Consider the following 144,179-nt stretch of genomic DNA (forward strand, 5'->3'; position numbering starts at 1 on the left):
GGCCCCAGAGATCCTGTACTTGGTGCATTCTATTGTCAGAGAGCACTATCTGGAAAATCAGGACCAGTTTAAGGCAAATTAAAAACCTAACCAAACCACAAACTTAAAGAAGACAATGCAATTTCAGAATAACTAACAGCATACGGCAAGTAAATAAGCGTTCCTGTGAGTGGTGCATTGAACCTAGAGATGATACCTAGCTTAACCGTATACAAGGCCTGTTCCCAGACCCAAGAAATTAATTACAACATACAATACTTTTTTTTTTTTTAATTGACAAAGCACCACTTCATAGCAACCAGAAGAGTTTGTGTAAGAATGCTCCAATTTCAATACTTATCTGGAATGAAATATCTGGTCTGGAGCAGGCAAAGAAAGATCTGAAATCACACTTCTAGGTAAGTGACCAAGGGATGTAAACACAAGACTGCTCTGGATGCACTTTGGAGTCCAAGTTTTTCCTCCAAATGTTTTCTCAGTTGCTGGCAGATGTCTTGGCACAGAGTGGAAAGACATCTGAGACCTCAGAATTGCAGGGAAGAATAAACATACTGTCACCCAGGAAAGGCACACAATAAATTTAGCATTTTGACCTTTGGGTGATTGTGTTATGCACAACACGATGCCCATCACATCCTCATTCATCACTCACCTGCAGCAAGACAAACATCCTTCAGCAGATAGGGCAGGAGCCAGGACGTAGCAGCAGGCTGCATTCATCCTGTCCCAGTTAACCAGTAACTGAGTAAATGGTGGGTATTTGTAATGGCTCTCTCAGATGAAGAAACTATTGAGATCCAGGCATGCTGTCCCCCAGCCCGCACCCTGTACGCAGAAAGACCTTGATCACCTGGAAGCAAAGCCTGGGAAGTTGTGAGAAACCTGCAGAAGATTCAGCTAACAAAAAAGCTCAACTCTCCTTGCCAAATCACACAGTGTGCTCTGCATGGGTGCTTGCGGCGTGAAAGAGGTTCTTCAATTTTTCTCATATCCTAGATTAAACTAAGTAGGAATGTATTCTTAATCGCGAAGACGACCATTTGTACATGGAAAATTCAAACTAGCTATCATGATTTATATCTGTGTCTTCATCAGTCAAATTAGCTTTCATGGATAGACACGCCTGTGATGGAGCCAGGTATAGTATCACATCAAATAGTTTTACAAAGTCATTAATTACTAAAGGTCAGAACAATATTACATAAATCTTAAAGTGTCTTTTAATGGAATACCCTCTGTTTTGCCTATTACAGACAGACTGTGAGCAGCTTTCTATGGATTTCTTGCCTTTCCGTACTCCACTCTTGCTATGTATTCAGGGATCTTCCAAGACAATAGTTAATACACATTTAAAAAAGAATTTTTTTAAAAAAAGCAACAGTAACTTGGTGGCTATTTTGTTATCTAAATGACTAGTCCCAGATGACCATCTTGTTAATGCACGCTATTAAATATATGGTCCCTGTGTGGTGAATGTAAAACAAACACAGAGATTTGTGGGTTCTGGCAGTTGGTGCTTGCTCAGTAATGCTCGTGCATCTTGTCACACATATAAAATGTAGGTTTTTAAAATATATAAATATTTCCAGATTAGCAAAGTGATTAAAGACAGAGGATATCCATCTTCAACTATCCAAAGGTATAAAAATGAAAAAAGGAAAATATTAGCAATAACTCACAAAGGGATGGGTCAGAAGACCCAGATGTGATTATGGCTTTTAGCCTTTGAAAAAAAAAAATAATGTGGTTAGCCTGACAAGAACCACCTGTGACTTCAGGAACACATATTACGGACCCTGTCCTTTTCTGGCAGTGAGCCCCCCTGCTCTAAGTGCACTCCCAGCTGAAGGACACGAAGATGGCCGTGACCCACAGAGCCAGCTGCCACTGCCTGTCCTGTCCCCACCACACAGCCTGGTCCCACCGAGCGAGGAGCTCCGTACTGCCGTCCAGCAAGCCAGTACTCGCGAGACCGCTACTTGCTGCGTAGACATAGGGATCCAGAGAGCTAGTAAGAGGACCAAAGTGCCGCAGAAGTGCTAGGGCCCGAGACGGCTCCCCAGTGCCCTCCAGGACGCTGCGTTGCAGGACTTGCCAAGCCACGGGTGCCTGATGGAGGAGGGCGAGCAACCCACGCACACTGGGGGCAAACAAAACACACACCCAGGAGCTGGCTGCTGCTTCAGGCCGGGTGAAAGCGCTGCTGTGAGGTGCGTACCGCTGTATACCCCCTTAAATTAGTCCTAGAGAGAGAACAAAGATAATTACACAAAGCATTAATAAGATTTGAAGTCCTTTTGGGTAACAATCAGCGAAATCAATACAACCACAGCTGACACGAGCATCAGCGCAGAGTTGCTGAGCAAAAACTTCAGGGCATGAGGCGTGGCTCCTCAGACACAAAATGAGTCACTGAAAACTGACTCGCTGACAATACCTAGCCTGCTGCGTGCATTTATTGCAACGCGTGCGCTTGCAGCAGGTGACTCCAGCGTTAGCGAGGGGGGGAAATAGTATCCATGAACAACTCCTTGTCGAGTAGCTCTTAAATGCCTGCAATCCCTGCTTGTTCTATTGCTTCCCTTTCAGTGAATGAGTGTACCTGCACTGTCATTCTGTGCTTCCCGGGGATATTTATTAGACAACGGCCAGCAAATCACCTTCATTATAGCAACCAAATGCAAAGCCTCGAATGATGCAAAGATCTTTCAAGTTTACCGGCAGTGCTTTCAGAGAAAGAGAAAACGAGTGTGAATTTAGTTTTGTTCTTTGCATCCTGTCATCCCTCAACATCCAAGGGCTTCAGCTTGCTGCAGCCGGACTGCTGAGGACCCCCACGGATTAACACGAAGCCAGAAGATGGTAAGAGATGATCAGACGGCAGTCACAGAAGCAGACACTTAAAGGATCTTTTCATTTCACAAGGTGATGGACCTGATATGCTAATTGAAACAATATCTGTGTCTGCTCATGCGATTTCAAACAACTAAAGCTCTGTTTTTGACACAGGCACTATAAAAATAAAGTCCTCTTCAAAAGAGTAGTAGTGACCTCATTCAGACACGTTCGTTTTCATGAAAGGTAAATACGGCAGACAAAGTAGTGATGTTAGCAGTTTGTTCCTGGGAAGTAAGGCAGGGGAGGAAGAAAAATCATCACATAGTTTGTCTTTCCACCAGGCTGATTTCCTTTAGCAGCCTGAATAAGCAATTGGCTACTAGCCAGCTGCGGTGAATTTGTCCCATGTTTGCAAGATCAGTCAGTGAGCAAAGCTGTTTTCAGTTAATAAATATTTGATTTACAAGGTACAGTAAGTAATAAAAAAGGGGAAGGGAGTTTAGCTGCTGGGAGATTTGTTTAGCACTTTAGTGGGGATAACTAACAACCAGCTTTGGTTGTTTTTCCTCCTTCACATGGCCAGTGGGCAACCGACTTTATCAGTCTTGCTGCATTACACCTCGTAGTGAGCAGAACTAACACACTGAGCAAAACAGAGGTGGACTGGAACATACACCATGCCTTGACAGAAACACAGCTGAAGGGAACACTCTTAGATTCTCCTTTCTTCTTCTCTGTGAGTAACCTGTGATAAATATTGCATTTCTCAGTATCATTGGGAAAAATCAGAACCGTTTGATCGTTTCCATATGATAGAGGTAGCTATATATGAGAGGGGGAAGGATACAAAGTAGCAGGTACAGAACAGCCAGCAGCATTTTATCAAAGGAGAAAAGACCCCGGAAGACACTAATCATATGACTACATAGTCCTGGGTATTTTGGGTAGAGCTGGAAAACAAAGTGGGCACACACATACAAAAAAAGGAAAAAAAAAAAAAAAAAGAGGGCCTGTGTTTAAAAAAACCCCCAAACAGCTATGATATAGATGGTAGCATTTGTGTTTTTACACATTAATTTCTTCCTAGAGTACTGAGCCTCTAGGTAGGGATGTGGTAATGCGGGCAAGGCAGGAAACGGAGCATCAGGAGACCTGAAGTGCAATGCTCAGCACAGGTGAGCGCGCTCTGCATGCTGAAGGAGCCAACGCTTCTGTTCTCAGTCTGCGGTGCGCAGCAGACCTCCCGTGTGACCATGGGCACATCGCCTAGTCTTTCAGATCTCCAGTTCCCCCACTCGTAAAAAGACTGACTATCCTACCCACTGCTCAGGCACATCAGGTTGTTTCATGCAGGCTCTGTAAAGGAGTTTTGTGTTGTGTAGCAGGTACTAAAAAAGTGCAGAATATTATTGTTAAAGTTGTGGCTATTCATTGTAGATCAAGGACTCCACCAGAAGAGTAACAGCCTCTTTCTAGAGGCTCAGAACAGCAGTAAGGATGTCTGCGCAGCCTCACCAGAAGTACTGTGCGTACACAGAGTTATTGATTTCTAGGATGCTGTCAGTAGTTGCTTCCCAGTAACTACCAATAGGACAGAACAAAGTGTTTTCTCTGCCAAGTACAAACTAATTCTTCTGAGTTCTAGCTCTTCAGTCTATACATCTTTACACCGTTTTATACTGCTTTGCATTTGTCCCCAAAGTTATTCCAGTGTCTGCCTAGTGAGAGCACAAAGCAAGCCCTGGAGAGCCTGCAGGTGAGGGACAGACCACAGGTCTTACAAAGCAGAGTCTGGAAAATTGGCCCCTGCCGCACAGAGAGGTCTCAGACTGCAGCACCTGGAGAGAACAGCAAAAGGCAAGCCCAGATAACACCGCACCTGCGTGGCAGCACCGCAGCCTCGGCGAGGCTGGCCCACAGCTCTGCTCCGAAGGGCCGTACGGGGGCTCGGTGGCTGGTTTCCCTGCTGGAGCGAGCAGCAAGCCCTCGTAAGGGCTTGGTGCCTTACCAAGGACTTGGTGCCCACCAAAAGGACTGCCTTGCGAGTCCTTTTATGGTTGGACTCAATGATCTTAAATGTCTTTTCCAACCTATACGATTCTGTGATTCTGTTTTACTTCACTGAAAGGGTTGTCAAGCATTGGAACAGGCTGCCCAGGGAAGTGGTTGAGTCGCCATCCCTGGAAGTATTTAAAAGACGTTTGGATGAGGTGCTCAGGGACATGGTATAGTGGTGGTCTTGGTAGTGTTAGGTTTACGGGTGGACTCGATGATCTTAAAGGTCTTTTTCAACCTATGTGATTCTGCGATTCTGTAAGAGCGGCTTTTGCATTGCTGGTGTCTAGCGGGTGCTCTGCAGTGAGGAGCCAGCCTTGTTCAGAGCTGCTGTGGAGGGCAGAGCAGCTCCAGCAGGAGATGAACAGCCCAGCTGGGTGACCCAGGCCCCCACACAGCGATGGAGGAAGGTCCATGTTCACTTTCCTACCAGCACAGAAAGTCTGTCTTTAAATTCTGTTCCAGACTTCAGGAAAACTTCATGCCAGGAATTTCATCAAAGCATATGCTTCTGCAAAAGAGCTTTAATGAATCAATGTTTCCTGACAAAAAATAGTTTTTGCCAGGAATCCTGTCCAGCTCCCCTATTCAGTTATCTATCCCCAAAGACCGCAGCCTTCCATCTGCAAAACAAGGATAAGAATTTTACCTTCTTTTTATGAAGCACATTAGGACCTATGGGTGAACAGCTCACAAAATAAAGAGCTATTAAAACCTGGTGCTTTCACAAACAGATCTGACAGCTGCCATACTATAGTATGGACAATAGTATTCAAATGGGCCAGACAAATTAGTAATTTTGGCATGAATGATCCCACATTATATTATTTTAAGATATCCACTCATTCCCCCGGATTTGGAGTCCAAGGGTGATGCCAAGCGCTTTGGGGAAAGGAGAGAGCATTTCTTTCATATACACTTTACTTTTTAATAGCTATTGGGATATCTGTTAAACTGAACTGCCATAGTTGGACCACAAATGTTTATTGTAATAACAGCAACATTATAAAACTGATCAGCCCCATCCTTCAGAAACAGGCTGTGCCTCTGTTTGTTTTTCTGTTGAGGAGGGACGTGTCCCAGAGGATCTCCCTTTGGGAACCCCTGTCTCGGCATGAAATGAGTAACACGATTTATGTAGACACTGCCAGCTTCTTTCCCTTCTCAGACAGAAAATGGCTTTATCTAGTCAGGTAATGTCACAATAAAGTAGTACAGTAGAAATTTCATCACTGAATGGTCTAAAAGAGACAGATGACCCAATCTATATTTTCACAGGTTTTTTAAACAACATGCTGTGCTCAAATGGCAGCGAGCAGTAAAGAGAGAGGGGAAAAAGCCAAACAACCACAAAACCAAACAACTGATGCTACACCACAAATTTTAAGCCAAATATTTTCACGAGGGACTGATGATAGCATTATCAAAGTTGGACAAACAGGGAGGGGACAATGCAATACACTGATCAGATTTAGTGAACCTATTAAACTTGCTTTTGGTGAGCTTTTCAAAACAACTCTTGATTTATCATCTGTTTAACTAGGCAGGATTTAAGGGCAGAGGACGGGCTCCGGCAGGGCTGACAACCCCCTGCTAGCAACATTCAATACGATGCTCACACCTCCCCGGCACATCTGCACCCGTCCTACCTTTCCTCTCCCGCCCTCACCCCGGCTCCCGGGTCAGACCGGGCTGTGCCTGACTGTGTTTGCACATGCATAGATGGGGATTATTAATAGCTAATTTTTAAGTAAAGGAGGAAATGCAGTAAACGTTTCTTTTGCTACACTATTTCAGCTTCTTGCTCTAATCACATTTGTCCCCAGTCAGGGCCTGGCAGTGGGTACAAAGCTCTCTGCCCAGTTAATCTGGTACATTACAGCAAGGCTAGCGAGAGTAATGCTTAACTGTGTGCTTTGCACAGTCAGTCTGAACACAGGCAAAAACTGTATTTCTTATACTCCCTTCATATATCTGTTTTCATTTAAAAAAAAAAAAGAAAAGGAAAAAAAAAGGGGGCCTTAGGAAATGCCACAGGAAGTTTCATAGGAAAATTTGGGATACAAATGAGGGGGATTTGGAACCTAAAATGTTCAGCAGTGTCACTAATACTCACCACTTGCATCTAACTTGGCACACTTCTCTCAGCTATGTGACTAAATTAAATACTACTGTGTCATTTTGGTGTTTTCTTGTTTTTTAATACCTGAATATAAAGCCTTAAAAAAAACAACCAACAGCCAAATTACATACATAACTCTACTGTCACATTAGTGTCCAGAAGCTCCACTCATAACAAGGTTTTTCAGTCTATGAAAAGCCTTGGTGGATGTTTTGTTTGAAGGAAAAGAACACCACGTGTGATGCAGTTGGTTTGAGCCACTTTTGCTCTGTCAAGCAAAGACCAATTAGTGTCTCAGAAAATAAGTTCCTTCCAAAAAATCCAGACTTTTCTTGCAGCTCATATTGGTAACTCTGTACCACACCGTCAGTTGCCAAAGAGGGATGGGAATGCAGGAATCGGTGATGGGATTCAGTAAACGAAGAGAAAGGAGGTGTGTCACCACCCACAGAGATTTTTTTACTTATTTTCAAAGGTGCGAGTGTTTACAAGCTCGCTTCCCTCAAAAGTAAAAGCAGATCTAAACCAAAACTATGTAAGTCACTACTGTCTCAACTGATTCAGGCAGCTGTTGTTGCTGATGGTATCTTTGCTTCTTGACATTCATGAATAAATTCCTTCATCTTAAACCTTATAAACATATAAGTTCATGAAAGAACCCACATGACTCCTTTTATTTTTAGGAGATTGAATAAAATATTTATATGCCTCTGTGTCCCAAATATCAATTACTTCCTTCACCAAAAAAAGTACTATGCAACGTGATTAAAAATTGACCCCACTACAAAAAATATACAATTAACTCCTACATTTCCAACTTTCCTTGTCAAACATATACTCTATGCATCCACATCCATCCCTTTTAAACCATGAACACCATCAATACATCCTTTCAAATTTGACAGGTAAGTAAAAAATACAGCTGTTATCAGACAATGCATCCACATGATCTCCTGACAGCTACAAGCACACACAGCAGTTACCACTGGAAGAAGTCAGCATTTACTAATGTGTGTCGGATACTGGTCTGATTTTCTTAGATTATAAGATTCCTAAAGTACGTTGGCTTCAGAATTAGTTTTTAGAGAAATTTACACAAACACAGATTCTGATCATTTTCAGCATAACCTATAAAGTTCTATTTTAACATTTTTTTCTTTAAATTCTATACAATTATATTTGCATCTATTTTCTTCTTTCTCATGACAACTTCCCCCTCCTAAAAAAGAATATCCAGCAAAAACCCTCAAAACTTTATCCCAGTAAAGCTTTCAATTTTTTCTCTTCTGGAATAGAGAACATGAAATTCAATAGCAACCTTTGCTTTCATCACTGCATTTTACACGGGAGATATGAGGAGTTTAAAATTTTACTTAGAAATAAGTAATGGTTTTTAATTGCCTAGACAAATACAACCTCTGCAATAGTCTTACAATAATATAGCCATGAAGATCAGTGGTATTAAAAAAACTGCACAATAAATTACCTAGTTAAAAATTTTTTTTTAAAAAATCAAATCAACAAATCCAACCAGGAAACCAATGCTCACAAAGCAGAAGCCGCACTGCAAAGCTGTGTTGTTTTTTTTTTAACCCTACATCATGCTCACAATGTTTCTTTTTAGAAAATCTCCTGAATCTCTCTAAAAATTAACTTTAGTGATATATTAATATTCAGACCACAGGAGCAGAGAAAGACTGAGAAAACAATATGTGAAATATGTAGTGAAATGCTGTTTATGAATATCAGATCCTATAGCAAAATACAACAGTTAACCAAAATTTGTTTTCTAGTACAGAAAGTTAAAGGGTGTTTTTCAATTATTTTTTTAAAGTGAAATAGCTATGATACAATCAAACATCAACTGGTCACAGTCTAATTGGCATAAACTAATGTAGATTTTCTTCCAATGTGCAAAACCCTCTATACCAGCAGAAGTTATCTTTATGCCCACGAGGAAAGGGATCCTACTGCTTTAGTATGAGACACGTTGAAAGAGCTACACATTTTGTGTTCAAAAAACCCTCCAAGTTCATAAAAGTAAAGTTTTTTTTCCAAATACTTGGTGGCATCACCTCACTAAGCAGTGATTTTAGGAAAGCCCCCATACTGTTTCTGTTGCTTCTGCTGCCCTTTCAGTTTTAATTTTTGCAGTTAGTAAGGGCTCAGACCAACCTATGAGGAACCACACGGTTCTCAAGCAGAGGAAAGCAGAAAGAACAAGGGGAAAGGAGGAAAGCACTTTTGAGAAAGAAACTCCCCCAAATCTGTCTGTCTATCTGCATGCCTACAACCACACACACAAACTGTGTCATTTCTCAGTTGTGGATCTGAAGTGGCCATCCTTTCCCCCATCATTTCCAAGATGAGAGGAAGGCAACTGCCTGACCTGTCGTATACTCCCCCCTACGATGGAGAAAATAAGCATGAAAAAGTTTTGTGGGTCAGGGACGAGGCTCGCAGTAGTACGACTATACAGATACCTGAGCTCCTACTGAAGTCAGGCAGAAGTAAAACTTCTCAAGTGCTCGTGTGAGGTTGATCACGTGCATCTTGTATTCAGTTTTGGAAGATCGCAGGGTTGTCTCCACTTCCCTATTTCTGGCTTCCTACAGCCTCTGCTAATATAAAATAGAAGGACTTCCCATCTGGATGGGTCTTCTGACAAGCAATAACAACATATGACTCTATGATTTCCAGCAGGAGTACAGAAGAATGCACAGTGGAAAAATGTATCTTTGAATTCATAATTTTTGAACTTATTTTCATTCTCATTCTATGAAAAATTCATTTGTGCTGTTAAAAACTGTTGTGGCGGAAACCCAAAAATCCAAGCCAATTTCATAATGGAAGGCAATTAAGTTGATTGCTGAATTATAAACACCACATCTTTCTTCAATGGGGATACTGTTCTTGAGTAAGCAAACTGTTTTTCTGTTCATGAATTAAAAAGAATGCATAAGTCTCTCTCTCAGAAGTTCAATGGAAAGTAAACATTCATCACTGAGTTGTGCTTTAAAGTCTCAGCCATTTAAAGAGCTTATATACTAATACTGGGGGCAGAAAAAAGCAAATTGACTCTTATGCAAAAATATTAGGATTAGAAAAAATACCTCTACAAATCCTGACCTATATTTTTTGCTTTTCAGCTGTCTACTCATTTTCAGGAATGAATGTCTTCCTCTGGAATCTGTAGGTTGATTTAAGAATGGAATGAGAGAGTCACTATGAAAGAGACAGTTATTGCGCTGCATGTAGTTAAAAATGGCAAAGTTTATTTCTTAAGTAGGACAAGAAAAAATGTGCAACGGAAGCTTATTTATTTATTCCCTTGGTCAAAGCTATGTCAACTATATAGGTTAAGACAACTATATAGGTTAAGATCCTTTGTTCTGAAAACCAAACCAAACCAAAACAATCCCACCAAGAACTGACTATACCAGTCCAGGAATTCATATTGAACACAGATAAAGAAATTTAGTGCTAGGCAAACCTTGAAAAGGCTTTAAGTAGGAGAAAAATACATGGTTAAATCTGCAGTAGAGATCAGTTTTGAAAGTAAAGTCAAGTAAGAGTCTGGGGCAATAATTAGAATTTGCAGATTCCTGGGTTTAGTATTTTTCTGCAGCAGTAAAGTCATTCATGACAAAATGCCACACCTTACTATGGTATGATCATCAAAATCTAAATGTAGTTCTTAGTTTCTGTAAACCATATACATTAGAGATAAAATGTTGGAAATGTAAAAAAACCAATAACAATAAACAAAACCCTTATGGCAATTTTAGGACTTTATGGTTGAAAAATCCCATAGGTCATGCCACACATTCATGCAAACCATACTGGGCACACTCAGACCTTCACAAAAGACTAAGTCAAAGCAGGCAGCAAAACAAAACCAGGTATTAAACCCTGAACAAGAGTTCACTGCAGTCATGATTCTCATAATCTAGAAGTGATACTATTCACCAACAGCCGAGATGAAACTCAAACAACATGAAATGCTGTTATCAAGAGACATTAGCTAAATAAAAATTTTAATTGCTTGGAATACATGATATTTCTGTCTTGTTTCTCAGTATTCTTTTCTTCATTGTTTCAAAAGGCACCAACAAGTTCCTGGGGTGAGAGACACTCCATCTGTTGTATTTGAACAATACACAGAGAAGTGATCCCGAACATAATCTAAATCTTTGGACGCACTAAGGAAATTAACAGCGACACTAAAAAAGTGAATATTCTCAGCAAGCTAAAGATAGACTAAAGATAATACAGTATTAAAAAAAAAAAAAAAAAAAGGATTTTATAGTTTCAGTGGGAAAACCCAGTATTTTTGATGCTTCATAGTGTCAAGAGGCAGGAGAAGCTCTTTGAATTATACCTTTAGAAAGAGATTAAATAAGAAATATTTTTGTAAAGCCATAAATGTGGAATGGAATGGTTAGATGGAAAGTAATGAACAGTGCAAGCTACAGTAGCCACTATCAGAAAGGCTATAGCGTCCCGAAATACTGGATGATTAGGCACAGCAGATTACTAGGAAGGTACTCCAGCTCAGGAGCCCCAAAGCCAACATAATGATACGATCATTTTTCATGCCAAACAATCTCAAAATGTTTTGTGGGAAATGCTGGCTTGTAGTTTGCTGACAAATGGAATCTGGGTGCTCAAGATGATATTTCACCCAAACTCGATCTTCACAGGGTGCTCATGACTTTGGTAGATCACACCTCTTAAAGGGCAGCCAAAATGGGCATGTTATCTGGAAGGTACTGCCGGAGTCACAGACGTGACCCTAGACCTGTCCCCTTCTTTGCTTCCTTAGTCAACTGGCTGCAGTGCATTTGAGGAAGATCAGCACCTTCAGCAGTTCTGCACACAGCTCAGTCTTTGAGATCTCCCGTTCAAGAGACATGCTTCAATTGTATTTATTATAACCAAATACAATCCCCTGCAAGCTGCACCTCCCTCACCAGGTTTCTATTTGAGCAGAGACTAGGTTAAGCGATTTGGGAAGCTCTTAAAAGACATGCACACTGCCAGATAACAATAATAAAAAATAATAAAAAATAATGTGGCTGCTTGGCATGACTCAGCAGTCAAATATTTTCATTCAGAGATATTTAGCATTAAAATTCAGACAGACTCAGGTGTCATTAGCTATTTATGAGGAAAAGAATCTCAATTAAGTATTCTTGATTTGTTAACAATTTAAGTTACAATGGAGCTTTTATTTCCTTTTAATTGTAAGCAAACAATATTATTAGTACTCAAGGCAGACAAAACAGCGGTATTATCATTATTCATTTACCATTATTATTAAAAAGTACAAGAAAAAGCAACAAAACCCCCCAACCTCAATCTCTTCCTCCACCCCTCAAGATATCCTTTCTAATCCTATAAAAGCATCTGTCTTTGATTTCAAGTGGAGTACCTGCTGTGCAGGATGCAATGCCAATCCAATTTGTGTGCAACAAAACCAAATGGGTTGAAATGAACCCTGCATTTTAAAGATGTTTTTGTTTAATCATTACCGTCACTCCTCTTTAATGAATGCATTAATCAAGCAAACCTTCAAGCAAAAACGGAAAGGCTCATCTCAAGAAATGAAAAAACAAACAAAAAACCCCCCCTATCTTCACAATATCCGCTACTGTCAAACACTGTTACACTTTCCTTTGGCAGAACTTCAAATGCATATTTCTGTAGGTTGTTTGGAGACATTAAGTAGAAGCAGCAGCTCCCTCCAGAAAGAACTGGAGGAGGAAACAGGTGAGCTGCTGTGTAGTCTCAGCTCTGCTACTGAGCTGATTAATGACCTGCTACGCAGGATATACAGCCCTGAGTTTTCCTGAGCACCCCCTCAAATGTCCTAGAATTCCATTTTATTTTAAGGAAATAATAAGAACGGTCAATACTGCGTTGTCAGCAACGTGTAAAAATCATATACGTAACATTTATTCAGCCCTTCGAAATTAGTTTGTTTCAAAGCTCGGTATCAGTAAGAACAATTCAATTTTGGAATATTTCCACCACACAGTACAAGGCACAGGGCTGGCCTAAAGAGAAGCTTGTTTTTAGAAATTACGGTATGTAAATGTTCACTTCTGACAAATTCAGTCACACCCATTATTTACATTATGATGTTTATCCAAATTTGTGAAGCAGGGATTGAATATGAATTTGCATGGGAAAATACCAGCAAAAAAGAACAGAAAATGGGAGAACACCACAGCTTTTCCAGTCTGGCATTCCCACCTTCTCCATCACCCAGGCAAAATTAAGGACTGTTGAAATTTAACCATCATGATACACTGGAACAAGCCAGTTATCATTTCACAAATAAAGTGGAGATAATTCAATATAACTTGCTCAGATGACAAATGCATCTTATATAAAATGGCTTTCCTTTATAAGATTTTTTTCTTGTTGAAATTGTCATACTCTTTCAAGGTAATGTTTAAAATCCATTACTTCTCTCTTGCTTCATTTGTGCATCATATTTTTTCCAAATGTTTAAGGTATTTCTACTGGTCACTGCCACCAAGGTACCATGTGCAAACCTGGGGAAAGAGTTGCTAAGAGCTGTACCAAAGTTACAATGTTCCCTCAAAAGGCTTTATTACAGAGCTAGATCCTTTCCAGGAGGAATTATCCAATAGCACTCCATTAAAGGATCATAAAAAATTTAAAGACATTTTATGATTAGGCCAGTGACCTTTACTAGAATTTCTCCCATGGCTTCCACAAATTTTATCTCAATGTGGAAACAAAAACCAGCAGAGGAAAAATCATATTGTTTAAATTAATTCATAGTTTGACAACAAAAAAAGGCAGTGTTTCCAGTATCAGATGGACTAAGAGAAAGATAGTAATGTTACATAAAATTATCATAAATTGATTTTTTCTAAAAGAAAAAAAAAGAAATTAAGTTAGATTTTTATGTGCTCTCTTGATCCCTGGAGGGTTCATATTCTTTTCTTCATATTTCTGAACAAAACTAGGGAGCAAAGTTAGCTATACTGATGCACAGCAGATAGACATTTTGCTATTCTGATGCTACTAACTAGAAGATCAGCTAGTGACATTTCTGGAGTTACCAAGTGGGCAAAGGACAGCTGAGTCCTCTGCACAATCATACAACAAGCAGTCATTAGACAGGGCAGGGCAAGAAACATCTTCCATCCTCTGATGTAAAGGTCTAGAATTCACTGATGTTGTTATTCTATATTATGACAACCACAGAACAGGTCTTTGTTTAATTAATTTATTTTAAAATCTATCCCACTCAGAATTATTCCAGAAAAGCCAACTCAGTTAGGAAAATGGGAGACTCTGCTCCTCTGATGAGCAGTGACTGAATCTGATCACCACCAGATTCAGAAGAGGGAGGGAGATGGCTCCCCTCAGTCTCATTACAGACCCCAGATAAACCGAGGTACACATGAATTATGCATGAGGTAATTTGAAAAAGTTCTTTAAAAAGTTTTAGTTCTGATTATTTGTCATCAATTTTTTAAAAAATCTCTGTAACCTCTGGCAATAACATTTATTTACCAGTTATTCCAGTGTTATGCATTCAAAAGAATAGCTAATATTTTCCTTACTCTTTCTTCCAAATTCTCCATTTGAAAAGCAATTAAAAAATATCCCCAGATATTCTTCTGAGAGAGATTCAATTTCCTGATTTCAGTTGTTGATAGACATGAAGCAACATCACATAGGGGGGGAAGAAAAAGAAAGAGACGAGGGAAAGAAGTCATCCCAGCCTTCTGTCAGGCACTTTACAGCATAATGAGCTATGATGAAAAACAAGTCAAACGCTGAGAAAACAAGAAAGCTTGGAAATTTGATCTTACTGACGGGATCAGGAGTAATTAATTATAACCCATGTGACCACTGGATGTCCCCACTGTTCCTCAAATGCGGCACAGACTCCATCTACCTGGCAGTTACCAAACCAGCAGATCTGATAAAGAGCAGGGAGCGTGCAAGGACCCAGGTAGCGATGATTCCCACAGTAATCAAATCCCCAACGCACGCAGACATGCACACACACGCGTGCCCGCATGTGCGGGAGCAAAGCGGAGAGCAGAGGAACGGCAGATCACAGGCGCTGAGAGAGAAACACTCTTTGAATACGGCTTCCACCAAGTTCGCTTGGTGTCTACTCGATGCTTAATAATGCAACACTGAGCGAGGCTGGGTGACAGATCCTCAGAGGGAGACGGGAAAGCAGAATTACTTCTGAGGAGATGTGCAGGAAGCCTGGATTAGAACGTAGCATGCAATGGGGCAAATGGAAAAGACCCTCGTGCCATAACAGGTGAGAGGAAAGGTGAGCAGGAGCAGGGATGTCAGCATAAGACCACCGCGCAGCTGCCAGTCAAAAGCATCCAAAAGAGCTGAAATAGCAAGAGAACATCTGTAATGCCACAGGGTGCTCTTCATATCAAAGCTTTGAGGGCACTGGTGGGATGAAAGCTGGAGAAGGCAAAGGAAAACAAAAACAAACCCCAAAATACACCAGGAAGACTACTTCTACACATCCTTCTTTTGAGGTCAGGTCATATGAGAGGTTTAAGTTCACATGAAGGTGTAGGAAGCCGAGGTGTTAGCATCGACTCATTTTTATTTATTTTGTCATGTGACAAAAAGCCAGACCCAATTCTGCCATCAAGGAAGGACCAAGTGCCTTGCTTACTATGATAAAAAGGAAAGAGATCACCCTGTTTTTTAACAGAAGGAATTTCCTGCTTATAGATTCAAAAGCAAATTGCAAATCACCCATGTGTCTATTTTGCAGACTTAGAAAGCTCAAGCTCTGACAGCTCATGACTTCCTTCACGTTTGTAGTGAGAGGTTACGCCACAAAAAGCGGCAGATCCCTCCTCTGTCCGCACCTCCTTTTATTAGCACAGTTCACTGATGTTAGATGTTGAACTACAAAGCTATGGGAAGGGCAGCAGTTGCTCATACAAAATAATATTTGAAGAGTTTGCACTCTGTGAAGGTGATTTGTGAGTTTATTTTCCCTCCTCCATCCTTTCTCTCCTTCCTACCGCTTGCAGAAGCCTGATCAGTGAAGGGTCTGGGCCATGGCTGACTTCACCTTGGACTTCAAAAAGCAAGTCATAAAAAACCTGCAAGAGCACAAACACTAGCAGAGAGATACTAAAAACAAGTACCTAAATTGCACATTTCACTAGAACATGCTAAACTGGCAATTAGTATTACATTTAGTTATTATTAGTATTCTGATTAGTTACATAAGCTATTGGGATGAACAGAAACACAGAACTAAGGATAACTCCTTCAGCCTGGATGCCTGGAAGGGTTTACCAGAAGGGTTTTGTGTTTTGTTCTGTATTTTTTCCCCTCACACACTGTTAGAAGGATGACTGGTCTGACACACCGTGGATATTCTTTTGTTCGGATTTCAGATGTTCACAAAACAGAGCTGCACTGAAAAGGCAGGGTTTTTTAGGGGGAGAGCTCTGGGGGAGGGAAGTGCCTGAATATATTTGAATAATAAATTAATTTGAGAATTTCATGGTTTGCAATTAAATTAATTAGGTACTCTGAATTACTGGCCAGTGACTCTTCAAGCTTGTTCTACTTGGTTTGAAGTGATGTATATACACAAATGTGCCAGAAAACCTAGATAGCTTTTGTTCCCTCCCTGGATCTCATCTATACTTTCAGATCAGTAACTGACCATAATACATATGATTTGTATGAAGAATAAAATGGATAAAGTGATTTGCTGAGATTTCACAGTAATAATAAAAAATTGTTACCTGTTAGGCTGACTTCTCGTAGTCAACACTCTCTTTAGCAGCATGTTGTCTGACAGAGAGAATTCATTGTGTATGTTTCAGCCTTCCAAAAAATAAGAGTTACTATCAGGACTCTTCATCCAAAGATCTGAGATTGCTTAAAAATGTCAGGGATGCTTTATGACAGCTGTTCAAATTCTGAGCAGTTTCTTTATAGCTTTTGGCATTAAAGGAGGATAAGTAACATATCTAATCCCGAGACCTGATTACTTTCCCAGGTCTAAAATGGAGACTGTGCACTCTCATTTTCAGACCCGTTGTTGGAAAGCTAGTTCTCTGGCACCTCCTCCACTCTCAAGACGTTACATCTCCACTTGACTCCAAGCTGAAGTCAAGTAGGAGTGCTCCGCCACTCTCCAGCACTCAGCTTTTTGCATCTTAATCAGGTGCTAGAATTAGAAGTTAGCCATAATTAAGGCCTATGTAAGTTTAGGAAAAAATAATAAGAAAAAAAATATCAAGAAACAGTTAAAATCCATTAACCCAAACATTTTGGGGCCCAAAAGTTCAAGGTGCCACCTTGAACTAGATGCCCTAGTTTGAACTAGTTTGCCCTAGAGCCCAGAGAAGGAAGAGTTTAGCCTATAGTCTTATGGCCGTGATAGTAACATAGACCCTTCAGAATCAGTCTGATTCCTCCAATTTTAATATTATCGTGGTTTGAAAATTGTAAGGCCCACTATGGAGTAATTTAAACTAACTCTTTCGCCATTAGAGAGACAACTAAGCCCCATTAGCGTTTACAAAGAATTACCAGACTCATAGGAATTATACTTAGCTAAACAAAACAAAAATGATCAAGCCATTGCTAGGGTCCTCCCTGGTGCCTCCACAGAAAAGGTTTTGCCCATGCAAGCTGGAAGGCAGTTGAATGCAGAAGTATTAAAAGGTGTCCACAGAAGAAAAAAAAATGGCTTAGGCCAAGTTTGCTCATACCTTTATTCTATGGCATTTGTTCCTTATCAGCCATTCATGTAGCAGAGAAGAATTTGGCCCAGAGTTGCTACAGTTAAGTTGCTACAGTTGCTACTCTGATTAAGTTTTAGCTAATCTTGTGTGATAGAAAATGCATGCATGAAATTGCTGTGTAGTCCAGCCTGAAACACTCATAATGCCTTGATAGAGCCCTTTGAGCATGATAAACTAGAACAAGACTACACCGTAAATCCCGTCTTGCACTAAGGAGTCTCACAAATTCAGTTTTAATTTTTATAAACAGATTGCTTCTTGGGTTGTTATTATTAGTGTGAGCTGGACAGCTTGAATTAGAGAATAATTTATTCCCTGTGCATTTCTAATTACAGAAAAGAGGTTCACTCACTGACACACTTGTCCGTCTTGTTCTTTCCTGTCTTTCAGGCATGGCTGATTGCAGTTAAATAGACAGACCAGCACAAACTGCATAAGAAACACAACTCTGTCAAAAAAGGACTGAAGTGTTACCATTAATTATTCTGGACCATGTGCTCATTTACAACAGATCTAACATGAGAAATATTCTCAGAGGTGTCAAACAGCCTCAGCTTCATAGGTGCATGGGGGTAGCACTGACTAAATGTTTGAGTGACTGGTAGGATGTGACCTGCCAGAGACCCTTGAAGCTTGGGGATTTCATGTGCAATTTGTGTTTCAGCATTCAATAGATAATTTAAATTGGGCCACTCTCTCTGTGCGTTTCTGAAGGATCTACATGCCTGAGCCTGTATCGGAACTGCACAAGTATCTCAAAAAAAAGCATTTATGAGCATCTGCGCAAGTGATTATTTGGAACTCACTGCATCTTAAAAAGGCTCGAAGAAAGTGAAAATACCGTTTTCTAAAGAATGTCGAAAGGTAGGCGTAACAATCGCTGAGTGCATAGGAGGATAGTTTGAAAATGCTAACTGGGGGAAAGAACAAAAACAAAATCACCATGATTTAGTTAACCCTCGCTACAACAGGGGCTGTTATTTTAAATAACTGAGCAGAGAATAGTCCACTTTAGCCATTAATCAGATGAACAAACTTTGCAAAGGCAAGAATCAATTGACTGGTAATTCACATTGGAACTGCAAAGAAGCACTGGATTTACTAAGTAAGTTAATACTGAATACTGTCCAACTATTTCAGCCAGAACTACAAGAGAACCCTCTTTCTGGTCAATTTTTTTAAAATACAAGAAATATGTACTTTAGGTGTGCCCTTACTGGCACTGTATTTAGTCTTTTTAACATCCATGCAGTCTAACAGACGAGACCTTCATCCACTCTCACGTATTCTCATAAAGATGAATTTCCTACCCCAAGCAAGGAGCAGCAATCAAAAGCTCTTCCATAATGAAGCAGTACCATTAGGTAATAATCGCCTTCCTCCTCTCTTGGTACAGTTTGCTGCTCTCTGTTGTTGAAACGATTTGCTTGTTTTTCACAAGACCTGCATAATTTCTGTACTTGGATGTCTGCAATGAAGTTTCTCCCTTAAAGTCACAGACATTCCCTAGCTCTTTTTTTACAGAATACATAAGGGAGAACTTTTTGCTGCTTAAGGTTTTACACAGTATTGTCACCATTAAAGTTCAGTTTACAAACAGCTTAAGCCTAAAGAGCGTTTCCACTAAATGACAGCTCTTTACAAACAGTGACAAAGCTTGTTGAGGGGGTTATCATCTGTCAGCATGATATTAAAATCTCTCAGGTTTTTCACCTGAATATTTTAAAAAGGAACAATTTCAAGACAATAGGAAAACTTTATGAGCCAAGGTAAAGAAATTCAGAACTGCATGTAATGCTGGATTTGCTTTCAAGCAGCATCCTCTTGCAACCTTTGGTTTACTATTCAACATTTGTTTTGAATTTATGATTTTGCTTGGTGTCAAAGATTGCCTCTTTCTGCCAGCTAAATAGACAGTATCTTCATATCGTATTCATTGACCATCCAAAAAAACAAAGCTGAGATAACTTGCTGTGCCTTTTTACTAAGTGCTACTATAACTACTATCCCCAACCTCATCAGCGATCTTGCTTCTGAAGTTCACATGACATGACAATGAAAGCAGTCAGGATCTGGTTTCAAAAAGATGCTTTTTACCAGGCTACAAAGCAGGTAGGACAAACGTCAACTGCTTTAAGGTTTTTTCTGTTGTTTCTGCCCCCGCACATCCCCCCCCCCCGCACCCCAGGTTGGGTTTTTTTGTTTGTTTGTTAAGTGTTTCAGACTTCAAAACATTTCTTCTGATCTGAAAGGAAAAAGAATATATATGTGAATATTAAAAGGAGTATCCAGAACATATGCACACCTACATTCAGTCTCCATCCAGTCAGCACACTCTGCTGGGTATACAATACTCAGTTTCAAAACCTCTGTTCTAAGGTAAGCTGTTCCAGATGTGATAGAGCAAGCACTTGAATAGGAGTTTCCCACATTAACAGGAAAGAAGCCTAACCGTCAAAATGTGAAGTTAATATCTGCAATATTTTCCAGACATGTGCTTTTTCTCAAAGTGTATTAGATAATTGGAATGAGCATATTTTGGCTCTACACAAAATCCTGATGTTTGGAAAGGTGGTGGACTACTCCCCAGCCAAACTGTAAGTATACCTACTCCACATTTTTTATTTAATTTGGGGGGAAAAAAACCCAAACAAACCAACAAAAAACCAACCCCAAAACAAAACAAACAAACCCCCACCACCAAAAAAACCAAAACACCAAACCAACCAAAAAAACCCAAAACACCAAAGTGGAAAAGATGCTCGTCATACAATACTTTAAAAAAAGTTTCTGCTAATTTTCTTTTTGAGCGCATGTATCCCCCAACAAAATGTGTAGACTGTGTCTACAATTTGGTAGTCTTAGGGTGCATTATCCAGTACTCTGTAGAGATGAAGCATCTTCAAAACACTGAAAAAAATAATTGTCAGAGCAGTTCTTTTCAGTCTTACTACCATTGAGTACTAGAACTGATTAACTAATTTTAAAGAGTCAGCACCAGTACTATTAGACTGCATAAGGTTCAGATGTCAACCTTCTCTGAATCAAGGAAGTCTATATTTACGGTCACAGTCAGAGATTGAAACTAGAATAATTTAAAGTACTACACCAACAGAATATTACTTCTATGGTGAGATTTTCTAGAGACCAGGTAGATAGAAAGGAAAAGGTCATTTTTATTCTATTCAGAAGAGAGACATGATGAGGACACTTGTGAATTTGATTTTTTTTTTTTAAAGATTAAATAAAAGCAGACTTTCAAAACATTCTCTGGAAGGTAGCTGTATTTGCCCTTGCCAAGGCAAATCTATTACATGTTATAGCAAACAGACACCAAGCTGAAGTCCAAAAGCTTTATTTCTGCTCTGCAGCTCTGCTCTAGGGACACAAGGAAGGCGTTCTCCTACCTCATCTTTCCAACTCAGAGTTCCCACAGAAGCTGAACAAGACTGATTTTCATATCAAGTGGGTCACACACCTCTTTCTTCCATCACTGACAGAAAGCAAGCAATTCTAGAAAATTTACAAGAACTTTCAAGATGCACTAGTAGCTCCAACTAAAAGAAGGGAAAAGAAATCCAGCACAGACACAGACAGCTCAGTTTAATGCTGTAAAATTACCTCCAAGGTATTTTAATCAGACACACTCAGGGTTCTTTCCAATAAAAAAAGAATTCTGAATGTTATTCTTCCTTTCATACCTAGGGAACCTGACTGAAACAGATTAAAGAAGTTGCACAAGGACACTCAAAGCCTATGTAACATCTGATCTGGGTTCTACCTTCTGACTACTACTGCTGAGTCTTAACAACTCCCTCTTTTTTCTGCAAAGCTGCAGGCTTCAGCAAACAAAGCATTCCTTATAGCTAATTGGTATTACATGGAAACTCAACTGCTCTTATTTACAAAACTACAGATTTATGTCAAGCAAAGCCAATTATGCTTAATGTTTAAACTATTGCAGGTGCTCAATGACATTGTTGCTAGGCAGTAGAAGTGAAATTGCTCTTTTAATGCATCTTGTTCCAACTGGGAGCATGTGTTTTATCATCAGTGCAAACTTAACAGATGGAGAACTTAATCCTCTCCAGCGAGCTTTCTTCACCCTCCCTCACTCAAAATGGTATCCCATGCATTTAGACTTAACTGAGGTGCTCAATGAACTGTCTGGGACAGAACTTGTATTTTTTGTATGTGCATACATGAACACAGTATAAAACACACCTTTAACCCTTAAGAAACCCCAAAACTGTACCAGCAGTAACCAACGATACATATGGCTATTCAAGGTTAGTAATGACCTCTGCTGAGCACAGCACCTACTCAAATAGTTATAACCAGAGCTGGTAGCACAAAAGCAGCTTCTTTCAAAGTCAAGACTGAACCTAGAGAGTCCTTTATACTAATTTCACTGTATGCTGGGACAAGATTTAGAAAATTAAGGTAGTACTCAAACTAAAAACTGAACTGGGATGTTTCTGGTCACTCCTAACCTCACTTAGGAGGCAACGTTTTCCACAATAAATTTCAAAACTATAATCCTTTATGGTGAGGATTAAAACATGCATATCTTAGATTTACTTCGTGCAAAGCAACATCAACAGGTGACCTCAAACACAGGCGATCAGATCTGAATGTTTTGTTATCTCCCATAAAAACTGCCATAGATCAACAAAATGTTGAACAAAAGAAGGCTATTCTAACATTTTCCAGCTGCTTATTGCATTGTTTCACATGCACACACACCTCATTTTTTCTGTCCCCTCATTTTTTCTAATGTATTAAACCAGATGTGAAAGCAGCTTCTTTTAAAGTCAAGACCAAACCTATAGAGTCCTTTATACTAATTTCGCTGTGTGCTAGTACAAGATTTATAAAATTTAGGCAGTGCTCTGAAAGTACAAAGGATTCCATCAGCTTTGCATGGAGTCCCAGATGCTGCAGTTCAAGAAGCATCCCCATCTGTTGGGTATAACTGCTAAATTGCTCTGTCATAACAACGAGCATGATTGATAGACTTTTACATATAGCTTCCTTTGCACCACCAGCTGAAATAAGTCAAAATCCAGCAATCAGTACCCCTTTTCTTTTGCCATCCATCCAAAAGGCCAAATTCTTAACTAAATCTGATAGAAAAAGCCTTCCTTTAGTCCATGTGAAGAAGGCAGAGAGTTTTCAGTAGTCAACTATTCATCCCAAAGCCCATTCTAACCCATATCTTCCAGAGGACCTCTTTATGAAGGCTGCCCAACTGCTGAAAGCCTTTCTTGCATGTTTGCATGACAGAGAGGTCCTGTCCAGGGAGTTAACTAATCCTCTTTTTCTTGCAGAATGATCTTCATCAGACAATTAAACTGCAATAGCTATATTCCACTCTCTGTTGTCATCTATTCTCACATTTTGATTTCTGAGGGTGGGGGGGCGGGGGAGTCTTAGGAAGTTTGAGGTCATTCGGCCTGAGCATGCACCAGAGGAAACACTTTACCTTAACAGAAAGTTGGGTTTCTTGTTCTCCTGTTTTTGATGTAAATGATTCCAAACTGCTGTTATTTTTGCAGTTTTAAAGACAAAAATTATATAAATATCATTAGGTGTTAAAAGCGCCTCCAGCCCAGTTATACTCACTGGCTCAAATCTTAGATTTTACCCTTTTATTACATAGTTGTTCTCCTTTTGTGCATAACTCCCAAATGCATCGACAGCGACCACATACCTCTTGTCAGCAGACTCCAACCAGCATCTTTGCAGCTTTTCTGTGCCAAGACAAAGGTGAAGTCAAGTATTCAGGAATTTCTCACTTTTTCTTTAGGGAAAGAAACTAGGAGTTTCCGTGTCTTAAAGCTGGGTTTATTGCAATACAAATACCATTTAGAAAATGATATCTTACAAGCAAATAACTGTCAGGTGGGATGGACAGATTTACTCAAATACATGGAAATTAGTCTGCCTCCCACTCTCTGTTGGAGACTAGGTCCTTCAGCCTTTCGCTGCCTCTCCCTCTCACAGCCCCAGCACCAGCCCAGCTTATGCAGTCACTTTTGGAGAAAGAGGCTGTCTCTTGCTGGCAGGGCAAGAGCCAGGGCAAGGCAAGCAGGCAGCCTTCCCCCCCCCACCCCCCGCTTCTTACAGAGCAAACAGGGAGCTGTACGCTCAGCTCCGCCATCAAGGCATGATGTCCCACACCAGTCGGAAAGCACATCTTTGACATAGATGACCATTTCAGATGGACCTGTATGAAGATATACTTACTTCTTCCATCTCCACCAGTGCATCCTAGGATCACATTCTCTTTTACCACAAAGGAAGACATTAAAGAAGTTCCACTAAAAACTCTCTTCCACACGGGTACCTCCCCTTTCTGCAGTATCTGTTGCCATCTAGGCTTTATCGGGTCCCTCAGACACCTTGTAGCTCTTCTGCTGACCCTGATCTCCATCTTCACAAGTTATTTCCCACAGGACATGTCAAGTGCTTTACTGAAATCAAGGAAGATCATCTCTACTATGTTTTGTTTAGAAAATGAATTCTTATTACACACAGACATTAAGGTAGGCTGGCAAATCTAGCTTTGATATATCTGTGTTGCATTTTATTCAATTTTCCTTTTATCTCATGACTTTAAATATTCTCTTTTAATTTTTTAAAAGAAACCCTTAAATACTAGTGAGATCAAACTAACAGCTCCTGACTGCCTTCCTTCCTACTTCTTAGATGTATTTACTATGTTTTGCTCCCCCTCCTGCAATGCCCAACCCAAAGTTACAGCATTAAATATGGGTAACGATGGAGAGATGATTTCCTTTACCAGCTCTTTCATAGTTTCAGCTCACAAACTACCCTCTGTGTCACTTCAGTGCATTATATTCCCTTAATGTAGTTTCTCCTGCGGTAGAGCATTCCTCATATCTAGCATTCTGGCTTGACTACCACTTCCAATACGAACATCTTGATATCAAAGTGCTCCTTTAGTTTTTGGGTTCAATATGTTTCCTTATCACAAAGACCCCACTTCTATCCTCGCTCTTTTTAGTAATAAAACCTTAAAAAAAAAGTAAAGTGGTAAATGCTGGATTAGCATCGCTCACAATACTCAAGTCAGCCAATCTGAGCAGTGTTTTACACTGTTTAGATCTTTAAAGTGGAATGCATTTTACTAATAATTTTTTCCCCCATTTCCAACTGCATCTACCCTTTCCCAATCTTCTTTTCCTAACTCACTTCACCCCCTTCAACTGGGCTACAATTTGTAATTTTGATGTAAATAAATTCTAGTCTCCAGTTCTCCTACTAGCAATTTTCTGTATATCATCCTTTAGGAATGACAAATCTCACCATGCTTCTGCCAAATAAAAGACTAGATGCCTCAGCATCAATGTTTCACAACATACTTTATGGACTTATTACTGGTATATAGTTTCTAGTATATTTTTGGTAGATCTCAAAGCAATTTGCAAAGAAGGTTAGTACAGCTGTGTCCATTTTACTGATGGGGAAACTAAGGTAAAGAAGCAACTTGCTGAAGGCTGGGTAGCAGAGCCATAGGAGAGCCAAGAATAGCACACAAGTCTCCCACCTTTGCAAGTATCAACCAGCCAATATCAGACTCCAAAATTATTTGTAAATGATACTGTCACAAAGCAATTTGCTAAACAAATGTATACTCAAGTTTATTAATTTTGAACCATTACTAAGTACAAATACATGTGGATACCTATCTATTTCCCTATAGATATTAAAAGCCTCTCTCCATCAGCCATGCCAAGCAGTGAGCTCTCATTGTCCTCAATGTGCATTATGACAGTGCAGCATCCTACAAGGCCAAATCCTATGATGACTGCTATTTTGTAAGCTTATAAATAACATTATTATTCCTAAGATAATTCATAAATACATTGGCAGTTCCACTTAAATACACTAGGTAACATCGTTAGAAAGCCAGTTGGTAACATAATCAAAATTTAGTCAAACAAGGGTGAAATTTTATCAGGTTTTCTCCATAGGAGACAAAATGGGAGAACTTTCCAGGACACTATCATAATGCTTGATGGCTTTTTCATGCTTCAAAAGTTTTTCTTCATGAAGACTTCCTCTGAATTCATTGGTGTATTCCTGATGCAGATTGTTGTATCTGGGAGGGAGGATAGGGAAGGAAAATGCTAAAATAATCATCCTTTCTGGGATTAGCTTCACCCATTGTTTATTAGGTAATATTTTGCAAGTTACAGTGCCTTCTGAGTCCTGGACTTCTAAGCAGCCAAAAAAATAGGATAGTGATATGTGCTTTCCTAGAACCTTTCAGAACTTCAGGATGAGAAGTGCCAAACAGGATGCAGGTGTTAATAATAGCTGTACTGTGTCATTTTAACGAATTTAAAAAGAAACATGCTTTTTTCCTCAGAGAAATTTTAGTATATTTCTTCTAATTCAGAGTTTTAAAGCCTGATTTCCTGCCATTCCTAAATCAGTGTTTATATGAATAGTCCTCATCCTTTTTTCTCCCCTCTGGGAGAATTCTTATTCAGCACAAAATAAAACAATTACACGTGACCTCAGAAAATGTATTTCATGTAGGTTTTGGTTGTCTTATTAAAAAATGAGGTACCTTGATTTTGCTTCAAAATCCCAATTTGAAATAAAATTATAAAAAATTTTCTTTTTTTTTTTAAAAAGACTGGAGGTCAAAAAATTTCCTCATAAAAATAAGTTAAATTGTGGCAAAATTATTCGTTGAATTCAACCCAATTTTATGGTCACTTTTCGACAACCAAAAACCTTTTAGTTTTCAGCAGTAAATGTCACAAAAGAAAATTTCATTTTACAGAAGAATAAAATCCCATTTTATAAAAGGAAGACAAAGTACATGCAGGAGAAACATTTCTAATCATGACTCAAGTCACATTTAAAAGAGAATCAAGAACTAGCCACCAGAATAAATGGACACTTGTGTTTCAGGTTACATTGAAATACTTGACAAGATGCTATGGTAATCTTTGGTGCTGCAAAGTTAGTGCTATGTGTAATTAAAAAAGCAGTATTTTTCTCAAGAGTTCTAGAAGTACACTGCCCATGGAAATTTTCTATTATCGTCATTAGCAAATCACTACTTCTTCAAGGTTTCTGAAGGATTTCCATAGAACTGCAGCCCAATGTCTAAGAGAATGCCACTTGCACGTGACCCTTCCCACTCATGGTGGCACCCTCCCTGTTCTTGACTACGAGTATTACTTATAACACTGACAACAGAAAGTTAACTGTGATTAAATGTTCCGGAATACAGGATACAGGCCAACTTTCAAACCACCCTGGATGTAAAATGGGATTGCAGTTGTGAGTTCCTTGCATTTTGCAGGCAATATACAGGTATTAAACCTAGGCTCTACAGGTGGCATAAAATTGCTTCCTGTGTGGGGGCTAATTGATCAATTCCGTTGTTTCCAGCAGAAGATTGCTTTTATCTCATTGCCCAGTAGAGTATCAGAAAATACTTCAGGGTTATTCTGTTGAAGCCACTGCATACAGCATTAACCAGTAGTGGTCTGCTGTTTTCTTGCAACCCCTTCACCTGCTGTCCTATAGTAAAGATGTAAGTTCATTGAGAGAACAGCAATGTTTTCTATGTATTGGTACAAAGCCAAGTGCAGTGGAGGTCAGTTCCATGACCAAGATATTGTGGTGCTATGATCTAAACTCCATGCCAACATATTTATGTCCTTCTGTAAGGAACAGAATGCTCTTCTTTCTTCAAGGCATTTTTATATTAATAAGACCCCCTAAATATTTAAGGCTAATTACAACAGGTTTTTTTTTAACCTTACCACATAATTTTTACTGTGAAATCTCTCTCCTCAAGGCAGATGAAAAATACTAAGGTCTGAACCCTGAAAGATAACATATGATCTATCACTACTAATTCTTTATTACACACTAGTTTACAGGTTTTGCAGGAATTTCTACCCATATCTCCACATGAAATATCAAGCTTTCATTTTCTCACACGTACCTGTGTGCAATGGTCCAGAACCCCAGGGTGTTCACCATCATTAAGGAAGCCAAGAAGAAGAAGAATCTCTCCAATTTGCCTTCATGCAGCAAGTGTGGAAACCAGCTGCCTGGCAAAGCAGACATTTGAAGGAGAATTAGTTTACCTTGCAGGATGAGACGTGGCTCATGTGAAAGACACGGAGATAACTGTGTAAAACACAATCACAGCAGGTGCTTTGAACCCCCCTGTAGCTATTTATACAGACTTCATTCTCACAGCATCTATGTTTTTTTGAGTCTACATTCTACTTTGCTCCTGCTTTGCAGACAGGCAATAGGGATCTAGGGAAACTAAAGGACTTTACTAACAAATCTGAAGGGTACTGTAAAACCTAACTCTGCACAGCTACTGCTGTAATGATTGGGCCATCTTCCCTTTGTATTATCCTGTTCACATAGCTAAATGAACGTCAAATGTGAAAATTTTAGGAAGAGCTAGAATTAAGGTGGTCTGTAGACACCCTTATTCACATCTCTTACGCTTTTAATAGGCCCTTCTTGAAAAAAAAAAAAAAGAACCAAACCCCATGCATAAAAAGCATTTGTTCAGTGCCTTGGATGGTGCTCCATTACCAAGACGCTACCCGACATTTTACTTTACCTTTCTGTATAGCTGCCTTTAGCCATGAGTCTGCAACATGTCCTTGTCTTGCACACGGTATTTGTGTGCATGAATCAGACCTTTTTCTACCAAAGCTTTTGGCAATAGTGTCTGGGACATTTTGGCAGCTTAAACTCCATTCAGCAGAGGACAGTACCACCTATATACACCTAGAGTCTTCCCTGCCTGTATTCCCTCCCTATTCTTGTGTGGTTTAGTTTGCACTTGTGTTGCTTTCAATGTTGTCCATTGCAACCAGTCTGCAGACAAGCTCAGGTGGTAAATAACTATGGAAATCAAGATGCTTAAAAAGAAAGCCAGCCCCGGTCAGTCTGCATTTGAAGACAATCAGTACCTGAAGTACCATAATCAACTACAGCAAAAACATAAAACCAAGGTGAAAAAGAGGTTACAGTAGATACAGAATATCAGAGAGAGCTCTACATTACTTTACATTATTTGGGAATACAGTATATTTATTGCCTTTGAAGAAGACAGACAGTCTTCATTAGCAAGTAGTGAAGTGCAATAGGAGCAAATACAGAGCATGAAACAGCTGCTGCTGAGAACATGGTGTCCACACTATACACAGCTCAGGGGGTTCACATCAGACCAGTTCCCACTAACAGCTGGAACATCAGGCACGAGCATTTTTTTGGTTTAGCTCCAACCAAGAGGAATGCAGGGTTTTTGTGCTCCAAGATCACTCTGTGATGCAAATCAGAGATAATCAGGAGATTCAGATCAAAAGCACACTCCTGATCTGAACTAAAACACCAGCATCAATGTGCCCAAAGACACCTTCCTTTGCTCCCTCAAAGTCTGGTATCAAATCCTACCCATCGAAACGGAGTGGCTATTCACCACCTGAGCAACCTAAAAGGGAGAGGAGCCTCCTGTGCCATAGCTCTGCTGTACAAACCTGATAGCCTTAACCAATCTTTTGGCCACTAAGCCATCTTTAGCCATCCAATGCCATTCTTAGCTTGTCAAAATTTTCTAATTAGAGAGAAAGAGCAGTTCCACAGCCCAGGAGAGCCAGCAGTCAAAGGATTACACCCTACCCCCCTCCCCCCCCGCACATATATTTACATTTTTCTCTTTCCTCCACATCTTAGAATTGTAAACACATTTCTTTTCAAAGCAGTTACCTTTAGCTCTCCTGGGATTAACAGAGAACAACTGCCATCAGTGCAGCAGTTTTCCCTAACTCCTCCGCAGTTTGCTCCATGCCACGTTACCTTTCTGCCTGTCACAGAGCAGCAGCACCTCACCTCTGCGTGCGCGGTTCCTTTTGTAGCATTATCTCAGAGCGAGTTTTAAAACGTATCATTTAACATTGTCAGTTGACTGAGCTCCTAGGTGCTATAACTTCATTTTAGTAGCTTATAAACTTTTACTGTCATAATTCACAATCAGGTAGTTTTTCATTTCACATCCCCCAGTGGCCAATAGAAGTCACGGAGAGAGCGCGTGTATCTGATGAAAGAGAAAGCACGCATGGGGTTCGGTGCTACAGCTTGTCAAAGCAGAGTTCATACGGTCTGCTAGGTTATTTACATCGGCTAGGCTAACTATATGAGCAGCAGGAGCTTCCTAATGGAACGGCGTTTACAATGAAACCTGAACAGAAAATACGTACTTAAAAATAGCACTGAGTGATTAAAAAAAAAAAGGTGGAATTTAGCAGCTTCTAAGAGAATGGAGTAAAATGGACCTTTGAAACTGTCTTAACGCTAGCGAAGGCACCATATTGAAACTCTGAAAGTGGGAATGCTTGATTTTATCAGGATGGAAGGGCAGCAGGAGATCTGGGTTCTGCCCCCACTTCACCACCAGTCCTCTCCATGGCCTGGGTCAAAAATCATTGCTCTGTCTCCTCTCTGCTTCTTTCAGTAATTGCCAGTGTTTAAACAGTGAGACCAGGATAACGACACAAAGCCTTTGGAAAATCCTGTATTATAAAGGAGCAACAGCATAGGCAGGGCCAAAATTAGATTGGTATAGTAAGACTCCAGCTCCCATAGTGCTCTCTCTCTCTAGTTTACTGCTCTATCCAAAGCAAGAGGTAGGAGCAAGGCTTTCTTTTCCTTTCAGCGAGGGGCAACAAGGCTTGTCAGGTATGCCTTTCTCTACAGAGAAACAGGAGTGGCAGCAGTCCTAGAGATATACAGACCGTTATCCTACTGCCAGTATGCATTTTCATCAGTGGATACAGCAAAGATTAATGTAACCATTTCCTATTTTCAGCCAAAAATATTTACTTCTCACTTCTTTTTTTCTTCTTTTTCCTTTTTAAATGGAAGTTGGTTTTCCATGAAGGAGGGGATAAACCTGGGCTACATTCACTTCTACTTACTGCATAGAGAATCCTCTGCTGGCAGGAAGCCTTGGGAGAGCAGCCGTCGGTGTTAAAACATCAAACATGTTTCAGGCAGCGAAACTCCCTTTAGGCGCTTTCACCCCTTATCCCAGTAACACCTTCCACAAGCAGTCTGCAGACTCCAACACCCTCCACTGACTAGGCTTGGGGTTCATACTTGCAGGATTTTACTCTCAGCCATGAACGTCAGGAACTTATTGGGCCAGTTTGGTTTTGCTGGAGTAAGACGCCCTGGGCACTACTGTGTTTGAAGAGTCCAGCACTTTCTCATCCTTGAATCAGCATGCAATATGCTAACAATTCACTTTCCCCCAAAAGACACTGCCTTTGGGTTCTGTCAATCCTTTATTTTTCTATGGAGATTGCCAACAGAAGTGCCAATTACAAGGTTGGTTTGTCACATAGATAATTGCTCACTGGGAATTAACTTTCTACAACAAGCTCCTGATTTCCATTTTTATTCCAACAATGGAAATACTTTGTAGCATGAATCACCACAGAGAATCAGAAGTTTCCTTTAGCTGTGTATATTTTAAAGAGCCTTTTCTTATTGGTTAGAGGTGAATCAGTTATGCATTTAATGGCAAATTTAGAAAAAATTAGAAGATTAAGTCCAGGCAGAGTCAGTTCCTCAAGCCTGCTATACCATACATCATTGAAATAAAGTGCCTGGTAAACTTTCACTGACATTTTGCAGTCCTATTGATTTTGCATCAAAAATGCTCAGGTAGTACAAGGAGGAATATTATACAACACCAAGAGAAAACACCTGATCCTACCAACACAGGCAGAAAAGTAGGTGAAGCAAGGATTAGGACACAGACAAAAAACACTCCTGGGCTGCTTCTGGTGGAAGACTGACAGCGACAAACTGCTAGCAACACTAGCCATCAAAGAAGATGTGGAAAGGGCTGTAAGCCAGTCTTTGACATATATTAGTGCACACAAGGTATCTTACTATGCTGGCATCCTTGGGGCTCCCAAGGGATCTACAACAAAGCCCAAAGTTGCATAGGAAGGCATTCAGTTTGTTTACTGAATAACACCATCATATTTTAGTATTGGGAAAACACAGAAGACAAAGCAAAACAGTCACATGCCAGAAGTTAGTCTATTCTGTATGATTCCTGCATTTTTACACCTATCCTACAATGTAGATTATTACTATAGAAAAATTTAACTCATATCTTAGAAGATGATTGTATTGCCTTCCATCATTTCATCAAGTTAGTGGGCATATATATAGCGTTTAATCATATCCAAATTAAAGTCTCAGTCTGCCTCTAATCCTTATTAGCTAAGTAGGCACCAGTGGACACCACCATCTGGACTGCAAGAAATATCCTTTAGCTTTATCGTCTTTGGTATTTAGAATCACACAAGGCTCCAAACTAAAAAAAAAAACAAAAAAAACCACACCAACAAAAAAGCCCCAACCCACAAAAAAAGCCTGGTTCTCTAAATACAAGCAGAAAAACTGTGTCTGGGGCAGTTTCCTTCCTCTGACCTTTTTTTTTTTCCTTTTCTTTCTTACATATTTACATTAATATTTTTAGAGAAATGTATTCTGAAATGATTGGCATAGGAGGACAGGTTTTGTCTTGCATCTTCTTCCTTTAAAATGTTAGGAGAGGTAAGAGATCCAAAAGAAAGCAGTTTCCCAGCTTGTACTGAAAATATCACTGTCACCCGTCATCTGTTTGCACTCGTCAGATTTTAAAAAAAGTCTTATTTTATCATATTCACACCATCCTCCATAGATGCGTTAAAAATGATTAATGCAGCTTTGACTGTGACTGATATCTGATCAACTTTGCCAATAAAAACCCAAATAAAATTCTAAACTAGTGACATGAAATAGGATATAAAAGTGTTTAAATTTTGTCAACACCCTCTGTGCTTCAACACTTCAAAATACACACTGGAGGATCTACTTCACTGTATCCTGAATTGCTTTGTAGCAAACATGGTCTCATTGCTTAGAGATGGGAGAACCAGAAATAGTCTTGGCTCAGGTTTTAGTGAAACAAGAATCATGGGACAAGACAAAAGCACCCATAGCCCAAGAGTCACACACTAAGCCTTGTTAAATCTTACAAAACCATTGCATAAACACTATAATCTTCTTTCAGCAAAAGAGAAAGAACTTTGGTCTTCCAATATAAATAAGTTAGTTCAGCTTTTTAGGAAAAAAAAGTTCCGGTTGGTTTGCTTTACCCCCAGTTCCATAAATTGTCCAGATACCGAATGTTTTACAAGCTCTTTAAACAGAGCTGAAAAAAATACCAAATGTGAGTAATGAGAGCTTAATTTGTGTCATTTGACCTTAATTTGACCTAAGAGAGGTCACAATTTTCTTCTCTGAAGTGCTGTCATCTTTAGAAGGTTCAATAGGTAACCATTAGGTTTTATAAATTAAAAATTATTATTTTGCTGATGTTCAGCTTTTCATCACAAGCACCAAAGAACACCATAAGCAGCACAATGGAAGAGTTTGGAAAAAATATAGATGGAATGAGAATTTTGTATAAAACACTTCCTATCAAACTAGGAGAAAAACAAAACCAAGCCTAAATGCCTCTTTGGTTTTGTTACAGTCTATACCAAGCTCCAGAAGTCTGATCTCAAGCCTATTTTGATTTATGAGTCAGCAGGACAAAAGTCCTGTCACAATTTTTGTGTCCATTTTGTCACAATTTTATTCAAAAGTCTAGCTTTTGTCCTGCTCTGCTCTCCACACTGGATGCCTTGGTACTTAATAGTTCTTTGCCTGAGTCATTTAGGTAAGCATTCCTGTTTGTTACCCATCTCTAGGTGATGCTTTTATAGCTCGTAATAAATGAGTAGAGGAATACTCTAAGTCTTCAGGCTGAAGTGTTATAACACAAATGAAGATACAGGAATATCCCCATTATTCACAAGCTGTGAGTTGCATGAATTGTGGTAACTTGGAATAATTAATCTCATTCAAGCGGGGAACACTGGGAAAGAGATACCCAGTGAGATTCTGCTTATTTTTAGAAAGAAAATGTGAGAGCCCAATAATATGTTGTTTACATACTAATAGGGAAAGTAATCTCTAACGCTTCTAACTAGAGCAACAGAGCAAACATTAGACATTTTTCACTATATTTTCTCTAAAGCTTTTCAAGTTTTGCAGAGGACTTCCCTTTTTAGGGGCTTATTCAGACCTATTACAGCACCTTAATCTGAATACAGACTGTCACTGAATCCCTTGGAAATTTGAGTGACTTTTGCTCAGGATAATGGTGGGGTCAGTTCCATCTACAGGAATGGTAGGTCTGACAAAGTTAAAGACATAAGTTACACCTGTTTTTTTTCAAAGCTAAGTAGAGAAGTTTGCCACCCAACTTCATAAGAGTGAGGAGTATTTTAGCCAGAAAACTTTTTCAGTTTGGTCAAAAGTCTTGAGCAAAAAGAGTTAGAACATGGCAAGTGCAGTCTGTGGAGAATTTGGAGAGTTCAGGCTTTCTGGTCCCAGCCAGGATAAGAATTTGAAGGCTCTGATAAAACAGTACATCTGGCAAGAAATGAACATTTTTCTTTTTTGAATCAATTAAATTTTTTCACACAGACTTACAGAAAAAGAATAAATCATCTTGATACAAAATTAGACAAAAATCTACTGAATTGCAAACCAAATGCAAAAATTGATTTCCTCTATTGCTTTGTATAAAAATATTGTATAAAGGAATAAATTACATATATAGTGGCACAACATAGTCAAAATGTTTTGATGCTGACATTATGCTTAATTATTTTATAAATATTTAATTATACCCAAAGTCAAATTGCAGTAAAATATGTCAATGTTACTAAAACAAAATATTTCAACCTTATCAAAATTAATAATTTCCATACTTTTGGGGGGAGGGGAAGAAAAAAAGTCAGCAACAGTCTTTTTTGAAGTGCTAGCTTCACTGAACCTATATTACCTCATGGAAAAAAGAAAAAAAAAATCTATTCCACTGGGGGACATTCAGGGAGCTCTGCTCCCCGTACCGGATGCCTTGGTACTTAATAGTTCTTTGCCTGATTCATTTAGGTAAGCATTCCTGTTTTTTACCCATCTCTAGGTGATGCTTTTATACCTTGTAATAAAATTTTAATTGAATTGTTAACTTAAAAATAGCACTGCATGTCAAAGGACCATTTGTTTGTTCAGATCTTGCAAGTAGCAATTAAAATTTCTTGTCATACTTTCAAAAAAATTCACTTCCCCTTGTTTTTAAGTTATATGGTTCTCTACGTAGGGAAGAGAAGAACTCAAAACTGAACCATGAGCAGTTAAAAATTCTGCAGCTGTGGTCATTGCAATGGTGGTGTGCATTAGGCCCAGCAGTTGTGCTCTATAAGAGAGCAGTTATCTGTAACACAGTAACAACGAAGCTTATCAATGGAAAGCATCTTTAGAAGTACTACTTCAGCAAGTAGAACTATTTCAGATATGTGAACAAAGGGATCCCTGTCCTTTGGTTCATGAACTCAGGTGCTCTACTTTTCAAATTTACTTATGAAACAAGTCCTTTCTGTATTGAACAAAGATTCATCAGCAAAGCAAAAAAGACTTAAAGAAACTCTTGGCCTATCTTGAAGGTCAGCAATCCAGAAAAATCTCCGGTTCAGGGCTTATACTAAATACTCCTCCACAGGCTGAATCTGAAACAGCTCCTTTTGAAACAGTAAGTTCCCTGGGAACTGCAGTATTCATCTGCAAAAGGGTCAAACCACAGTGAGGCCGTATTGTCACAGAATCTGGTTCTTCCAGTAGCTGGGCAAAGGGAGAGGCATAAAGAAGGCAAGAGAGAAGTAGCGGGTCTAGGGGAGCAAATTCCCTAGACAGCTTTGAAACACTCAACCCAACCTCCTTTCCCCTACGACACTGTGGAACAGAAAGGCATGTTCTCCATTCTTTGAAGCACTAATCTTGCTCTCATGGCCAGAGGCTTCCATGTAAGCATGGCTAACACGAACGTACTTCTTCATGAAGATAGAAAGGTGCTTCCTAGACAATTTATTTTCTTGTCTTCCAGAACAGAAGTATAGAGATTGGAGGTGGGGGCTTCCTGCAAGATGCCATCCTCTAATTACTCCAACTATCAAAACTAAGATGACTCATTAAAATTGGATGAATACAGCTGGAAGGCTATTTCCTATCTTAATTCCATCTTAATTGTGAGAGCAAATCAATAAAACTTTGGCATCCCCTTTAATTCTGCTGCCTAATTCTCCAAATCAATAATATTAGAAAACTGCTCAGGAACACCGGTCATGAGCATATGCTTACCTTGAGTGCCTGCGTGGGCTGTCTGAACAAAGAAAGCTCCCATAAAGCAACCAGCTCCATTAAAGAGAGTTAAAAAATGCATGGAAATCCCTCTAATTCTTTCTGGCACAAGCCGGAATGAAAGTAAGGAACCTTAGAAAGGAAGCAGATACAGTTACAGGTTAAAAAAAAAAAAGAGTAAGTGATGGTAGAAGAGAGATAAGACAGAAAAAAATCCAAAGTGTCTCTAATAGGGACTTTCCATATTTTATACAGAGAATGTACTTGCTGCAGAAGGGCAGTCAGATGTGTTAGTATGTACCCTATTAACAAAGGATTATCTAAACTGTTTAAATGAATCTCCGTAACAAACCATCCCACATACAACTATCGATATTCCACAAGTACATAAAGATCTTTCACCCAGAGGGTTGCTTTCACCTTTTAAAACCTCAGGCACAGCAAGACCAGAGAAACACCACCACAGTCAGCAAGCATGGAGACAGCAGACGCGATATTTAACTGCAGGACAGCGGGACCTCCTATGTCAGAGCCAATGCGGCGCGGCCACTAGTAAATACTTCAAAAATCCAGAGCTCCACCTTAACCTGGACCGTTACCTTGCTTTAACTTAAGGCTGGACAATGCTCCTCTTCCCCAGAGAGCAACCCTCAGAGTCACTGGCTAATTTTTAAGACATTATTCCTCGCTTTCTTGCCAGAAGACTAACCAGAAGAAGCAACAGCTTTGGTGGTGAGAGGGAGCTGTAGCATGCCATTGTGGCATGGATGACTATAAATAATTCTACCACTCGTAATTTGGCTAAACTAGGTTACAGTAACAGTAAGTCTTTATGATAGCTGTTCTTTTTGAGTAACTTCTCCCGATTATCAAAACCTTTTGTTTCCTAATTTCACACATTGAGCCCTCATCCACACTTGTTCTCCAAGCCCCAGTGTCTCTGCTTTATTAGTGTTTGAATGACCTCCAGCTTGAGAAACTTGTCAGCAGAGCATCATATTTGGATGCTGAGTTGCCTGAAGCATCTCTGAATACAAATGAAACTTTGCAATCACCATCTTCCACCCTTTTTAATTTGGATGTCCAAATGAGAGCTTTGGAAGCATATTAAAGAAAAGAAAAAAATACCATGGGCAGTGTTTTTTCCTCATTCACAATAGGAACCAAAAGCCTGAGGGCAAGATAAAGCAGGTGAGCCTGGGACACCATCTGTAGATGCAACAGTACAGTCTGAAACATCGTTCAGTCAGTGTCCTAACTAATTTGAATCACTAAGAGCCTACAAAGTTTTTGGTTATTCCTCCCTTCTAAAAGCAGGGGTGCAAAACATGCATCTTGGCCAAATTCAGCTTGGGTAATTGCATCCTACTTACCTAAATTACCCCTGCTGTTTCAATTGCATACTCTGTTCCTCGCTTCTCCCACGGTGCTGCTGTGAACTATTAAACAGCTGCTGCATTTCACCCCGGAGACTATTGCGTTTCATCGGTGGGTGAAGTGATCCCCAATATATCCTTTAACTAACAGAGCTGTTTGTTACAAGGCTTCTCATTCCTAAGGGCTTTGAGACATGTTGATGGGCAGATGATATTCTTGCAGCACTTCAGCAAACACCGCAAATCTGCTAACCCTTTGTAGGGCAAAGCAGCTACAGTGCACCAGACGGCTTGGACACCGGCAGTGTAACACAGCTGCTGTGGCCAGCAGGCTGGCTTCCCATCACCAGCTATCTCATGCACTGTGGGGGCAAATGCCTGCTAATATTGTCCCATAGGATGGAGTTGTTTGGGGTCTTTTTTTGTGGTGGTATTTTTGGGGGTTTTTGGGCGTTTTGTGGTGTTTGGGGGTCTTTGTTTTGGTTTTTTTGTTGTTGGTTTTTTAAATCAGTGGGCTTTAAAAGAGTGATTTCCTAGTTTAAACCAAGCTGGGGTTACAAATTCAAGCTGTCAGAGGCCTGTCAGATCTTACATTCTAACACAGTGGAGGAGAGCAATTATTTTGTCATTGTTTTATTTTATTTTTTAAAGACTACCTCAGTGCTAGGGAAATCTTAAATGCTGATATTATTCTAAGAGATGCTCATGCCACCTGAAGCAGATGATTATATAAAACTCCTAACAACAAGATAATGAAATGTATTGTATAAACACAACTGTAAGTATCAGGACTCAAATGTAGATAAAGAGTTCAATATGCCAAATCAAGTTCCTCTAACCAAGCACTTCAGAAATGAGATATCTCCTCTCTTCCCTCTGATTACAAGTGTGAACATTTCTGTCTTCAACTTGGATCATGTACTCTCAGGTCAAGTAAATTATTATGATAATTGAATTTGACCTTCTGCATAACAAAGGCAGTAAAATGTCAGGAAAGGTGAAACAACTATTTAAGTGTCTAGGCTGTCATTACTATCCATGGAGATCCACTGAATGGTTCCTGAACAGCAATTCAGTTCAAATTGAAGTAGAAACATAGAGCTCAGTTCAGTAGCCTGAATACAGATGCCCAGTGTGCCTGAAATGCTCTAGTGCACCTTAGCCATCTGCATGGGGCTTTCCGATAAGGTGCAAGATCTACAGGAAAATCATGCTCTTCTCCAGCTGCAGCTGGAGGCCACACAGGTACCGTAAAAGAGCCTGCTTGCCCTGCGTGCAAGGCCTAGACACTCCATGACAAATGGTGCCAGACACCTATGTGTGTGAATGAAGGCCTGCATCCCGATTGACTACAGTAATAATGTACTATTTTAGGTACATACCTTTAGTTTTCTACATGCAAGTCTCAAAATCAGACTTAGTCCCATTTACCTGGGTTCTTGAATCACACCTCTAACTGCAGCTCTTAGCAAGATGCTTAATCTTTATTTAAATGGGGAAGACAACTTTTCTTCCTAAGAAATTCTAATCACAATCCTTTCAAAAGATTAAAAAAAAAAAAAGGATCTTTATTTCTTTTCTAAAGGCTAATGTCATCTTCCAGTCATTGGACTTCTGTTGTGTCCCAGCATGCTAGATTAAAAAGCCTTATTCTACCAGAAATATTCTTCTCATGCTTCTGCATGAGAAGACTGTAAGCAAGCCACCTCTTAACCTTTTTTTTTTGTTAAGCTAAACAGAGAAGGTCACAGTTTTCAGTTACACTTAGCCTGTAACCTAGAAACCACATTACCTGCCTAGAAACCTGTCTCAGTTAAGTACTTGAGAGCTATCGGATGAAGAGGTATTATGAAAGTGCTAAGTATTTAAAACTAGTGAAAATTACCTTTTTAGTGACAGACTGTGACCCACAGCTCTCAGTAGTCTTACAGTGTAAGAATGAAGCTGAGACACTGAAGTTATTTCCTGCTCTTAAATAAAAAATCTGAACATTTCTGGGGTTGTACTGGAACAATAGACACTCAACCTGTAGAATTAAATGCCTGCAGAGATCAGCTAGTCAATTACTTTACCTGTGTCTCTTTAAGTGAATGTTGATTAGATTATTTTTGTAATACTAACTTTTTTTTTTTAAGCTCTGCAAGGTTAAAACACTGGCAAGCACTCTGCGTGCTCCTCAGAAGAAAATAAACCTCAGGAATGTCACTGTAGATGTGGAATGGTAAATTATGGAAGGGAGAGAAGGTTCAGACTCACAATCAAGAGCATGTCTACATAATTTATGGATGGCAGGCGTGAGCTAAGCTCTGCCTGTGCTCTGCAAAACAGGAGTGTTTATCTCTGGCTCCATGCCACAAGCTAAGACACGATGCTCTGTGCAAGCATGTTCGCATGACTCCCAGTTAGAGCACAAAAATCTTGCATGTGCCTACAATATTCTCCAGGTTAGCCTGTCAGTTGAATTGTGTTACCCGCCTGCATATGCTCTGTGTCCATGAAAAACATGTAATAATTCTATTAGCTGGGGCCACAAATGACAAGGGTTAAGCTAAATTGCTTCAGCTTGCTTTGACTGTGGCCTAAAAAATGCCCATAGACCATAACCACAGCTCAGCTGTCATGTGCGTATTTGTTCTGTCTCAAGGAAATCATCACAGAAGAGTTCAGGTCAGAAGGGACCTCAGGAGCTCATCTGGTCCAGCCCCCACCTGAAGCAGGTTCAGCTTCAAGACCAGTCACGCATCCAAGCCCAGAGTCCCACCGCTCCAATCATCCCGCCCCGAACGGTGGGTTACGCACCCCGGGGACCTGAGTGGGCTGTGTCACCTTCCAGTTAATCTGGAACAACGTCATTGCTCACTGAGTTACAGCCAGAAAGACAAATTATGCTACTCTGCAGCAGGTAAAGGACAGATCTGCTCATTAAGCCCGTGGAAGAGAGCCAGGGATAAAATATCAGATGACAGTAATTATTTTTAGGAAGCTGATATAATTCTCTGCAAATCAGGACACTTTTAGCCTATTAGATTTTACTTACAGGAGGGAGTTACCAAAGCTTCAGCCACTCCAAGTAGGATATACTGAGGAGCTAAGTGGAAGCAAGGCATGGAGGAGACCAGGAGAACCTCCTCGGAAAGCATCTGCTCCACCTGAGGGAAGTGCTTTCGGTGTATTTCAGAGAAGCCAGCAACCATCACGGAAAGTGCAGCAGATAACTGACCTACAACTGGGTAAAGAGCAGAGAGAGCATTCACCAAGGTTGTAGTTACAGGATTATCATGTATTTAGAATGAAGCAGAGTCCCAGGAGATGCAAAAGAAGCTTCCCCTCTTCATCCTCCTCCCCAATACATCCTCTCTGAACAAAAACATGGTCAAAGAGTACTTGCTACACCATAAGCCTAACTAAATATATGGCAAAGGGACACCAGCTCAACACAGAAAGAATTCAGGGATGCAGAATAAATGAGAGAGGAAAAACTTTTCTGAAGAGCAAAGTTGCAAAGAATTTTTTTTTTTTTTTTTTTTTTTTTAAGATGAGGGGAGGTAAGAAAGGAGGAGAGAGAGAAAAGGCGGCAGCCCTTCCAGATATCACAAGAGATTGGGTGGGAATAAGGCTACCACACAGGAGAAATGCTCCTATTCAAGCAGCAATAAGATTCTGAAATATACACATACACCATATGCTTTACCCATTTGTTTTCTATACAAAAAGAAGTAGTGCAGGCAGTTGAAATACTGGATTTCTAAGGCTGCAGGCCATGGTAGATGGGAGAGAAAGATCAGCAGTGCATATCCACATCTCAGGAGATCAAACATTCCTACATTTTCCCCTTTCCCTCCACTATAGAGTTCTCCTGACCTATTTTTGACAGCTTGTTGCATAGTGCATTTGCTGGACTGTTTAACATTTTAGGATGAGATGAGCTGCATTACCAGAAGAGATAATCTCTAGCTTTCTACGTGTTTACACATAAGCTGTTGGACTACAGTTGCCTCCTGCATTCTTCAGTTGTCCTGAAGAAGTATCACTGCATGATCCATAAGATACTGGATCCATAATACATTTCGATATATTACTGCACACGCAATGCGTGGAGTCTTACTGCCTGCTTCAGTGGTAAGGCACAAGTACAAGTACTGGACCAGCACACAGGTTAGAAAAAAAACTCTATATGTTTAGCCTCATAATGCAAGAAAAAGCTTCTAAAACTCAGATGTATTTTAAATACCACACACTTCACCACACATTGCATAGAGGATACTATTTAAATGTATTATTTTATATTTCTTGATGTTGACAGTATGAAATGGTTGTAACCTCTCAGAAAACACAAAGAATGCGGTTTCCAAGTAAGTCTCCTGAACTTGAAACATTTATAGTTCTGATGTTTTGAGCTCCCATTGATTTTGACTAAGTTTGTGATTCCTCAGCATTTCTAAGCTATAATGTAAGTACAGGTGTGAGAATTTGGTTTCTTTTGACAGCTTTGGCTCAAATACCTGGACTGTGCACTGTTTTACCCATAAGAAACCTCATCTCACTTCATGACTGGAAATTGTTACATTTACTAGATTTGATGTCGACATTCAAAAGCTTTTGTTTCATTTTATATTTATAATATATATAGGTAAAGTTTGTCTCTTTGGGTGCCAGGACAGAAGAGGCAGAAAACTCATATAGCTAAGTGGCCTTAGCCTTGTTATTTTTTTGCATGCATCTCTGTCTTCTCTCAGCAAACTCTCACACCTTTCCACCAGCAGAGTTTTCCTGCTTTTTCAGAACTTTAAATACCCTGTCCCCCACCTAACCTGAGGCCTGGAAGCTGTTTTGCTGTTAAGGCCCCTCTAGTGGTTAATAAGAGCATCAATGAGTTATTGCTTGAAAATTGATGACGAGAGGGAATTCAACAGCATTTTCTAGCCAACGCACCTTATCAAGGCCAGGTATAAAGCCCTCAAGGAGCTTCTTGTAATCTATGAAAGCAAGAGTTCTCCTAGTGAAAAATTATGTTAGTACTAAAGAAACCTCAAGCAGTTCGATATTACTACACAGTGCTATATTTTAAGCATTTTCCTTGCTAAAAGCCAAAACATTTCAGAAAAAGTAACCTCTGAATGCCCAACAATTGTAATATTTCTTTTAAGACATTATATGGCAGAGGAAGAAACTGAGAGCTGTGGAGACCTGGTTTTCCCCCTACCTCTTCTCCCTTTAGTCCTCTTTAAAACAAACAGTTTGGAATGACCATCTGATGCTTTGGTTTTACAGGAGAACAGGCTGTTTTAGGAACACTGGGGGTTGATTCTAGGACAAGGATGTTTATATTATCTGGAGACTAAAGTTGTATTGGACCTTTGTGAATACCTAATCTCATATCCTGAGTAAAACAGGTCAAAGAGCTTTCCGGAAATGAATACTTGTTCAAACTAGACCATCTTTTAGGGAGAAATGGTCATCATCAAGTCCTAAATCACCTAAATCATCTCCACCACTGGACTGGAGGCTTGCTTTTGTGTACTGTACGGAGAGCTATTCCCCACATCACTCTTGTATGGAGTAAATCCAAGGCTTAAGACATTTCAGTATAATCAGGCATTAAGAATATTAGAGCAAGAACTTCTATGGCTCAGGTACTTCAGCTAGAGCCTCTTGCCTGTAGCTGATGGACAACTACCCAGCAGACACACACCTTCAGTTCTCTGCTGAATCTTCTAATTGACTAAATCAAGTAGCATAAAATACATTAAAAAAAACCCAAAACAACTATGAAATTGGAAAAACTCTAAATTTACCAAATACTCATGTTTTTCATAAAGATTCTCAATATATTTTGGACACAACCTAAATTCACTTTAAGATTTTAACATTTTTTAGATCATACCTAATCTACAAATAAACCAACAACTATAGAGAAAGTAACAGAGATTACAGTTTTCATGTAGATCCTTATTACAGAGCAATCAGATATTTCAGTTCAACATTGGCTGCATGGCTCGTCCTTGAAAACTGTTATTCTTAACATACTGAAAATTTCCAGAAAACTATTTAAATTTCTTCCTCTTACAAGACTTGAATTAAAATATAGTTATAGGCTGGCTTAACACCAACAGTCTATTTATACTTTCAATTTTGTCCCTGAAAATAATTGTGAACCTAATTAACTGTTGGCAAAAATATTGGCACTCAGAGGTCTACCATATTTGCAGGTGCAGTCATATACATGGATATCCAAAGCCATCGCCTGTACTCACAGATATTTTTATGCCTCAGGTAATTTATCACCCCTAACAGGAGGCTATTTTAATAAATGAAGCTATTAAGAATAAACCACTGCATATATTCTACTGCTGTTCAACATAACAGGATAGAACATTAATACTAACTTGAAATTTCCATGGTTTTAAGGAAAATTATTATCTGAATGTGCTTTTTGTGTTTTAATGCAGATGTTATTTTAAAAACTAGGGTAATTGCAACCTGCTGCGTTATATGCATCTGGTTTGTATAAAACTTAATAACACTCTTAATTAGGCTAATTTAGTCAGATTAATACCTCTGTGTGTGTCAGTACTCACTGTGCTGCTTGCATTGGGGCACTGAATTAATAGTAGCACACTGAGAAAATAGTCGTTTATAAATATTTTTGTCTGAGGTTTGTAATGCAGGCTGGAAGATAAAAAAATGTAGGAAGTTTAATGATAGTATCTACAAAAGGGAATAGTTTTAAGTGAACACAGAATGGAAGCTGATTTTCTGGTCATTTTCTGTAGCTGATATCAGAAGAGGGTTGCAGAGGATCCCTCCAGATCCAAGAACGTAAGAGGTTTAGGGGTAGGGGGTAATTAAAACAAACAATCAAAGCACACACACACACAAAACGACAAAACCAAAAAACCCCCCAAACCCACAAAAAAACAACATCGGAAGGAGGTTCAACCCCTACTAAAGCCATCATTACTTCTAGGCTATGAATTTCTCTGAAATGAGTGCCAATCTGCAAGCCTGAGTTTACAACACTTACTGTTGAAAACGTTGGGACTCACAACAGAGATGACTTCTTTGTATCACTTCTGTGAGAAAGAGATAATACTTCACCTCTGTAGATGCCTCTTTGCTTTACTTTAAGTGAGTGTACAGTAAGGTATGTTGCAGTTTAGGATTTTAATAAATAAAATTACTAAACACCTGGACCATTATCCCATACTACATATTCAAATGAAAATTCTAGTACTAGAGAGGAAAGCTGTACCTCTCCATGTGTACCTTCCACCTGTGAAATGCTCAGCCTGCTCAATGGGAACAGCAGTACAGCTATACGCATCCATTTGTTTTATGTAGTTGTCTACATGTTTTCTTTTGCTCTACAGTTCTAGAAACACCTATTGCAGACATAGACTTAGACTAGATACTTTTAGTTCACTTGGGACGAAACTGGAATAAACTGTACTAGCAATAATACAATTTCACTCTTATAAGCTGCAGTACTAATGTTGATGCAGTTATAGCATAAAAATGTAATAAAAACAAAGCCTTTATTCATAACCTAATTATTTAAATCCAAACTCATAGTTTTGAGCGACAGAACATTTCTCCAGTATCAGAGAGCAATTGAAGGACTCTCCTATTGCCAAAAAAGACTTCCAAAGTAAATTAACTTTCCAAAAGTTAATGGATAAACAAATGTATAGAAGAGAACCAAGTCAGAGTAAGTCTCAAGCCTAAATGGTTAGTACCGTTTCTCTCACCAGTTCCCTTGGATGACTCCTAGTTATTTGTGAGTGTGTCTCAAAAATTTTTATTTGTCAGAAGAGCCTCAATCTCTGTCCTAAACAAAAGCTATCAATTTTTTCTTTATATCTAGTGTGTTTTTTCAGGACTGTCTTTTCATCAACTCCTTTGAAACATATTCACCTCAGAGTCATCCCAAAACAAGTCCATCTTAATATTTATAGCCAGAAGTAATTGTATAGGATCATCCATCACCTACTGTAGTTTCTCTTTCAAAACCAGAATACATATCAAAACTGTATAAACATATGTACTTTATACATACCAATGTATATTGTTGGAGAATGCCCAGTGCCTTTGGAACTAAAGAGACACAAGTTAATGCATTCCAAAATAGGAACAAGAATCAGTAGTGGCACAATGCTTATCACATTCATTGCTGCAACTGGCAAGACAAATCCACTGAAGTTCAAGTTGGAATTCATGGTTTGAAGATAATATCCTGAAGGAATCTGTATTGAAGAATAAAACCCCACTCCATTAGTACACCAGTTACCTTTCATGGATAAGATTTTGTTTTACTATATTTGGAAACTTCTCCAACTCTTTTCCTTCTGAAGAAATCACTGTAAACCAAATACCTGCTGGCCAAAAGGAATGACCATTCATGATGAAAGCCTTCCAGATGGTGACATTCTTGTTCTCTGCCAGAATGCAACATTTTCCTTCTACTTCATTTGCTCCTCAGTTTAACAAATCTAAGCAGTGGCCCATTACTTTATTCGATCATTCCTAGCTAGAGCTATCAGCCAATATACTCAATTGTTCTGCTTAATACTTTAGTCACTACTTCTTCATAGACAGTGCTTAACAGAACAGAATTTTAGAATAGCAAGATGCAGTTATTTTGAATTTCCGATTGTACACTCAAGGTGGGAGTAATTTTTAAGACACTCTTGCCAGCACACGGCTTTAAAAGCTACAGGGAAGGAAGATTTGGCCACAGTCTTAGAATCAGTTTAGTGTGACTCACAGCCATAGCAGCTATATAAAGGACTTCCTTTTACTTCTGGGAATTGAAAACAGAAGAAAACAAATAATCAGATGAGCAACCCACCAATGACAATCATCAGTGTATTAAATCAAGTAGATTTGTAAGACTGTCTCTCACTTCAAGAGCAAATAATTTCTCCTGCTTGTGTGAGGCTCTACAGAAGATCCGTTGAGTTTATTTAAAAACAAAACAACCAACCAAACCCAAACAAACCACAATGGCTTCTACCAACAGATTTTTCAGGGTGGGTTTTTTTTTGTGTGTGTGATTATTTGTTTGTTTTTGGGTTTTTTTGATTTTTTTTTTTAAGATGCTTGATTAACTAAGCATTGCAATTTCATGTGCAGCTGGGAGTTATAATCCACTCCATTTTACAGACTGATGGGAAAGGAAAGAGAGGTAACTCGAGCAATTCACAGATTACAGTCATGACAGAGCTACAAAGAAACCATGTAGAACTGGTTTCTTTACTTCTGTTTTTAGAGAGTTCTGGATTCCTGAAGTATTCTGCATGGCTCTTCAACATGACTGGCAATGCCAAATCCAGGTATAATACTACTGCTTTATAGCTGTCTGAAAATTAATGTATAGTTAGTAACTGAGCTCTAGGGTTTCTCATCAATGGTTATAGTCAACCCTACTCACTAGGAGTCTGTTCAGTGCTAAAGAATTACTCAAATGCTAGCTCTTAATAAAAATATTTTTTACCTACATTCCACCTCCAAAAGAAGATACAAATTGTAAAAGGGTGAATAAATGGCAACAGAACTATGAAAAAATCAGAACTGAGACAAATTTTGTTGGTTCCTTCTTTCTACTGCCTATTGCAAATCAGAATTGACTTCTTAATAGGAATTAAAATATCATCAACATGAATCACAGGCACTGAAAGATGTTAACTTAATAATATGGAGAAAATACCGTTAATCTTTACAAAAAAGATACTGACTTATTGCCTAGTCTAAGAAAGAGCCTTAAACTTATTGGGATTTCTGCCAAAGGAATAAAAGTCTTCTGTTTCAGCAGCACAAGTACTTTTTTCTAGATATATACCTGATTATTACAAGTCCAATTAACAATATCTGGTTCATTTCCATCTGGTCATTAATGCATAGGCTCGGCCATATGTGTGCATTTGTTGGTTTAGGGTGGGGGGTTTGTGTTTGCTTGGATTTTTTGTGCTTTTGGGGGGACGGGGAGGGAAGAGGAGAAAGAATGAAGCAGATGGATGGGAATGTAGAATGATGGCAAGAGGGAGTGTCAATAAAGCATTATACAGTACATATTTGTAAGAATTTCCTTAAGCAGCATTTTAACACCAATAAGGAAAAATTAATTTCCAAGCCAGCTCATAAATTTGCTATGCCAGTTGCCAAGGGGTAAGCTACCTCAAACTCCTGCTTAGCCAGGATCATCCAGACAGAAATGAATCTGAAGGAATCATGTCAGCTTAAGTAGCTTCTTGACACATTTACATTTATATGACATACACACACTCAGAAGCGGAAAGAACCATGTAGCCTGATAGAGAGGCTGTGAAAGGACTGTTTCTTTCCACAAATGGAAAATCACCCATTTCCAGTGTAGGTACACTACCCACATAATCCCGCCAAAACAGTAGGAGCAATATGCAACCAAAAGAGCAAATAAAGATTTTCTAAAGATTTTCTCCCAAAAATGTAAGTGAACATTTAAGAAATTGGAAAATCAGATTTTTTCAAAAGAATGCTGAGCCTGAGTCTCTGATAACTGTAACATGGCAGTGTGAGGAACATGGGACTCTTAACACTAGATGTTTCAGCCAGTAAGGGTTCAGAGAAATAAGTAGGAAGCAGTCACACAAGCTCCTTCACGAGTCTTGATAAAGTTGATTTTACTTATTTGATGAAAAGAGAGGATGTAACAAGGTATATTCTCAGGTAACAAACTACTCTGCAAGGTTGCTCTGCTAGTAAGGCAACAGTTAAAAAAACGCATATCTAGAAACATAGTAGTAAACACGTCAGTATTTTTCAAGATTTTTGTTTAAAAGCTGTGTACCCACCTGCATAATACACGTTCTGTATAGAATTTGGAAAGCAAACAACGGGAAGAGCCTGGCAAGAGACTTTGTGCTTTCCACCTGAGTCTCACTGTACTGACCACCATAGTTTTCCTTGGCGTGATCTAGCCAGTTTGTCATGCCTCCGCTAAAGTAGCGATATCGCACGCAGCACATTTTCAGTGCACTAGCAATTACCCCAAAAGTCGTCAGCAGGGAACTGTCTGCAAACAATCAGAGACATTGGTATGCTTTTACATGCTGCCAAAACAAACAAGACAAGACAAATCACTTTGGGAGGGAAAATACAACCTGATATATTCACCTTTATTGTCTTTTTGGGGAGGGGGAAGGCAATAACAGTCTGGATTTGTTCCAAAACATTCCTTTTTGGAAGCCAGTTGGTTCACAACCTAATTGTTACAAAAGGAATCCAGCCCAACATCCACAGAGAAAAGTGCCTTTTGCTACCAGTTATTTAACACACCACAATTTGTTGCTGTGGTTGAAGCAGGCAAAGTACTACTTTGCTTTGCTTTTGCTTTCTATTGATTGAATGAGGTTAGTTTTTAATTCAAGACAGTAATGAAATATCGCATATCTGCTGAAGCCCAGCAAGGAAGGGTAGTAGTGAAGTGAAAAGGAAAAGGAGCTCAGAAGAGGGCTGATGAGATAAGAGAATTTTCATGGATGCATTTCAAAGCCAGAAATATTATCTCAGGACTTCCAGGTAGCATCTGGTGGGACAGAAGTTCCCAGTCTAGTATTTGGCATGTTAAAACTTGACCATTGGTTACTAGGTTCAGGAATTGCTAACTTGGTTGTCAGACTCAGAGGCAATGGAACTAAAACAAGGATAAAACTGTTAGCTTCAGGCTTAGGAACACAGATTAATTTACCTTTGGTAAGTTGCTGATCCACACAAACAGGGGTTACAGCACTTCTCTGCTTTTCTGAGAGTGTTGAAGCACTACAATAACTGGGGTATCTATAAATAAATACTTTCCAAAAGCTACAGTGAACTAAGAAGATGGGAGAGGGAAAGATGTCTCCCTACTATCTCTGGTATGGAAATTATTTTCTAGAAATATCCATTGACACCTACTGGAAGCACTTGCTCTAGAGTACTAAGAAAGGGAATTTTATTAGATAACTAACGTTTAAAATTCTGTTTAGCATTAACCTGTAGACTGTTGGCACTGTTGAATAAGATCTGAAAGAGAGAGCATATCAAAGCTTGCAAACACAGAGAGTTGGTACTGTTTTTATTGTTCTGTATGACTGTACTAGGCAGGTGTTCTTACCACTCATTGTAAGTGACGTTTAAGTTTAGGATCTAGACTATTTCAAGACCAAATCAGAAAACTAAAAGAAAAATATGCAGACTTCCAGAGTAACTTGACTAAGAAGCTAACCAGAGAACAAGTGGGACTTGGGGCTCTTGTCAAAGCAGAGTTATTTTCTGAAGTAAAAAAAGATAGCAGAAAACTCAGTATCAGCTCAACTCATTGGCAGAGCTAGTAATTACATGTTTTAGGTCAGAGAAGTGATAATCTTTTGCTTTGCCATACACTAGAGGTTGGACATTCACAAAGAATGAATTAAAAGCAGTAAAGTGGTGTTATTACTGTTCTACAAGGGTTTGAACCCAGTCAGTGTTGAAATCAGAAGATGCGCAGAGTACCTCATGACAAGACTAGAAGGCAGCTAAAACAGAGTGACAACATGGCTGTGTCCTGGTTTATCTGACCTAGTCTTGAAGGTAGGCAGGGCCATCTCCTTTCATTTGGAACAGAAGATGTTGAGCAGACTCTTCTTTCTTACTATTGTTGAAAAAAAGACTAAAATGGACAACAAATCCTGACAAATACTAATGGATCAGCTGAAGCCCTCTTTAATGTAATTTCCACCAACTACCTAGGAAACATTATTTTGTATGAGGCAAAACAGACAACTATATTATTTATACTATATTGTGTTTCTCAGCATGGAATTCCAGCAGATTATAAGATCTAGTAAACTGGGAAGATAAAGCTGCTTGAAGTTGTAGTTCCAAAATCAACTTGAATGACAAACAGACCTAATCAATATCAAGAGGATTTTGCCAATGATGTAGTTAGAATAAGTGTCTCACCCTTTCTTTAAAAGAAAACAAGTAAACCCCACAGAACTTCATAGTGGTGAATTATTGAGATTACAAATCTGATCAGCTAGCAAGAGGCATGTTTAAAAGCATAAATATTTATACCAGTACACATTGTGTAGATCAACATCATATACTCTATACTTGTATTTCTAATGTTTTCTTAAAAAAAGTAAAATCTATCTATATAGATATTAAACTGCAACTTCCAGAAGGCAATTTCCCTTCTCCTTTATACTTCAGTCCTTGGCTGTAATGTTCTGCTACTTTGACCTTGATCTAATCATGAATATCTATGCTACTTAATTACAATAAAAAGCCTACATTGCACCCTAGATGGTAGATAGACATTTTTTCCTCATCTCTGGTCACCTGCCAGTCCTCAAAATTATAGCAGTGGGAAGAAATGCAAATTAAGTCCATGCTTGACAGCTAAACATAATTGAATGCATGATCCGTATTTGAAGAGTTATCTTAAAATAAAAAAAAAGCAGCATATATAAAAATCATGTAAGGTCACCTATGGATTTGAATTACACTTCTGAAGAATTTCCCATTTCATCATCTCACTGGAAGGTACAAGGTATATTATCTTTTCTTTTGACCAAGGAGATAAAAAACTTTGCAGATATTACTGTAGAGATTGCCATTCTGCAAAGACTTGGAAAATATATGATAAATCAAACAACACTCAAAGGGAAAAACATTTGATTAAAAAAAATTCTTTAGTTTTGTTGATGGCCAAGATAGACATAATCCACAAATTTATGTTATTCCACTTAGAATTAAACTAGTTAGATGATAAACTACAGATTTAGTCCATATGAAATGGTCCAGCTCAGGGGTGGATACTAATGAAACTTTTTACCTTCTCAGGTTGTAAAACCTGTAGTGAGCCCCAGTGAGGCAGACAGCTAGCTTCTTAGCGAGAGAATGGTGGCTAATTTGATGCTAGTCTTTGCAGGCCTCAGTTGCATATCATCATGACCTTTTTGGAGCATTGTGGAGGGGACGCATTTCTTTGGCTCTACTTGTTTTGAAAAAACCTCTCTAGTGACATCCTCACTATGATATTCCCAGGCACTTGATTTATGCATTCATTCCCTCACTCCTAATAAGTTTTTGCTTAGATTATATTTATAACAAAAAGACTGAAATAACAACTTGCTTTCAGTTTCTGGGTTTTATTGAAAAAAAGAATAGCAAGGTTTGGGCACTTACACCCTTATTCAAGTCACCTAGGCTCCACTGACATTTCTGTGCTTGGTCAGTGGTGAGGGGTAGTTGCCATCAATGGATTTTGAAGAGCTCATGTACTAACTAGTGAGGTCACAGAAGTGTAAGAACTTCTTCTGTTTTAAAATATCTCCACAGTCAGCACAGTCAGGAACTATTTAGAGTTATTCAGTATTTCTAGTTATTTTCAAATGTGTAAAAACACTTGATGTTGTATAAGCAAGCACATTGAAATAACAGTAAGCATCAGACATTCTGCAAGATAAAGGCATTATATAACAACTTCGCTACTAGTGCATATTCCTGTTTAGCCGACTAGCCACACTGCTTGGCTGCTGAGGTGAAAGTTCAGGCAAAGCAATGGAGCACACTTAAGAGAGAAAACACAAGTGTGCTTGGTGCCTTAGCACAGGTCAGTCTGCTTCAACTGACCAAAACACATTGGGCATAGGTTGAACCAAACATGATAAAATAAAATCCACCAGCAGCATGCATATGATACCTCTTTCTGCACAAGCAAATGCTTCAACACGGCTTGACGTGACAGAAAATGTACATAAGTTTACCAGACTGCTTTCCACTTTTTCAGCTTATCCAGAATCACCAGGTCTATGTTTACAGAGGATGGATATTGCCTCTTACACATAGACCTTGTAGAGCTAAAACTCAAGTATCTCCAACCAAACAGGGCAGTGTTGTGGAAGAACTTGTTTACATATGCAAGTTGGTCTCTTCTGTGAAAATAATCTCTAAAGATATTTCCCAAGATATAGTTGCCTCTTACCTGTTTTGGGTTTGTAAATCATTTCACCACGCACCATGTGAATTGTGATCATAGCCATAAGCACGGACACAAAGGGGATAAGAAAACCAAGGTTCCTGGCCACAGACTGCTGGATATAAGAAATGCTGACAAAGACAACTGCTGAATTTAAGTTAATCAGCCAATAAAACCTAGTACACACAGACAAAAGAGAGAAGAGTGGAGAGACTGAATAATATAAGGTCTTTACAGAAGATTAAAACATTACATTAAAGGCATGGTAAGTATAGTAAGCATAGACAGCATCGGTACCATGCACACATTGACACAGCAATTAACATCAAACTTCACTTGGATGTCTCAGCTCCAAGAGGTTTATGATTAAAGTAACTGTACCAAGGCAGTAGAGCTGAACAAATTATCAATCTAGTACTGGAAATATTCTTGTGGATCAGACTAATTAAATGCATCAACATTTACCATTTACACATTTAATATCTGAACACATAAGTTTTGTGTATGCAGTATCATTAAATCACATACTTTAAGCTTAAGAGATAAATGTCTTAATGCCACCATCCCTTGTTTAAGAAATACTAGAATTTGATTTCTCAGAAGGGATGACTTTACCATTAGTTGCAAGGCTCAGCTTGAATTTTTGTTGGCTTCTGGAAACATCTTGATAAAGAGGTTCCCCAACATAATTTGCTCTGAGACTGCCTTTGGCAGTAGAGGTGCTTCCCAAGTAAGTGCTAAGCCCTTCCTATGCACAGAAGATATTCAAATGAAAATCGCATATTCTTGGAAGCAGATGGCATACCACTAGTGATGGGCCTACTGCAGTTTGGAACCCCTGACAATAGCACAATAAATATGCTTTAAGGAATTACAAGGATAGCAAAAGGCAACCCCAAAAAGTAAAAAAATGCCAAACCAATGCACTTCCCTGATAGGATGCAAAAGGATAACTACTTACTTTCTTTATCCTCGCAAACATGTTTATATCTGCACAGTTAGGAGTATATTGTCACCACACTTTTTTCCTTGGATTCTGACTCCTACATAACACATTAAATCATGAGTTCTTATAAATTCTGCTTTTTCAAGAAGTTAGTTAACTGTATAGCCATTTATTCAAGTGAAACAAAATGTACTGCTTATTCTTCTATTGCATAGCCCTCTTCTCACAACATGACTGACCAATTTTTACTCTACCATTCACAATTACAAGTGTTTCAGTTATAACTCCTCTAAGTTCTTTTAAATTCTAAGGTGCTCTCCTTACACTGTTTTTCAGGCCACTTGTGTTGTCTTTTGCTTTCAGCAGAGCTTTAACCAAGGTTTCCCTTAAAACATAACTCTCACACAAAACAGGAGTTGAGGCTACAGAGCAGCCTCGATGAATATTCAGCATCTCAGAGTAGAAGGATCAGATTTAGGGAGGACCTGCTTTGTGGAGTCACAGTTTCCAAAAATACAAGGATCAGTATGGTACTTCATTTGAAGAGTCAGAGTCAGTCATTCAGCAATTTTTGCTTCAGATTTGACTCTGGCTTGCAGACTTAGCCTTTGAAATTTTAAGTTAAGAATTTTAACTTTGACTAAACTTTCAAGTTCCAAGTTGGCTTTGAAGACACCTGTATTTTAAACAAAGAAGAGGGATTAATAATGGAGTAGTACTACCTCAATATATCACAGATTACATTTTGTAAGCACCGGCAAGAGGAGATTCCTTCACCTTTGCTGGAACCTTAGCAAAATGGTTTCATTTAAAGGTGAAATATACATTGATACATAATTATACAGCTTAATACATATTGCTTGAGGAAGCAAAGCTTGCTTTCTTGTCTGGTGCCACTTCTGCCTCATGTATGCTATTTGGACTTGAGTATTTATGTCTCCTAATTCATCTAGAATTACCTTCTCAACAATAAAAGAAAAATCTTAACATGTTGTAGAAGAGCAGTTACCCCTCAACAATCCAAATCCCAAACTTTCCAGCTTGATCCCTCCTTAACTGCAAATGAGCGGGTAGGGCAGGAGTGAGGTATCTGCCTACCATTGCAGCTCCCTGTATCAGCAATCACAGCAAGATGTTTTGAGCTGAAAATCCTAAGAGGGGGTTGCAAGTCTCTCTTGACACCTAGGAGACTTCCTTAACCCCATTTCATTAATTTAAAATGACTTCTAGGTGGCCTGCCATAATTGCCAAGAAAAAACACAGTCATATTGCAAGTTACAGTATTGAAGTGCCTGCTGTACTCCTTCCACTTGTTCTGACATTGCCCATTACATCTCATCTAGCTAGTGCCAAGAAAGCAAAACCTTTATCATGTCAGAAGCATGGACCTTGATAATGCTACTCAGGTCTGTTCAGTTACAAAGACAACACTCTCTCACCCTGCTAAGGGATGGGAGATGACCACAGGATGCCTACTGCTGCAGTCATCTGCAGCAGTAGGCATGGGAACATGCTTATGCAGCTTGCCTCACAGGACCCAGGGCAAGTGGCAGGAGAAAAATGACGTACTCCATCAGGGCAAACTCAGTGCTGCCGAGAGCCACACAACAGCAGCTCTCCTGGAACCAGCAAGGACATGCACAGCAGTAAGCTCTCCTGCTTCACACATTTCTCTGAAGTCACACCAAAACATGTCTGAGGTTCCAAAGCAATTACTGTTTGGATATTTTAATATCCAAATATCCAATTAATTTCCTTTAAGTAATTTACTTTTTCAGATGATACTTATCAGAATCATGGGCTTTTCCCCTCTGCTGAAAGCAGTCTCTAGGCACTTTGGAATTCTGTTATTCTGTGATGACGGTATAGTTGGAAGGATTTTGTACATAGACATGTTGACCCCTGTTCGACTAAAGCTTTTTAAAAAAATACAGTTACACAACTGGTTCAGCTAGAACTTATGTAGAATTTTTGAAATGATTCCTAACTGACAATTTTTAAGTTGGATGTTTCAGTGGCTGTTTTCCAAACTTTCTGAAGAAGTGTGCCTGGGCTACCTGAAGTCCTGACAGTCTTCATGACTCTATGACTGTTTCACTGAAAGTAGGAACCTCCAAAGAAAACCCCTGAGTACAGGAGAGTGCTTTTGGTTTTCACCACTGTATAGCAAAGTACTGTAAGACTGAAATGTAAAGCTCCTGTCCTCTTGCAGAAATGAGAAGAAAAAAACAAACCAACGTGTTTTCACAGTCCCTGTGGACCAAACAAGAAAGATAAACTAACCTCAATGCACACATCAGAATTTTGGGATTTGCTCACACCATACTGACAGCAGCAGATCAGAACCCACACAAACAGAAACACATCTTGCTAGCTCTCTACCACAGCTATCTAATATTGCAATATTTGGACTTGCATTACATAAAGTGTCTCAGAGATCCCAGTAGGGCACAGCTGAATTAGTTAACTATGTCAAACTGAATATCATGTCCAACTTCACAGGGAACAGCTCGTTCCTGGAGCTTCAGCACTCTGAGGTCTCCTCACAATGAGAGCCAAATGCCAGCTTCGGAGGTTCATTTCAAGAATGCAGTCCAGATACAAACCTAAATGTTGTTGTGGCACGCCCATAAAAACCTAATAAACTTGTTATAGCATTTTACAGAAATGTACTCATTGTGATTTTAAAGAAGTCACAGCCACGTGACTTCTTATTTAGAAGTATTGTTTATGTTTATACAGTGTTCAAAAAGTTTGTACTTAGTGTAATAATTGAGATGAACCTGCTGAATGAAACAACCTGAGATCACATGAAATATATGAAAATATTCTAAAATTGACCTTTTGTCACTTTTTGAATTAATTTTGAAGACTTAGTAGATTTCTGATCACTTGACATATTATTTGCTTTTATTTTTTAAGCATGCCTAGTTCTCACAATTTAAGTTTTGATTTATCCAAACTGAGACCCAGATATTCCATGTATGGACCAGTATCCAAGTATATATGTTTCTGTACTATAGCTTTGTAGGAGGAGGTACATTTTTTCAGAATCACTATGGAGTTCTCTGCAAAAACAAAGTGGGGAGAAAAAAAACCCAAAGGGGGAGAAAAACATTTTTAAAAGTCAAAATAAAGTGTGTCCAGGATAACAGCAGAAACTGATCTGCAGTATAGGGAAAGAAAAATTACGAAGGGGGAAGAGAGAGAAGGGGGAAGAGAGAGAAGGGGGAAGAGAGAGAAGGGGGAATCTTCTTCAAGGAATAAATTAGACAACAGGTAATTACAAGGTCTTTTAACCCAATCTTTAACCCAATAATTCTGATTGTTTACATAGAACTTGGCTAAGAACACAGACTCTCACTCACCAAGAGTATGCAACCATCTCATTTTATATTATTTTAAAATTCAAACCTTGAATTTTACCAAAAAGCACCTTGGTAGGTGCTTGTCACCTACCAAGAGAAAAGGATTATATTCTGAGAGGTTTTAATGAGATTAAGAATGCTAAGAATGAAGCCCCCATTTTTTAAATCTTGAGATTGCAATCAAATAACCCCTCGTTGGATGCCACTGCAAAAATTATTAAATTTTTTTTAATCGCACATGTGCTTTTCTTGATACTTCCGAAGTCCCAAGAACTGACCCATTTGGATTCCCCCCAAGGAACTTTTTATTCGTATAATGTCTCCTTTGTAATCAACAGTGAGAAATGTCACTTTGATTAAACACAATTCTGAATGGCTAAGACCACAGTACAATAAATTCTCCAGAGCTATCTTTCAGAACAACTGATTGCTCTCCAGTCTTAATCCCCCAGAGTCTTATTTAATCAAAATGATGTTGCTAATTAAGGATTAAAACTAAGAATAGAGTAAAAAGGCAGGATTTTTTTTTCTTCTTTCCTATGCGCAGGTCAAGGAGGCAGAATCTGCTCTAAGGAACTAAACAGTCTCATCCACCTTTGCTAAAGCTGCCTTATTCATTGAAGTTTGGATTCAATTCAAAACTCTTTGATATAAACATAATTGGAGGAAAAAAGACTAGCCAGGAAAGCCATTTCCAAAGAAAGAGAGAGCTGATTCACTAAGATCTTCATTGATTCTTCAGCACTGCATTGTCAATATGCAAATGTGCTCAGTTTTAATTTTAATAACTGTGCATGTACAGGGAAAAAAAAGAGAGAAGAGGGCAGTTTAGTACTTATTTCACCCTGCCTCAAAGCAGGAATCTGGAGGTTCCCACTGTAACTTCTTTGATCCTTACTCGACAGTTTAACCAGAAGGTACAGGTGAATTTACGTAGCACTCCACTCTGTACAGTGCTACAGAAGCGGTAAATGAAGGCAAACATATCATAAAAAATGACCTCTCTGACACACTGAGAGACACAAATAGTTAATATGAACAAATATGGAATTTTAAGACCCATTTTAGGAGCAATTTCTACTCAAAGTTTTCTTAAAAACTTTAAAATATTCAAACCGATACACAAGTGTCAAGTGTTTTATCTGATGCCAAAACTTCACAGCAACAGAGCTGAAACAATACAGCAGATCCCTACCACTGAGCTTAGCAGTTAGAGACTACTAGCAATCCCTAGTTTCAACAAATTAGCAGACTCTAATGCTGCCTGTCATTGCTAAATATTTACTCTGATGTAAGTTCTAATATATCATTAAATTTTGCCACTGTTAGTTAGGGAGTAACAGCAAAATATCCTAAAGAGATAGCCACGCTAAAGGTAGAAAACCAAATGGAATATGTTGTTCTAACAGCAACTAGGCTATCAAGTCTATGAGCATTTGGGCAAATCAGTTCATACTAATTCTGACTGAAGACTTCTGTAGGAGGCCAAAATAGATTATCACCTACTGGTCCTAGCAAAAGGAAAAATTTAGGAGAAGTTTTTACAGAAATTCTTGGAAAGTCTTCCAAAATCTAAATGTTTTGCAGTTAAAAACAAAACATGACACCCACCATTTGTGGAATCTGCCTTGTAAGTCAGCAGTGAATTTCAAGGCAATGCTCTATCATTCCCAATAGATATTTAGCTGACATTAAGTTACTAACCAGTTGAAAAAAGAAAGAAGTTCCTTCGGTCCACAGTCCTCAAGGTTGTATGCACTTAACGGACAAACTATAGCTCTTATGCCTCCTATTCCCAGACTAGCTGTGAGTAGTGCAAAGTAGAATACTATTTTCTGCTCCCTTTTGGTTAGCGTATGAAGAATATGTCGTCTGTCAATGTAAATATCTTCAAAGGGGAATGCCACAACAGGTAATAGGGCTGTGCCTGGAAATGGAAAGAAAGTTGTCATTTGAAATGGATTAGAATCAGACTGATGAATAAGCTTTTTTTTTAAGCATTTATGTTGAAAAGACAGATGAAAAAAAAATCAAAGATACACAACAGAGGAGGGCAAAGAGGGAGAGTCTTAATTCTGTAGAGAGGCAGAACCTTTTTGGAAGTTGCTATATATAGTAAAGCAAGACCACTAAGGGCCTCCAAGAGAGCAACCTTCCTCTGAAATGCTTGTAGGGATTCAGGTTCTTCAATCAACTGAAGAGTTCACTCTGGAAACACAGCTCCTCTCACTGCCCTTCCCCATTGCCTGCGCATAGAGGGCAGTAGCTCTCCACTTGCCAGAGGGCACCAGTTAAAACACGTAACTTCACCTAATGAACGACTGATCAACAACAAAAAAACCCCAAACCACCCCATGGTGGAGCGTAGCCTTTTTTGCATCTTCTCTAAACCCCAGAATTGTAATGAGAATCATAATTTAATAAATAAATTCTCAAAACTTTTGTGGAAATTTTTTTTTTTCTGCTGCAGCTTCATGGAAAATACATGCAGAAACTTTACCTATAGAATTACTGCCATGAATTGCATTTACCACCTCTATTCTGCAAAGCAAGTCTTTCAGATTTAATCAGCTACAGATTCTACAAGTTATAGTTGGAGACTAAACTGAAAATATATTGATGTGTCAACAAAACCAACATTAGCCATGACTAAGACTACGACTGTGCATCAAACCCTAATACGTCAGGAATGTTTAATGATCTATCTCAAAAAAAAAAGTTCTGGTTAAAACAATACCCAAATACATAAAATTCTGTTTGTGTCACCAGTCTTCGACTTTAAGATATGCATTGAAAGGACAAGTGGCAGAAGGAGACTCCAAACCAGAAGTCCATTGGAGAAACAGTGGAACATAATAGCAATCATTTTTCCAGGCTGCTTGCACAATGGTTTTGCAATCAGCTCAAGAATGTTTCAGGAATGACTCTGATTTTTTCCTTACTTTGTTGCATGTCTAAATAACAACGTGGCTAGCTATTGCAGAAATCAGACTTGTTTACACTCAACAACTGGCCCAAGTAAAACATATTTCTATCTGCTTGGTTTAAGTTGACAGAATAACCACCAGCTGTGAGATGCACTAATTGCTACAGAACAGTTATATTAGTTTGAACAGTGTTTTTATGTAAAAGATCTCCAGAATAACATGTGGGCAAGATTCAGAATGTGCTAACAGAAAGCAGGCTCTCAATACAGGTATTAGGATACAGCCTCTCTATTTAAGGTAGTTTGCTCATGCTGGTATGTGCTTAAATACATCTTTCCCTCTTGCCCAAATACAAGTCATATACCTTTACCTACAATAAAATCTTATTACCAACAGTGGGGAAACAGTTTCCAAATTCCCTCTCAAACTATCTCTCTGACTAAAGCTTTGCATTTGCCCCAAATGCTAATAACTGTAGATGCTTGTTAAAGGGACCAGTTTTAAGAGCTGAGCATCCGTGTTCTGAATAGCTAAGCCACTTTAGAGGAGTCAAGTTTGTCCACCAACTATCCACAAGATGCACATGAAAATGTTCCTTAGTCTTGTTCAAAGCACTGCCTCACAAAACGTACATAGGCAAAAATACCACAGTGCATTTTGTAGAGGAGAAATTAAGTAATTAGCTGTTAGAGAAGGTGGCCACGAGGTTGGAGAAAATTATTAGATTTCAAACACAATGCTCAATAATGGATTTCTGCAACAGAATTACTAAAATATGAAATGGTCACCAGGGTGTCACCTACCTAGGAAGTGTAGAAACATGCAGATGCACACAAGCTTGATCCTCCCCACAAGGCATTGGGCAAGCCAGCCAGCCAGTACTGGCGTCAACATGGAGGTGCCTACAAAGCACATATTGACAATAGCTGCCTGGTAGTTGCGATAGCCAAGTTTGACAGTGCAGAAGAGGATCATGTTGCAGACAATGCCAAAGAATGTGAATCGCTCACACAGCTCCACCAGCAGCACACAAATAGCCTCTTGGAGCTTCTTCTCAGATTGAGATAGGTTTCCAGCATGGTTGCTTCTCCCAGGTAACAGTCTTTGCTCCTTATCAGCCGTGTGGTACAAAAGCAGCTTCTCTTGCATATCTCTCCTGTCTGCACCCGGCATGCTTGTCTTTTTTTGAGTACAACTGAGTAGACCAGCTTAAGTTACAGGTATACTTCTGTTCTCCTCCACTGTAATTAGCAAACTGGTAAGACTCTGGCTTTGAATTCCACACTTCACTACTACAATTTCTTAGGGCACCTGTCACTTTTCTGACATTACATATAGGATCAAAGAGTATAAAAAAAAAATCAGAGAGCTATATCAACATTCCAATTTAGCAACACTCAGGAACTCAATCTGTTTATTTAATTAATCCATTTGGGGGTGAACAAGATTTTTCCCCAGAATTATATTACCTATTAAATTATGTGAATCCAATACAGTATGTGCAAGTCTATCTGTACATTAAAGATAAAGGTTTAAATACACAGGAAAGCTAACAATTTCAGCAGAATTCAAATAATAGATCAAGAAAATAATTCGGTTAAAATAATCTGATACTTTAATTAGGCAACAAGTGAAAAACTCCAAGTAGAGATAAAGAGAAGGATTTTTTTTTTTTTAAAGGTTAACAATATCTAATCATTATTACATTTCTTATTATTTTTGGTTGAAATTCAGATAAAGTTAATTATAAAAATAAGTAATGCTACTACATTTAAGTTAGAAAAGCAAATTTTAAAAGAAAGTAAGTTGAATGCATTAGCAAAGAAAAACAAGCAATCCAAAAGCAACCTAAACCAGAACTGTTTCTCTAGCCAGATATTGCACCATAGCTACAATGCATCATAAGGGGCAGGGGCACAGATGATGCGTTTTCTCATATCAACCAAAAGCAATCACCAGCTTGAAAAGAAATTAGGAAGAGCCAAACTTTCATAATGCTCCTGCTACCTTATCCACAGAGAAGTTTGCAGATTTCCCAGATCAGTCTCTCCATTTTATGAAGCTCATTAAGATCACTAACACCTGTTCAAAATACTCCTCCAACTAAGAAGGAGAAGCATTCTGCATTTATTTTGCACAAATGCAAATGCATACACATGTTACAAGGCAGTGGTAAATCAGGCCTGCTTCTCTAAATAGAGCCCTCAATGCCTCTGATGGCATTTTTTTGAGACATAGGCTCTGCTGTTTGTTTCCAACTGTCCATATAACTACTCAAATTTTACCTCTTCAGATCTATTTAGTATATGAGAACTCCTTCATCCCAAAACAGATGCACAACAGTATATAACCAGTATGGATAAACATAGGTTCCAAGATTACCTCCAGAAAAAAAAATATCTCTGAATGTTGCTGTCAAGTTTTGGTTTACTTTCCTGGCTTGTTTCTAAAGCAACTGTGATTCACACACAAAGCTTAGAAGCTCTGAAGCTTAAATTTAAGTAGCAATAGATTGCTCCCTAAAATAATTCTGAAATATATTTTTTTTAATCTAGTACAAGTCTAAAGCAAGAACTCAGACACCAAAGAACTTATAGTTTTCAGAGACGTTCAGTTAGGGATGAAAACAGCTGTGACTTGTAGCATGCCAAGAACTATTTGTCTTCTGATCTATGATAGCTAAAATGATCTTCATTTGGATGAACTAACCAGAGAAATCCAAACTAGAAATCACTTGTAACTCAGATTAGCTTCTCCATCAAAGCCTAATGAAGCCAATCCCAAATCAAAACAGGAGAGACAATAGTTTTTTGACTAAAAGGCACATATATCTTCTGTTGCATGAAGCTACTCTTATCTAACTGTTCATGAAGAAAATTATCTTTTCTTTTTTTTAAGGAAATATGACCCTATTTTACAATCAGATAGAAAACATCAGGATAAATGCACTCTTGCTCCTATAGACATTTCAATGTAAAATAGTCTCTTTCCTACAAATTATTTTTCTTAAAAGAGTGCAAAGTTTACCTGTTCTCATGGGTCCTAGTAATTCAAAGTGAATCATATCATGGGAACTGGTAGAGACAGCCGGGTTACTAGCTGGGATGGCTGTATCTTAGTCCTCATGTGGTTTCATTTACCCTAATTTTGGGTTACAAGGTAGGGAAAAGAAATAATTGACTGAGCCTTATAAATGCCATAGAAAGCAGGAGGTGGGTGATTTTCATTGTTACTTTTGAATTGCCTTTGCATGTGACTAATATGGGTGTGGTGGTTATGATAGTCACAGATCACAATCAGTACATGAGTTAACATGCTCAATGGTAAAAGAATATACAACTTCATGTAACAATATGATCTTTATTGGTTTATTTTTTTAATCACTCTGCATCAATTATAAGTGGTCTATCTAATTACTTGACATGGTTTTAGTTGAATTCTAGTTGAATCACCTTGCATTCACTTGGTTTATTCTTAAATACACAAGGTAGTACAACTGCATAATGCCTGATGAAAAACTCTATTATTTGTATTAACATATGTAGAGCTTTATATATACTGAAGCAGCTAGAAACTAGCTGGACCAAATAACTGCTATTTCAAAAACCAGCCCTTTTTCTGGCAGTACCTCTGTCTGCCAGTAAGGACTTTGTATATTCTTTTAAACAAATCTTTAAAGGATAGCTCTCAAAATTGGGCAGTCAGATCTTGGAGAGAGGTTTATAAAAATACTTCCTCTAACATGGCAGTGTCAGCTCACTAGAGGTCCGGCCATTAATAAAAGTCTTGCTATTTGATAGCCTATCAACCAAGGCAGAAGGTTACTTCTACCCATACTGAAGCCTATAAATTAGCATTAGGCAATGAATTAAGTTGGACAGGTTGGAACTGAAATTTTCTCCTAATTTTCTCTGACAAGTGACAGTTGTTGTTAGTGTTTTTATCATAGGAGTAGGTTATTGAAATTCAAGAGGCAGAACTTCAGTGTCCAGCACAACAGTTCCTCTGGCTAAAAGGCAGTAGTGGCTCTAGACCTCTGTTTATGTTCTAGAAGGGTCAGTCTCTCTAATGTTTTAGCAAATTTAATTCAGCTTTACTCTTACTCTTTTAAAAAATGTGTGAGAGATGTTATCCTTCATCATAGCAGCAGCTGTGGTTCCTGCTAAGTATCTGGGAGGGAAGCATAATTGACATGTGCAACACAACAATTTTGACACTGTAAATAAAAAATTACAAGGGTCAAATCTTTCTAGTTAGCACGAGGATTCCCATTAACTTGCATGGGTTGAGAAGTTGGCTCAATGACCACTGGCCTGAGGACTGCAATTTCAAAGATGTTAGAAAGGCAGAGCAAAAGCTCTGGGGGAGAGCATTGCCAAACAGGGGCAAACACACCTGGGGTTTGCTGCCTGATGGTGTAAACACTGGTCCAAGGTGGTAGGTTGAGCAGACAGCCACAGCAAAGAAACACAGCTCAAAGCTGTATGACAGAAAGAGAGAAAGCAGGAAGATGCTGCAAAGACAAGTTTGGAGGAATGCTTCTGGCACCAAATGTCTTGCTACAGCTCCCGGTGACTAGAAGAATTACAAGGCTAGTGACAGAAAAAAGAGATGTGGTAAAAGCACAGGCTAAGACTAGACTTCATGCTTTTCAGAATCACCACTTTACTTCTCTTAAGCATATTAGAAATGGTCAATATAACACACAATAGCAGTTACCAGCCCAAGTTTGATCCCTGCAGGATGTCCTTCACCAAAGGTAGCTACCCATCGCTTTCTGCAGGTACTGCTCATGCCTGCTTCTGTCTAGGGCAATGTGTGGCCTCAGAGAAAGGGTCAGGCACTCTGATATTAGGTATATCCTTCTCTCTTTTTTCTCTTCCCTGCAGTTACATCTATAGTAGGGGAAAAATCAACAAATGCAAATTACAAGTCTTTTGAGGCATAAAAAACAAGTGCTGGAAGCCATGGTTTTGTACAGGTTGGAGATGACCTGCCACTTGTGAATGTGCTTCACAGGACTTCAAAATGGTTGTGAGGACAGAGTTTAATTGTAGAAGGGGTAAAGCAGAGGTTCATATTCAAAAAAACAGATTTAACTTCCAATATGAACTTTCTTTGTCTTTTTCTGTCACCTTTTTTTCTTCTTTTTTTTATCTTTAGATGTCACTTCAGACAATGTCTTTTTTCCTATGTCCTATATCCTATTTCATGGGGTAGTAATGGAACTTCTTCTATTTAAAATCTTACCTCAGACAACCATTTTAGCGATTTCTGCACTGCCTATCAGTGCAGTATCAGAGTACTCTGCCTGCTGTGCAGATAGCCTTGAATCAGATCTGGGATAGAATATGATGGTGCTTCTTTTGGAGTTCACAGCATTTGAAACCTGTATCTGATGCTTCTGAAGAACCTCATCAGCATCAGTAAAAATGCTGACTAATATTTATCTGACTACATACCAGAAGAACAAATACACACAAAACCCAAGTGCTCTGTAAATAATGTAAAAGGTCAATTAAGAAACTGAAATGTAGTCCTCAGGAGGTTGAGAAACTTTCTTAGTGAAATCTGCTAGATTAGGAAATCTACTCAAATAAAATTGTTTTATATTTTAGAAAGATCTATTAAACGTTATAAAAGTACACTTTGAAGGCTGAAAAATAGCATCTATGAAATAATCAGTTATTAAAATTACTGATTATATGAGAAATTCTCTGGGAAGTTCTGGGACTATGGTACCATATCATGTTTGAATAATTTTGTTCTCCCTTTGGTGAGTATTCTTGCAAAACTTTCCACACTTTAGCCAGATGTAACCAGGAACCTTAGCCCAGTTCTGTCTTGCTGCAGGACAGATGTAACGCCTGTCTTGTTCCATGGCAACTTTTGTCTGTGAAAGTGCAAGATCAGGGTGAGACTTTTAATGTAGGGAAAAGCTGTATTTTAACAAGTATATTTGTTTATTTTTCCTTGTGTAGTCATAATTAAAAATGATGTGGGAAAGCCATTTTCTTCTTTATCCTGCCAAAAGGTAACCCACCAACAATCAAATCCCTCTTTCAAGAATGCCCAGGAGGTCCCTGTGGAGAGTGCAGACAGGACCTCTTCTGCAAAAAGCTTTCTTTTCTCTGCTTGTCCTACGACAGACTGGTGTAGCCATTTCTCCCAGAATCCTACTTTTTCCCCAGTGTACTTTTTTTCCCTCTCTTTCTCCTGTTCAAGCAGGGAGCATGGCTAATGCACAGAACTGACAGGAAGCAAAACTTCCATAGCTTTTTCCACAGTACCTAAGCAAGTGCAAGTACAAGTACAAGACATGGACATACTGGAGCGAGTCCAGTGAAGGGCCATGAGAATGATGAGGGGACTGAAGCATGTGTCTTGCGAGGAGAGGCTGAGAGAGCTGGGATGGTTCAGCCTGAAGAAGAGAAGGCTCAGGGGGGAATCTTACTAATGCATATAAATACCTGAACAGAGGGTGAAAAGAGGATGGAGTCAGGCTCTTTTCAGTGGTGCCCAGTTACAGGACAAGAGGTAACGGACACAAACTGAAACACAGGAAACTCAGTTTAAACACACATAAAAACTTCTGGGGTCGTCAAACACCAGAAGAGGTTGCCCAGAGAGGTTTGGGAGTCTCCATCCTTGGAGATATTCAAAACCCGACTGGACACAGTGCTGAGCAACATGCTATAGGTGACTCTGCTTTGAGCAGGTGGGGACGACTAGGCAAGTGCCAGAAATGCCTTCCAACCTCAACCATTCTGTGATTCGGAGCAGCAACATCAAATACTTTGCTAAAGCAGAATCTAAGCAAGAAGATGATAGAGGAAAAAAAAATAGTTTCTTGCCCAGTTGCTGGGTATGCCCTCTATGAGTGAGAAAGGTTTGCTAATTTACTTTTATAATTTTTTTTCAGGGAGATGGTTTTAAAATTGCTGATCCTCAAATCTTTGCTATAAATGAGAATTATTTTGGCATTATTACCCTGTTCCTTCAAACTGCACATATTTTATTTTGCAGATTTTGTTCAAACATATACAATTATCTATGCTAAGCAGTTTTTCATATGTTCTAAGGCTCTTGTCTTATTGCACCTCGTTGACGGTTTTATAATTCAGGAGTAATTGAATTGCAATTATTTTTCATGATGCATGGTATGGTTTTATATCATGTTGTTGGCAGATATTCTTTATGATGTTGTTTGGTCTAATAGGAAAATTAGATGTAGCTCTATCATATAGAAAGATGGGGTTTTTGTGTCATGTTATAGTTTGTAGATGGCACTTGGGATATTTTCTTTTGACATATATATTTTTAGGTACAGACTGAAATGAGATTCTAAAGCAGGGTTCACAGTTGAGACAATATTATCCGTACATCCAAGATGATTTCAACTATTCTCCCATAGTGACAGTTCATTTATATTCTAGTCCATTTAGTAGACTGGTTAGTATTCTAAAACACAATATATAAGTACTATGTGATGGTGGAGTTTCTGCTCTAAATTCATCCCTGATCCAACGTAACTTGTTTCAGAGAAGCCATGAAAAGATGTCAGCATCTTTTTTAGAAGCAAATATTCATCAGAACAAGGGATTGACAGTAGATCTCCCACCTCACTGAAGAGCTTTCCAACCACTGCAGTGCCCGGATAGTCTCTTAATCTCTCCTGCTGGAGCTGTAACACATTGTGTAAAGCTTTATGAGCTGCAGGGAAGCTGACTTTGTAACCTAGAGATTAGGGCTGCTCTCTTGGAATTTGGGGAGAGGCAAATTCAAGGCTCTATGTCAATGAATAGTTAATTATGTCTACAACATAGATAGTCCTCAACAGACAGGACTGAGAAAACACTATCTGAGAAAAGCACAGTTTGGCACATTGGATGTAGGAGAATGGTAGAAAATGAAAGCTGAATGCTAGAGCAGGCAGAGCATCCTTTTACAAAGGGAAAAGAAATACTTGAAAGTTTTCAGTTTTGCCCACAAAATAGTGTTTGGGATCTCACAAATTTTCATGGGATGGGTCAATGGTCATATGAAACCCAGATCGTCTGTCCATATGAAATTCTCACAAAGAGATGATTGCATAAAAGTTGATAACAGAAAGTTTCAGATAGCCATCTTGAAACCTTTTTTATTCCCCTCATCTGTTCATACACATTTCAGCCTTGTAAACTGGTACAGGAAAGAATGTAACATAACTTTATTTATTCAGCTGCAAACATGAATGTCCTCAAGCTGAGAAATGTGTGAGTTACTACAGACCCTGTCTACAGTACCTCATGTGGCTTTGTTGAGGGAGAAACTGGCAGAATTGAAAATGCTTCTCCTTGTAATGGCCAATATTTTCTTATTAAAATTGTTTTTTTAAATGGAGTTGGCAGTCTTTATGAAAGGTGTCAGTGTTGCCAGCAGGTCAAGGGAGGTGATCCTCCCACTCTGCTCAGTACTGATGAGGGCATGTCTGGAGTACTGGGTACAATGTCCTCCATTGTCAGCAATTTGCCTAAAATGAGTGAAACTGAAGTTACACTCCTAATCTGGGGGTATGTACAGTAGAACTGTTTCAAAATTAACTCTTATTCGTGCAGTAAAGACAGGTTGAAATTTTGTACCAAGCATGATCCAAACACAGATTTTTTTTGCTAAGGGTTTCAGGATACATCTTCTTGATGTGGATCTGAACTGAAACCATGAGTCTGAACAGGTCTGGGCAAGTTTGGATCCTGATGTGATCTCCCAAGTGCAGGCACTTCTTTAAGCTTTCTCTTATGTTTGACATTTAATGTAGAAGCCACATGCTTCTTCTAAAGTGAAAGCCAACATGCTGCTGCTTTTTTTGTCTGGCACACAACTGCGTCAGGGCCTCTATGTCACCTGGATTTAACTACTGTAATAACCTTTGACTGATGTCCCAGCACACCAAATTAGCAAATTACAAGTAGAACAAAAATGCTACTGCTAGGACCTAATCCAGCATAAGGAAGGGTAAATATGTAGCTGCAGTTGTACTTTTAATTATGGAAATAAGAAACCAAAGGTCTCTTGGGATACTACATAATATATAAGTACAATCCAGGTTGAGCTCTTACTTTATTTTCTCCGGTCTTTTGAAACCTTTGTGAAGAAAAATGAGCCTGAATAAGAATTCTAGATCTAAAACCCCTGGGAATGAGGCTCATCCCTAATTTGAAATAGGCAGGTCAATAGGAGTTTCTCTCTTGCTGAGGAGGATTGTATCATGTTACTTCCACGTGTTTAGATGTAGATGTATACGCATCCTAATAATCAGCCTTCGTTCTGCTTGCCTTCTCCCTGTATGGCATAGTGAGGTCACAGAAGTGACTAAAGGCCACCCTCATCATATGGCTGTTTGAAGCATATTGGTTTGCAGACACTCATGTACATATTTTGTTCCAATCAGCTCTTCTGAGTTCTGATTTTCAAATGCAGATGACAAACACTCACTATTTTAGTAATAATTCTGGGGAATTCCATGCACAGCTTCTGAAAGCACACTCTGTGTGCAGCAGCAGGTCACATAAATGGCTTGCTTTAGTTTCCAAGGAAGTTAGCTGGTGTTTGGGATAGCACAACATATCCAGTCAGTGGCATGAGCCATAAACTCTCCATCTTCTATTCCTTGTTGTTCCTTTTCCCAGTACTCTTGTACCAGAGTCTGAGAAAGGGGCTGCACAGAGGCTTAGCTCTCACCATATCTGCCTCTAGGATTTTTACAGCCTCCATGTTAGTCCAGTAGCACACAGGAACCTTAGCAAAAGGCAGAATCCTTGGTGCCAATAGGAGTCTCGATGCAAGAATGGTTTGTCTTATCAGACGTGCTCAGCACCTCCAGTCTTCACATCAATCCGCAAAAGCTACGGTTGCCTAGTGCCCATGGAAAGGCATGGGATGTACTCGGACAGCAATCTTCTGGCACCAATGCCTCCGGATTTCAACACAACCCAACTCATCAGCTGATTGCTTATGAGTTTCACTAATGCTGTACTAAAATGCATCTAGTACTTTCTTCCTACGGTCCTTCAAAGAGATGCAATGGAGAGGTTGAGTACACTGTATGCAGGCAAAAACAGAAGGAAACCTTGGATTAACTCATTTTATCTCTGGTTTTCATTAGTTAGCTGGAGTAAAGCATGGTTTTAAACCACTGTGCAGCTTATCATAAAGCACCCCGAGTTGTCTTTTAATATGATAAGGCATCATGTATGCTACTGATTTATTACTGGAGACAAGACAGATTAGTGGCTGTTACATTTTATAAGTGATTTAGCTATCATTTCAAACAAAGCATGCTTTTTTAATTAAAAACAGTTCAGTTCCTTGTTTTAAAAAGATCAATACATAGAAAAAGGAGAGGGACACCAGATATCAAGTTAGTAGAGAGTGAAAATAGTACGTTGCTATAAAAAAAAAAAAAAAAACCAACTTAAGGACTCGGCTAAAGAATCATTATTGCAGAAGCATGATTTTAAAGGCCCACTGACACTCTCAGTAGAGGGTGCTTAGCTCTGACAAGAAGGTGCTTTTGAAAATCAATGGACATTATGAGACTCAGAGTATGTTCAACGGCTTGCACTGATGACGTGTGAGAGTAAGGAAATACATTTTGTTAACGTGTAAGTGTGTGCAGCATCTATATTTAATTCCTCTGGATGTCTTGCCATTGAACATGGCAGGTAAAAAAAAACCCTGATAATTAACTTCAACCTGAACATAGTGGATTAACTCTTTCAACTTCAGCTATTGTTTAACCTGACTGATTTTGACTGAAACAGATTAAAGAAGGCTCACATGATCCTTTCCACTGATGGAATTGGTGGCTGCTGTGATGTCTGTCCCAGGGTAGTGATGTCAAAGGTTTATGTCAGCTGCAAAGGTTTACGAAGGGAAGGTTTGTCCATGCCGCAAATGCTGAGATCAATACATTGTGTAACTTTGTAGCAGGCTGTAACTTCTGGGCCTCTGCTATTTGATGACTTGAATATACTTTTTCCTGACTACTTATGGCAGTTTAAGGACATCACTGAATTTCCAAAAGTATAGTTACTCCCACCTAAATTCCAGTCTATAAGATCTGATTTTGTATTTGGAAATATTGTTTTCAATTCCTGCTTAAAAAATATACTACAACCATCAATGGCTGTTACACCCGCTATTCAGCGCTCACGCAGAATGCTTGTCATGTTCAATACAAAAACCACCTACAGCATCTGTCTGTGCAGTCTTCAAAGCACGGAAGCAATTTAAGAGGATGAAAACCAGAATAATTATTATTAACTTTGTTTATATTTGATACAACTTTAAGATTAGGAGTTGTTGGTTTTTAAACACTGGACTTTAAATTTCACTCTTAATTGCTGGTGTGTGAATTTCAGGACAGAAATACAATTGCTTACACAGTATTTAAAAATAATCCTCCCCCCTTTTGAGATGTGCAATATACTGCATTTTGAAAAATTCATTTTTTCAGAGGTGCGCTTGAATGTGCGATTCCAAAACAATATAATCAGACCAAATAGCTTTATCAAAGATAGCAATTCAAAGCTTTTAGTGCAAATGCATCACAAATACTTACACTTAGAAATTCTCTTTGTAAGATTGTGTTTACAGACTCTGCCACAATAAGTAAAAGAACAAAAATATCTTTGATGATTTAGCAGAGAAAAAGGTAGTACTGAAAAAGAGATGAGAAAGAATGGGATGCAAGACACTATTGAAAAATAATTGATACTGTTACAGGAAGAAAGGCTAAACTCAAAAAGAAAGACAGAGAGGGAATAATAATGAAATAAATTTGGTATTAGGTGCTCACATTTTACAATTAGATATATAAGTGTTTGCACATCAGTAAAGTTTTGTCACATTCGTATTACACATTGACCTAAAACCACATTTGAGTTTCTCAGCTTTCCTCCCTATTGCTTTCTCTTTGACAGACTTTTTGAAGATCTTAGATATGAAATCTCTTAGTGAGACATACATCAAGTAATTATATTTGTGGTAGAAGAGATGAAGGTGGAGGAATGCAAACCAGGTTTTGGTTATCACACCAGGATCTGACAGGGAAAGAAAAGCAAAGGGACACCCTAATTTCCTCACCCAGTTCCTCTGGCCCAGTTGGAATGGTGAAGGAGAAGCCTAGGTGCCAAGCGATGTACACGGGGACCACACAGGCTACACCATTTAACAATGATACAGCCATATCACCAAAATGCTTGCCTTTCTCCATGTGTAAGAGTGGGCATCAATTCTGGAGGGAAGACCTCAGGTTATAATAGAAAAAAGTCTGGAAGTGGCCCAACAAATCAGTCTGCACACATGTAAAAGGAACCGATACCTCACCATCTTGCAAACAGAGCTTTAGTAAAGATTATATTTAGTTTTTACTACAACAGTATTTCTCTATCTGCTATACACAATTCCCTTCAGTCCCCTTTCCCAAACAAAACACCACAAACATACTTGAGAGAACAATAAGACTTTAAGACAAGTACTTTAAAAATAGTAATTGTTAAACTTCAGATGACCTGTGCATATCTGTTCAGTCTTTTTTTTTTTTTCCTCCTGGATTGTGAATAGTCTTTAATTAAAAAATAAAATTTGTTAATAATCTCAAAGCACAAGGTGGATTTACTCTGGGGATAATTGCCATGAAATGAGAGTTTCTGTAAACCTCAGCTTTACTTTTTGCAGAGTGTGGAAAGGGTGGAGTGGATGAAGTAGAGGAGTAGGGCTACAGACTACTACTGACTCCAAGTACTATGCTAAGGAAATCAGGTTGGCTTCCACTTTTTCCTTCCAGTCACCACCCTTTTTCTTTTGCTATAATTTCCACCCCATCCTCTCTGTTCCTCCACCCTGCTGATATTTTTACTTATCTCCAGTTTAACCTGGCCCTTATTTACTTTTTTCTATCCCTGCAAACTCTTATTCTTCCTCTGCAAAGAGCAGCAGGAACTGAAACTTCTGTATCATTATTCCTCTCCAGTCTGTTCCCAAACTCCTTTTTCTTACCACTACCTTTTTCTTCATTCTCCCTTTCTACAGTTTTGGTGCCTTTTCTTTGAGAGGAATGGAGATGCAAAGAAAGATGTAAAAAAACATCTGTTTTTTTTCACCAGAAGCTGGTGAAAATTTACTTTTCTTAGAATATGCCAGTTCTTTAAAAATTGAACAATTACACTACATGGGTCCAGATTAGCAAAAATCTGGCAGATTCATGCTTGTCAGGCCAGACTCGTGCAAGACTTGCCTGCCTTGCTGTCCACCACTCCCATGGAGGCCTGTTGGCTGGACTGCCTTCAAGTCAAGAGTGACAGATGCTCCAGAGCCTACACCTCTTTAATCATCTACCAGGGCTGGGATCCTCAGGCCAACAGCTGGACTTTGGAACAGCTGGAACACACCAGCATGGGCGCTTCCACTGATGAGAACTTTAAAATGTTGGGGTCTTCTTCCAAAGTTGCCACAATTTTGAAATACTGACTAACTCTATGAAGTTGAAGTTCTTTTTTTCTTTTTTTTTTAACCCTCTCCACAGTGCAAGCTGGATGGAGTCTGGTTGGGACAGTGGGGAAATGGAGTTTTCCTCCTCCGTGTTCCAGTGCCCAGAGCCCCAGCAGCTTCTGATGGCCAAAAGCACTAAAACCAGCAAAAATGTATGTAGTTACTGCCTGCAGTCTGGCACACACTTAGGAGCAGGGAGGGGATGGAGTATGCTCTGTGCAAAGGGAATCTTCTGAAGATGCTGGTGCTACAAATCCAACAATCCTTCCAGGGCATACAAAACTGAGATTTCAGAGGAATATACAGTTACTAAATACAGACAGATATTTAGCATATTTGGCAAGAGTTTCAAGGGATGAGGAAGGCACCTTTGGTTCCAGTGGCTTTCCATAATTTCAAGTTCACATTTCATGGAAGACTTGCAATGAGTTTATGTCTCCCAGATTACCATATCTCACTCTATCAAAATAAACAGGGAATTCGGATCGGTTCTTACATTTACTTATGGTTGATACAGCACATAACTTGGTCTGCCTCCTTCCAAGAGAAAAGAATCATGCTTCCTGCTGAAAAAAATGGCAGGGAGATGTTTAATATGATTGCAACTAACTGTTAATATTCAGGCAGCTGATGGAAGAAAAAATAGCATAGTTATATAGTCCCACTGCAGAGATGTTACATTTGTAAGATAACCTCCCAACACAGTGCTTGCAGCTCATGTTTGTTCACATACTTCAGAGGAATGTTTTCTAATCAGCCAGAGAAGTTTACAGTGTTGTGTTGAGTTGACATCAGTTGAAATCAGGTCAGCAAGCAAGAGATCCATCATGAAAACAGCTGTATAGCACTTGTGTGCGCTGTGCAAGTGGCCGCTGCTTCCAGTTTGGTGATGAAATCATGATACATATTTTTCACAGTGAAAGATTTCGGCAGTCACACAAGCATGCTTTCATGGACTTGTAAAATCCTGAGCAGATCTAAGCTTGAATATTAAGTTTTAAAACTTCTTTCTTCTCATAGTCCAATGTGTTTCACCTCTGGATTTTGCAGGTAACCCTCAGTAGGTCTGGCAGAGTTTGCCCTTCTCTGCAAGAGAAAATGGAATATACCAACCACGAGTAGGTAGGATTTCAAGTCTTTGGCATTGAATAAGGGAAAGAGTTAGGTTTCAGAATACATGTATGAAAGTAGCCATTAATATATTTGCTATGATATATAGTAGTGTGTTTAAAATGCAACTTATCAGAGCACCAACTGTTTTTCAACAACTTATTTGTGAATTTTAAAGTGTGAATGCGTATCCAGAGGCTCAACCTGATAGTCTTCAAGAGTCTCAATTTTCACAGGATGTCTCTAACTAGTCACTTTTGAAAACACTGTCTGTTGTTAATTAAGTCTGGCACGTTTCTGTCAGATAGGCAGGGAATGTTATTTGCCACACTAGAGATGGGTCATTTATGATACAGAGAATTTGTGGCCCCCTTGCAAATCAACAGCAGGACCAAATATAGAAATGAAGAATCCTAAATAAGATCAGAGGAGAGACTAGGATCCTAAATAATGACTCTACTTACATAAGGATGAAATCAAAGCCATTCCAAATTTAACATGGGAGGGGAAAAAATAAATAGCCTTTTCAAAATATCCAACAGTGTGACAATCAGATCATGGGCTTGACGTGTGGGGCACACCGTTTAAAGCCCTTCTGTCACTGGTACTGAGCATTATGTTGATGTCTCTCTTGTTGGGAGAATAACTTCTGTCCTGAACCCACACAATTTTTCCAGGTAGAAGTTCTCTAAATTGCTCTGCCTTGCAAAAAGGCAATTAATTTAAGTGAATCTGATTTTTCCAAAATCAGGCATTAAAATAAGCCTCACCCAGCTGTAATCCTTATCAGAAACCCTTGGCAAGAATTGTTTTTCACTGCCTATTTGAAATCAGAAAACAAATACTATACTCCAAATATTGCAAGATATTTAGCAATTTTTTACAATGGCACAGACTTCCATTCGGTTCTCAGGAGCGGCTTCATTACATGGTGACACTGTGACTTCCGATAGTTAGCAGACATAAAATGTTCTTATTCTGCACAAGAGTTGGATTCTGAGAAATTCTTCTGAACTCAGTGGTAAGGCTGCTGATGCTCCTGCCAGAAACCTTATATTTTCCTGCCTCAGTGAAATATTTTTGCCACACTCTTGTCACTGTTAATGATATTTAATATAGCCCATAATGTGCTACCATTATCCTTGGCCACAGGAAAACATGGTTTGCACCTGAAGCTGCTCACAGTCTTTCTGATTTGGGTCTTATCTGCACTCAAGACCTCTTCCAGCATAACATTTTGGTTGCCTTTTTTCTTTTAGCTGTTACTGAAACACCAATAAAAACTTCAGCGTGCAACACAGTAGAAAATCACCACAGATAGCTCCCCTCGCTATACAGGGACGACTGCATGACTGAATGCTGTTTTACAGGGCTGTAACAACAACCAATGGGTTGTATTACTCTAACTACGGTGGTATATTTAAAGTGGCACAATTTTGGAGCACAGACAAGGCCTTATTTACCACTTGAGGTATAACAGCTGCATAAAAAATTATATTCCATAGATAAATCATCCCAGGATGGTGGCAAAATACTCCATTTAGCATCTCTCTGTGCCAGTAAGAGACCCAACACAGCTTCAGACACCTGCTAATGGAAAACAGAGAGGATGCTTATTTTTATTACCTTCAAAGTTTTTTGATACTAAGCTTGGTATTTATCAGGAATTACTGATTTTATTTCCCCTGTGGAAATTTAAACTTTGCTAAAAAACAAAGAGAAAGATTTTCCAGTGTTTTCCTGATTTTTCAACAAGCTGCGATACGGAGCTTGTGTATTCCCTAATCCAAACCTGTGCTGATCATATCTCAGGAGACATTATTATGGAAAGAAATATCGAGCTACATTGTCCCCACTCAGTGTGCATTTTGTGCCACAGAGCGACAGGGTACTTGTCACCTGGCTGCTGCTCCCAGGTAGGTCCCATATGCAGTCAAGTTCCCAGAGTAAATACTAACCTCCTAAAGCTGCGGTAGTGTCTATCATTTGGGAACAGCTGGAGTATTATAGGATCTGTTCATTTTCCTTTTTTTTTTTCCAAAATTCAAAGAGGATGTTGGGACTTCCTAGAGATCCAGCTTTCTTTTATCTACCATCTGTCCCACCAGCTAGTTACTTAAGCAGGTAAGGCTTAAGAAAATACTGCCCAATTATTATTATTTTTTTTGAAAGTAGGTTAGACTATATTCTGTTTTGCACAACACAATAAAGTGAGCTACAATCACATGCCACATTGGAGAACATAATTTAGCTCTACACTTCCTCATTTTTAACTCTTTATGTCTTCAGGCTATTCGGTACCTGTTTGTAAGTACACAGCTTATGTGTGAGAAGGAGAAATAAGTGGAACCAAATTAATATTGCTGCTAGTTACAGAACTTCATCATGGAAGGACTCCACAGCAAGCAAGTGCATGGCAGGGGCACGTATTCTTACTGGCTGTGAACACGTTCTGTACAACTCACACAAACCCTACCAAACCAGCAGAAGGGATTTTTTTCATTTCTGATACATTGAATATTGCTTCCAGATCATAAGTATTCAGCTGATCTCCCACTGAAAAGTTCCATGCTTCCATCGAGCAGGAGTTTGCCACATGCACCGTGTCCCCTTCTGTACCTGGATGGGGGCAGCCGGGCCACTGAGGAAGAGACCAACACAGATTTCTTGAACCCCACGGGACACCACCACACCATTTCCAACTGGGCAGCACACCCAGAAGCTAGTACAACATGCGAGCTTCCTACTAATACAAGGCTTCAAAGTGAGATATACCTTCAGAAAGTGAGGCTAATAAGCAAAATTACTGTGTTACTACAGCTTTGTTAAAGTTTTAGCTCACTATACTTTTCTAGTCAGCTGAGTCCTTCCACTTCAGCTGATAGCAAGGATCTAGTGCAACTCTAGCCTTGAGACAGAAAGATACTGACCAGACAGTGAAAAGATATCAGCCTCAGCAAACCTGCAGATACTATGGTTCACTGACTATCTATATTGCATTCATACAGCTCTCGTCATAAGAAATATGCTGGGTGAGTTCAGGGATAGGTTAACCTGCCATTGATTTATAAACTAATTTTTTTTTTTTTTTTTTGCATGAAACATTTTCTAGAAAAGTGTCTGGTTTTATTTTTTAAAGCAGTTCTGAAGTAAGCTAAATATCAAAGAAAGCTGTCAAATACCCAGTAATGTGATTCTTTCTTCTCTTTTTTTTTTTTTTTTTTAACAGAATGGGAAGAAATAAGTTCTCCAATAAATCCCCATTCGGTGTTTCTAAATGCTGGTCAGGACAAGCCCTCTCCAGGAGTTTAAATTCCTGTAGTCCATTCAGCCTTCTGCCTGGTGGCTGCAGCTACCAACAAAGCCTTATTTAATGAGTGCCAATTGTGACAGTACATTTTGCAATGCTGAAGGACCAAAGGGCGCACAACTTGCTCTGAGAAAAATGCCTCGTCTCAACTGGGGAGAGTGTGAAGCAAAAAAAACCGCAACAAAAAAACAACCAGTATTAAGGAACTTCTGCCTGATAAAGACTCAAAAATATTTTAAACCTCATTAGAAAAATAGTTTGCCTATTTCTCCTGTTTCATACACTGCACAGGCAATGAACACATATGCTGTCACATTCATATTTTACGGGCTCTTTTCTTCCCCCAAACCTTCGTACCTCAGATTTGAACTTTAAACTTGTGACAGTGTTATGTTCATTAGAATAAGAATCACTTGCTATTTCCATTGCAAAGCTCCCCCCCAGAGGTTATCTTAGCTGTTTTATAAATCATATCAGGAGAAAAGCTGGCATAAAGGTTGACAGCTCACTCTAGATAATCATTTCCCCTTCTCTTAAGTGACTTTAAGGAGAAAGGAGTGTGTAGCTTGCCAGTTCAGTTTTTAGTGGTCAAGCATCCACATCTAACCACCACCAACACAGTGACTAAATTAGCTTTTAAGCATTTTACTGAAATGCAGGAAAATCACAGTCCTGCTCAGAAGGAGAAAGAGACTCAAACATTCATCAGCTATCAAGCCATATTTTCTCCATCCTCCCAGTGCAGAGCCAATTACACAGAATGGCATGAACTCCAAAGCCCTTTGACATAGGCTAGCACTTGAAGAGAGGCTGGGGTTTAGATTACGGTTGATTTATCAGCTTCCTCAAGAGTCGGGCTGATTAGACTAATGGCTTATATGGGATAGGATTTCAGGAGAAAAGTCCTGTATTGTGGGGGCAGACAAATGAAGCAAGTTAGTTCTTGTAGGAAACAGAAGCTACAACTCAGGGCAACAGCCTATTAAGTAGAAACTTAAAGAGAATAAACAGGCACTGAAAGAATCCCGGGTTTAGGAGAAAAGATGACCTTATGTATTATATTTTTTCTACATACATTAATAAAACTAAATCCTGGGCAGAGAGACTGAAGCAGTTTGGAAACGGTGCCAAATCTTCCCAGGTTGAGTTAGAAGGGGATAAAAAAAGAAAGAAAACTGTCCCTTTAACACTGCACTTCACCATGACCTGATTACAGGCTTTTTGCAATCAATAGGAATCTTCAGCTGTTTCTATTGGACTTTGGAGACGGCATGGTTGGAAGAGAAGGGTTCACTATAGCAGCTAAAATGGGGGGTCACAGGCAGCAGATGGAAAGCCTTTCTTGGAAGTTGGTTGTGATAGTAGCAAATATGAAGGAAGAAAAAAACCTGAGAATATTAACTTGAACTGTGAGTATGATTCATCTGCTAATCACTGCATCTATCCCTGAAGCTGTTGTCTCTTATTTAAATAAGGAGAATAAGACTGCCCTTTATAAAATGGATAATCCTGAAAGTGTGTATCAGTAACTAAGATATAGGGAGCTTATTTTCTCACTGTCTCATAATACAGAATCAGAAGACAAATTCAATTCAATGCCATTAGGAAGAATAACATACAGCCCTGAATAAACAATACCTTTTTACCCAGCATATAATTGGACTTTGAAATTAATTTCTTTTGGAAGCCAAGAACTTGACAAAATACAAAAAGGGACTGGATATTTATGCAATGAAAATTATATCTAGAATTATGAATTTTGAAGAACAAATGTTTGGAAAAGATGTTAAATTTTATACTTCAGGTATTTAGCAACTGTAAACTGACCAGCCCAAACTCACAAAGACAGCAAGTAGTTCAAGTTGGTTAGCTGCAAATAAATAGTTAACTGCAGTGGTGTGGAAATAGAGGAACTTCCGAAAGTGAAACAGAATCTGAATCTTAGGCAACAACTTGAACGAAATACTGCCAGTTAAAGAGATATTGCATAAAGCACTACACATTGCAGATATTATTAATTCCCAGTCTTCCTGTACTTTTATTAAGCTGATCTTAGCTTGCACAACACCCCCAGGAACCAGATGAACCTTATATCTAGTACACCCTGGTAGTTTCAGAGCTTGGCAGTCTATTTTCATTGATGGAAGAGATATATATAAGTGTTATACAGTTATTTACATATGTAAATCTTAAAAAGACAAAGGATTACATAAGATGCCACCCAGTAAAGTGGGTCAGAGTTGAAGGCACATTTGCAGATAGGCAGGAGGACACTGAACAGCTTCCACTACCAACTCCTTGCTACATGGTGCTGGGTCTTTATTTTCCAGAGCTGTCAGGCTCCTTCAAGTCCACAAGAATACAATGTTTTAAAATGCACAGATTGCACAGATTCCTAGTCTGGTGCAAAAACACTGAGCAATGTTTACCTGATTTTTTGACATTAGGAGTTTTCGTTAGCTGTAGCAGAGCTGGGTGTGCACTCGCTGTTAAGCAGGTATTATGCCTAGCTCTCACCTGTCACTGGGTTAAATGCAGTGAAACAGAACTAGGAGGCAAATACAAAATCAATACTGTGTTTACTCTAAAGGAAGCAAGGAGGTGAGGAAATTCTGAACCAAAGCCTCGGCACTGTTTCTTCAACCTAACCTGTTTTCAGTGTTGTTACATGTATTGCACGAACTGCAAACTACACAAAAATGTCACTTCCTGCTCACTGAATGCAAATTCTTGGAAATCAAACAGGGAACTGTTAAAATAGAGGCAATGACTTGGGACAAGAAGGATCATATCTAATTCCTAGTGAAACTGCCTTAAGATGGTAAGTACTTAGAACTGGCCTCATTTTTCATGTAGCCATTAACTTCTTTAACGAGAATCTGCTGGAACAAAGATGCAGCTATTCCAGAGCCTGGCCAAGCGTTGTTATTGCAGTTAAGACCCAAGCGTGCTTTCAACTTTGCAGCTCATGATGCAAGAAAGTTGTTGCATCAGTGGGAGTTCCTGGCAATACTGTCTTAGATTCCCAGAGATGAGCTTGCCTTGGGTAATCTCACAGAAAACAGTGCATCGTGGCTGGGTGCCGAGGTCAGCGTCAAGTTGAGGACACAAAATAAGAATCACTTGGGCCCATTGTCCCCAGGAGCACAAGTGACGTAAAGCATCTTTCAGGAAGACAGCAGTATTCTTCTCCCACTGGGAAACCAGCTTCTCCCTGTTTTGCTTCTTATTTTTAGCTTTGGTCAGAGATGTGAAAAGGCCAGGGTGGTACTCACTCCTCCCTTGCACCTCCCTGGCAGTTTCTGAGGACATAGCTTCATTTCATCATGTACGCTCTCTGAGAGAGAGGAAGATCATTCATGGGTGTTCGTAGTTGTTTGGGACAAGAAATGCCTGGGAAACAGCCATATGTGTGGAGGTCCGTTTCAAAGGGAATTAAACATCAATGCACCTAGAAGGCTATTTACATTTTGCCTTTGATTTGGACACCGGAGATAATCTTATTCTTGTAAAGATGTAGTTTATGCAGAATTCATAACAATGCCTGGCACTCCAGTTACATCTCTGCTTTCTGAAAGCATTGGGGTGTGGTGTGGGATGAAAATATTGCCTTTTTTACTCCAGACTCACCTTAAACTCCCCACACAGATTTTACATGGCCGTTTTGCATTTTGCTATTACAGATGCCAAGCCATTAGTATGCCTACCCTCTTGTACTAACCTGAAATTATTGAATTAAATGTTTACGATTGTGGCTGTATTTCCTTGTTTCTTGAATGTGGACAGTTCAATACAATTTCTAACCTGCACATGCTTGCTGCCTGGGGGTTGTGAGTCATGTTTATTTTAAAAGAGGCAGCACTCACAGACTGTCACTCACCTGGGTTATTGGAAACAGAGCACTTTAAGAATTACTCTGCCACCTCCTCGCCTCTAAATATAGCTAGCGTGCGTGGGTCTTAAGCGATTTAGCTAGTCTGAGAAAAGGTCTCGTTCCAAATAATCAATTAAAAATCCATCATTTTAAGAACTATGTGGGCCTCAGGCCAAATGCATCTTGGATGCAATACCTTTGACTGCTTAATGCTGATATTAATTATTTGTATTACAGCTCCAGATCCTAACTCAGAATGAGATTTCTTTGCACTAGCAAGTAACAAGATCTGTTCCAAAGAGCGAACTATTTAAGTAGGCATGATGGACAAAGAGAGGCAGCAGAAAATCATCGTTATTCCCTGCTTCACGGATGGGAAACTGAAAGACAGATTCAATGACCTGTCAAGGGTTACAGAGGAAAAAAAGTAATTCATAAATCCCAGCACAAGGTCTTAAGCCATGAGATTTCCTCTCATTCTTTAATCAATAATAAAACACCACAGATGTCTAAGAATCTAATATCTACAAAATTGCTCCAAGGTCTATAGGCACGATACAATTAATTTCCATTAAGAGCAATGTGATGTGAGGGCACTCTGTACTGACCAGAAAAGTAGGCCTTGAAGAATTTGCAGGTTTTTTAATATTCTTTTAATAGAGAATATAAAAATCAGGGAGAGACTAATTAAAATAAAAATGAGAGGAAACACTTGCCAAACCTGTGACCCAAGCTGAAACCAAAGTAACTGATTCAGGAAGCAAACCAATTTAAAAAAAAAAAAAAATCAGGTCTAAAAAAAGCAAAATCTATAAGTGAAAATATTTATGATGGATTTCCCTTTTTTAAATGAGAGCATTGTTTCTCAGTGTTATGTGTTCTGTTGGCTTGAGCTTTACGGCTGTACTCAGCCACATTTTTTAACTCCCTCCTCCCCTATTAGCACAAAGGATTACCAAGAGAAAGTCTCACAGATTCACCTGCCTGAAGGATTTGGATTTCAGGAAAAACATCAACTATCAAAGAATTTGCAACATGATCACAAGAATCAACAATGCTGAATTGCGTAGGTCAATACCTTCAGGTTGTAAAGAAGAAGTTAAGCCCTGTGGGAGACGTTCAACTCACCCAGCTCCCATAAGGCCAACACAGGGAGCTTCCATAAAGACCTGGACTCCTTCTACCCAAATTGCTCTGTAGTCTCTTTTGGGTATTTCCACAAATGTAACAGGAATTATCACTAGGTTGTGCAGTACATAATCAGGCCTCAGCATGTATAGAGTATAACCTTTGAATCTTCCCACCACCCTCTCTTATTGCTGGTTAAACTAGTAGTAAAAGTAAAAAAAATGTACTACCGCTCCAACGTAAGCCTGAATCTTGCAATGAGTTATGGTCATGTCTAAATTTGTGCACAATATACACATTATTGACATTAATGCAATTGCACAGTTAAGCATATATATCTGCTTTTAGGTGTTGTGACAGGTCTGACTTTTATTTTACACTTTTAAAGCATATAGCTAAACTGGAACATGTAGCTAATGCTCCAATTAAAATATCAAATAACAGTACTCATGTTATTTTTAATAAAGCATGCTACATTTAGAGCATTGATGCCACAACAAAAGTGGAGAAATTAAACCACGTTTCATTACAACCTGTGCTAATCCTCCATCATTGCCAGTATGTAAATCAAACTGATAAAAGACTCTAAGAAAACCCCTGGCTAGTGCATTTTAACCACCACTCATTCTGCAGAAAGACATCACGATACAATACTATTTTCCTTCCTTCCAGTGTTATACAATGAACTTTGATTCTCTAAGGAATTCACACAGGGAGCCGACCAATATTCTTTGTTAAAACTATTGCACAAAAGTGCAGAAGTGAAAAATTAAGTTTGCTGCTTTATAAGAGAAGTTGAGATTCCTGGCTGGCATGGACTTACTAGATGGAAACTTTGTCCCATCAGTGTTTATTTTGATAAGTTATCTCTAGCTGTTGTAGGGTAAAGTTCTCAGGAAATATATGCCATTGCTATCACTCTCTGCACTTGTGAGAGTTAAACTGCAGATAGGCCCTACTCATTCAACATCCACTCTATGAATCTTCTTTATCACTGGGAAAATTCAGGTTTAAAGGAGGTGCCACTACTTGTGACTGGGCTTATTTTTGAAAAGCATAAAAATAATTGAAATCCTTGTGAGTTACTTAAGCTGAGTGTCAGCCATATCCCACAAGTTAGAAAGAAAAATCTGTTGGCTTCAATAGGATTTGGATCAGGTCTATTGCAGTGGAAGAAACAAGTCAACTACTCTTATTTCTGCAAGAATGGTAGTCAAAGGACTTGACTTCAAGTATCAGCCCACTAAGCAATAGTTATATTTTATGTGTTTCTGAACATATTGTAAAAGGTCATGAAACTTTCTAGGTGGCTTGTTTATTCAATAAAATTTAGTAAAGCAAGGAAACCTGCACTGACGCTCATGATTGAATGGAACGTCCATAGAGTTTAACAGCACCTTCTGTGGAAGGCCAGTAGCAGAAAGACTGCATTCAGGCAAATCAGGCTACTGTAACGTGCCCTTGACCTCCCTTTATGGAGCATTAATATCAATTTATCTGCCTTGTCATGGGAAGAGTAGAGGGAATAGTGAGTGGTAAGAAGGAGTGGTAAGAGTACCTGAACTGGCTTCAAAAGTAGAGTGGGCACAATTTCGGAGAGGCTTTGTAGAGCTTAAAAATGAAACAGTGCACCTGAAAATTCAGAATTAAATGACCGAAGTAGCTTCATGAAAGATTTAAAGAAAACATAAACTAAGAGTAATGGTGAACGTATACATAATTTAAATATATGGGGCTAGAATCTGCCCTTGGGTTATAAGGTTATGCAGTGTGGATAAAGGGGTTCATTTATGCTGCTGAACAGCTTTGACTGCTGTAGACTGGGAAGGCAATGAAGTGACTGAGTGCGTCATGCAGTGCAGTGCTAACAGCTGAGAAAAATGAAAGTAGGACGGGAAAAAATGACACCCCCAAACTAGGGATAGTCACTTAACTCTGTTACAAGTTAATTATGTAACTGTTATAACATTAAGGGGCAAATCCTGCAGTTTTGCCTAGGAAGAACAGTCAGCTTCAGTGCAAAGGAGGACAGAACTTGGCTTCCATCCTAGAGAAGCACATCATCTGAAGCTGCCTCTTCAAAAGGCTACCCATCGACAAGGATGGATTAAGTGTTGTAACATGCTTGTGATAAAAACCACTCTGTGAACACCTGGGCATGGTACTCAGCAACAGGCTTCAACAGAGCTACTGAGGTGAGACAGTTGTTGGTTTCTAGGTCACCAAAGTCCAGACAACATGGAGCTAGAAGGACTGTGCATGATTCATGGACTTGAATTTCATTGACTTTAGACACAGAGTTTTCTGGAAAAGGGTATTTAATGTTTACTGAACACAAGGTCTAAGGTAGTTGGTCTTTTCATTGACTTTGGTAGACTTTGGATCACAATCTGAAAGATCAAAAGCTACTGCACACAGAGACATTTATGAAGTCCACAAGGTAGAAGTGGAACATCAAATCTTCATCCCTGCTATCATAATGTCAGGGTGGCTAGTGACCAAAAGTCATAATCCGACAATTAATTGTTCAGTTGGCTGTTGAAACAAGTTCAGGATCTTAGTTCACTTCCCAGCAAATGACAGTATGCGACTGTTGCGGCAGCATTTTTGTCAGGCTTCACAGGAGGATCCAAGAACTGACTTGTCATTGACTGGTTATTCTCTCACCTCTTCTTGTAGTTCATTGAGGTCATTATTGAGGTGGGTATAACAAGCTTTCTATTCCTGTCCTTGGAATAAGGAGGGTGCAAGCAACATACTAAGTATTATCTGCCCTTTTAGGAAGATTGTCATTTGCCTGCCCCACCTCAGATTTAGCTATCTGATCAATCAGGTAACACTCTACTCAGTACAAAGCATTACAAACTGAATTTGGCCAATATGGACCATATTATTATTATTGAATCAACTTTTATTTGTTTGTATCTCACGAACTACTGGATAACTGGCCTCAGTGTGACTGTACGTACAATGCTCCATACTGTACACCCCTGAGCAAGTTCATTATTCTTCATGATCCCTTGCTGAGTCTGAACAGTACAGCACAAAACATAAAAATATATACACACATAAAGTCCCTAAAAAGGGTTAAAGAAGGCTTTGAAAAGGAGATCTGTTTGCTAGACGATTTCTCTGACCTCAAACAGGCTACAAAGTTTCAGGAAGAAAATATGTAACAGGTATGAATATGACTGCTATTGAATAACTTTTTCACACTTGTCAGTAAGATCATCTGATGAAACAGAAACAAATTAGTTTCTTGGACAAGGCAGTAAATGATTGGATCTGCACACATATGACTTTTTTGTTACTAAAAGAACCATTTTCAAGCATACTCCCACAAATACTAACAGTGTGAGCGTACACACATACAGAATCTTGAGGCACTGAAATTAAATTCATCACAAAATAACCCTTCTTTTAAAAGCAGTGAGGATGGAATGAAAACCCACCAAAGCAAAGGAACTAATTCTGAAATCAGCATGCATCAGTACCTGGGTCTCTATTGGATTGCAGTGCCCACATAAATATCCATCCAAACATGGTTTATCTGATAGCAGTCATGCAATCTCACTAGTAGTGAAGCAACATTACTACAATTTTCCCTTCTCTTAACATACATTGCATCCCTTCTCTGACTGCATTCTAACCCAGGATTTTTTGGAAGGCAAATTACCTCCCAAGAACATTAAGAACATGGGTCTCTATGATTCATTTTGCATTTTGTGTTCCACACTCTCACAATATACAGATCTTCAGTTTGTAGCTTCTTGTAGCTTCTTTACTTCACGAGAGCTAAAAGTCTAGCTCATGATCTGCATACTCTGGGACACTTTTGCCAGGGCAATATGACATGGACTTGTTCTGTTCTTAGGATACAGTTAATCACATTTTTCCAACTCTCTCTTCAACATGTAATCCCACCAAAATCCCTTATTCAGCTTCACAAGAAAGTAATTTTGCTTGCACAAAGACAGTTCATACTACTATTAGAGGCCAATAATAAGATATTGCCCTTTGGAAATATGCATCTGTGTAGAAATTAGGATGAGGTGAAGAGCATCAAGAGCTCAGTTCCCAGTACTCTTGGTGTAGCTACCAGGCTGGGAAGCCAATCTTCCATGGAAAGCAGCAAAATCCCACTGTCCTCAAAGTGGGAAGCTGATTATTTTTATTTTAGGAACACTTTGTCATCCTCTTTTGCTGCAGAGCTCCTACAGTCATTTTATACATATAGATATATTGATGATTCACTATAGCTATTGTCAAGGACCTATTTTTCCCTCAGATTCAACATACCCAAATATATAGTAAAATGCCTTAGCCAATGGGAGAGTGGCTCATTCCTGCTGAAAGAAGGCAAGGTTATTGCCTTGCAATCCTTCCCATGTAAGGAGGCACACAGTATTTTTCATGGCTCAGAAAAGCAGCAGGAGGAAACCTGGTTTTGCTCCATGAGGAAGTGACCTGCCCTACATCTGTACGATCTCACAGTGTGACGACTTCTCTCCCGCTCTGAATTCAACACTCGTGGCCAGGCTGCTGGAGATGGGAGGAGGAAAGGGGTGAATTCAGGTCTTTCCCTGCCGCACGGCAGAGAGAGGCTCTGTTCCTCCTTCTCACCTCCACCCCAGGCAAGGCCTGTAGATATCTTCTCTGCAGAAGGCCATAAGGGAGTATTATTTCAGAGCTCCTGTGTGCAGTGGACACAGGTAAGAAAACCTTGCCTTAAATGTGAAAAGACAGATTACAGCGGGGAAAAAAACAACAACCCAACAAAAACTCGCACAGCTACCAGAACTATGTTATTGAGGATGCTATTTGTCATCTGCTGTATAATAGAGCATACATTTTGAAACAGGCTGGCAATTCCATTTCATTCACTTCTTCTCTTTCCTATTCTACAAGTGTCATTGAAAGTAAGCAGCAAAGTCACCCTCTTCATGAATTTCTCAAACTGAAATGCTCTCCTGAGGATTGTTATCCTGCTGCTATGTGATCTAGTCTGGAAGCCTGCATGTACCAAATTAAAGAGAACTCTATGAATCAAAGCTGTAAGACTTGATACTGAGGTATATAATGAGCACAAGAGCACGTAAGGCCCAGTCCTGCTCCCACAGAAATGAGCAGCAAGGGTCTGATTCTGATTTTGCTTATCCAGCTATAAATCAAGTGCAACTTCACTGAAGCGCACATCAGTAAAAAGTGAACAAGCAGACTTTCAGCCACTAAATTCCCAACATATCACACATTGTATTTAGTACAAAACATTGTCCCAGCTTGACTTTGCCTGCAGGGTCATCCTGGGAGAAAATGCTGAGGAAGTGTTCAAATTGTGTCTTAAGAGAAAAGTGGTTATGATACAGTGGAGGAGTGGGTTAGCAGAGCCTACTGAGCCCCCACCAATTGCCCATCTGCAGAAAAAAAGAAGCAGGGATCCTTCTCAAAGACCAAACTAAGCAAGAGTAGTTCTCTCCCTCTGCTATACTGCCAGATCCTCCTGAGTCCAGACCTGGAGGCAGGATTTGATGTCCAGATAGCTATTAAGAGATTCCATAAAATTTTATGTGTTTATGAGCACTCTTTATTCAAGCTAATAGACAGTGCAGCTGAATATCCCTTTGTACGGTGAGATTTAAAACAACATAGAGCATCAAGCTAAGCCACAATGTGTTATATTGGCCAAAAGATTCTCACCAGGACTAGTTAGAACTGCAATGGCAGGGAAATTAACTAGTTGCAACGGAGTGTAACAGAGAAACACTAGTTACCATGGCTTGGGGGGGGGGAAAGAAATGGTATTTTTGTTAAGGCATAGTACTTATCAGAATGGCAAGGTTGAACCTATGAGAAAGAAAATTGCCCATTTCTACCAGAGGAACATACGATTTTATGATGTTCTTCGTAAATGGGATTGCACTAACGAACATCATCACTACTGGAGAGAATAATTGCATCCCTATCTTATCACTTCTTTATCTTTTTAATGAGGATTGCCTGGCAAAGCACCATACACGGGGTCACAACTCTGCCCAAAGAGGATTTGTGTTTGGGTAGTGACTGAATATGAATTTGTAGCCTATTATTAATGGGTGTTATATGGACCACTAAATGAAAAATGGTCTCTGTCCCAATTAACTTCTAAATCACTTACACAACTCCTTTTTTCACAAGCTAAAAGACAGATTAAGACACAGACTCTTGTCTTGCTGCTGTGGTTTGTTTGTTTTTATTTCCCATCCCAGGGCTTTAGGGAGTGTGTCTCTGCTAAGTATTTCTGCAGCTGTTCAAAAGCAATCTTACTGCACAATACAGTATCTGAATAATTGTCTCAGGTGACTATTAAACTCTACTGCTGCACCATAAAACCGTGAGGAGTAATCTTGCACCACAGCAGAAAATACCCAACAGCCAACCCTGCAGAGTGTCGTTCCTGTTAGCAGACAGCTACCGCAAGCGAGTGAAGATTCAGGAAGACAGAAAGAGCACAGGGAAGGCTCTGGACTTTAAATTGTTCCTTTTCTTGCCAACTAAGCAAAAGCTGCTGATTGTTAAATATTGAATTGTCTGTATTCATCCCTAGCCAACTGAAGTCAATGGACTTACTTCGGGGAGGACTTTAACCCATTACATGTGAAATGTTTGTCTTCTTTCTCTCTCTGTCTCTCCTTACAGCCTTTTATATACTGCAGTAAAGGAACCCCTTTAAAGCCTAATGTATGGTAATACAGTTTAATTGTGGTTGGTTGGCCTGTTGGGGATAAAATGTGCTGGTTCCAAGTCATTTTGCTGACTCTAAACTTGGCTCTGTACAGGGAGCTGGGGGAGGGAAGGTTGCTAATAAAAATAGCTGTGCTACCTGGGAAGGCTCTGCATACTGCAAAGGTACTGTTGGAGTAGGTCCTATAATTGCAGATAATTGATTTTTTAAAGCAATGATGTTTGGCTCACACTCACTACACAGTTTGCCTCTTAAGCCTTACACAAGAACAACTCACACACAAATTTAACTCCCAGACAAGCACACTTTGGGCACTCATTCCTCACGGAGCAGAATGTACTCCCTCTGCATTCATTTCACCAAGTTCTTTCAAGCTGTGAGTTGGAGACAGCTGAATTGCTGAAGGCAGGAATCTCCAGCCTTCATTTCCTGCAGGATGACAACAGACACCCAAAAGCTGGGGTGCCTGTTTCCTCTCCGCACATCCTCTGACCTAGTACTTCTACAGAATCCCACCCACAGTCCTACCACCAGATCAGTGATAAATGCCACTTGACAGGACAGGTGATTACTACTGATAAGTATCTTGCTTACATGCAACACTTAGGTTCTTTCTTCCAGATGGTTACTCCTCAAAAATAACCATCCATGCAGGAGTGCACCTCTCCTTGCCTGCCTTCAGCTCTCATAAGCATCTCAAAACTGCCAGGCAGAAGCTGCTCTATTAGCTAAACATGGCTCACATCCCACCAGTGTTCTACAATGTGTTAAGAAACTCCAATTTTAGATGACTAATAATGAGTGACAGGACCATTTAGCCTACTGACATTCAGCTGTGATATGAATCCAGTTAAGATTAACAGTGACCAAAGGTCCAGACCATCACAGAGCAGTTTAGTACCCTCATGGAAAAATGAGCTTGTTTCAATCCACGTGGCCATCCTTTCACTGCCTTACATAAATACCTACATCTACACAAGTATAAAAACCTCACAGTATGATTTGGGAGCACTTTAACAGTTAACTTTATAACCTTCCCTATTTGTCTATAGACATATCAGGTCTGCATGTCTACAGATATCTCCAGTATCTGTAAAGCTTTTGCTTGTTTACTTCTAGGAAACTCTTGTCTGGAGAGATACCTTGGCAACTTCTTGCTAGATACTTTTAATCATCTCTGTGTCTTCTCAGTAGCTCACTTAAACTGACTGTAAGCCTTCTATGTGCACTTGGAGCGGCACTGTAGCAAGAAACCTTCCAGTTTGGTCTCCAGCTTTGTAATTTTCTTGTGCCACTAGAGCAGAGCAGTAGTATAACATGGAAAACTTATCTTTACTGGACTCTTCTATTCATGATTAAAACCTCAATATCTTAAACCTCATTTTGCTCTCTATACTTTGTCTCCTTTCTGTTCAATCTGTGAAGTGAAACTTGATAACCTTTCTGCTTTTATAATGAGTATTTTCCTCCTACTTCAGTGTTATTTTAAAGGATCAGATTTTGTTCTGCAAGCTGTACTTAATAATGCTTAACAAATAACTCTTCTCACTGGATTAGTTTAAAAGGAACTTACTATGGTTTCTGCAAAATCTGTTTTATTGGCAAATCTGAGCATTATAATGATATTGACTCTCTCATGGCCTTTAATGATATACAATATCTTGCTTTCCTAATAAAAACAATTGTACAGATCAAATAGCATCACAAAAGCTGAGGTTAATGCCCTTTTCCCTTCAGTACAGCACAGGACTTTAAATACCTATATATTGCATTACTGCAGCTGCAAAGCTGTATATGCATTACTGTCAGCTGCAAAGCTGGTTCCATGCTGCAGACGTATTTTCAGAAGCGAAACCGTTGTTAGAGTATTCATGTGCAGTGAAAGAGGAATCAAGGCAAAAAATGGTCCATGATGTGCTTATATATAGACCTACTGAAAAGGTTTACCTATATGCCCACCAATCCCTTTCTGAGTTGTTCCTCAACTGGGACATCAAGCTGTGTAGGGCAACAGTCTACAGATATTTTTCATGTGTTGGAGTATTTCTTATGATATGTCCACATCATGACTTTTGATCCCCATCTTGCATATTCCTTCTAGCAATGGTGCTACCTGATAGAAGACAGTAGGCAACTTTAGAGAATAACCTTACTCATTGTCTCTTTAAATGACCAGCAAATGAGCTTTGTGGGATTTTTGAATAAGGTATTGACGATGTATAACTCAGCAGACAATCAGCAGATACGACCATTCTTGTGCTTTGTGGAGATTGTCTCCTTTCACCTTCTCTTACTGCTTGTTCATCACCACCCACTGTCACTTAAATTATATACTACTGTTTCTGCGTCATAAGTGAGCAACTGGAATTCTTCAAACAACCTGAATTCCACTACTGACAACTGTTTTCCTCCAAACAGTGGCCTGAATAAAAGAGACGGATGGGTGGACACAGCTATTTTGGAGTTAGAAGCTCAACCAAAAGGCAGCTTATGCCAGAGAAGCCTTCACTGAGCTATACCCAGCAGGAAGCGTTCCTAACTGAATAAAAATCCTTTCTTGCTGTTTTCGAAGCAGTTCCCCAGAGACACCAGACAGCAGTTTGAGATCCTCTGAAGCAGAAGCATGTGAATCACAGCAAAATTACATAGATGTCAACATTTGATATAGCAAAAGTGTTTTCTAACCAGAGGGTGTAGGTTCTAATGGGAGAAGCACAAAACCTGACTCTGGTCCGTTATATTAAACATTTTGGTAACACTTTCCTTTTGGCATTTAAACAGTATTTCAGAATTTAAGTTAAAATATGGACTGAATCTTAGTGGTCATGATTTTTTTTACTCTGTAAATCATTGGTTGATTTAATGCAGGAGGCATAATTTGTCAATTTTACAGAGAAGCTATTTGAGGAAACAACTAATTTATGTTAGCAAGGGGGTGGTGAACAGAAGCTTCACGTGTGGTGAAAATGTATTGTTGGTGCCTTCTTTACCAATGGTGAATAAATGGAGCCAGGGAAGGAGACAGGATGGAACAAGGCTGATCAATACATGCCTCTTCCTCGCCTTCCCTGCAGTCAAAAGAGAATGATTGCACTTATCTGGCCTCCTTCAGGAGTATCTATTCCTTGCTGGAGGTTAAATGAAAAACTCTTGTATTCCTACTTTCATGCTGACCCTAAATTTGTGTCCTGATTCTACTGTCTCTGGCTATATGGATAGTTCTTCAAGTCAATGGGAAAATTGTCATGAAAAAGGGTTGCTCACATGAATGAGGTTTGCAAGATCAAGCCCTTCATGATCAGTATAACCCTGGGCATCAGGCTGATATGGCATCCCTGATTTACAAGAGTAATCCTATTAGCATCAAAGGGACAATTCACATGAGTAAGGACTGCGAGAATGGGCCCCTCAGGAGCAACTATCACCACAGTTATGTATCTAACCTCACTTAGATCACAGCAGTTTTCAAACGTTGTACAGGCACTTTATGCTGCTACTGAACTTTGAGAAGAAAATAGACCTTGAGCACAAGTTTACTTCTGCTTTACTGACTATGGCCCCGGTTTTGCACTCTACTTAGACTCCTCTTCTCCCCACTCTAAAGTGCTTCAGGGTCTGCAAAAAATACTGGCTTCTCTTCTTGTTTCTTTTCTCTCTTTTTCTTTCCCTTTCCTTCTTTTTCTTTCCCTTTCATTTCTTTGTCTTCCCTTTTTATTTATTTTTTCTCTTTTCTCCTTTTTTATTTTTCTCTTTTTTCTTTTTCTTTCTTCTATTTTTTTTCTATTTTTCGTTTTCTTTCCTCCTTCCCTCCTCTTTTCCCTCCGTTCTTGTCCTTCTCCCTTCCTCATATCTTCTTTCTGTACCTTCCTTAGAATTAGGGAAATCCAATGATGGTAAGAAAAAATTAATAAGGTGTTGGCCTCAAAATTCAAAGACTGGGAATGTATAAGCTTTCCCAATTTCAGAAGTATGTTTTAAGGTCACATAAATCAATCTAAATTTCCAGAATCTGTAAAACAGGAATGTGAAATCCAAAGAAAGGGTGATTTTTGCAGAATTTCTAGCTGCACTTCTGCTTCTCTTTACATCCTACCTACATCTAGTGAAAATGTCCTTTCTCCTGGCTTTCTGGTATTTCCAGGTCTAGTTCTGAGAACTGTGTATAAATCAATTAGCAGCTTTTCTTCTCAAGTATAATAATGTGGGTTTAGTTTAACTCTGTTAACTTAATAGGTTTACCTTCTTTTTAAACTGTCTTCAGATAAGGATTAGAATGCCAACCAAAAAAAAAAAAAAAGGTGGTAATAGAAAACAATTATAGTTTTATTGCAATAGCACTAATTACACTATGTGATTGGGATATATTATGTGTTAGTGTTGTACAAAAATTTATGAAGATACAATTCCTGCCTTGAAGTAAGTTATGAGCTGCAGAAATGCTTCTGTTTTTTTAAAATAAATCCACTCCGTGATGGATCCATGCTTACGATTTGTTTTGTTGACTTCAGTGGAAATACTATTTGCTGTGTCCTTAGTGAGAACAAAGGTTGTTGAACCCAACTTCTACCATCATTTAAAACCAGTTCTGATACTATAGTCCTTGCTCAAACAAGTTTTGCTGTGTTTGATGATTAATAAGAAGAGACACAAAGGTTTGCACACACAGGTATTTAACATGACATGAAGCACAGACATGACATCCATGAATGCTGAATATATGTACCTAAGACTAGTTTTCCATAACGATGCAGCTTTAAAAATTTTATCTGACTTTGTACACAACTTTAGGATTATTTCTGAAATCTTTGCTGGTCACCTGAGTACATTTATCTCTGTCTTCTTCAGTCTTGTTTATCCTGAGCAGCTTAGTCACAAGCATTGCTCCGGCTATGAGGAGTGCTGTAGAAATAGCATAATTTTCTCTGAAGATGCAGTGGGAAGCTCGGACACCAGGTTTCCTCCTTTCATCACATCCTAGCACACCAGTAGAAGAAGCCCGTGGCCAGCCCTGAAGTTCCTTTATTTTCTGTTACGCTTTGCAAAGCAACATGATGCATATCAACCGAACAGCACTGACGGCTTGGCAATGCAAGTATTTTTGTGTTTTTTTTCCTTTGGTAAAAGTTCAGATCCACCAATGCAAATATTTTTGGGGTTTTTTTCCTTGGTAAAAGTTCAGATCCACCAAAACAACGTAGGGGCCCAAACTACTGAGACTTTAGGTGTTTTACATAGTTTTTCTAGTAAGTTTTGAGCCCGCTTGTGAGCTTGTGCAATCGCACGTCTCTAATGAAGCCTGGCTGGGTCATGATCTTTGGTTTCCCTCTGTCTCAAAGTCCAAGCATGTTCAGACGGGAGGGCTTCTCCTTCCTTGTTTGTCCTGGTTTTTCTTCTTTTCCTCCCACGTAACGTTTGCTGGGGTCTGGGCCTCAACCCTGCCTTTCCTGGGTGAGCCACCGCGGACGAACCCGCGGCCTGCCCGCCACGACACCGGGCCCGACCCGGAGGCCGCGGCGGCCCGCGCAGGACAGCGGCTCCGCGTGGGTGGCAGCGGCCGCCAGCCCTCACAGCAAGCCGGGCCGGGACCCGCCTCCGCGCCCGAGGGGGCGAGGCGAGGCGAGGCGGGGCCGCGCCGGGCCCCGGGGCGGGCGGAGGTGCAGTGCCCGGCCGGGAGCAGCGGGGCTGGCCGCGGTGTGCGCACTCTCCGAGGGGACGCGTATGAGGTGCGTGCGGGCTGCGCGATGGCGGCTCCCGCTGCCGGGCGGGAGCGGACGGTCCCCCTGCCCCCCCGCTGCGTTCCGGGCGCGAAACCCTCCGCGAGCAGCCGTGAGGGGGTGGCCGGGCCGGGGCCGCTCCGCAGAGCGCGGCGGCGTTTCTCCTCAGGGCGCGCTGAAGCCTGTCGCCCCGCGCAGGCGGCGGCCGGGTGTGGTGGGAGGCGGCGCGGGGGGTAGCCCGCCGCCCGCGGCGGTCGGCGGGGGCGGCTCCCCGGGGGTCCGGGCCTGGGCCTGGGCGTGGGCCGGGGCTTTCCTTGTCTTGCGGGTCCGTCCGCCCCGCCGGGAAGGGTGAAGTGAAAGCAGCGTGCGCGCAGGCCGGGCCGCGTTGGTAACGCGCAGGGGCCTGGGCGAGTCAGCGGCGCCGGCGGCCGCGCTCTGCTGCGGGACCCGCTTGTTTCGAAAGGGAGTTTGTAGCAGGGCGCAGGGCCTCGCCGGGCGATTAACAGTAGTTTAAGTGTGCTTTGAGCGCATTTTGAAAAGTCGCGTTTTAACAGAGAAACAACAAAAGGCCGTCCCAGTGCTAATCTTGCTGATGACAGCTGCACGGTCAGCCAGCACTGGGACAAAGTCACGCGTGATGGGAACGTGAGCACAGCTGTGCTCCCGCCGAGGGCACAGCAGCTGACGTACCTTTACCCATTTTCCTTTTACGACCCTTTACATGGCATCTAGACTTGTGCACTTAGCAGGCCCGGATTTTGCATTCGCACCACAGAGAGGTATGACATTTGCAGATCGGGCTGTTTGTCGTCTTAGTGAGCATATCTCTTCAAGCCCTGTGCTGTTTTAGTGTGTGGGGTTTGTTTTGGCTTTTATGCTGGTGTTAAAACGATGAATTCTCTGTCTTTGGTCAGGTTTTGATCTTTGCTTTTCATGGTGAAGGCAAGGCCTGGGCTTTATGAGAGTTTGGAAAGGCCAACCCTACAAGTAGGGAAAAGGGATAAATGTGGTGTAGTTCCAGCGGGAAGCTCACAGGGACACCAGTGAACAGTTTCTCATGACTTTGCATAGTTCTTGGATATATCCTGACCACCTCCGTGCCAGGAATGTTCCTTCAGAGCAATAGTCTTCTACTGCTCTCGTCTGGTCCGGTTCCCCTTGTGTGGCTATAGCTGGCAGCGACTCCGTGCTGAAAGCAAGATGAGAGATTGTTAGACCTGTAATCAAGTTAATAATAATATTAACTTTTTTATTACTATTGTTAAAATGATATCATAGGAAATAATGAACTTAACTATAACAAACAGTAGTTTAGTGTGGTCTCGAGTGAAGCTAAGGCATACTAGTTTTATGGATTCCTACTCACTAAGTGCACGATTGAAGCACTTGGTGAGACAAAAGCCTTGCTCCGTGCAGAGCACAAATTGAATGTGCGAGAGGACATGCTTTTTGTTTCACGTGTATTCAGTCCTCATCACATTCTTAACTTTATGGCGTTGATAAAAGGTACCACCTCCATAGGATTGTGGGTTTGGTATGGTCTCATTGGAAAGAGAGTTCATTAGCTTAAACCTCCCATAATAAAAGCATAAATAGTTCTCTGCTTTTTGTCATTACAACTTAATCTTTGCCCGTGAATCATGCTAAAAGCAATTTTAAAGAACAAGGTCTCAAAGGAGAAAAATGCGTGTTTAACTCAGTTTGATCACAAGTTATTGCTGGTTAGTTTGAAAGCTGAAGTGCAATTATAATTGTGTCATTTTACCAAAAAAAAAAGGTAGGCAATACTAATTTTCCTCTTTAAACATTATAATATGTATAGTATGTCATCACGCTCTTTCTATCCTGGTAACCACACAGGGAAATTCACTAGTTCAAATGAATTGGTCTAAAATTGATCTAATTCCTTGTATTATTTCAAAAGTGTACTGATTTCTGTGACTAAATTTTGTTTCTGCAATTACATTAAATATTTTGGTGGTTTATATTTTGACAGTTTAATAAGCAGATATAATGGAAGTAGAATATTAAATGATAATATAGTTTCTCATCTTAAAGTATTATATTATGCCATTGCGAAAATAAACTGAGGAAAAATAAATTTGTTTGAAAATAAACTTTTCACAGTGGCAAAATTGTGCTGTCATTGCAGCAATGCAAAAAAAAAGGCTATTCTGACAACCTTATGTCAGAACTTTGCATTGCTATGATGTTAGCCTAACTTTAATGTTTTTTAAAGGTCGTCAGTGAGAAGTGGAGAAATGGCTAAACTGACCCAGTTAATTGACAATGAAGTGTTCCGGGCTTATGCTACTTATACAGCTATTGTTCTTCTAAAAATGATGCTAATGAGCCTTATAACAGTGTACTTCAGAATCACAAGAAAGGTAAGAAATTGGGAATACCATCTGGTAGAATAGATTGAAATTTGTATTGAAATACAGATATCACAGGTGTTTCTTTTCTTTTCAGCTTTCAAATACTGGTGCTGTTCTTCTTCCTCCTCCTCTCTCCTCTAATGATGTTCTGAGTTTGGCATGCTGGTGCTTTGTTGATCTCTAATGGGCAATGTCTTTAACCTAATTCTGAGATAATTATGAGATTGTATCTTACAGTTGCATTTGACTTACTCTACCCTTCTAAAACATTTCTATTATTTTTAAATAAGAGTTTTTAATAACTGTAATTTCCATTGTCTTCTGCAGAAAGCTGGTGTCCAGGGTACCCAATTTATAAAGCAAATAAAATGTGATATGGAGCCATGTTACATGAATAACCAACTAGTAGGGTCACAAGAGGGGATATGAAGTGGATTTTTATGCATCTATAAGCCTTTCATCCAGTAATTCTAAAGCTCTCTACATTCCCTAATTGTTTTAGCCTTCCCATTGCAGTTAGGTCATTATCTAAAAAAAATTTAATTTTTTTCTAGAATGAGAGTCAGGCTGAAAATTTACATGGATTGATGTGTAGGCTAGATAAGTATATGAAATATCCACTGAGGTTTACTAAATAACACAGAAGCTGCATCTAGCTTAGGAGAGAGTGCTCATGGGAGGCATCGTGTTGTGTTTGCCCTGTTCTTGGTCTTCTCTAGGCATCTGCTCATGGCCACTGTTCGTAACACTCGATCCTGAGCTGAAAGAGCCCTGAGTTTGCCCCATATGGCTATTCTTGTGAGATCTGCTTCTGCAAAACAGTGTGTGCTTCAAGGATTTTGTTGCAGTCCTTTGGTTGAAATGCTGCTTTTTGTTCCTGCTGGGTGCAAGAGAATCCAGCTGAACTGTTCTGTTGTTCATGAAGTCCTAATAGCACAGCATTTGAGCTACTGCTGGTTTCTGATAGCTTTCTAGGTCTTTGGCACAGCTGAAGATTGAGTATAGTAGACCACACAGCCTGTCCTGTAAGTTCAAAATGGGACCCAGATGTCTGTGTTGTAACCTTACTTCCTTTTGCTCTTGCGGAAGCACGTCAGCTGCTGTACTGGTCCTATATGTAGATCCGGTGAAGTCCTGTATTAATGCTCATACCGTATTATGATCCATATGTATGCAGGTGACAATAGGGCCTTCATTGATTTGGAGTACTTGGTTTTCTTATGATGGAGAGTAATATTACAAACAGACAAATTAGTAAAGTCATTTTTATTTCCTATTTAATATAAAAAAGTCTTTAAAATGTTAAAAAAAGTGGAGGAAAGCAGTTAGTAGGGCGAGAGAAGGTAAAGTATTGCTGATGCTGATACTGTTAATGTTAACGTATCTCCAGAATTTTTAGTCGAAGGATTTTTCATAGAAAGGGATAAAGACTGCCTCAGAAAGCAATCATGTAGCTGTCCTAAAATCAAAGGGTTTTCTTGACTTAAGCCTGCATAGCCTGAATGGTCTACAGAATGCATGTGTTACCACATGTCAGCAAGGAGAGATCTACTGCAGTCTGCACTAACAGAATTAAATGTTGTTTTCAAATAGTGTCTTACAGTACTTGGTGGTAATAACGGGTCATATAAGTGGAAAAATTTGTACCTAAGAGGAAAGGGAGAAACTTATTTGGTTATAAATGGGGATGGGATGAGTCTCTTGGATGCTGTTGCTGTGTAGACTTCTGAAGAAGGAAGGATCCAAAAGGGCTTTCAGATAATTTGTCAAGAATAGTGAAAAAGAGGCTTAGGCAGTACAGGCAGTAGTTCTACCTTCCAGGTCCTTATGTTCCTTCAGCCCACTGGCATTACTTCAGGCTGAGTATCAGTCATCTGCCATGCTTGTCCATCTTACAAGAAGGCTTTATCTACATGCATAAATTACATTACATTAATTTGTCAGCCCGCAAGCTACATACAGGCTAGGCTCAAGAAAACAGTAATGCAGTGAACAATATATTATTCCCTGTGCGTTTAACTTCAGGTAAGTTATGTGAGGTTATAGAGGCATTAATAAAAAGAGTGACCTTTATAGCAAGCTGCCTTGACTAGAAAAAACATTCTGGCTTCTAATGTCTCTTTTGTGTTTATGTTTGAAATAGGCATTTGTCAACCCAGAAGATACAGCATCATTTGGTAAAGGCGAGAGTGCTAAAAAATATCTGCGGACTGATACAGATGTCGAACGTGTACGCAGGTAATGCATAGGAATCTTTTTAAAAATTATTTTAAATAGCAGAATAATACTAAATCAAGGAAGGAATTTCACCCCTTTCTCTTTGGCAAGCCTGTGCGTGTTTTGCTTTATGTAATAATCTGATACATTAAGTTGTCTAAATGAACAAACCATTCCACATTCAAACTGTTAGCATGCATACTGAAAATAGTAAGTCATTGTCTGGTTATAATAGCTAACTCCTGGATAGTATCCTATATGCATGGGGGAAGTGGTGAGAAGATTGTAAAATACGACCATAAGTTGATTTACTATGAAGCAGTATACGTTAAGTGCAAATCAGCTTTCCATATAATTTGAACACCAGTTGCAATAGTTGCATCTTTTCCTAAAGTGTAAAGGAAATAACAGGGGGAAGAGGAGTAAAACTATGTTAAAGTCATGGAACTCCAGAGTTGTAATGAGGGCGTTAATCTGGGAAATCGTACTGAGTGGGAGTCAAAGCCGGTGCTCTTTTTGCTGGATTGAATTGAGGTTACTCACTGGTGTGTCGATTGTACAGGAAAGTTGACCAGCCTTCTGGAAGAATGCTATTAATAGTATGTCAGTGTGCAACCTGCGGTGTATGTATTTCGTTTTGCAAGATTCATGGCAGAATGTGAGCTGTATTTCAGTGGGCTAAATGTTGCAGCTTATTTATTTTTATTTAGCTGATGGCAAAATTTTCAGTTACCAAATCATAACTTTAGAGGTGCTGTTTGATACACCTGTGCTAACAAAGAAAGCTTTAATGGAATGCTTTCCATATCATTGCTCCTTAGTGAAGCTGACAGTTTATTTGCTATATATATTTTAATACCAAAAACTTGAATGGGAATGAACTGTTCTCATTTAAACCACCATTAGGAAAAATCTTGAAAATAAGTATCAGCTCTAATTTCAGAACAGTGCATCCTTGCAAATGTAGATGACTGTGGTTCCATGAAGGCTAGTGTATTTCTGTATGTCTCTTCTGGATTAAAATCTCAGAAAGAAGAGTCTAATCTCAGTGGTCTGTAAAGATGCTCTGAACTTTCCTTTTCTCCCCGAGTGGTTCAGGGCGTTGTTAGTTGTTTAATTTGCTGGTTGTTATATAACAATGGGCACTTTTTGGTGAGGAGTAATACCTTTCTATTTGTAAATTCTAAGAGGACAACTAAGTCGATACTAACTTTATGACCAGATGCCCTTTTAACTCAAATTGTTACGTTAGAGAAATGACAACCACCTCACAGAGTAATTTACACAGATTAGGTTTTTAAAACACTGTATTATCAAATCCTGTGTTGCTGTTTTGCAGAGTTGTTCAGACTTCCCCAGACCTAGTAAGTCAGCTTGGTTCTAGTTACTCCATTGATGTTGCAGCATCCATTTTTTCCTCCCAACAATGGTTCTTAATGGAAGTTTACTGTATTTTCTTTTTGTGATGGTTTTGGCTGGGGTAGAGTTAATTATCTTTAGAGTAGCTTGTATGGGGCTATGTTTTAGATTTGTGCTGGAAACAGCGTTGATAATACAGGGATGTTTTAGTTATTGCTGAGCAGTGCTTACACAGAGTCAAGGCCTCTTCTGCTTCTCACCCCACCCCACCAGCGAGTAGGCTGGGGGTACCCAAGAAGCTGGGAGGGGACACAGCCGGGACAGCTGACCCCAACTGACCAAAGGGATATCCCATACCATATGACATCATGCTCAGCATATAAAGCTGGGGGAGGAAGAAGGAAGGGGGGGACGTTCAGAGTTATGGTGTTTTGTCTTCCCAAATAACCATTACGCGTGATGGAGCCCTGCTTTCCTGGAGATGGCTGAACACCTGCCTGCCGATGGGAAGCAGTGAATGAATTCCTTGTTTTGCTTTGCTTGCGTGCGCGGCTGTTGCTTTACCTATTAAACTGTCTTTATCTCAACCCACGAGATTTCTCACTCTTACCCTTCTGATTCTCTGCCCCATCCCACCAAGCAGGGGAGTGAGCAAGCGGCTGTGTGGTGCTTAGTTGCCAGCTGTGGTTAAACCACGACACTTTTGCAAGCTTCATGGCAACAGATAATGCCACATAGATTTAGCATGGCTTCTTTTCTATATAAGTGACTGGAATTTGTTCTGTTTATGGGTATAGAAAAGACATTACTTCCTTCAGTGTACTTTTTGGGGGAAAAAAGAAAAGCTGGAGGATATGTTTCCTTGTAATGATAAATGAGTTCAGAAAGCAGCTGCAAAACAGCACCATGTTCTGATTCTAGTTGGCTGTGAAATTTGACATGATTAGTAAGGCTTAGAGGTTGTTTCAATCAGTAAATTTGGCTAGAAGTATAATTTATCTAAAGAGGTAAAAGGAGCAGGGAAGGTTTAGGAAGAGGCGTGAAAGAATACTTCAAGATCTGGAGTTCAGTCTCAACACATTTTTAGTAAATTATATTATGGTTTCAAAATTTCAAACATTTTTCAGCTATTTTAGTGCTTAGTAGTGAAGAAAATGAACCAAAAGCATAACTGTCACACCTGTTAGATGCTCAAAAATAACATTCTTCAAGATGATTGAACTTCGTGAAGATTTGATAGAAAGTTTCATATATAGGATATTTCATATTTTCTTTATGGAGACTACAAACTGAGTTTATGGGATTGGAATAGACCATCTGGGCCCTGAAGTCTAGTAGTTGTAGTCACAGTCATCCAGTTAATTAATGTTCAGTTGAGAGAGGCTACAAGAAAATTCCAGCTATCTGTCTTCTTCCCTGCCTTTCCTTGCATTCTTGCACACCCAGGTGCACTTGTATACCTCATTTAAGTCCCTAATATTACCAAGATCCTGGGGAAAAACTCGTACCTTTCATACAGAAGATCAGAAGCTGAAAAATGTGGGGTGCCGCAAGAGAGACCAGGTGAACATGCCAAAATCATTTCAGTAGCTGAATCAAGTCCCCACTGCAGAGGAAGCCAGCAGTTGTGTTAGGGCCTTAACAGTAGCATGATCTGAAGATGCTGAAAAATAATGATGCTTGAAGTGGTTTATTCAACAAAATGTAACGCTGTAAAACAACTTTGCTTCTTTCCCCAGAGGCCACCTGAATGACCTTGAAAACATTGTCCCATTTCTTGGCATTGGACTGCTGTATGCTCTTAGTGGCCCTGAGCTGTACACAGCCTTGCTGCATTTCAGGATCTTCGCTGGGGCTAGGATCGCTCACACTTTTGCGTACTTGATCCCTCTTCCCCAGCCTTGCAGAGGTTTGTCTTGGGCAGTTGGGTATGCAGTGACCATCTCGATGGCATACAAAGTGCTGAAGACGGTGTTGTACCTGTAGCAGAGTTGTAGCTTCTGTGTACCATGCGACATTCCACGCAAAGTTTCCAGCAGTGTATGTTGATGTCTTAAATGAGCCAGCATGAGTTTCCCATGGTGACTGGAATTCATTTTTTAACAGAGGCTTTTCATTCCTGTTCAGAAATATTTCTTTTTGGAGGAAAAAAAATCCTCCCTATTCCCTATTCATGGACTGCATTGCCAAAATGTTAGATTGAATGTTCCCTTTGTGATTTGTTAAGTGCTTATGATTCTAAACATGCGATGATGCTGTATTGATAGCATGTGTGGTAATTTTCTACAGATGCACTATTTTTGTCTGTAGCTCTGAAGTCTAAATCAATAAAGACAAGAGGAAAAAAAAGTGTGTTTGTATTTTTGTTTTCGTTTTGACTCTTCTCACTGTAGCCAGCAAATAGCATGTCGCTATGTATCTGGAAGAGATTCCAATCATACAGTTCTTTGAAGAATGCTTACCTTAATAATAAGATATAACCAGTAATGCTAAGCTTGTTGTAAAAAATCTTTGATTAAATTGTTGTTTGTATAATCCACTTTGGGATTAAAAAACCCAAACCGTTGCAGCTCCATTTCTCTCAGTTGAATACATTAAAAAGAAAATAAGTATTTGGGCTAGGCTTTGTTTAGTGACACTGGTGAAAATTTGAAGTAATTCTTTTTGTTGAAGTTACTCCAGACATAGGTTTCATGACTCAATAAAGTGTACACTCTTTGTGGAAGGTTTTTTTTTATTTTTTAATAAATTCAGCATAAAATGAGTGACACTTGCAAATGTATGTATCAAGTAATTCAGCTGTGAATATATAATTAGTTTGCATGTTAGATTCTCATAAATATGTTGCTGATAGAAAATTTTGCTCTTTGCTTATACCTTTCTGTGATGTGTTAGTTTGAAATATTTTCTTTAAAGACTCTTCCTGGCCTTTTTTGTTTTGTTTGTTTGTTTTTGTAGCTGTGGCTTAAATAATAGCACAAGATTTCAAGGAAAAAAAAAATTACCCAGAAGAGTCTTTATATCCAGTGTGCTGGTCATCGATAAGTTTTAAATGGCAGAAGTCAGAGTGCAACATGTATTGTTTACGTTCCTACCCCAGAAGCTGTGCTGCTAAGGGATAGCCCAGAGAGGAGCTGGAGAGTTCTCTCTGCTGCCTCCGTATGCCAAAGGCTTTGCTTTTCTCTCTTTTTGCATGGGAGTCATGGATGTAGTACCTCAAGGCATATCACAGGAGGGCCTACCTGTCTACCCACAGTTGTGAGATGAAGCAGTGGAAGTCCATGCAGTGTTACGTTAGGCTGTAACTGAAAAGGGTAGCAGGAGGAGTCAGGAAGGGTACAGACAGACTGCTTTAATCCAAAGAGGGGAGATTTTTATTGCAATTCAACAATAGTGTTTAAGTCATATCTACTAAACAAGAGAAGGGTGGGACTTGAAATCAAGATGTTAACTTTGATTTACCAGAAATTAAATCTAACTAATGAGTGAAATAACAAAGAGCTGGATCCTCTAGAAGGAGGATTCTTAAGAGAGGAGTATTACAAGTAGAGCATTGTGGAGCTTCGGTTCCTGAGATGGCAGAGTAAGCTCATGTCAACACCACTGGGTTACCAGGGACTCCAACGGGAAACATGAACTTTCATGTTTCTTCTCTGCACATCTTTCTCTGCCACTTCCTACCTGTACACTGTTTTCCTCCTATTCCTTCTTTCTCTGCTAGCTTTTCATGGGATCTTGAGACCAGCTAACTTGTATGGTATCATTGTAACAAGGTAAGATTGGCCATCAGCTCCTCCTAGTTTGAGAAGGACTAGTGATGGAGGGAGAAGGGGCCAGTCTGGGGCCTTGAGCTGGGGCCCAAACCAATCGTCAGAGTCAACTTGCCAACTCAGATTGATCTGTTTGCAGCTGCTCTGCCTCCTTATATCATAAGACCAGCATCTAAAGCTGTATTTCCCTCACTTCTTTGTAGCTTGCCTTTTCTTTCTGGCTGCGTGTCTTTCTATCCATTTAAAACAATGGGAAAGTAGCCACCATGCAGAGGGACCCATTTGAAATTCAGCAGCAGGGTGAGTCCTTTCCTTTAGCACCAAAAAGGCTCTTTTGACAAGCCTAGTTGTCATTGCCAGACTTATTCAGGAACAGCATTTTTAACTCCTTTTGCATCAGGCTTCTGTACAGAAATTTCATTCTGAAGAGAAAGACCTGGGAGCCTGTCTTTATTTCTGTGATCTTACATTTGAAACACAACTAGTTTTAAATCCCTTCCATTTGCTCAGTGGTGTCAAAGCCCTGAACATACACTCGCTATGTGCTGAGAAGTAGAAAAGATAAACGGAAACCCTTAGAAATACCTAGAGTGATTCAATATTATTCTGTGTTTCTCTTGCATTTATTTTAAACCTATATTTTATTTTCCTTTGCTCCCACAAATACCATCTGTGCATCTGGGTGGGGTACGTGCTCAATCTGGGAAATCTGCCTTACCAGTTTCAGTCAAACTCTGACTGCCAGCTCTGTGGAATTGTGTTGGAGTGGTCCTTGTCAAACGGCTCTTGCATTTCTCCAGGCTGTGCCTTAGAGAGCTGTACTGTACCTGTTGTTGTACAGCTGTAAATTTTAAAAGGTTAGCTCATTTTCGGGAGAACTAGTAAAGGAAAAAGAGTGTATTGGTTGAATGTATTACTGAGCTAAACTGAATTTTCACCTTTTAAAACATGCACATGTGGATTTTGGGCTGCTATTATCAGGTTCTGTTACAAAATCATTAAACGAAATAACCTGTAACTCTGATGAAATGACTGGCTGTTATCAGCAGGTATGCTGCTTTTGACCTGGTGAAAGTACAGAAAAGGCTAGTCTGTGAGAGACATACAAAGAGGTCAAAGCAACATCTTCTAGGCTTCAGTTCTGTTCCTTATGTCTATTATTCCCACCATTAATCTTAGGCGACTGGAGAAACTACAAATTTTCTTCTCTGCTAATTATTCCTGGCATTTTATATTCTTACTTCTCCAAAGCATTTTGTGTATCTTTGAAGTGGCTCTAATAGTTGACCATGAGGTATTTTAAAATGCTAGCTGACATAGCTTGACCTAGTTAGCTGATTTCGTCTCTGAGTGAATTTCATGGGCTGCTTTGTTTTCAGAAGTGTAAACCTGTGAGCAATTCCTCAATTTAGTTTTCAACTCCATGGGTAAATGCTCATGTGGCTTAGGCCAAAGTTACTTTGTCCTGGTTTTCATGGCTGCAGACAGATGAACTGAAGGCAGTGAGTTGTTGAGAGGGTTGGTGACTGGCAGAGAGCTCTGAGCTAGGACTTGCCATTTGAGCATGACTTTGCGTCCTGTGACAACAAAGCAGGTGTTTAAAACTATAAATGATACATTAAACATTTCCTTGAATTTTCAGAAGCAAGTGTATATTTGAACTTCCCTTCCTTCAAGGTATTTATTTCAAGAAGCTGGGTCAATGTTTCTGAATGTGATGGAGTTGTGTAAGTCACCAAAATACAGGAAGAGAAAAGCTTAGGCTCCTAATTTAAATAACTTTGGGGTTTTGAAAAATTTTCTAGTCACCTGAAGCCTGTTGTGGTCATATACTCCATGCTTAGCTGTGTCTCTTCCTAGTTATTTACAGAAACAAATTCAATATAGATTTTTGGTGGAAAATGCTTGTAATGTATGTCCTTTCTAAAAGCAAAAAATAAAAAGCAAAACTTCAAAAATACCCTTTTAAAAGTACCTAGAATGTTGTCTGTTATTATTCAAACTAACATGATTTTCATTTCAAGGCTGAAGTTTAGGAAGAACTTTCCTTTTCCAAACCTTGTCCTGCTGACTGAGATGGCACATCAAGTGCTCTGTGAGAGGCTGTATTGACATACATTAATAATACTCTCATTATTAAATACCTCTAGCTGTTGGACACTTAGAAAAATACATCTTTGTGATTCACTTTAAGTGAAGCAAAGCAGTATTAATTAAATACTGATATTCAGACTTCCAAATCTTGATTAGTAACTCCCACTAATAGATTTTGAAGGCTGAAATAGATCATTAGCTCCTTCAGCCTGACCTCTAGTGGAAAATACGCCATGGAATGGCTGCCCTTCTGCTGAGGTTAGTTTAATCACAGCATGACTTCCAGAAAGGTGTGTGATCTTTCTTCAGAGACTTTGGGAGACAGGCATTGATTCACTCTTTTCTATGACATTGTTTTTCTTGGGAATATATGCACACTAAACTTAGTCTTTAAAAACAGCATAGGGTTTTTTTGTTGGCTTTTTTTGTTGTTGCCTTTTTTTAATCGAGGTAGTTAAATTATTGCAGTACAAGGAGGAATATGAAATATTTTAAACAGGTGCTTTCCTCCTACAAAGCACTCTGCTCTTTACTCCTGTACACTCTTGGAAAAACAAAAATTTAGAGCCCCTTTCCACATGTAAAAAAATACTACTCTTCTGTTTTAAAAGTAGGCATGAGAAATGTGAGGTATAATGCCTGAAGTTTTTTTCTGTATAATAGTGCTAATTAAGCATTCTTAGGAATATATGTTATGGGGAATATGCACACAGGGGACTGTATTCTGCACAAATGCTTGCAATGTGTGAAGCTGTAACCATGATCCTATGTCATAAATTCTGTAAGTAATACTACAGTGATGTAGGACATCCCTTGCTAGCCTGGAGTGAAGCATCTTGAAGCGGATGCATATAAAAGAGTGGAAAATGACATCTCCAGCACGCTTTCTTCAAAGCCTACTGAGTTGTAATATGGGCAGGGGAATGGTGGCTGACTTCTATTAACTAGTCAGCCTCCATTCCTTGACATAGCATTTCCAAGTACTGACCTGCATGCCAGGTGGCTGCTTTTGCCATGGAAACACATTTAAAAGTAATTTATTTTTATGCATTAAAGGACATTATTTTAGCAGTGGCCAGATAATCTCCACAAGTGAATGCTTTTATATCTAGTTCTTCTTTGCTGGTGGATCCCAGTGTGCATCACCACTGACAGCATCTTTCTTTTATTCTACATCTCATATGTGCTGGTGGACTTTTGAGAGAGCATAAAAAGAAGAAGTTCCAAGAAACCTGTCTTTTTTAAAAAAAAAAGAAAAAAAGAAGACTGTTTGTCTCATGGGTACTGCTTGTCCAGTGAGGGGGAATAAATTCAGAAGGTAGTGTCAGTCCTGCAGAAACAATAAGGAGAGAAAAAAAGAAAGGGAGGACTGAAAGGAGGGAAATACTTTAATGATAGCTTAGCACAGCATCAAGCAGCAAACTGGATGAAGACTAGTAGATGAAGTGTTAGGAGAGAGGCAGGTAGCATTCTGCTTCTGTGGTTTTGTTTTAGAAACCCACTTTACTATCTCTATTTAAAATAAGTTCATTTTTAAGAATGTTTTTCCTTGTGCATCCAGTCATTACATATCTACAAAGAGGATTATAAATACCTCAGATCAGAATGGAGATGACCCATGGGCTGAGTCAACTTGGTAGCTAATTCTGTTTTATCAGTTGCCTCTTAAGGCACTTGTGGCCCACACAGACCACTGCTGTGGGAGGTAGGAGTTGGCGTTGTGTGACTATGAAGAATAGCCTGTGAAACTGCCCCAAAAATGGCATCACACCTACAGCATTGGAGAGGATGATTTTTTTTTTTTTTTTTTTCATGGAAAGTCATATACGACACCTGTTTTCAAATGTATGGAAAAGTATCCCCTTTCACTGCAATACATTCATGGAAATCAGAAAGGACCTTCAGAGCAAGGGTGAGTTTGTCTTGGAGCTGGGCAGAAAGGGTTCAGCTCTGTAGGTTGTCCCACATTTCTTGGAAGAATTTCTGAGCTTCATCTCTTTAACACTCACTTTAGAGAGGAGCTGTAGGGATTGGTGTACATGGAATTGCCACAGAAGTGCTCAAAGTAGGTTAAAATTCTTAATCTCTAGGTGTCTAAGAGACCTCTATATAATTGCTATAAAGGTAGAACTTCATCTGCTTCCTCTTTTGATAGAAAGTGGCACTTAAATCTCAGTTTTCCTTAACAAGCCTGCAGTTACGTTCTAGCATGCATGACTGTCTCATTTATGTAATACTGGGTAGCTATACAACACAAAGTTGTTTACCAAGGGATTTTCACGTCAAACCTGTGAGCAGGTGTGGTCCATCTTACAGGCTGCATTTCTCAGAGAGTGGGGCTGGCTACTTAGTACTCTTCATGTGGGTGTCCCTTCTGTACTCCTAAAGGGGTGTTTTTGTAAGAAAGACCCAGTTTGTTGCAAATACAGATACTCCTTGGTACTGAAGTTAGCTGGGACCATGTAGCTCGTGCTACTCAGCTCTTCTGTTGTCTCTCCAGCAATGTGGAGTTTGCTGTTGATCTCTCCTTGTCTTCAGCTGGAAGAACGGTCCAGTGCTACTGATCTGCCTTGTTTGCTGACAGATAGCTTCCAAATATTCCCCTAATATTTCATGAGCACTTCATGATGATTATGATGAAATGTTCATTGCTAATATAAGTGATAAGCACTAAATCTTATCGTTTGCTCATTGGGTGAGTTTTTGGAAGTTTTGTCAAACTGGAATTTAGTTTCTGTTGATGCTCAGCCCTCGGTTGGAGTTTGATACACCTGTGTACTTTCAAGGTAAATGAAGTTAGTTCTGTGCGTCCTCTTGGTCTTCCTCAGGATTGTTCTGCAAGTGAAAGCTGGGGCGCAGTTTCCTTCTTTGTGTCTGGAGTTCTTGGCAGAGTTGTTTGTTTATGGCTCTTTCATTTAGTTTCAGTTCATTTTGAGGAACCTGACTTTCTTCAGACAAATCAAATTTACTTAAAAGAATGACTGTTAGCTCTCCTTTCGCTTTGCTTCATCTTTCTGCTTTGCCCAAATGGAGTTTAGTGTTAAGTATATTACCAATGTAAGTGTCTATATGTTAGAAAATAATAACATGGGCAGACTTTTCCCTGTCTTTAATTTTGGTCTTCCCTTCAACCTTTCTTCACTCCTGATGAGAAACGAGCGATCCTCTCGGATCCATAGGCATGGCAGCAGGTTTTTCCTGCCCCTGCTCGTTCTTAATTTCGTGCGTGGTACCACTAGATGTCCCTCTTTGGCTTTTTTATTAGGTTTCAGGACTGGGTCTGTGAAGAATAAAGTAGCTGTGCTCTGCATCTCTGGCAGATTGAGTTGTAGAGGGGAAATATTTTGCTAGCTTTAAAGAAGGAATTTATAATGGATATTAAGACAAAATAGTGTCTCTGTACAGTAAACTTGTACTAAAAAAAACTTTATGGAAAAAGTGACCTTTGTGAATACAGAATATTTAACCTGTGGCTGAAGTGTTAGAATGTTTTGTTTTGTTCTGTTTTGCTTTTTTAAATTAATAAGGCACCAAGTAACTGCAACATCTGAATTCTTCTACTGAGGTTCCTAGAGAACGATGCAATTTATATTTTAATTGTCTGCTATTGTTTTTGATAAGTAAATACATTTTATGATTTGTATTTAGCAGTAGGGTAATCAGAACAGGACTGAGGCTGTTCAAAAACTTGAAGTGAGTAAAGAAGCAGAAATAAAACTCACAAGCTGTGTCTGTCTGCCACAATATATAGAGGAGAGACTCAGCACAAATAGTTTACTTGAAAGTATCTTGATAGTTACAGAATTCAACTTGGGAATTTAAAGGTGCTATAAAAAAATGTTGCTTGTATTTATACAAAACTGGGATGCCCTATAAAGCAATGTGTGCACAGCAGATTTACTTGTCACACGAAATGCCAGGAAAGTGGTGGGGGGCATCTTTGAGTGATCCACTTGGCACAGAGGTGGAGTACAGTGTCAGCATAATGAATAGGACTTTGCTTGGTGGATGGAAAATATTTTAAATTGAGTTTTTATTTAATGGATTTGAACTTTTCATGCCCAATTACCTTTTTGCTGAAAGAGAACAATAATAATAATAATAATAAAGTGCAAAGGTTCAGTTTCACTCTAGAAATGGGGAAATGTGCTTGGAGAGCTGTCAAAAGGCACAGTCAGATCTCAGGAGCATGCAGCAAGGTAGCTAATGCTCTGGAGCGGATGTCCATCAATTCTTTTGTGGCTTTATATGTCCTTGTCAATGGTAATGTGACAGAATGGGATGAGTCATGTACGGGGACGGATAGCAACAGAGTTGGTTAAGGTCAGAGAAAGTATGTCCTTGCAAGGGGGTTTATATGATTTTCTTAATTTGTCCAGTTAGGTCTTATAGGTGCACGAATTATGGAGAAACCCACCCTGCAAAGTGAAGCTAACAGGATTTAGGGCAACTATTCCAGGATATATAGAAGTAAATCCTTCCCACAGAAAGCTTAATCCATCCTATAGCAGGAATGTAAGAAGGATGAAGAAAAGCAACAATCCCTATTAAATTCTATGGGTCTTTTCCTTCTGAAATAATAATCTGTTCTCAGTGAACTTCCACTGTAGGAATTTTTAACTCCGGGCACATGTACATCTATGAAGAGAAGCTTAGCCTAGATAGGCTGAACTGTACTAAATAAAAGTGTACTTTTAAGAGTGTATGTAATGAGAGAGGACACATCTGTATGTTATTTATTTAGTTCTCAACGCTATGATATCTGGGTTACAATATATTGACTATAGACCTAATTCAGAGACCAGTGAATTGAATGGAAAAGTTCCCACTGACTTTCACAGGCTTTGTATCTAGACAAGTAGTCTCTATCATATTCCATTCATTTAATTAAGTATGTGCAGAATACAGTCTGCACTAAAATATTTACTGCAAGCAACAGTGTCCAGATAAAATATTGTATTTTGTAGAATTTCAGAGGAAAAAACTGTCAGGTAGGTGCCACCCTACTTCAGCTTTAACTCTGCTATAACTACCACTAGCAGTGGCTGGTCCGTTGTTTACACATTCTTGATCACAGCAAGAGCTTTATTGATGGTTGGCCTTTGACTTGGCGTTACTGATGGCTCATATGGTGCAATCCTCAGCAGGGGACATAAGAGAGCACCACTTTAAAATGGATCCTGCTGGCCATGTGGTGCTGTTTTGTTCTGTACACTGCTAAAAGGGCCACTGTCAACTTGAAATCTAGTCAATTAAAAACAAACACGCTAATAGGAGCTTCATGTCCCCAAGTCCTTTTGCCAGTTTCTGTGGGATTGCAATCAAGAGTATCCTATTTTTAACCATGTTTTTCTCATTCTTGTTGGTGGCTTTGTGTGTGTGTCCCTGAAAGTATAAACCATGCTAAAGAAGGTACTGGCTACTTCACTGACATGGAAATGAAAGAGAGAATATGACTAAACCCAAAGCACACAAAGTAAATAATCCAAATACACATTTGCTTTGTGTATTTCACAAAGTAAGAATAAAAGGTATTTTTCCTCTAACTCTTTCAGTTACTAAGAATTTTGACTGAATATTTAAATGGAATGAGCTTAGCAGTAGAACAGACAAACTGAGTGGTTTTTATGGCAACCTCTAAAAATAGTAATTTTAAAAATTGAATAAAGTTTGTTAGAGCTGAATAAACATTTTAAAAATACTTTTTGAAGCAAACTGAAAAAAAAAATTAAAATTGCTCTGATTGGAGAAATCAAAATATTTTGTTTTGTGAAACACCACAGTTAATTATTTTTACAATGAACGCAATGGATTGTCCATGCACTTACCTACAGATAACATTTAACTATGCTTATACAAACTTCTCTTTATCTAGAACCACCCCCTCTGAATTAATAGTTCCAACAGTGCTTAAAATTGGAGTCTGGAGCTGCTCAAGCAGGTCTGTGTTTGGTCACACAGTGGGCTATGTACTGGGGAATGCTGTGGAGGCCAGACAGGGCTCATAATTAGGAGACTGGTTCTCGAGGCATCGAAGATCATCACCTTCTGTGGACTGCAGGACAAATTGGTGGCTTTCAGCACTTTAGCTTGGGTGTATGGGTTCAGGTCAGAACTATTGATTTGGGATATTGAAAGACTCTTGGGATGTTTTCTGTTCAGAGCACTAGATGGCTTCTAGAGAGCTACCCCAGCACCAGCGACAAAAGCAATGCAACTTGTGGACAACACATATCACATCCACTGAAGACCAGGGACTAACTGACCATTGAGATACCAATACAGAAGATACCGATGTCAGTCATGTATTGAGAGGCCCATCACACAACTGAAATTGTTTTTCAGCTACTAATATAACTGCTGTTTCTCTTTAAGTTTGATTATGAATTTTCTCCCTCCTCTGTTTTGAAGTATTGAAGTGAGACTAGCAAACATACCAGAGAGTGATCTGAGATCCTCATATTCTCCAAGGTCTCTGTGCTGTCAGTGGACTTGGTGTTGGCAATAGAAAGTCCATTGCAGCCCTGGCAGGGCCAGTTGATGGAGTGGTTAATGATGCAACACTTTTTTTAGTAATGTGTCTCATTTGGACACCACAGCACATCCTGTTTGTATTTCATCTCCTTTCCCTGGTACTTTATCTATGTCCACTACTCTTGCGTTTTGACCCAAGGGACTTTTATTTTAATCATTTGCTCTTCCTACCTGAACTTTCTTGTACATACTTAATATTACTTTACTTGGGACTTGAACATATGGAACAGATATTTTTAATTCTCCCAGTTAACGCTTGATTGCTTAAAAGATATATTTTTCTGCTTTCAAAGAAAGCATTTAAAATCTCCTATATTCTCACTTGCTACCCAGAAAGATGTTTAGTGCTGACCAGGAAAGCATACAAAGTGAAACTCCCTTGATTTTTTTTTTTCCCCCTAGCAGGATAGTAAGTGACTTTAGTGAATGAAGAAGCCTTGTCCAGTGGGGACTCAATGTTTCTTTGCAGGCATGTGGGCTCATTTAGCCCACTCATGGACCTGTTTTATGTAGTCATATTAGGGAGGCACCAAATGCTGGCATATAGGTTTTATTAACAGGGCCTTGATACTGTGAGAATCTGGTTACAGATAGCTCTGACCAAGAGTAGCGGTTGCTTGCTTCTGCTCATAAAAACTAAGAGTTTTATAACTGGAACACCAAAAGGCCTGTACTCTATCCTGATCTTGGTTTTGACCAAGTCAGGTAAAATCTCTCTACTTCTGTTTCCAGTCTCCTGGAAAACTTATATTAATAAAAGAATTGAAGCTTAAACAAATGCTAACTACTGAAATTGCCTGTATACAAGTTGTCTGAGTTGTGGATCATGCACACACACTCACACACTCTCAGGCATAAATGTTCAGCTGTAAGGCAAGAGAAGAAGAGACATAGAGACAACAGGCAAAGGGACAAAGAAAAAAGTAAAGCAATGTGGTACCTTGGACTTGGAATTAGAAAACCTGTTCTACTGTTGACATGTGACATGAGCTGGGCCACCTTTTTGCTTTGATTTTGTTTGCCACCTTTTTTGCTACTTTGAGCAAGGGACTGTATCTTATTACCAGTAAGATTTGTACAGAACCTAGAGTAACAGGATCATGTTTCTGATGGAAGTTGCAATTTTAATTTGTTGCTATAGGTGGTACTGTAATATTAATACATAATATTAAAGAAAGAAGAGGAAATAATAAAAAGGCGAGAACAATCAATAAAAAGAATGGTAGCAAACAAATGCCGATGTTTCATACTGTCTAAGGAGAGTTCCAGCTGAGGCGGTTTTTAAGCTTAAGGGGATATGGTGACATTCATGTGGTGGCTTTTGAATGGAGTAGTACAAGTCTGTTAGATACTTACTCTGTTTTCAGATCTCTTCCACCAAACCTCACAGAGCCATGGCTAGACCACACCCTGCTCCTTTCTCCTCCCCTGATAATTGTCTGTAATAAAAACCTGTCCACTTTACAAAAAGGTTGTTCCAAGATGACCAGGAGGTCTTGAGATAAGACATGAAAGTTAGAAGATACTTTTCAAAATGAAGAAGGTTCTTGATATAGGCAGCCAAGAAAAGTTTGAATGGAGTCTCATCCATAAGACAAGACTTAATCTCTACAGTCTTCTCCAGCCTCATCTTGAACAGGTTTCCCTCTCACTTAGCTTTTCTAGACTGTGTTTTTTTACTTACAGAGAAGTACTACTTAGTTTTCTTTTGTTTTATAGTATTGCTGTTTTAAAGTCTATGTAGTGGTTAGATAGTCCAGAGAGGAACCGAAACATAGTAAGACTTGTAGAAAAGTCCCTTTTGAGAGAGTTCTGTAGATCTCCCACTTCAAATTATTCTTTCTGATACATGTTACTTTGGCCAGAAGTGTGAATGTCAGTATCAAGCTCTCCAGCTTTTCCTTGGTTACTAAATTTGGGAATGCAGTAACATAAATCAGTATTCAAGGCAGCTGGATTTTCTCAAAGCTGCTATTCTGACAGGATAATGCTTACTGATCTTCTATAGTGGCATCCATAATAACACATTCTCAAAGAACAGTTACTGTACAATAAAGGTGATTCTTTAGGCTGTTGAGGTCAGCATGGGTCTCCTGGCTTGTCCTACAACCTCAGTGTTTAGAGTTCTCACATACTGTACAGGCTGTGAGTTGCAAGAGAACAAAGGATAAATGTGTGTCTTTAGGACTTTAGAAAGACTTAGAAGGGTTACAGGACTTACATGTTATCAGCAGACATGCTTTGTAGAAGTACCTAGTTCATTTTTGTAGTACTCGCCTGTACCTTGAAGGACATGTGGACTCTTTTCTGTAAGATAAAAAATGTTGGGTGGGGGGTTGAAAGAAATTAGGTTTTTAGCATGTCAAGGAAGATACCTGAAGTAAAAATACATAACATATAGAATCATAAAGTAATTTAGGCTGGAAGGGACCTCTGGAGATCATCTCGTCCAACCCCCCTGCTCAAAGCAGGTCCAATTAGGTCAGCTAGCTCAGGGCCTTGTCCAGCTGAGTCTCGAACACCTGCAAGGGTGGAGATTCCACAACTTTTCTCAGCAACCAGAAAGGTTAGTTACTGAAGTCTTCTTATCAAAAGTTAGTTACTGAAGTTTTTAAAAAAATAGTATAACCTTGTCCTAGCACTTGTAGTGCGGATGACCAAAATATAGAGGCACCGCTATGCGTCTGTAATGGAGGAGGCAGAAGGTGGCGGGGGAAAAGCCAGTTATGTTCTTGAGGCTTAAGGCCCTATCTTGCACATTTGAGATGTATTGCTGTGAGATGGAGAGCTACGGTCCTTGTAATGCCTCTTCCGTGCCACACCATGGACGTATGGGAGTGCCTGTAGGGGAGGCTTGTAAAGAGAGGGTCCAAAGGAACAGAATTAATTTCTGATGAATTTGTGCTAAGCCATGCATAGGGAAGACAAGGATGTAGGTTCAGGTCCCAGCTAAACCACAGCCTTGTGTTCCCTTAGACCAGTAATTTGGAACCTGATCCGGAAACCGTCAGTTACTTGGAGAGTCACTACTTAATTGGAGTAAGCCTTAAATCTTCCCTGCACCTCATTCCTATTTGGTAAAACACAGATGGTGAAACCTGTACCTGTTTTGCTTATCTACATCAGAGGATCTTTGGGACACATCACAGGATCTTTGGGACAGATACCATTGCTAATTATACAGTAGTTCCCCTGCATGCTACCATAACATTAATAATAATAATAACAACCATCTTTCAGTATGCAATTACACATTTCAGTGTAGACAAAATGTTATAGAGAAGGTATTCCACAGTGTAAAATGTTTATTGTATAAGCTGAAAGGTCTTTCTTTGTGTGGCGTGTGTGGTTTTTCAGATATAGTTATGTTTACTCAGTACTGCCTATAAAATATATTTTAACCTTCCCCCTCAAAATATATTCCACTGCATCACTATAATATCCTTGTGAAACAAACATTTGGATTTTTTTAACAACCAAAACCGTCATTTCACAAGGCCTTATACAAATGGGAAACGTAGTTAAGATTTATTTATTATGTAAAAGGCAGAGATTATTATGTTTATTACTTTTAAATTGCACAATGCTTTTACATTAGGATCAATTTTAGAACACAGGATTAGCTGCTATAACTACTGGCAGTTTCGGTGCCTTATTACCTTCTATTATATTCTGAAGTAATTTTCATTTATTTAATTTAAACTTCTGTCATTCTGCTTTTTCAAGCCTTAATGTCTCAGTTTCTAAAAATCCAGTTGGTGTTTTCTATCTCCGCTGCTAAAGAAGTGCTGTTATTAAGTGATTCGATGGCTTGTTTAGTCCCTTGACTATTCCAAGGCTCACTTTGCTTAATTTAACTACTGTACTCGCCTGCTCCCTCTCTCCTCCCCCCCCGCCCCTTTTTTGTTCTTAATTGTTTTCAGAGTACTCAACTTCCTGTGGGGAATCAGTCAGCACGCCAGACTTCAAAGCACTTGTTACAGTAGACCAATTTGGCAATATGCTAATTTAAGCCTATTTTTATATCTTTCTACGTTGTTTCTACGCAAACAAAGACCATTTTGGACATTAGCGAAAGAGCGAGGTCTTTGGAGGCTTTTTATTGCCTCAGATCTTATTGGGGGAAAAAAGAGAGTGACTCTTAGCCGTTGGAGATGGAAAATACCTGTAGGGTCTCATTTGATACATCCTTCTCTTAATTACTCACTCTGTTTTATTTGCTTTGTCCGATTCGGTCCTGGTCCTTCAAGTGAATCCACGTACATTGGACGTGGATTGGCTTTAAAACAGGGTAACTGGGGTACAGCTCTTACTGTATGACCGTGAGACGTGAGGCCTCGGGGCCTCGGCTGTGCAAAACTTTATGGGTTCACAGAATGAAAATATGTGAAAACTAAGGAACACTTAATTAGACAGTTTGGACCTCTGAAATTTCCGAGAACAGTGAAACAGGTTGAATCTGTGAAGTTTTTAAGTGTGCTGGGCAAAAACATTGCATCTATAATTACATGCACATTTACTGACACTATACAATTTAAGCTATCAGGCACCTGACAGGTGAATCTAGGAGATGCATATGAAAATTAAGTACAAATTTATCCACACACACAGTTGCATGACTGAACTGGTTAGAAGGATCATTGATTCATGTTCCTTCATGGATGAAGTTACAGAGTGGTTTGGGCATAATCCAAGTAAGATTTTATGTGTTTTACTTTAACATCACACATCATCTCAGCAAAGTCAACAAGGTCATAGTTCCAGCTTCATCCATATTGCCTGTGCGCATCTCTGAGTCGTCTATCTTTAAAGATTTGGTCTGGATCCATCACAAAGCTATGATTAGTGCTATTTCTGTTAAAGTAACGAGAGCACACAATTTGCTGCCAGCTTTGTGCTTCATTCTGGTTGTAGGGTAGAGGATAAATGATCTGGCAGGAAGTATATTGGGATGATTTTTTGAATGAATCTGAACTGGCAAGACATTTCATTTTGGGTCTGGAGAGCACAGCATTTTTGTTATGTTATTAGGGGTCAGTGTCTTGTAGAACCATGACCTTGGATTTATCACTTATAGTTAGAGATGTTTAGCTTTTCAGTGGGATTATTTGATGATAGAGACAGAAATCCAGACCAGATTCTGTAAGTCTTCAGTGGCATCAGAATCTCGTTCAAGGCTGTTATTAGCTTTGTGTTTAGTAATCGATGCGTTTGCAGTTCTTGATTATGGTAATTTCATTAGTGATACTGTTCCAAAATGGCACGGATTGATTTTTTGCAAGGAGATTCTTGTACACAAGGAAACGACAGGAATTCTTTTTTTCTCATATTCATTTTTCATCATCAAACTGAGGAATGCATTTTCAAAATGCTCTCTCCGTTTAAGAAGGCACTTCTGTGCTGGAGGACTTCAGACATGAATGGAGAGGCTATTGTGTTAGCAGAGGCTGACGGCAGAGGCTGCGTGTTTATAAAGGGCACAGACAGGTCATATTATGAAGAGTTATCAGGAATCTCTTACATGTAACATATAATTTCTATTTGAGAAGATGGTGAGCATGAACTCAGTGTAGAGTGCTGGCACAAGGACCCTTATGCGAAGGCTACGAAGTGAATTCCTGCATCACCTTCTTTCTGCAGAGGGAGCACTGTGCAAATCCTGAAAAGGCCAATGTGAAGACTATGCCTGAAGATTGTCCAGCTACTAGCTGAATAATTATCTTGATCTTGTGGCCCGAGATCATATTAAGTTCTTAGGGACTTCCATAAACTAAGTCTGAGGTCTGGCCCTTTGGAGAGTCTGACCTATTGCTGTGATTAGTAATGCTGCCTTTTTGGATGGGTGTGATCTAAAGGTGAGTCTTTTGGTTCACAGTCTCAGTTGAAAAATGGAAACAAATGTTGGTTAATTACCAAATGGAATTTTATTTGGGGTTTCCTACTATAAAGGAAAAATTAGAGACATGTAACCTGTAGTTTGGTTTTGTTTTAATGGAATTTAACTCCTTCAGTTCTTATAAGAAATAATTAATGTTCATGGATTTTAAAGTGAAAACATAATTTTTAAACAATAGGTTGAAAAAATAAAAAAAAAATATTTTTTAACTTTTCCAGACTATTTTAAAATTATTTTCTTATAGCCAAAACTGCTGTCTGAATTCTGTCCACCTGGTAAACAGTTTCAGACTCCCTAAAATGGTGTTTCTTGGTAGTTATGCCATTTGATATTTATTTACATTGCTCCAGTACAGTGTTTCTTTAAGAAATGGTCTCTTACACATTTAACCACATCTATAAGGTGGAGTGATGCCTGCATATGCAAAAGATCAAGCTATAATAATGTCTTTGGAAATGGAAGATAGCAGACTCTCCAGTAGCCCTCATTAGTGGAATTATATAGTTATAGCTAAGAAAATTATTATCTGAATACTACAGATGGTTCAATGGCTTCTTAGTGCAGGGACAGAGTGAAAAAAAAATCGTAAGCAAAACATGCTGGGAATGACTAAATGGAAAATGAGAAATTTTTTTTCTGACTCCTAGTAGAAACGTCTCCAAGTCAAAATGTCAGATTCAGATAGCTGCAGACCTTGAGGCTAATGAGATCTGGATCTGTATTTTGTAGCTTGCATCCATAGTTTAAAGTGAATTTGAGATCTAAATTTATATGTGTGATGCAGTTTAATATCATTTGAGTTTCTGGTTCTGGTTCCAAAGAGTCTTAGACAGTGATCTGAGGAGCTTCTAAAGAAGGCAATGGAACGTATGCCTCACATTTTGTCCGAGTCTTTAAAATCAGAAATATGTTATATTCTTTATGAACGTGAATGGACAAAAGTAGTGTCTCTATTGTACGAGCGTAGGAAAGTAAAACAACTTCTTTCATAGTAAAAGTTTAGGTCTTGTCCAGTAGATGTTTGTTGTTATTTATTGAATTTTGCTGTATTGATTTCTGTAACTCTGACTATTTATCTTTCTACTGCAACACACATTTCAGTAAAAACTCTTTTGGGGGCAAAAGGCCAGAATGAAGTCTTTGCATGGTTTATCTCTAAAGTGGGAGGTGAGAGACTCAGAAGTTGCACCTACAAAAACCAGTGGGGACTCTTTGATGTCTCTCTTAATGTGCTGGGTTTAGATTACTTTGTGAGTACAAAAAGGGTGAAAGGTTTGAGGTTACTTTTAACTAACTCTTAGGATCATGATTTGTCCATGGGGTAGTTTTAAACAGAGCAGATACAAGGGGATGGGCTATCAGATGCAGTATCTTGAGGCTGAAATCCAGCCTCTGTCCACAAAAAACTTGCATGACCCAAAGATTCATGGTATTTTCAGTATCATACTTATTTAAAGGAAAAAAAAAAGGCCACAGCACAGGATATTTCTTCTCCAGTTTTTCAGCCCTTTCAAGTTATTTTCTATAACTAAGAGCACAAGATCCTCCCTTTTAATTTTTTGTTAATTACGCAGGTGACTCCAAGATGTCTTAATGTAGAATGCTAAGTACCACAAACTGCAAGATACTGTCATGGGAGTAGGCTGCATGATGCAGGGGATTTAGCAGGTGCCACTCAGTCCTATTGAAGTGATATTGAAGTACGTTTGGAAGTGTTCCTGTTCTATGGCAATCAGTTGGTAGTTCTTTGTTCACCGTCTCCTGTATTAGCCATAAGTTTCTGCTGAAATGAAGAGCTTTTCATTCAAATGAAAAAAAGGAGAATTTTAAGGCTAAACCATTCAATCCAGGTCTTGCATTCTTAAAGGGTTACTGTTTTCAGCTGAGTCTGCTAGTTATATTTTGGAGCACATTTGTCCAATAAGCAAATGTAAAGTAGCGTGACAATGTTCAAATTTCAGTGAGGGAATTTTAAGATAAATAATACTTCTCTGAGTTTTGCACAGGTCAAGAGCATGCAAATTCACAGCTATTGTGGGTCAGCTCATTCATGCTAACCGTAATAACATGATTCAGGGTTAAGCCTTACAGTGGGAGCCAAATTCTGTCCCTCGGTTCATCTATTGCTTTCCTTCATGTTCTTCCACCAGGATAGGACTACAGAATATGGTGTCAATAGGCCCACATTCTTCTGACATCCTAATTCAAACCACAACAGTTTCTAATAAGCTGCCAATCCTATTGCATATTTATTTTTGCAATAGCACCAAACCCACAAGTTGTATCTTTCACTGTTAGGTACTCCCTAAATGCAGTAAGTGATGTTATGACACTATTGTAATGACACCGTCCTTTTAACTTGGTTGATTAAGACCTGGTTTAGGTGCACTGTCTTTAGTTATGATGTAAAGCTTTCAACTCATAGGTAATTGCTTCAAGAATTCTGTTAAGCTGATACTACTGCAGGATTCCTGACAAGTGAAAAAGTACAATGAAATATGCAAATAAAAAATATCATTAAAATTGATCCTTTTAGACACATTGCTAATAGGAAGCCTAAAGCTCTCATCAAAATTTTCTTTACAGAAAATCTAAAATAACTTAAAATCAGTCTACCCCAGATATATAGCTACACGACTTGGATCAGAACCTAGCCTTGAATATTCCACTTGTTTCTCCACTGTACTCACATAGGGAATTGATAATTTCTGCTATTCTTTTTCAAATAGAAATGTTACATTTTCACTCTATGGATAAATGGATTAAGGATTTGTCAGGCCAATTTTGCAGCTTTCTTTCAAGAAATTCACAAACCTTTAAAATGTCATATTGCTTTTATACTTTAAAATGTCTTAAAGATCTACCTAGGGAAAGGATGCATATTATTTATGACTTTCCTATGTATCTTGACTTCAACTATTTAAATATACTAATTACTGGAAGAAAAAGACAACTGTGATTTCTGAAGGACTTAAAAAATCAAAGAAAATGTACAGGTTAGGAATTTGTTAGTGTGGTGACAGTGAGCCCTGGATAATTATGGACTAATTTATAAGCTAATTATATAGGCTGAAAATACTGCCTTTTAGATCCATTTTGGACAGACCTGTCTATGTATGAATTTTCTATTACTTACTCATATCTCTCTTGTTTGTCACTGTGCTCTTCCCCATGTTAGAAGAAGAAGGGAAGAAAGGACTTTCTCCTTTCAACATTTCCAGGACTGCAGAGAGAGCACTTCACATGCTGGAACAAACAGGGCAATGCTGGCCCAGTTCTCTTCCACAGAGGGATAAACTTATTTCTCCCAGCAGAAGAGCTGGAGAAGATATGGATGTCTCCCTGACCTGAAAGTATCTGAGGGACACAGGATGGACTTCAGTCCCTACATTGGCAATGTCATTGGACTGCTTTTTTTTTTCCTAAATGCAATGCTGTCATTATCTTTACATTTCCCGAATTGTCATGTAGTGGCCACCATATTCAACAGACAATTTGAATATGGATTGTTCCATAATTGAAGCTAAGCTAGGACACTAATTAATCCCTTTTCTGCAGTTCTGTAATGAGTTGGCTAGTTTACAAGTACCACTGACCTCTAATGGATGGAATCAGAACTGTTCAGTCATTTGTCATGTTTCATAGGGCACAACTCATGGCAAATCTGCTTTAAGTTAAATAGTAAGGACTTGTGCTTTTGGGTCAGGAGAATCTAATTTCAAGCTCAGCTGCTGCCAGGAATTTCTGAGTGGTTGTGGTCTCCAGCTCAAGAGTAGGGTGTCATTAGCGAGCTCAAACGAGTGAGCAGTTACTCACAGGAATGAGTTAATGCTTTGCTCACCACTGTAAGAAAGTTTGCACTCTGTCCACAGTAACAAATGTGAAGCTGTAGGTGGTGAGAAATTTGTTATACTATATAAACAGAACATTTCAGAGCTATTATAAAATTTGAGATTTTTGGTGAACAGAGCTCTTTATTATGTCTTTGTTCATTGTGGGCTAGCTAGCAGTGATTCATGGAATATTACTGTACATCTGATTTTAGTAGTTACCCATTACATCATGTTAACATATTTCAGTAAGTAATCAATTCAAGTTTTGGTATGCTGTTTAATTCAGGTTTCATTCCTTGCCTAGTATTTATTTTCGGAGGTGTGTTGTCCATCTTCATCTGAGATCATACTGCCCTCTTTGCAGTAGCCATTTTAGGATAAAATGCTTAATAAGATTTGCATTTAAAAAATGAACTAAAAGAACTGGACCCCCTCCAGCGAGAAACAAGTAATTATATCATTTGTATTGCAAAACAGGAGCGGCTATAAAACATCAGTATACTTTTTAAGAAGATTGATATTCTTAAGAAGCATTACATTACATATAAAATGACAGGCCAGGCAGAGGGGAGAAGCCCTCTCCAGTGTAAGTAACCCACAGACTTATAGGCAGAGGCATGGTTTTTATTCTGGATTCTGCTTAATCAAGAACTCTGAATTTACCGCTTGTAGTTTTTGCCTTTTGCTTTCATGGTACTGTGATTATGAAAGCTAGTGAGGGACGTTATTAGACTTTGTCTGTGATCAGAAGAATTTTTCGGTAGATTTGCCCCAGAAAACCATCCAAGTGTTGCATAACACATACAGAAGTCTTCTGTCTGGGTAGTTTATCTTAGGTTTCTTCTCCCCACCCCTGCCAAAATATGAGCCACTGAAATTTTTGTCTGTACAGCTGTGCGAAAACTGGCATAACTAAGGTGTGTTTTGCACTGTTGGTTAATAAGGCAAGAGATATTTTATGTAGCTTAGATGCTCCTGGCCGTAAGATCTCTTGTTCTAAGTAAAAATACGGGAATTGTTATTCCTCTCTGGTTGGATGACTAAACCAGTTTAAACAGTCTTCAGGCAAAGCACTGTTTGCGCTAAAACCCATGTAACGTTTTGTGAATCTCAAATAAAAATGCTCATCAGTTTTTCAAATACTTGTGAATAATATGTAATCTCATGGACTAGAATCATGTGTGTTTGGCATTTTATTAATGAAAATATTCCCAAATCAGTGTCTGTTAGCTTGTTTGAATATTCAGTGACTTCTATCCTGAATACAGACCATTTGCAAAAAGCTGTTAGGTATTAATAAATTAATATGTTAATTAAATCTGCATCTGTGTACAGACTTTATTGCTGTTTGCTTTGCATCTTTTTTAAATAAAGCTTTTTGAGCTTTTATTTTTGTGTGTAGCAAACTTTACATTAGAGTTGGTCAATCTATTCTCATATTGGCAGAAGGGGATTTTCATTGATCGTTTTCTCTGTATTTGCCTTTTTTCCTCCTTCTCTAAACCCTAGTGCTGTAATGCAGAAGATTTATTGTCAATGATTTATTAAAATGTAATTCTAAGGTGACTCCTTATCGTGAAAGTAATCTGCAGGCTATCTTTGTTTAAACTTGCAACCCGCTTTGTCAAAGAAAACAGCCTATGAAATTTTCATTATAATAGACAGGTTTTTATAATGAACTGGGAAAAAGCTATTATGACCAAAAACCAAATTGTTAGGAAACTTATGCATTGAAACAATATGCTCATTAATTGTAATTTTTTGGGGAGGGTGAACAATTCCATTTAATGGTTACATTTTTCAGTCTTATAAATTAATTTGAATTACCCAATATCACTTAATTTTTCCCTAGGAAAGCTTCTGCTTGCCCGAGCAATATTATAACTGCTAATTCAATTACACTGAAATTGTTTAATAGAAAATATAATTGCTTATTCATACAGAATACCCATTAAAGAAGTGCAAAGGCCTATACCCTAGGGTTACTACATATTAGTACTTTGGGAATTCAGATGGGAATGCCGGGTAGGGAAGGTGCTGACTGATCTTTAATTGTTCATCACCTGCCTCCAAAATAATATGAATGGACCCAAACTAAATGACCACTCATTACAAGTTTCAATTTAGGAGCTTGGCTGGGGTCAGCAGATTGCTTATGCTGATCGCAATGATTTGAAGTTGTGATTACCATAAGCAATTTAAATTTTATTGATCTACCCTTCTGAAAGTTGTAATTGAGCATAGATGTTGGACCCGTAGCTCTCCAAACTAAATTGTACTCTGAAGCCCTTGCTGGATTACTGCAAGAATCAATAAGCAGTCAGTCACATTAACAATGAAATAGCTCCATTAACATACAGTGCTGCTGGTGAAACTTTATTTAGGAGGGGTGTTAGCTCACTTCATTGTTTTATCAATGAATTTCAGTTGTACAGGGAAAAGTATAGCTTGTGTACGCCTAATGAGCTTGCATAATGATAATCTTATATGCTTTAACTATGAGTCTTTTTATGGGAAAGAAAGATTATTTTTTTCTGTGACAGATTTGCTTTATTATGAGCAGAGGAACTATGTAACTGGAATTACAATTTGTTAACTGTGATGCACTGAAATAACTTGGGCGCCAAAGAGTTTTCTGCTGTGACATATGTTCACTATTAGTGGGTTTCAGACAAAAGGTCATGTCTCAAACAAGAACAGTCACATAGTGAGTTTGTAATTTATATACATTTGGAACTTCCAAGTGGAGTTTAGTGGTCAACCTCCTAAACACCCTCCTCTCCAAGTTTCCTGCACCTCTGTGGCATTGCTGAAGAGATTAGAACAGTGACCAGAGAAAGGCTGGTTGTTCTTACAGTATATACTATAAAATAGACAGTGGAAACAACATAGAAGGGGTTAGTAAGATGGATAATAGACCTGTCTGGATTGTGTGAAACAGTTTTTTCCTGAGACTCAAAAGTGACTCAAAATTTTGGAAAGATGATGCACAAACTGGACTGTTTGAAGTATGGCATGGCTGGAAACACAGAAATATCTTTGACTAAATCTCTTATGTATCCCTTTGTGCTTCATCTCTGCTTTCAGTATATCTGCTATCTCACTTAGTTTGTCGTGACTTTAACTCCTTGCAATCTTCTTTACTGTAGTAGCTCAAAGCCCTAGCTACAGTAGAGCCTGTCTCCCTTCCCTCCATACTAGGTTTTAAATGAGCAATGAACCAATATTGGTAGTCTTGATTGGCAGTGGTATTGTGCTAATTGAGTAGTTTTAATTGAGTAAACTCGCATTTGGGAAAGTGCCATCTTTGTATTCATCAAAATGATAGTAGAAGAGCCATAATGATAGCATTTTATGTTCATAAATTATTTACATTTATACCTCTTTACTACCTAAGGAGCTGTTGATTTCATACTATCCCAGACAATCCTACTGGCAACTCATTCATGAAGAAATGAAAGCCACTAGCAGTATACTGGACCTAGTTTAGATACTGGTGAAAACCATTGCTGTTAGATGTAATTACTTTTCAGGAGCAAAAGATCTCTCTCCCAGTGAAAGGATTCCCATGCTTTTGAAGAGGGGTAATGCCTTCAACTCTGGCCATGATGTTACATAGCAGCATTGAGAGCAGCAGTGCTTGATTACCAGCCACCCTTACATACTCCTTGACTTGAATACTCCTCGAAGAACACAAACTATAATTTCAGCACCTCAGTACTACAGAATTTGTGGTCTTATAAACACTCCACAGTCAAAATGGCTAACATATATCTATGCAGAACCGTCACAACTATGTTGTCAATAAAGGCTTATTCCTTAAAATTTAGCAGTAGATCAGCTTTTGTAGTCTAGGATATATACTTCAGATCAGTGAGACCAGGGATCCTAAAGGGTGCAGGCATCCTACAGTGAAGAGCACACACAGCCCTTTTCTAGAAATATACTCCTGAATTTGATATGAGCTGTTTTTTTAGTGTAGGACAGTTCAACCAGTTCTTTGCAGCTACAACAATGCAAACAAATATTTTGTCTTGTCCTACAGGTGTAAAAGTACTTCATGATATTTTTGCTGCCTTCTCAAGAATTTATTTTCTCCAGATTTCTGCCACTATATGCCACATCCTCACTGAGATGGTAAACTATTTTTCTCTAGATCTTGGTTTCTCAAGGGTTCAAATTAATGCATGTGTACTGTGATCCAGCCCTTGGAATTCCTCTCTCATTCAGCAATTCAACTGGTATGGTTTATGTGAGGTTCTTACTCCGGCCCACATCTACTTTATAGAAACGCATGCAGAGGATGAATAAAAGAAGAACACATAAATCCTCTTTCATTCCTTCAGCTGATGCAGTGTTGTTATCCTGGGGAACTCGTGTGGAACAAAAATACATGCTACTTACACATAATTTCTATACCAGCTTCTGACGTAGAGCAGACACACACCAATGTAAGATATGGCATTGATTCATAAAAGGCTTAATGTGAATGGTCACTTTCAAGTATAGCAACATGTTTACAAATCTAAGACACCCTAAAAAAAGACATAGCTGATCTTTATATAGGAAACATCAGCAAGAAAAATGTTCAGTGAAAACTGTCTTGTGGAAATTACGGTTCTTCAGATAAGAAATTACACTAATTAGAAGAGGACGTAAGTATTTTATAAACTATAAGATCACTTGTAAAATTGATAATCAGATACATACTCAGTTTTCAAAAGGGATTTTTGAATATGGTGTTCTACTGCTAATATATTTCTTGCAGAAAATCTGAGAAAAACATGTCTGATTGATCTATATCCTGTGTAAAATGTCATGCATCAAGAAAATTCCACATGTACTGTCTAAGTGTTATATTGAAGGGATGAAGAGTTCTCTGTCATGATAGCCCGATTATGAGATATTATATATCAAATTACTTTGAGGAAAGAAGATTCTCTTTTAATGCTTGAGATTCTGATCTCTCTATCATCTCTTTTATGTTAAAGAGCTTTGGGTTTTCAGGTCATTTCTGATAGGATCTCTAACCAAAAAAATAAAATAAAATTCCCTTTAATTGAGAGCCCTTTACACTAAAAAACAATTAAGTTTTGAGATCCATTTAATTTTTACTTGTTTTAAGCACCATCATAAACATCTGCCACCTGGCATAGAAATTGCTTCATATGGCAGGTGGAGAGATGAGATTTATTTAAAAGTTCTTTGTCTTTGATACTTTTCCCTGCTGTATTTTCCAGTGGAGTAATTTGAAACTGATGGCATTTAAATAACCATTTATTGCCAAAATGGAAGAATACACTTAAAAATACATAGAGTAATTGCTGTCATTCCAAGATAAGAATACAGCAGTAGGCATAATGGAGCAAACCATCTTCAGCCTAGTTTGGCCTCCAGCCATAACATCGGCCAACACTTTGATCATTGAGAAGAAAATAAAATGCCTTCCGCCTCTTTTCTGCACATATATGTAATGCATAAATTGATTGATTTATTAACCTGGACAAAAAAAGTGTTCTTTTTCCCTCTGTAGGTAGTGCTGGAAGCCTCAGATCTGGTAGCTGACTGTATTCAGTTTTTAACCGATTCACAAAATCAAAACGAGTTTTGTGTTGTTCTCTGGAAAGCACAATGTACACATGGAACCTCCTTCCCATGAGTTGCAACCTGCCCTGTTCCATATGCTCCCTCCCTTACAGACTTCTTTTGTATTTTTTTTAATGCCACCGGAATTCCAAAGCCATTTATAAAGAAAGATGAAGCCTTTCCATTGAGAAATTGCAGCAGTGTTATATAGCAAGCATAAGAGGTGTGGGGAGAAATTAAAGGGGAGACAAGTTCTTCTGCTTATCTTTTCCCTACCTTGGCTTCCTTCACATTATTGCATACTTTTTGCATGGCATTTTAGGGACAAAGAAAGGAAGGTATTTCCTATTGTCCGTCTCATGAGACTTTTGACCTCTGTAATGGAATCATCTCATAAGATCATCTGTTCTTGCAAAATTTGAAACATCTTGAGCAAATGACCTCATCTGAACAGTTCAACCTGTGAAATTCTTGCCGACTCTATTAGGTCCATATGAGCTTAATGCAGAACTAAGACCATGCAAATAGTTAGTCAAGAAAATTTACAAAAAGCTCCAAGTGCACTATTAGCAACTATAAAATAGTCAAACATTGCTTTAAATGCAGCCATAACACTTGATTCTCAGCTGAGTATGACTGCAAAACAGTATTTATATCTGATTCATTTTGATTGCTCTTACATTCCAAGTGGTCCTAAAAGTCCTTCTGAATATTGAGGGGAGGAGGGAGAGTGAAGAGGCCGATTTACGCATTGTAATCCTGTGAATTTTGGGTCCCTTACTCATCCTTTCACAACTTTTTCATTAAGTTTTTTAAACTTTACTTTGTCTGTGCTAGCATTCAATAAATATTCCGGTGACTCCATTCATTTGCTGACCAGAAATTTCATGGAAACAGCAAAACATAGGTAAATAATAGAAAATATTCTTGAACAGCAAATTGTAAAGTTGGTGACGTGAAAATTTTCAGCAACAATCTGGCCTCTGTGTCCTCTGACTTCTCATTTTGAGTGTGCATAACATACTCATTATGACTAATCTAGAGATCAAGATTTGCCCGAATTATTGGGAAAATCATTTTGAGCAAGAAATATATCTGAGGAAAAAAGAAATTATGTTTAAATGGAGGATTCATTTTACGTTCAGCTACCATAGTTTGTCCTATTTTATTCTCTTCTTTCCAACTCTTTAACTGACAAACCCAAAACTGAACATAAACCATTGTCTTATATTATCATTAAAGTTTCTTGATTGCTCTTTCTTCTAACTTTATTTTTAACTGCTGAGGGAACTGGGCAGATATACTTATTATGGCATTCAAATCAATTTCCCAGCATCTTCCTCAGAGGTTTCAACAATATCTGTTGTCCAAGGACCGCATTCATGGACCATCAGTGTGTGAACATAGATTCGTTTTGGCCAGCAACCGTCAGCTTGCCAAGCTTCATCTCCTCTTTACTTTCCCTTCAGAGTCAGAACGGCAATTTCCCACAACTAACAATCATTTTAAATTGAACCATTGTCAAATTTAACTACTTTCATCAATTTTTCGTTTGCGTCATTAGTAAATGGCTAGGCCAGGCCAGGCAAAAGCCAAGTTTCATACTCATTTTGAAGAAAAGTAAGGTCCAGGTTTTTGTGTATAGGCTTTTGGACATTCAGGTTTAGTTCTCTGCTCTGCTACTACTTTTCCTATGGAGACTAATCAGTTAAGGCTACATTTTTAAATGTTCAAACTTAGCCACTGCAATGGCAGTTAAGCTACTGGGCTGATTTTGAAAATTCCCATAACCACTTATGGGCCACATCCCTCTGGCCCATATTTTCAGATGTATTTTAGTGTTTGATTCCTATTGATCTCTGTTAACTTTTATGCCTCAGTCCCTTACTTGCATTTTGTTGCGAGGATGTTGTAAATCTGAAGCCAGCTGAGGATTATTTGCTTTTTTCATAATAGACAGAACAAAATTATGGATCTAAATAATCCAGAGCACTGTGATTGTGAATATGGAGTGATCAAGCCCAGATACACTGAATTTTGCATAGTAGATTCACTTTTAATATTCATTTTAGTATGACCCGTAGTCCTTCTCTCATTTCATTGACAAAACCATTATCATGTAAATTCTTGAACTATATTGGATGTCTCAGAATTTAACAGATTTAAATAATCAGAGATCAGAGAGGGTTTTTTCTTGGTGTTAGGAAAATATCAAAACATTTCTTTTTTAAATTTAAGTTGATAATTTTTTTGCTGCGGTGACTTAAATTTTATTATGATAAATGTTTCTGAGAGCAGAAATATCCTTTTTTTTTTTTTTTTTTAACTAGGTAGAAGTTTCTAAATATTTTTGGAACCTTGTTGCATTATCTTCTATTATACTGCCACATAGTGTCTGGTTTATACATGGAAATGTTAAAATACATAATTGCTAAAATAGTGTGTTTTATGTAGCATAACAATCTTGTGCATGTATAAAAATAACTGAATAACCTTACGTAACAGGACCTGATCATTTATTAGATATATTATTAATAATTTATGAGCTATTGGATCATTAATATATATTATAATAATATTATTATTATTATTGAAATTCTTAACTTGAAAGTCTGAGTCTATTCTAAAGAAGACAAAATCTTTCAGCTGGTGTAAATTGTCATAGGTGTTTTTATTTCTGAGAAACTTCTCTGTATGGCTCAAGATCCACATTTTGGTGCTTTCTGTTCAGTAGCAGGCTGGGGAACCCAGCAAAAGCATTTGGAAGGTGCCATGAGGATGACTGCCCACCCGTGTATTCATCCCCCAGTGCTGGACTGTCTAGTTCACTCAGCAGCCACTCAGGCTTCCCCATATATTTGCCTTGACCTTAACCTCTGAGTTTAAGAAACCACAGGGGCTACGTCTTCTGAAGGTGAAATTGCTAGTGTTAGTGGGGGTCTTTATGTCATTTCCTCCTATCTTTTAGTCACTATAACGTACCATAAGGTAGTCGTCAGGACTGGAAGAAAGATTAGGAGGATGGAAAATAAATGAGCCAAGCAAACTTTGGAGAGCAGTTGATTGGAGAGGATATGACAACGTCTAAAAGAAAGAGGAAGAGGATGATGAAGTAGAATGAAAACACAATTTCTTCCATAGTGCAGATCATATCTTAGTAGAGATATTAGTTATGATTTTCCACTGACTTGAAGGGGTATAGCTGGTGTACACACTGTGATGGATTTTGCATGGAATTGTGATGATTTCTGCCCTTTAACGATATGGAACATAATTTTGGGGGCCCATGAAATGGGCCTAATATCCTATTTGCTGTCCTTTTGTATAATAGCAGTCCTTTGAAGAGGAAACTTTGTGACTCTTGTCTTAACTGCTTTTTAAAATCTCTTTTCTGATGAAGTTCCTCAACAACTTTTGAAGCAGCTGGAATTAACCAGAAAAGGGTAAATGCTTCAGCCAAGTTCACTCCAAAGCACCGCTTTGGCAATGGTTGCCAGAACATTGTAGTGATTATTACAACCACAGAACTGCTGTTTTATGGGCTCTGTTAATTCTCCTAAGCACAGGGCTGCCCTTCTATGACAAATTTCTCTCAGTCTACTTTGATTAGTTTAGCCCTTTACATTTCACAGAACTTAAAAAACCACAGCCCTAAAATAGTGATTTTGTAGCCATCTCCCTTCCATTTGCTGAGTGCTTGTTCTGTTTTTCTTATATATAAAAAAATACTTTTTCACAACATTATTTTAGATAGTAAGATACACAGTTTATGTTGAAGCTAGTTGTAGTAAGTCAAGAATCTGAAATATAACTTTGTGACTTACATAATTAGATAGCTGTAAATGAAGGATAATTCATTATTATAGTACTCCAACAACCTGCCAGCCCGGAGCACAAGAAAAGAAGACCCTGGAAAGCTCAGATCTGAAATAATAACTAAGCTCAAGAACTTACTCGATGAGAAGTTTCTAAATTAAAATTAAAAGTTTCTCTTAGGGACTCAGGAGAGTGAAACAGAAACTTCCTCTAGATAATAAAAGTGTTGTTTTCTTTTTGTTAGGGGAATTTCTGAGAAATTAATATTATTACATTTTTCCAACCTATCCTCTAAAATACTAATTTATATGAAGAGGTACCTCTCCTCAGTTGTCTTCTGTGATGCTTAAGTAGCTTTGTGATTCCTGTGTCTTGTAACATAGAACAAATTTGGTTCCTCTCACTTCCAGCTGCACCCTTGAGAACCATAGCACCTATGGAAGGCCTGCTAAAGCACTTTCTTATGAAAACAGATGGTGTCAATTGTTCCTGTAAGACAAAAGATTAAAAGAAAATGTCTATCTGAGTTAGATTACATTCCAGAGATCTGACCCAACTGTACATAGGCAATCTCTGCAACAGGGGTGTCAGATTGACTGTGACCCAAAATCACGTTATACTTCAGTAGCAGGATTCTCGAAGAGATACCTTTTGAAATGGAGCATTGTGTTCGACCAGATGGTTGGCCTGAATTTCCATTGTTCCTCTTGGCTCTCTAGTGATATGCAGATTTCTATATTGCTTTATACCTTCTCACAGCTCTGCCTAGTATTTACATTCAGATAATTCTGATGAAGAAAATTAAAAAGCCAAACATAAAGAAGCTACAGAACACATGTTTGTCTCTGAAGTGTGTGTGTGTGCCTTAAAGGTGGTATTAAAGGTGTATTAATCTTGTTTTCTTTTTCTTTTTTTTTTAACATTTTACATGAAAGCTGCCACGATTGGGATAAGAGTGAAAGGAACATAAGTATGATAAATGATAAAGTGCTCCTGGGAGTAAATATACCACTCAGAAAGAGCATTGCTAATCAAGCAGTGCAGCCAGCTAATGCACTCTGAGAGCAAGCACCTCAAAAAGATTCTAAATTTGAAACATTGAAGACTGGCATTTAGCTTGAGTAGCTTCTGGTTTAAGATGGAACTGCTGCACCAGGGGATCACAGTAGCAAAATGAAGCCTTGGAAGGGGCAGAGGCTTGATGTCTTGTATTAAATGACAAACAAGATCGAGGGGAAAAAAGAGAACTAAAAGCCAGATTTGCTCCTTGGTTTGTACTGACTGACAGTTTGGGCAGTGAGTAGCATTAGGGAAAGGCAAGGATAAAATCTGGCCCTCTTAGGTTCATAATAGATGTGTAACTGTTGGTGCTGCTTTGTTACAGCTGTATCTTTGAAGGGCATTTGTGAATGCCTTCGTGAAGTTTGGTAGCCCAGGTGCCAAAAGGACTTTGGTCTGACACACTAAAGCAGGCAGTATGCGTTGCTTTTAGAGAAAGCAGCATATGTTCCGCTTGTGAATTTCATCTGCCACCCACTCTTCAGGAGTGTAACACTGCCCACACGTCTTGCCTGAATGACTTGGAAAATATATTTTTATTTCCAACTGTTACTCAAAGTTGGAACTATGTAAGCTATGATGGGTCAGGAAAATCATGCAGAAGGGCTTCTCTTTTTTAAAAGGAGGACGAAAAGTACTCCTGGCATGAGTAAATTGTACCTAACTCTAGAATCTGTTTTGGGTAAGTATTAGGGAAGTATTTGACAGCGTTTATCTAAAAAACTTTGTACTTACTGTATGTGTTTGTCAATGTTTACAAAATTGCATGTAAGAAGTTGCAAATGTGACTGTGAGTCCACCTAACTTTTTCAGAAAATCTTTTAATTCCACCCGATATTTATTCAAGCTCCCTTAATCTTGTGGATTAGCTGTTTCATAACTCCAGGAATGATGGGTGTCCTTCCTTGCGTCTTATCTGATCCCTACTGTGTGACATGGAAGGAAACAGAATTGCAAGCAGTAATCAAGATGTGGTTGCCCTGGGTCTAGATTATGATGTTTTCCATGTTAATCTGTATTCCTTTCTGAGTCACTCCTGATGTTCAATTTGCGTTTTTGACAAGCATTGCTGAGCAAACACAGTAACTTCAAGATCTCCTTCTGTAATGGTAATAGCTAGTTTAGAGCTTGTCATTGTAGTATACATAGTTACCATTATTTTTACTTGGTCCATTGTTTTGTGTTTATCAACTTTTAATTTCATCTACCATTTTATTGCACAGTCATTTAGTATTGTGAGATCTTCCTACAGCCAGTTTTAATTTTCACAGCTCCAGAGGTTCAAAAAGCATGAATCAGGCCTCAGGAAATCATTAGATTGCCTTTAAAATTATTAATCTGGATGCTCTTTACTGTCTTCTGTTTTATGCAAACTTTCAAGCTTTTCTCTGAGGCAACCAGGTCTAGAAATACCATTGTTTTTTTAATAAAAGTTTATATTCTCTAATAATCTTTTGATTTGGGGATCTGGAGATTTAAGAAACATATTAAGTGTTCCAAGATTCGTGCAAAAAATTCAGGTATTGGCAACAGTGTTCAGATTGTCACTCCATGCCTCCGTAGGGTTCAGGCATCTGAATAGTAACGGAGAACACAACTGTATGTGATGACCTTACAGTGGCATTGCAAGTTACCATATCTCAGCTGAGCTGCTATAATTGGGCATGTACTCTTTGGAAGTCTTCTGTTGAAGTATATGCATGTTAGAGAGACAATTTATTTACAAATTGGATCCAGAAATTAATCTCATGTGGATTGAGACTCATTCACAGCTGCAAACCCTGATGTCTCTTCCAGCACATCTTCAGAGGGATACTTGGAGCTCAGTGTCTGTAGAGGATCGTTTCACTCTTTACATGCTTTTATATTTGTGGGCTTTACTGATCAGAAAGTGATTGCTAATGATTAATCAGTAGAAGATAGGTAACCAAGATTTGAACAGGTGGTTTACAAATATCTAATAATCTAGCTGCCCATATGTGTCGGGACAAAAATATCTTTGCACCTTCCCCGGGAATAAGGGGGCTTGCTCTGCTGATTATATTGTTAAGAGAAGTATTTGTTTATTATTGTATTTTGTAGCATCTCCTAAGGACATCCTAGTGCATTATAGTGCTAAGGATCTTGGGAGAGCAGTACAGTTCAGTCATCTGTATTGTCAGACCCTCTTCCTTCCCTCTACTTGGACTTGCCTTGCTCGACAGCTTGTCATGCAGTAGAAGGTCACTTAGCTGCACAGATGGGGCATCTTTAAAGCCTCTTTTTACATTTCTGAAGTGAAACAAACCAGTCAGGATCCTTTGTAGATGGAGTCATAGTCCAATATAGACTTTTTGCATTGAAAAATTATTAAATCCACTTTCCTTAGAATCAGATTTAAAGGGGGAATTGTATACTAGAAACTAGATAATCTTGTAACAGTGTTACTGGTTATATTTTGGACACTTAAAAGTAGACAAAAACTAGAGAAATCGTAATCATAAATTATTGTTAACTTTTTTTGTGTATCAAAGTGAACAATAGAGGTGTCTTATTTTTAATTTCGAGATTTATTTTTGCAGTTTTCCTAAAGGAGGTAAGACTAAACTGCTGTAATATATGAGCTGTAGATGTAGGCACACTTAACAAAAAGATTGTTCCTTCTGAACCTTTTATCATTAAAATCTTTAAAAATATTTCCTATTTATGTGAAGATTTGTTAAGTTGGAGCATTGACATTTTCCAGCGTTGCCCCTTGCTTAAGTACAGTTGAGAAAGTTGCTGCATGCTCAATTACTTCACATAGTATAGGCTGTTAGTAAGCGGGACCAAGATCTGGCAGCTTGTAGCTCTGTATTAGCTTAGTTTGTGTTATAGCCAATTGCTGTCTGACCTCTCCACACTGCGGAGGAAATGCAATGCCATCTGTATATCTCTTAGTCACATTAAATTATGTCATTTATATTACATTGGAATGCAGAGTTTACTTTATGCTTTGCAGCAAAATTAGCAGAAGTAATAAGATACAAGCAGAAGCACAAAGGTGAAAATTTGTGGGGCCCATTTCTCTCCAGCTTGCTTTGATTCTGCCAGGTGTTGAATTTAGAGAGTGAGGGAGGTTGTTTAAATCTATGGAGGTGCTAGCATGTGTAAATGTTTATAGGTCTTAAACACCCACTGATCTCAAGCAAGACTTCCATGTGTTTGGTCATACAGGATCAAGTCCTTACTCTTACTACATTACACCCTTAGAAATATGAGCAGGAGAAGAGGAGCACAGGAAAGCACATTGCAGTTAGCAAATTGATGTAAAATTGATAAAATATACAAGGTATTAAACAAGAAATTTTGTACGTTAAAAACCAACTTCAAGTTAATACTACCTGATAAACAATTAAGTATACATCACTCTTTCTTTTTAGCAGTCTCCATGACTATGTCGTGCTTATACTCTGTGAGTACAGTCCTGGAGATTTTTTGCAAAAAGAAGCTAAAAGGAACCAGGATTTCTCTCCAGGGGTCCTGTTCCAACTCCCACGGAAGTAGATAGAAAAACTGTTATGGATTTAAGTGGAGCTGGGTCCTACATGTAATTTTTCTGTCTTTAATTTCCACAACTACATTTCTCTTGAAATATACACCTATGGATCCACTATCTGCTGCTCAAATAAAGTATCGCTCTGCCCAGAATATGAGTTACATTCCACATGGAATAGCTTCCAGAAGATACCACTTTTTTACTGTAGTTTTGTGTAAAATGGAAAGGCAATAAGACTGTCAGTTATATGGTACAGCTCATGCAGGCTGAAACAGGATCCAGCTGCTCTTCGGACATTTATTGCTTCAGTCCTTTCCTGTTAAATGTCCACTGTCATTTTGGTTTTATGTGAAACCCTTCGTTCAAAAATATGATCACAGACAAGAAGGACTCTTAAAATAAAAAAGTTTTCTGTGTGCTAGCTGATATAAAACTAGACTACGGCTGGCTTGATGGGCTTAAAGAAATTTTAAATGTTAATTTATGTCCAAAATATGTCCAAAATATTTATAAATGGTGAAAATTTATATGAATCTTTGACATAACTTATCCTATATTTTGTTTTATAAACATTCAGAAACTATTCGCAAGGAAACAGGATGTGCACTGTCTGAGGAGCTTTGTACTCTTTCCATAAAAGGATCTGCTACATGCATGTTATACAGAGCTGTTGTATATCACTTTAGTCTTAAAAAAATGTGTATACATAAAAAGGCCAGAGATGAAATCCCTGAATCCTTGAATTCAATAGGAAAACTCTTATTGATTTAATTGGAACAAAGATTTCACCTCAAATCCTCAAATGTTGAAAACTAACATAACTTTATTGAAGATGATGAACTAAGCTGAAGGATGCTCTAGTTGCATTATAGCTGAGGATCTGGCCCTCAGAATGCATGTATTTCTTAGGGTAAGAAAGCAGTCAAGAGGAAATATCTCAGAAGACAACTAAATGATTCAAATTTAGTTTGCAAGTTTAACCCTGGGCTAAAGAACAGAGCAAAGCCTGCGCTCTAGTCCTCTGCTACCCATTTGTACAGGAGTGATTGTCATTTTAAATGAATAAAATTAGGTAAACTTGTGTTCATGTCAGATTTATATCCTCATTTGCAATACATTAACAAATAAAGTGAAAATGTATTTATACACATTATATAAGCTGATCCGAAATCCTGATGTATGAACCCACAGATTTATAAATTATACTTGTAAATCAATGTAAATTGCTCGGTCAGAATGTTCATGCCTTGCCGTCATAGAAATTAGATACAGAAAAGACTGATTCATTTACCTAGTCCATCTCCCTGCCAGCGAATTACTCCTGTTCATTGTAATCTTTTCTAGTGCGTTGTCCAGCGTAATTTTGAAAGACTCAAATATTAGGATTTTTCTATTTCCCTATCAGATATAGATTTTATTTTTTTACATCTTGATAATTTAAACTGAGAGAGGTGGCAGCGTTTCAGGGCCTAATATTCAGAGGTACTGGGATCAAACACCTCCAAAGCACCTATACCATTTAAGAACAGGAAAGAGCAGTACAATTAGCACATAAAAATATATGGCGAAAATGTGAGCTATGTAATCAGCATACTTCCCTTCATCCACACCTAGAGCCCCTCAGTGATGAAAAACCCTTTGCCACCGCTTTAAAAAATTGGCTTATTTCCATTTCAGAATATGAGAAGCAAGGAGTTTAATAAACAAGTGCTAAAGTAAAGCAAAACCTGTAGTTACAAAATGGAGGTATTATTGTCTTGATTGAGGCTCTTAACATTAAGGGCATACTTGGTTAAGTTTTATCTCTCTCTCATTTGCACAGATTCCATTTCCCAGCTCCGGATGTACGGGAGATTATATATAGAGATCTGACACCCATCTCTATTTGGTTGTTGAATCTTGGCAACTGACTCCATTAACCCCGTAGTGTCATGTACTTCTGGAGTCTACTTGAGAGCTGTGTGATGTTAGAGGCAGCAGAGTTTACAGGTAAATGAGCGAAGAGTGAGGCAAACAAGGTCCACAGTTGTTACTGGCACTGCCTGAATAGAGGCTTTGTCCAGTCATCTGTTTCTGCACAATAGGAAGTTTTGCTTTTTATGGTGAGTGACTAGTACATGCTGATATCATGAGCTTATGAACTTATCCGTAATACAAAAGTAAAAGAGGCAATAGCTAACTGGAAAAGTGTGTAGCTGATTTATCAATTACTGATCAAACTATCCTTGCTGAGAAGGTTTGTACCCATGTGATAACTGTCCATCAAATTATAAAATAGCCCTATTATAAAATAGCCCTGAACTAGAACAAGAATGATAAAAGATCTTGTCATTAAGATGCAAGACTGAATCAAAAGATCCAGGCCCTCATCCTGGTTCTGATGCTGCTTGTTTGGATCTGATTAATGTTTCCAGAAGTATCCACTGAAGTTCATGGTGCCCAGCTAGGGGAATTGTTAGCCAGATTTTTCAGAAACTGTGGATGTTCATTCTTCCCATTAATTTGCTGGAAATTTTTTTAATGTAATGCTCTTCTGAAGTTCTGGTTCTTTCAATATGTTTTAGGAACTGAGGCTCCCAAATAATTGATGTGATTCTGAAAATGATGTCCTTAATCTTTACATCTTGCCTCCTCATTATCTCCAAATTGATATAATGCTTTCTTAAAGGAATGTGATGAGGCTGACATAATTCAAGATGGTAAATTGTGTTGAGATCTTTAGATGGAGAGAGAAAAATACCAACTCTTTATTCTCTGGTTTTTTCATTTTTCTTCTGTATGTGTTCATATTTTGTGTACTTTTGAACTGATTTTAGCTCTCCAGCTTGGGACTGTTCCTCTTCAGAGAATTAAGTCATTTAGTACAACAAAATGAGCTTTGTAATGCACACTATTATTTGATGGAAGGCTACTCTACTTTGATCACCAATACATCATCATTCATTACAATGCTTCATATCTCATTCTCTTTTCATTTCCAGTGGCACAAATCAGGAATAATGTCAATGAAGTCTGTGGAATTAAACTGGTGTAAGTGAGGATATTCAGGCTTTCCTTCTATTCAGACCTTCTTACTCTGACATGTAAATTGACTACCTTTTTACAATAGAAGCCATTTAGGAGTAAATTTCCGATGTGCTGTATGATCATTAGATTGGTATGTAATTCATGTGTGCCATTTTGAAAATGCCAGTGCCCCTTTGAAAGGGTATGAAGGAAAAATGGTTACTTCTATAATGTTACTTAAAAGGCTTCTGTTTATCAAAACCTCATTGTGTCATGAAGGTAGTGTTCGTGCTTACTGCAGAAAAAGCACACTTGTCTTTGTGACTGATCTATGGAACAACTCTTGAATAATGGAAACTTATTTTATACATATAAGAGGGATATATAATCCTCCTCCTGCCCCTTGAAAAAACTAGGAAATTTGGCTTTGCTATTTCTGAATTTAATCTTAATCTTCAGAGCACTAAAACTCTCCAGTGGGGCCAGTGGTTGAACTGAGCTACTGAATATTGCCTGCAGAAATTTATTACAAGGTTGAATAATACAGTATTTTCTCCATACTGTTTTAACCTGTTGTGTACCATTAAGACAGAAATTTGGGGTTGGAGAATGGGGGCTGTCACTTACTTCTGCCTGCACATAGCATTTTCATTTTGGGTGCAACAAAATAATAAGTGATATAGTTCTGTACTCCCTTTTACATTTTTCCTTCTTTTGAAACAAAAAATATTCCTGCTGCAGAAGTGGCTGCAGTTCAGCTAGCAGTGAGGCTACAGTGTTTCATGTTTTCAAATACAAAAATAATTGCTGTGGTTGTTAACAGAATTGATTTCATTACATGGAATTATACTCCTTAGGCAAGGTCTCAGGGACTTTTCTGCCCAAATGGGAGTCTCAATAAAGTGCTGGCTGATCCTTGTGCAAGGCTGGAGTTTACTGTTCTCAGTAATGAATCGTTCTTCACCACTGTCTCTGGTATACTGAACTATCAAAATAGAAAAGCATTTAAAACTTACCATAATTTTATATTTGTAGCATCAAAGACTCGGAGGCCTCTAGGCCTGTTAGCTAAATACAGACAATAAATTATAACCCAAAACAAGAAGCCCACAGAAGACACGAGAAAAAATTCCTGAAACAGTGTAACTACCACCACCTTCCAACATGTACACATACCTACCACATATGCATCCTCTTAGAGATGTTCATGTATGCAAAACACAACGAAGACAAGCCCTCAAAAAAATAGAAAACCTGAAGCATCCCGAAGGATGCCAGAAACTGTAAGGCTGTAATTTTGTCTCCTGAAAACAAGGAGGAATTCTGCTGTTTATACCAATAGCTCCGAAGTTTTTATCTGTGGAGGGGTATATCTTAACATTTTAAAATTTGTTGTATTTAATTGTAGTGTAGAGAGAAGAGTTTCAAAATGTTTGGCTTCTCAAATCATATTTAGTCAGTGGTTTTCAAATATTGACAATTTGTGTATCCCTAAGAATTATCTGATGGAGCTGTAGATTCTTGTACAAAGACTGATAACCTGCTGGGATTAGGCGTGTTTTGTTAGTACACAGATTTCCAGGGTCTCAATCACATGTTGAAAATTGCTAATTGGTATTTTTGTTATCAGTTGCCATATCAACAATTACCTTTTTGGGTTTTCAGATTGATTTCTGCAATGGGGTGCAGGTCCATTGAAGCAGAGCACATGCCATCCGTGAGATTTCTGCATGATGTATATATACTTCCCCAGTTCTAGTTGCTGTGGGCTTGATTTAGTTGTTCCTTGACTCTCACTGAGTTCCTGAAACAAGTTCCTGAACACTACTTTCAAGCAGAACAGCCATGTGCAGATGCAGTCAAAAGATTTAGGAAGGAGGAGACATATAATTCCTCTTTCCAGTAGTATACTACCAGGGCATTATATTATTAGCTGACTGCTATTCAGATCTTGATCACAGCAGAAGAGTATGTTTATGCTGCCAGTTTAAGTAACACCGTTTCACTCTAAATCTGTTCCCCTGATTGTCCACATCATGTACATATTAGATTGCTCCTGAGATCACTTCTGGATCAACTAGATCTCTCTCCAGGGAAAATCTAGGAATGGATTGGCAGTTACATTAATTTAGGGACTGAGCCAATATGCAGTATGGATATGATGGCACCAAGTCTTACTCCCTTTACCCAGCCTGGTATTTCAGTAGTGTCCCAACACCCCGACACCATCTCACACCCTTATATCACAAGGACTCTTTACTTCAGGGCAGTAGCTCTTAGGACTGTGCTGTCCAAGCACAAGGATGTTGGCTTGCAAAAGAACTCTCTCATTGTCATGGTCGTTTTATATGGAAGTATTATTTCTTAAGGGTTGCAGGCCAAAAGGAGGGCCACATGGAGCCGGAAGAGTTGGGCCATTGTGACAGTGTGTAGACAGGGGAAGACAATTTCCAGCTGCAGAAATTTCCCTGGACATCTTCAGGGATGGCCTTCTGCATGCTGAGAAGTTGGAGCACAGTCTTGTATGCTGCTAGAAATAAAAATAAATGAAAGCAGCCTAGATAACGGTCCTTGGTGGGAATATGAAGGCCATGACCATGTTGCAAGCAATGCATGGACAAATGTTAAGCATAGCACAAATAGTCTGCTAGAGAGGCCTGAAAGTGAGTGGGTGCAAAGATCTTTGTGGTAAGTATTTAGCCAGAGATCCCCTCAAATGTACATGTGGGCAAAGCACTGTAAATGGCACTAGCCATGAACAGCGTGTGGGCCATATCGTGCTGCCTGGCCAGAGGAATGGGACTGCTCCCTCCACCAGGTCATGAGGACGACAGAGATACAGCAAACAGCTGCCGCAGCTCTGCATCCCTGTGGTGCCGTACCTAGGGCTGTGTCACCGCTGCTCCCTTCTTTGCTTGCCTGCGCCTTTCCATCCCTCGTCTGGCAGCCGGTGTGACGTGGGCAAGGTTTCTCCTTCCTGTTGTTCCAGGTTATCTGGGTGGGATTTCTGACCAGGCAGCTCATATTGGGCTGTGAAACTCCATTTCTCATAGATCTTAGGGCTGTGTGTGAAAGCCAAGTTCTGTGGAGAGATGCGGGTGCCCCTGGAGCAGCCCACCAGGAGCCAGCAGCAGCTGAAACTGTTTGAACTCAGTGGCATTTGATTTCTGTTTGGAAATCTGGAGGCTCAGCTTTGGTGTGGAGCCTCCAGAGTGTTTTGCTGTGCCCTTACCCACTTTGGGCGCACTGATAAAAACTTTGCCAGTCGCCAGTGGGGCTGAGTAGAAAGTAAAGGGGAAACAGCTATGAGACAAACCCCAATAATCTGCCTGTCCTCCAAGGTATGGATCCCATTAGTTCAGTGACCCTGAGAGGGTGATCTGGTTTGTTCACAGTGGCTGGTAAATGAATAAGTGTTTCATGGTAGAAAGATACATTTTATGGTGACCTAGGGGTATATGTACAGAGTGCTGACTAATGCGTTTATCTGATAATTTCTATCTTGATTTGTTGAAATAAAAACATGAAGTCATACCTTGTGGAGGACTAAGTTAAAAAAGGGGAGTTAAAGTTTATTCCCTGTGCAAGTAGAAGAGTATGAGGAGGTGTCTGCAAATCAAATCTGAACACAGAAAATCCACATTCTGGAGTTTGTTTTACATGGTTGTAGGAAAATAGCTGATTTCAGTTTTTAAGATTGACCTGAAATATAGCAGCTGTTTGTGTCTCCTTCTGATATTTTGTTGAAGCTTTGCTTTAACTTTTATGGCCAGTAGCAGAAAGAGTCCTTGTGTCAGAAAATAAATTTGATCTTCTTTCCTCTTAGATACTCTTCTACTTTAGCAATTTTTTCAGGTACTGCAACTGAATGTAGAAAATCTCAGAAACTGCAGGTTCTTTCATTTCACTGTTTGAAAAGATATGTCCAAATCATTGGTAAGAGTCAGAATTATACAGAGAACTCTTCT

The 144,179-nt window shown here is 38.9% G+C and overlaps 2 protein-coding genes across 3 annotated transcripts; one reads left to right on the top strand and one right to left on the bottom strand.

Moving 5' to 3' along the window:
• Positions 1–25,806: 25,806 nt before the first annotated feature.
• SLC15A5 (solute carrier family 15 member 5) lies at positions 25,807–60,929 on the bottom strand. Its single transcript, XM_072879210.1, has 9 exons — positions 60,560–60,929; positions 58,534–58,756; positions 52,522–52,691; positions 48,362–48,582; positions 45,589–45,775; positions 40,570–40,758; positions 36,157–36,288; positions 27,824–27,932; positions 25,807–25,951 (listed from the first exon to the last, which is right to left on the bottom strand). Exons 1-9 carry the CDS (start codon positions 60,927–60,929, stop codon positions 25,807–25,809), a joined length of 1,746 nt encoding a protein of 581 aa, XP_072735311.1.
• Positions 60,930–94,954: 34,025 nt separating this feature from the next.
• On the top strand, positions 94,955–103,484 carry MGST1 (microsomal glutathione S-transferase 1). 2 transcript variants are annotated; one of them, XM_072874293.1, is made up of 5 exons: positions 94,955–95,155; positions 95,879–95,925; positions 97,386–97,533; positions 99,668–99,762; positions 102,840–103,484. In XM_072874293.1, the coding sequence occupies exons 3-5, from the start codon at positions 97,408–97,410 to the stop codon at positions 103,084–103,086; spliced, it is 468 nt and encodes a 155-aa protein (XP_072730394.1). In that variant the 5' UTR covers positions 94,955–95,155; positions 95,879–95,925; positions 97,386–97,407; the 3' UTR covers positions 103,087–103,484. The 2 variants fall into 2 exon arrangements, with proteins under 2 accessions (XP_072730394.1, XP_072730383.1); XM_072874282.1 differs by lacking the exon at positions 95,879–95,925 and having other exon boundaries at positions 95,024–95,155; positions 102,840–103,476.
• Positions 103,485–144,179: the final 40,695 nt, after the last annotated feature.

Source organism: Ciconia boyciana, chromosome 1 (genome assembly GCF_034638445.1).
Source record: "Ciconia boyciana chromosome 1, ASM3463844v1, whole genome shotgun sequence".
In the NCBI taxonomy this organism is placed as follows: Eukaryota; Metazoa; Chordata; class Aves; order Ciconiiformes; family Ciconiidae; genus Ciconia; species Ciconia boyciana.

Coding starts and splice junctions, on each gene's coding strand:
- SLC15A5 (XM_072879210.1), bottom strand. CDS start 60,929: ATGCCGGGTGCAGACAGGAGAGATATGCAAGAGAAGCTGCTTTTGTAC. Junction 45,776..48,361: donor ACAGAACGTGTATTATGCAG/GTGGGTACACAG, acceptor TCTTCAATACAG/ATTCCTTCAGGATATTATCT. Junction 36,289..40,569: donor AGCTTTGGTAACTCCCTCCT/GTAAGTAAAATC, acceptor TTCCTTTCTAAG/GTTCCTTACTTTCATTCCGG.
- MGST1 (XM_072874282.1), top strand. Junction 97,534..99,667: donor ACTTCAGAATCACAAGAAAG/GTAAGAAATTGG, acceptor TGTTTGAAATAG/GCATTTGTCAACCCAGAAGA. Junction 99,763..102,839: donor GATGTCGAACGTGTACGCAG/GTAATGCATAGG, acceptor TTCTTTCCCCAG/AGGCCACCTGAATGACCTTG.